The 144,179-nt window shown below is 40.2% G+C and overlaps 2 protein-coding genes and 2 pseudogenes across 16 annotated transcripts; 1 reads left to right on the top strand and 3 right to left on the bottom strand.

The window, feature by feature from the left end:
- Positions 1–22,114: 22,114 nt before the first annotated feature.
- On the bottom strand, positions 22,115–34,845 carry MFAP5 (microfibril associated protein 5). Of its 3 annotated transcripts, XM_012777605.2 has the most exons (10): positions 34,658–34,839; positions 34,069–34,128; positions 33,058–33,093; positions 29,689–29,733; positions 29,187–29,219; positions 28,371–28,406; positions 25,903–25,932; positions 25,063–25,150; positions 23,799–23,872; positions 22,115–22,552 (listed from the first exon to the last, which is right to left on the bottom strand). In XM_012777605.2, the coding sequence occupies exons 2-10, from the start codon at positions 34,124–34,126 to the stop codon at positions 22,440–22,442; spliced, it is 513 nt and encodes a 170-aa protein (XP_012633059.2). In that variant the 5' UTR covers positions 34,127–34,128; positions 34,658–34,839; the 3' UTR covers positions 22,115–22,439. The 3 variants fall into 3 exon arrangements, with proteins under 3 accessions (XP_012633059.2, XP_012633060.2, XP_012633061.2); XM_012777606.3 differs by lacking the exon at positions 25,903–25,932 and having other exon boundaries at positions 34,658–34,845; XM_012777607.3 differs by lacking the exon at positions 33,058–33,093 and having other exon boundaries at positions 34,658–34,845.
- Positions 34,846–47,082: 12,237 nt separating this feature from the next.
- On the top strand, positions 47,083–116,091 carry RIMKLB (ribosomal modification protein rimK like family member B). Of its 13 annotated transcripts, XM_076007694.1 has the most exons (10): positions 59,367–60,622; positions 62,045–62,877; positions 70,624–70,851; positions 96,579–96,809; positions 99,365–99,451; positions 101,051–101,254; positions 105,283–109,854; positions 112,059–112,136; positions 112,612–112,773; positions 115,915–116,091. In XM_076007694.1, the coding sequence occupies exons 3-7, from the start codon at positions 70,677–70,679 to the stop codon at positions 105,744–105,746; spliced, it is 1,161 nt and encodes a 386-aa protein (XP_075863809.1). In that variant the 5' UTR covers positions 59,367–60,622; positions 62,045–62,877; positions 70,624–70,676; the 3' UTR covers positions 105,747–109,854; positions 112,059–112,136; positions 112,612–112,773; positions 115,915–116,091. The 13 variants fall into 13 exon arrangements, with proteins under 13 accessions (XP_075863801.1, XP_075863812.1, XP_075863809.1 ...); XM_076007696.1 differs by lacking the exon at positions 112,059–112,136 and having other exon boundaries at positions 112,615–112,773; XM_076007693.1 differs by lacking the exon at positions 112,059–112,136.
- Positions 86,498–88,765, bottom strand: LOC105878280 (U6 snRNA-associated Sm-like protein LSm3 pseudogene; annotated as a pseudogene).
- A 4,668-nt stretch (positions 116,092–120,759) lies between the features above and the next one.
- Positions 120,760–121,616, bottom strand: LOC105878292 (small ribosomal subunit protein eS4, X isoform-like; annotated as a pseudogene).
- Positions 121,617–144,179: the final 22,563 nt, after the last annotated feature.

Here is a 144,179-nt window from a genome sequence, read left to right as displayed (position 1 = left end):
TCACATATGGTCACAACTTTGGTTTCTCAGATTATAGATTAGCTCACTTTCTCATTTTTCTTGTTTTGTACAATGATTACGACAGAATTAAATGGCGTCAGGGACAAAAACTTCCTGCCTTCTTAAATACTAACCTTCGTTATAGATTAACTTAGCCTTTGTTGTCCTGCTTAGACCAGATGACAGAAGACCCATGACTATTACACCCTCTATAAAACATGTTCAATGTACGCTTCCCCCCCAAAATGCCTATCACCAGTCAAATTGCTGTAACAATGGGTGAACCTTGTATGAAAAATGTTGTAATCCTGCTAAAAATTCCTCTGCCTCTGCCTATGTAAATGAAACCTTAACTTCCTTACTTCTGAATGTTGACTTCATTCCTCTGGAGTTGGTGTTTACTGGTGGGCTGTCCTCAGACTTTGTGCTTGAATAAATTCTGTTTAAATTAGATTCTGACTCTTTTGATGATTTAACATTGACATTGTTTTTTGCTATTGAGTTGTATGTGTTCCTTATATATTTTGAATATTAACCCCTTTTCAGATATAAGGTTTTCAAATATATTCTACCAATCTATAGGTTGCCTTTTCATTTTGATAATCGTTTCCTTTGCTGTGCAGAAGCTTTTCAGTTTGATTTATTTACTTTTTGTTTTGCTTTTGTTACCTATTCTTTTGGTATCATATAAAAAAAATCATTCCCAAGGTCAATGTCAAGGAGTTTCCTTTTCCCTATGTTTTCTTCTAGGAGTTTTATGGTTTCAGATCACTGAAGTCTTTAATCAATTTTGAGTTGATTGTTTTGTATGATATAAGATAAGGATCCAATTTTCCTAACACCATTTATTTATGTATGTATGTACGTATGTATGTATTTATTTATTTATTTATTGAGACACAGTCTCACTCTCTTGCCCGGGCTAGAGTGCCGTGGCGTCAGCCTGGCTCACAGCAACCTCAAACTCCTGGGCTCAAGGGATCTTCCTGCCTCAGCCTCCCAGGTATCTGGGACTATAGGCACGCGCCTCCGTGCCCGGCTACTTTTTTCTATTTTTAGTTGTTTGGCTAATTTCTTTCTATTTATAGTAGAAACAAGGTCTCGCTCTTGTTCAGGCTGGTTTTGAACTCCTGAACTTGAGTGATCCTGAACTTCAGTGATACACCCACCTCGGCCTCCCAGCCTAATACTATTTATTGAAGATGCCATCTTTTATTGAAGAGACTGACCTTTCCCCATGGTATATGCTTTTTTTTTTTTTTTTTTTCTTTGAGACAGAATCTCACTCTGTTGCCCCGGCTAGAGTGAGTGCCGTGGCATCAGCCTAGCTCACAGCAACCTCAGACTCCTGGGCTCAAGCAATCCTCCTGCCTCAGCCTCCCGAGTAGCTGGGACTACGGACATGTGCCACCATGTCCGGCTAATTTATTATATATATTTTTTAGTTGTCCAGAGAATTTCTTTTTCTTTTTGAAACAGAGTCTCACTTTGTTGCCCAGACTAGAGTGAGTGCCGTGGCATTAACCTAGCTCACAGCAACCTCAAACTCCTGGGCTCAAGGGATCCTACTCTCGCCTCCCGAGTAGCTGGGACTACAGGCATGTGCCACCATGCCCGGCTAATTTTTTGTATATATATTTTTAGTTGGCCAATTAATTTGTTTCTATTTTTGGTAGAGACGAGGTGTCACTCAGGCTGGTTTCGAACTCCTGACCTCGAGCAATCCTCCTGCCTCAGCCTCCCAGAGTGCTAGGACTATAGGCGTGAGCCCGGTCTGGATAATTTCTTTCTATATTTAGTAGAGACGGGGTCTCGCTCTTGCTCAGGCTGGTTTCAAGCTCCTGACTTTGAGCGATGCTCCCGCCAGGGCCTCCCAGAGTGCTAGAATTATAGACGTGAGCCACAGCGCCTGGCCTCCATGGTTTATTCTTGATGCTCTTGTCAAAACTTAGTTGACTGGCTGGGCACGGTGGCTCACGCTTGTAATCCTAGCACTCTGGGAGGCCGAGGTGGGCAGATTGCTGCAGGTCAGGAGTTCAAAACCAGCCTGAGCAAGAGCGAGACTCCGTCTCCACTATTACTAGAAAGAAATCAATTGGCCAACTAAAATATATATAGAGAGAGGAAAAATTAGTCAGGCATGGTGGCACATTCCTGTAGTCCCAGCTACTTGGGAGGCTGAAGCAGGAGGATTGCTTGAGCCCAGGAGTCTGAGGTTGCTGTGAGCTAGGCTGACGCCACGGCACTCACTCCAGCCTGGGCAACAAAGCAAGACTCTGTCTCAAAAAAAAAAAAAAAAAAAAACAGGCCGGGCGCGGTGGCTCACGCCTGTAATCCTAGCACTTTGAGAGGCCGAGGCGGGCGGATCGCTCAAGGTCAGGAGTTCGAAACCAGCCTGAGCGAGACCCCGTCTCTACCAAAAATAGAAAGAAATTAATTGACCAACTAAAAATATATATACAAAAAATTAGCCGGGCATGGTGGCGCATGCCTGTAGTCCCAGCTACTCGGGAGGCTGAGGCAGGAGGATCGCTGAGCCCAGGAGTTTGAGGTTGCTGTGAGCTAGGCTGACGCCACGGCACTCACTCTAGCCTGGGCAACAAAGTGAGACTCTGTCTCAAAAAAAAAAAAAAAAAAAAAAAAAAACTTAGTTGACCTTTTATGCTTGAGTTTATTTGGGGGCTTTCTGTTCTGCTTCACGGGTCTATGTGTCTATTTTTATGCTAGGACTATACCATTTTGATTACCATAACTTTGTGATATAATTTAAAATCAGGAAGTATGCCTCTACTTTGTTCTTCTTTCTCAAGATTGATTTATCTATTCAGGTTCTTTTGTGGTTTCATATAAATTTTAGAATTGTTTTTTCCACTTCTATTAAAAATGGAATTTTGATAGGGATTGTTTTTTTTTTTTTTTTTTTTTTGAGACAGAGTCTCGCTTTGTTGCCCAGGCTAGAGTGAGTGCCATGGCGTCAGCCTAGCTCACAGCAACCTCAAACTCCTGGGCTCAAGCAATCCTTCTGCCTCAGCCTGCCAAGTAGCTGGGACTACAGGCATGTGCCACCATGCCCGGCTAATTTTTTCTATACATATATTAGTTGGCCAATTAATTTCTTTGTATTTATAGTAGAGACGGGGTCTCGCTCTTGCTCAGGCTGGTTTTGAACTCCTGACCTTGAGCAATCTGCCCGCCTCAGCCTCCCAAGAGCTAGGATTACAGGCGTGAGCCACCGTGCCCGGCTGATAGAGATTGTTTTGAATCTCTGTGTCTCTTTGAGATTAGTATGAACATTTAACAATATTAATTTTTCCAATCCATGAACATAGAATATCTTTCCATTTATCTGTGTCTTCTTCAATTCTTTTAATCACTGTCTTATAGGTATTAGTGTATAAATCTTTCACCTCCTTGGTTAAATTTATTCCTAAGTATTTTATTCTATTTGATGCTATCATAAATAGAATTGTTTTCTGGCTTTCCTTTTCAGATAGATCTCTGTTGTTGTAAGTAAATGCAACTAATTTTTTTTTTTTTTTTTTTTTTTTGAGACAGAGTCTCACTCTGTTGCCTGGGCTAGAGTGTTGTGGTGTCAGCCTAGCTCACAGTAACCTCAAACTCCTGGGTTGAAGTGATCCTCCTGCCTCAGCCTCCCAAGTAGCTGGGACTACAGGCACGTGCCACCATGCCCAGCTAATTTTTTCTATATATTTTTAGTTGGCCAATTAATTTCTTTCTATTTTCAGTAGAGATGGGGTCTCGCTCTTGCTCAGGCTAGTTTCGAACTCTTAACCTTGAGGGATCCGCCCGCCTCAGCCTCCCAGAGTGCTAGGATTACAGGCATGAGCCACCATGCCCGGCCTTCTCATTTCCTCATAGAAAGCATGAATCCTAGGCTGGGCGCGGTGGCTCACGCCTGTAATCCTAGCTCTTGGGAGGCCGAGGCAGGTGAATTGCTCCAGGTCATGAGTTCAAAACCAGCCTGAGCAAGAGCGAGACCCCGTCTCTACTTTAAATAGAAAGAAATTAATTGGCCAACTAATATATATAGAAAAAATTAGCCGGGCATGGTGGCACATGCCTTTAGTCCCAGCTAGTCGGGAGGCTGAGGTAGGAGGATGGATTGAGCCCAGGAGTTTGAGGTTGCTGTGAGCTAGGCTGATGACACGGCACTCACTCTAGCCTGGGCAACAAAGTGAGACTCTGTGTCTAAAATAAATAAATAAAAAATGAAAGCATGGATCCTGCTAACACTTTCCAAATAGTGGTCTCCTACCTCTTGTACAAACCCAGTACAGTTGGCCCACTTAATCCATGGGTTTCACAACCTAAGATCAAAAATATTTGAAAAAATAAAAATAAAAATACAATGATAAAACATAATATAAATAAAAAAGCAACACAGTAAAAAACTGTTTTTCTTTCTCTCTCCTTTTCTTTTCTTTTTTCTTTTTTTTTTTTTTGTCCTCCCCACCCCTCTCTCCTTTTCTTTAAAGACATAGTCTCACAGGCTAGAGCGCAGCGGCATCATCACAGCTCACAGCAACCTCAAACTCCTGGGCTCAGGCAATTCTCCTGCCTCAGACTCCCAAGTAGCTGGAAGTACAGATGTACTCCACCATGCCTGGCTAATTTTTCAATTTTATTTTACAGAGAAGGTCTTGCTGTGTTGTCCAAGCTGGTCTTGAACTCCTGGCCTCAAGTGATCCTCCTGCCTTGGCCTTTCAAAGTGCTAGGATTATAGATGTGAGCCATAGTGCCTAGCCTATAACAACTATTTACATAGCTTTTACATTGTATTAGGTATTATAAGTAATCTAGAGATGATTGAAAACATATGGGAGGATGTGTGTGGATTATATGCAAATACTACACCATTTTATATAAAGGACTTTGGTATCTGAGGGGGAGTCCTTCAGTCTCCCATGAATTCCAAGGGACAACTGAACCAGGACATGCTTCATCCACTCAGTATCTTGAATTCACAGGAAGAAGAGAATCATGGTAGACAGGTGTCATAATAATCACAATAATCTAGATAACCTAACCCTTCATCATAGACCCATAGTGCTCAATTGAGGCCTTGATGAATGGATAAGTTTATTTTATTTTATTTTATTTATTTATTTTGAGACAGAGTCTTATTTTGTTGCCCAGGCTAGAGTGAGTGCCATGGCGGCAGCCTAGCTCACAGCAACCTCAAACTCCTGGGCTCAAGCAATCCTTCTGCCTCAGCCTCCCGAGTAGCTGGGACTACAGGCATGCGCCACCATGCCCGGCTAATTTTTTCTATATATTTTTAGTTGGCCAATTAATTTCTTTCTATTTTTAGTAGAGATGGGGTCTTGCTCTTGCTCAGGCTGGTTTCGAACTCCTGACCTTGAGCGATCCTCCTGCCTCGGCTTCCCAGAGTGCTAGGATTACAGGCGTGAGCCACTGCACCTGGCCTAAGATTTAAATAAATGAAAAGGATAGGGCGGAGAATTCCTAGAAGACAGTAAAGAGTAAAGAAGCCAGCGTGGTGTTTTGAAGACAAAGCGCCGTGGGCCCTAGGTCTGGCGCTTTCGCTCAGGAAATGCGCGACACTGGGATTGGGCTCTTTCCTCACCAAGTCATTCCCACAGTTTTCTTAGCCACTGCATGTGAATGTGAAAATGTGGTGTCTGGAAACTGTGAACTACGCCTGAGGAAATTTCCCATCCTCTCTCCAAGTGAAGAAACCGCAAGAGCAAAGGCAGGACTGTGAGGACTTGCTGCGCACGTTCTAGCAACGAGGAGGAGCTCGGTCTGGTTTGAGTGATAGCTAATAGCAAAGCAATGATGACAGATAAACTGAGATGTCCTTCATATTTTATATACGCCTCTTAAGGAAAACATTCTAACGAAATTCAGAATTCATTAACTTGCATGTAACTATAAAGTTCTTTAAGTTAAGGCCGGGCGAGGTGGCTCACGCCTATAATCCTAGCACTCTGAGAGGCCATAGGCGGCAGATTGCTCAAGGTCAGGAGTTCGAAACCAGCCTGAGCAAGAGTGAGACCCTGTTTCTACTATAAATAGAAATAAATTAATTGGCCAACTAATATATATATATATAAATAAAATTAGCCGGGCATGGTGGCACATGCCTATAGTCCCAGCTACTTGGGAGGCTGAGGCAGGAGGATTCCTTAAGCCCAGGAGTTTGAGGTTGCTGTGAGCCAGGCTGACGCCATGGCACTCACTCTAGCCTGGACAACAAAGCGAGTCTCTGTCTCAAAAAAAACAAACAAACAAAAAAACAAACCTTAAGTTAAAGAGGCATGATTTATCCAGTATCAGAAGATACTTTACTTCTTAGAAAGCTACATTTGTTGTTCACTTTTCTTCTTCTAAAGGAAGGAACATTATATCTTCTATAATTACCAAAGTATTTTTCATTCCTGGGAATTTGGAGTTAGTGAGATTAAAAAACAATTTTGTGGGGTTTTGCTCAGGTATTAGTATTATTAATATTTTCCCTGCTAACTACCCTCTCCCCTCACCAACTTCTATTGAAAAACCACAGCACGACCTGGTTACTTCAGTTTTAACAAAAATAACATGACTTGGAAATTGTGCTGCCGGTGGCTGAGGTAAGTTTTGTACATCTGGACTTCATCACCTTCACCATGAGAAGCACAAGGTGAGGTTTCACTATGGCCGGTATGTGGGGCCAAGTGGGGATTTCCCCTGGGAAGTCTCCAGGCCACTCGCTCCTGTGTCTGAGAGCCCAAATGCTCAGGCAGTGACTCTCCAGGCCACTATTTTTGGACACTAGCTAGATTGTTCAACACGATACTCTGTTGTTTTTAAAAGAGCCCAAAAAGAGGTCTGTGTGGGTGAAAGTGTCATTTTTGGAGTGCTTCAACTTCTGCATTCCCCGATTTTTGTTTTTCTCAGTTGGCTGCCAGCCATGTTACTGAATTTCTCTAGGGTATGAAGAAGTGGAGGGACAGGCCTTTAAACACATACAGGAATTACTCACTCAACTTCTGCTGTGCAGCTGCCCAGGACTCTTCAAGGATGAGAAAACAGTAAACAAGAATTTATCAAAAGCCTAGGACTGGACACAGGGCTAAAGAAAAATAATGATTTTTGATGGGAAAATGAACTAAGGAAGCTTCATTGATCATACGCATACAAGAAATAGTACGGAGTAGTGGAAAGTGTTAGGTTTTGCAACCAAGCACCAAGCCCAGCTTCTGTAGTTTGAGCAGGGTTTATGGGACACTATTATCTTGCAAGAGGATTGGCCTGCGTCTGTTGACCAATCTCAGCTGCTTAATCACAAGCATCCTCATCACTTCATCCAATTAGTTGCAGCAGACATCCACTGTAATGGATTAACCAAGTTTCATGAAGCTGTAGTGGATGATAAATAATAGCGCTGGACTTCCAAACAGACACCATTAACTCTCTTTGATGAATATTTGGTTTGGACTGTGCTTCAGCACTTCATCTTCATCCAATCATTGTGTCGAATGCTTGCAATTGTCAGTGAAGCGCACGTGCAGCCCCGGACATCTAAGGGCATCACGGACCTGTTATTGCTCAATCTCGGGTGGCTGAACGCCACTTGTCCCACTAAGAAGTTAGGCACACGAATGCTTGCAATTGTCACGAAGAATCCATTTTTTATCACGTGTAACAACACGGTGTATAAATGGTTCACTGTTATGTTGTGACAGCAAAGGCAAGCTCTAAGATTACTTCTCTTCTGATGTTCATTTAAATCATGCAGAACCCATCTGTCCAGCTTCTTTACCTTGCCAATTTCTTTCAAATGGTCCAATATTGTTGGAATAGTAACGTCCAACCTTGCTGCTAATTCAGACGCAGGTTGAGATGGACTCGCTTCCACTACAGCTTTCAGCTCATCATCATCCACCTTGGTCTCAGGTCGCCCACGTGGCTCACTTTCAAGATTAAAACCACCAGAACAGAACTTCTCAAACCATCGACATACTGTGCGCTCATTAGCCACATCCTTCCCAAACACTTTGTTGATATTTTGAGCTAGCTGTCTGTGCTGCATTTGTTCCACATTGGAACTCATACTCAAAAATACCATGAATTTTTGACTTATCCATGATTTCATGAAAATTGCTGTAAAAGATTTTTTTTGGAAAGATAATCACAAGCCAAAATGTGTGTTTGAAATAATGAGGGTGTACCTTCATGATAAAAAAAAAAAAAGAAGTGTCAAAATGAAATGTCAGAGATATCAACTAGCAAACTGAGTACTTAAGGAAATTGGACGTTTCATACTTAATAGCCTAATAGTAATAACGGCCGACCTTTATTGTGCGCTTGCTTTATGCCAGGCTCCGTGCTAAATACATGACGTGTACGATCTCATTTAAATCCAGGAGGTAGGAACTATTATTATTCCAGATTTCAGGCATGAACACTGAGCCTCAGAGAGGTGAGACAACTATCTTGGAGGCTTGTTAAAGATAATGTAAACAGGCCGGGCGCGGTGGCTCATGCCTGTTACCCTAGCACTCTGGGAGGCCAAGGCGGGCGGATTGCTCGAGGTCAGGAGTTCGAAACCAGCAAGAGACCCCGTCTCTACTATAAATAGAAGAAATTAATTGGCCAATTTATATATATAGAAAAAACTTAGCTGGGCATGGTGGTGCATGCCTGTAGTCCCAGCTACTCAGGAGGCTGAGGCAGGAGGATCGCTTGAGCCCAGGAGTTTGAGGTTGCTGTGAGCTAGGCTGACGCCACAGCACTCACTCTAGCCTGGGCAACAAAGCGAGACACTGTCTCAAAAAAAAAAAAAAAAAAGAACAACTTTTTATAAAATATTATCTGTAATAACTGATATTTATCAGTTAGAAGAAAAGATATTTCAAAAATATAAATTGTGAGTATCAACAAGTTATCTGTGCCCATGGTTCAAAGTTTTCTGATTAGTAATAAAATATGAATGAGTAGATTTAAGGTTCTCACATTTTAGTTTGAATCACTGTATAAAATTGCAGGTTCTAATGTTTAATCCGTACAGATTTTTTTTTTTTTTTTTTTTTTTTTGAGACAGAGTCTCGCTTTGTTGCCCAGGCTAGAGTGAGTGCCGTGGCATCAGCCTAGCTCACAGCAACCTCAAACTCCTGGGCTCGAGTGATCCTTCTGCCTCACCCTCCCGAGTAGCTGGGACTACAGGCATGCGCCACCATGCCCGGCTAATTTTATATATATATATATATATATCAGTTGGCCAATTAATTTCTTTCTATTTATAGTAGAGACGGGGTCTCGCTCTTGCTCAGGCTGGTTTTGAACTCCTGACCTTGAGCAATCCGCCCGCCTCGGCCTCCCAAGAGCTAGGATTACAGGGGTGAGCCACAGCGCCCGGCCTCCGTACAGATTTTTATTCTGTAAGTCTGGAGTACAGCCCAGGATTCTGCCTTTTTGACAAATACTCCAATAATTCCAAAGCAGGTGGTCAGTTTGGAACAAAACTTTGATAAATATTGGCCTAGAAGATCTCCACAGTCTCTCTTAGCCCCAAAATGCTATGATTATATGACTTTCCCCATTTTAAAAAAATTGTTGTTTGTGTGGGTGGTGTGTGTTGGGGGGTACCTCTGAACAAATTGAAATGCCAGGGAAGATAAGAGGTTCCCCAAATAATGTAGGACTCCTCACAGGCCTTTACTCTCTTCGTGGGTAGGTCCATTGCAAAGATCCAACTCCATTTTATTTGTTTACTCAGTGATGTAATATAAGGAATGATATGATTCCAGTGACTGGTAGAGTTACTCTTGACCAAAATAGCTCTACAGTAGATGAGGGACAGTTCTTTTTTTACTTTATTTATTTATTTTTTTGCCAATACAACTCTACAGTGTATGAGGGACAGTTCTTAAAGAAAATGTAGCCTATTGAAAACAATACGTTATCTGTAGAATTATGATTCTCCACTCTGGGATATTTCTGTCCAGACCGTGCCTAACAGTCACTGGAATCAGCTCACCCTCTGCTCTAGGAGGCCCTGGAACCATACTGGCAAAGTCTTCCTCCCCGGTTCTCTTTCCTTTAGGATCTGCATTGATCATTGCCTTTCTTTTATAAGAATCCATTCAGTCGCTACCAATTACATTATAACTCCTCTTGACTGAATTAAAATCAGTGTCGTTGATGAGGTTTGAAAAACAGCTAATTGATATCAGCTGCTCCAAATTCTTTAGTACACACTTGAGCCTGGCTTCCTCCCCATGGGCCTCACACCGCCTGTCACCTCCCCTCCCCCATCCACACATTGGCAAGGGAGTTTTCACTTGGTTACCGGAGGAGAAAAGGAAGAATCAATCATCTCAGCACACTTTTGAAAACAACACTACTAACCCACTCACTGCACCCTAGCTACTTTGGTTAATTTATTTAACCAAAGTGGTGGGCCTGCTTCCCACCAAAGTGTGGGCCTGCTTCCCACACGTACTGGTTACTCCAGACAACCATCCACAGGTTCCTTCAAGGAGGTATGGCTACAGCATAAAATTAAATTAAATCAAATCAAAATTCCCCCTATTGAGATAATTATCTTGGATATGCTTTGTAATTAGTTATTTATGCCTCGTACTAATAATCTAAAAATCTTGGCCAGGCGTGGTGGCTCACGCATGTAATCCTAGCACTCCGGGAGGCCGAGGCAGGCGGATTGCTCAAGGTCAGGAGTTCGAAACCAGCCTGAACAAGAGCAAGACACTGTCTCTACTATAAATAGAAAGAAATTAATTGGCCAACTGATATATATATATATATATATATATAATTAGCCGGGCATGGTGGCACATGCCTGTAGTCCCAGCTACTCGGGAGGCTGAGGCAGGAGGATTGCTTGAGCCCTGGAGTCTGAGGTTGCTGTGAGCTAGGCTGATGCCACGGCACTCACTCTAGCCTGGGCAACAAAGCGAGACTCTGTCTCAAAAAAAAAAAGTTTTGACATGGTGGTTGCATAACAATGTGTATGTACTAAATGCCACTGAATTATACACTTTAAAATGGTTAATTTTTTTTTTTTTTTTTTTGAGACAGAGTCTCACTTTGTTGCCCAGGCTAGAGTGAGTGCCATGGCGTCAGCCTAGCTCACAGCAACCTCAAACTCCTGGGCTCAGGCGATCCTCCTGTCTCAGCCTCCCAAGTAGCTGGGACTACAGGCATGTGCCACCATGCCCGGCTAATTTTTTTGTATATATATTTTTAATTGTCCAATTAATTTCTTTCTATTTTTAGTAGAGACGGGGTCTTGCTCAGGCTGGTTTTGAACTCCTGACCTTGAGCAATCCACCCGCCTCGGCCTCCCAGAGTGCTAGGATTATAGGCGTGAGCCACCGCGCCCGGCCTAAAATGGTTAATTTTTTGTTATGTAAATTTCAACTCCATTAAAACAAAGATCCTGATTAAACTCAGAGACTTGTGGGGCCTGAATAGGCAGCAGAAGAATACAAGTGATGCCTGGGGGATTCTCCCTTTGCACGTGTATTGGAGTGGGTAAGCAGGGGAGGCCATGCATTAATAAGGAGGGCAAGGCGACAATGACCTGGGACAGAGAGGAAAGAATAGAAATGGGAATAGGAGGAAAGAACCCACAATATCAGTGGGAGGTTCACTTTGCCAAAACCTAGGGAGCAGGTGTGTATAGGGGAGTTGAAGGCTATGGGCAGGTTTGGACAAAACTAAGGGCCATTCTGTCCCTGAATAAGAGGACACATGATGAGTTTGCAGTATAACTCAAAGTATTACTTTGTTTTTCGTCGAAAATGATAAAAACCTGTAAAGAAGACTAGAAAATGTATGTCATTGTAGGAAGCGAAAAATGTTATTCAAAGCAGAAAGAAACAAGCCAAGTAATGAAAAAGTGACTCTAATCTCCTTGCATGTAGAGACCATGTCTTATTTTTTTATTTTTGCCCAGGCTAGAGTGAGTGCTGTGGCATCAGCCTAGCTCACAGCAACCTCAAACTCCTGGGCTCAAGCGATCCTCCTGCCTCAGCCTCCCGAGTAGCTGGGACTACAGGCATGCGCCACCATGTCCGGCTAATTTTTTCTATATATATTAGTTGGCCAATTAATTTCTTTCTATTTATAGTAGAGACGGGGGTCTTGCTCTTGCTCAGGCTGGTTTTGAACTCTTGACCTTGAGCGATCTGCCCACCTCTGCCTCCCAGAGTGCTAGGATTACAGGCGTGAGCCACCGTGCCCAGCCGAGACCATATCTTATTTCACTTTGTATCCCCAGCACTGCGTCAGGCACTTCGTATTCAAAAGTTGTTTGTTGGCAGAAGGGTAATGACTCACACTTACATGGTGCCCCTGTGCCAGGTGTTATTCTAATCACTTAGGTCATTTACTCTTGCCATAGGGTTTGGTATCGTTGGTCTCTTCTACAGATGAGAAAACTGAGGCAGAAAACGGTTCCGATCGCAACAGCACAGTCAGGATTTGCACCCATGCAATCCATCCAGTTGCAGAGTGTGCTATGACACAGACCCTCTACTTCCTGAAGGCATCTATCAAAGAAACCATCATAAAGAAAAAGACTGGCTAGCCAGGAAACAGACTGATTCTCCACCCTTCTGAGAAGAGAAAAAACTATGAATCCCTTTGGTGTTTCCCATGTTCTTGCTTCTGATCAGATTCGTAGCTGACAACCACTGTCTGAGTCTTCACAAAATTCCTGGGTAGTATATGTGCTGTGTGAAAACAAAAGAGACTTCCTTTTTATTTATTTTTTTAATTTTTTTTCAGACAAAGTCTCACTTTGCTGCCCAGGCTAGAGTGAGTGCCGGGGCATCAGCCTAGCTCACAGCAACCTCAAACTCCTGGGCTCGAGCGATCCTCCTGCTTCAGCCTCCTGAGTAGCTGGGACTACAGGCATGCGCCACCATGCCCGACTAATTTTTTCTATATATATTAGTTGGCCAATTAATTTTTTTTCTATTTATGGTAGAGACGGGGTCTCACTGTTGCTCAGGCTGGTTTTGAACTCCTGACCTGGAGCAATCCGCCCGCCTCGGCCTCCCAGAATGCTAGGATTACAGGCGGGAGCCACGGCACCCAGCCTTCATTTTTTGTATATATATTTTTTGGTTGGACAATTAATTTCTTTCTATTTTAGTAGAGATAGGGTCAAAAGAGACTTCTGTCTGCTGCCTCAACTTTGAATAAGAAACCGTATCATATCCCTCAGTCAGTGGGCAGAAGAGCAGGGTCGTAGCACCTAGTCCTTGTCTCCAAAATAAATAAAACCTCCAGTCTTTGCTGGAGGTTACTGACTCTCTAATAAAAACAACTGTGTCCCTGACTTTGACAATGGGGAACTTTGAAGGTGGGTAACAACCTTTGAGGATATGAGAAACATGTGAAAAGAATTGCTATGCTCCCACCACGAGCAGACTAACAGTAAACTTGACAACTTTGGAAATCTAATTTTTTTCCTTTAATTCGTTGTATTTTTTATTCCAGTTTTTCTAAGGTCTCACTCTCTTACAAACTTTTGGTTAGCAAGGAAACTACACCTCTGTCTCAGAATCTTCCTTTTGCAATTGAAAGTAAGTTTTAGAACCTTTAGAGGTTTTAGAGTTTTACAGTTCAGACATGGTTCTGCTGCACCCAACGTTGTGAACTTGGCCCCATCTTTTTTTTTTTTTTTTTTTTTGAGACAGAGTCTCACTCTGTTGCCCAGGCTAGAGTGACATGGCATCAGCTTAGCTCACAGCAACCTCAAACTCATGCGCTCAATCGATCCTCCTGCCTCAGCCTCCCGAGTAGCTGGGACTACAGGCATGTGCCACTATACCTGGCTAATTTTTTCTATATATTTTTTAGCTGGCCAATTAATTTCTTTTTATTTATAGTAGAGACAGGGTCCCGCTCTTGCTCAGGCTGGTTTTGAACTCCTGACCTTGAGCGATCCATCCGCCTTGGCCTCCCATAGTGCTAGGATTCCAGGTCTAATCCACCATGCCCTGCTTCTTCTTTAAACCGTGTTCTCCAAAAATATTAATGCCTCTGCTTCCCACCTCACAGGGTCACTCTCAGAATGAAATATCATGTATATAAAAAAAATTTATATGGTTTTCTTTAAATTAAAAACCTTAAGGCTGGACATGGTGGCTCATGCCTGTAATCCCAGCATTTCTGGAGGTTGAGGCAGGAGGCTCCCTTGAGGATAAAAGTTTGAGACCCGGTCTCTACAAAAAATTAAAAAAAAAAAATTTTAGCCAGGCGCAATGGCACATGCCTGTAGTCCCAGCTACTCAAGAGGCTGAGGCAGGAGGATCGCTTAGGCCTGGGAGTTCAAGGCTGCAGTGAGCTGGGATTGAGCCAGTGCACTCCAGCCTGGGCAGCAGAGTGAGACCCTGTCTCTAAAATAAACAATTAAGTTAATTAATTAATTAAAATCTTAAACTGTAGAGAAACTAGTATTCGTGGTAGTGTACACTTTTTGCAGGTTTTCAGACCTTCCTATTCACTGGCTAACCAGCAAGGGTCATCTCATTTTGTTACAAGGGAAAGAATAGAAGAGCCAACTCACTCAAGAACACTTTGGGAGAAACCAGGCAGCTTGAGCAGAAAAAAAGTTATATAGTCTTATGATATACTTAATAGTTTTACAGGTGCTAAACTTTTTGAATACATAATGTTTTTTTTTATTTCAGGATATGATGGGGGTACAAACATTTTGGTTATGAGTACATGTGGCCTATTCTTCCATTCTTGTTGATACTTCACGTCAGAGGATGGGCTCAAGCTCTAACCAGGAAAATATAAGAGTTGCTAGATCACTGTCATTTTTTATAATTGAGTACTCTTCCATTGTATACATATACCATATTTTATTAATCTACTCATGGGTTGACAGGCACTTGGGTTGTTTGCACATCCTTGCTATAGTGAATTGTGCTGCCATAAACATTCAAGTGCGGATGTCTTTATTATAGAATGACTTTTGTTCCTTTGGGTCAATGCCTAATAGTGCAATTGCTGGATCAAATGGTAATTCTACTTTGAGGTATCTCCAAATTCTTTTCCACAGAGGCTGCACTAATTTGCAGTCCCACCAGCAGTGTAAGAGGGTTCTTATTTCTCCACGTCCTCGCCAGCATTTGTTGCTTTGGAATTGTTTGATAAAGGCCAGTCTTACTGGAGTTAGGTGATATCTCATTGTGGCTTTGATTTGCATTTCCCTAATGATTAGAAATGTTGAGCATTTTTTTTACCTTCTTTTTTTTTTTTTGAGACAGAGTCTCACTTTGTTGCCCAGGCTAGAGTAAGTGCCATGGTATCAGCCTAGCTCACAGCAACCTCAATCTCCTGGGCTCAAGCGATCCTAGCTGCCTCAGCCTCCCAAGTAGCTGGGACTACAGGCATGTACCACCATGCCTGGCTAATTTTTTTTTTGTATATATGTTTTTAATTGGTCAATTAATATCTTTCTATTTTTAGTAGAGACGGGGTCTCGCTCAGGCTGGTTTCGAACTCCTGACCTCGAGCAATCTGCCTGCCTCGGCCTCCCAGAGTGCTAGGATTACAGGCATGAGCCACCACACCCGGCCTGACTATTTTTTAAATATGTTTGCTGGCCACTATTCTGTCTTCTTTTCAAAAGTTTCTGTTCATGTCCTTTGCCCATTTATTGATGGGTTGTTTGATTTTTTCTTGTTGATCATAACTTTTTTAATTCTCAGAACCACCTGTAAGGCAAGCATATTGCCACCAGTTCATAGCTGAGAAGTTATTTGTTGAAGATAGAACAACTAACTAGTGCCAAGTCTGGGCAAGCACTAACACAAATGCCAATTATTTTATTATATATTAAAATGAACAGGATGATATAAATGTAGGTTTTATTATACCTAGAGTCATGTTGATTTGAGGTCAAGATGTCCCATACCTCAATGATGTAATATTTTTTTGGTTCCTACATGGCAAGTAAGAAATTATAACTGCCCTATCTCATTAGAATTATTGTCATTCTTATGAGTATTTGTACCTTAATTATGAATTATTACATTATGACAGATCTTTCTGTCTCAGTTTCTGTCAGACGGTGGCTACATAAATGAACACAGCTGTTTGACTTTGTTGAGCTACAGATTACCTTCCAGCAAACTAGTTTCTCTGAATGACATTTAAGGAGCTGTCACTTAGGATTTTATATGAACATTTTGAAGTAATATTTGTTTTTGGTACCTATTGGTTTTGATGTTAATGTTACTCATTTTCATATGCTTATTTGTATTGCTACTACTTCATTCCCCTTCCCCCTAAAATCTCATTCATTTTGAAGAATAAATGAATATATAGATGAAATTTTATACAAATGCAAGAAATGTTCTTCTGGACAGTTCTCATTAGCCTTTGTTATTAATATAATTCCTTGGGTTTGACCATTTGGGACAGAACCACATATTAGGAAATGGTATATAATGATGCAGTTGATGCCTTCACACTTCTCACTCCTTTGAGTATAGTTCAGGTAATTTTTCCATAGAAAGAATTTCCTTTTACTTGTTCAAAGTTCATCTACTTCTTTTTTTTTTTTAGTGGGGGAGGAAGAAGTGAATCTCACATAAATTTATGAGATCATCTTGAATTTGGTCCCTATGTATTGTTGCATAAATTTAAGTGTTCTCCATAAAGTTATATAGTACACAGGCATGGCCAGGTATATACACGGAGGAAAGAAAAAGGGAAAGGAAAGAGAAAAATACCGGAGATAGAGAAAAGAACTGCAGGGCCCAGGGGTTAGGAATAAACTAGAACCTTACAGTGATTGGACAAATTGAAAAAAACACAAAACCATTATCAGCTATTAAAAAAAAAAGTGAGGTTTTGAGGTAAAGTGAAACTCAATTTGTCAACAGGAAGCTATGGGCTCTGCACCTCTATTTATATAAACATTTGCTTTTTCCATCTTGGGTTCTGCCCAGAAGTGGTGGTCTGACTGCTTCTGGCTTTGCTCGACTGGTTTTTAGAAAAAAAAAAAAAAAGCAAGAAAGAAAGAGAAAAATTGTGACCACCTGTTTTTCTCTTTACCACCAAAGAAGCTTAACAAGTCACTTTCCCTGATGTTTGGTTAGTGAAAATGCTGAAAGATGCAAGGACTTCAATTTTTATTACAGTGTTGCATTTTTAACCAAGGCTTCCCTGAGTTGACAAAACTGCTATAACAGTCCTGCCTCTCCCCCACTGTGCTCCTGATGTCTTTCCATTTTACCCTAAGTTTCTTGATCTCTCAGGACCCCTTCAACACACTTGCAAAATTCCCTTTGAATCTGGAATTTGAGAATTGCCATCTTTTTTTTTTTTTTTTTTTTATACTCCGAACTACTATTTAGCCATGAATTTTTTTTTTTTTTTAATGAGAATTGCCATCTTTTAGCCTCCTGGTTCTCCTCACCTGGTGTCAACCTGTCATCACCCTCCTATCTCATTATCCCCCTTGTCTGGTGTTTTTCCATCTTCCTTTCTGTTTATTCTCAGATTTCTTTCTTTCTTCCCCGGGTTATAGCTGCTTTAGTACATAAGGAAGAGCGTCCTTAGAGGTTGCAAGTTGCTTGTGCCTTCTGACCAGGTATAAAATAGTGGTTAAACACCCAATTTTGGCCACAAACACCCTGAAGCAGAGTGGGGAGGAGCTTGTGGCTAGCAACACATACTGCTTGATGTCATCAAAAGCAAGACCCAGGAAGAGGGAGACCAGCTGGTGTTTGCACCATCTGCCTCTGACTCAAAAGAATACTGAGGGAAAGTGTGCATAGAAGTCCACCTAGTGAGTAGAGACACACTTGAATTTCTAGAATTTGTTCATCTGAGGAGAAAGGAGAATTTTTTGAATCATAAGCATGGAATATGGAAAAAGTTAGGCTCATGGTAGAATTAACTCAATTTAAGAAGAGAAAGTAACAGTGAACCTCATGGGTAGGCAGATGAGGCTGCTATCTATTCAGCATCCCAGGAAGGCATTCAATCCTTACGATATTTTTATCAAATCCTTTAATTTCAACATTAAAGATCCATTTTTTTTTTTTTTTTTTTTTTAAGGAGTCTCACTTCTGTTGCCCTGGCTAGAGTGCTGTGGCGTCAGCTTAGCTCACAGCAACCTCAAACTCCTGGGCTCAAGCAATCCTCCTGCCTCAGCCTTCCAAGTAGCCAGCATCCTGGGTAGCTGGGACTACAGGCATGCACCACCATGGCCAGCTAATTTCTTTTTTTAATATATATATTTTTTTTTTAGTTAGCCAATTAATTTCTTTCTATTTATAGTAGAGACAGGGTCTTGCTCTTGCTCAGGCTGGTCTCCAACTCCTGACCTTGAGGGATCTGCTTGTCTTGGCCTCCCAGAGTGCTAGGATTACAAGCATGAGCCACCGTGCCGGGCCAAAGATCCATTATTTTAATTTGAGTAATTGCTTTTCATTAAAATATAAATTCCTTGGCCGGGTGCGGTGGCTCATGCCTGTAATTCTAGCACTCTGGGAGCCTGAGGGGGGGGGATTGCTAGAGGTCAGGAGTTCGAAACCAGCCTGAGCAAGAGCGAGACCCCCGTCTCTACTCTAAATAGAAAGAAATTAATTGGCTAACTAATACATATAGAAAAAATTAGCCAGGCATGGTGGCGCATGCCTGTAGTCCCGGCTACTTGGGAGGCTGAGGCAGCAGGATTGCTTGAGCCCAAGAGTTTGAGGTCGCTGTGAGCTAGGCTGACGCCACGGCACTCACTCTAGCCTGGGCAACAAAGCGAGACTTTGTCTCAAAAAAAAGAAAAAATATATATATATAAATTCCTTGCTTAATGAAGGTGTCATTTGTGTTAATCAGGAAAAGGATAAAATTAGTATCTTAAAGAGTAAAAGGTTTTCAGGCCAGGTGGGCTCAGTGGCTCAAGGGTGTGGTGGTTTACGCCTGTAGTCCTAGCACTCTGGGAGGCCGAGGCAGGCAGATCGTTTGAGCTCAGGAGTTCAAGACCAGCCTGAGCAAGAGTGAGACCCCGTCTCTACCAAAAATAGAAAAAATTAGCCGGGCATGGCTACAGGCGCATGCCTGTAGTCCCAGCTACTCAGGAGGCTGAGGCAGAAGGATTGCTTGAGCCCAGAAGTTGGAGGTTGCTGTGAGCTAGGCTGATGCCACGGCACTCTAGCCCAGGCAACACAGTGAGACTCTGTCTCAAAAAAAAAAAAAAAAAAAAAAAAGGAAGAGTTAAAGGTTTTCAAATTCTTTTCAGTGAGAGAACAAGGAAAGAAAACTAGAACATTAGGGACCTGAGGTGGTGCAGGGGTAACCAACAGCAACAACAATAGCAGCAACAAGACACAGAGGTGATGGAATTCTGGCAACAGGGAGAGAGTACAGAGGGAAATGGCTGGGGCCAAAAACAATCACCTGAAACTTTGACCTGGAACCTTTCTTAGGGGAAAGTTATAGGGCAAAATCAGACTTTATAAAGATGAGGAAAGAAAGCAAGTTAGAAATATTGGTTAACACATCAAGAAGAGTTGAAAAGTGTAGAGAACATAGGAATAAAGAGAAATGCCAGAACAGAGGGATTTTTTTTTTCTCAAAGGAAGATTAGTCAAAGAACACAGGGATTTGATGATGCAAAAGAGAAGTATGAAACGTCACCTAGCAAGACTGTTGGACCTGCAGGGGGCAGAAAAGTAAAAGAGGGCCACATCTGAAGGGAAGCAAATACATCTGGGGAGTTGGAGAACCAATGGCAATGATGTGGAATGAAGGATAGAACAGAGGTTGGCAGAAGAGAGAAGTTTGAGCAATATTGGTACTGAGTTTTCAAAGTGGAATAAAAGAGCATAAATTCAGGTTTTTTTGTAAACATAAAAGAAAAGAAAAAAGAATTAACCAGACCAAAGCCCACTTTATTCTGAGAAAGAAATTGGGAAAAAGGTATTTTATTTTTATTTTTTTTTTATTTTTTATTACTGACAAGTCTTGCTTCTAATGGTATTTTATTTTATTTTTTTATGAGACCGAGTCTCGCTTTGTTGCCCAGGCTAGAGTGAGTGCTGTGGCATCAGCCTAGCTCACAGCAACCTCAAACTCCTGGGCTCAAGCAATCCTGCTGCCTCAGCCTCCCGAGTAGCTGGGACTACAGGCATGCGCCACCATGCCCGGCTAATTTTTTCTACATATATATTAGTTGGCCAATTAATTTATTTCTTATTTTATAGTAGATTGGGGTCTCGCTCTTGCTCAGGCTGGTTTCGAACTCCTGACCTCGAGCAATCCACCCGCCTCAGCCTCCCAGAGTGCCAGGATTACACGCGTGAGCCACAGCACCCGGCCGGAAAAAGGTATTTTAAAATGTTTAACTCTCAATATACATCATACTGGGATTGAGGTGCTGTCTGGTTGGAATGTCAACATGTGCAGTGGGAGGGTCAAGTACATGAAGAGATTCTTAAAATGATTCTCTGTGCTTACAAGGTTTCCCTATTGTGGCTACAATATGCATTTAATATGTCTGTTTATAAATGAGTACATTTAATTCTAGAGACTGGATAAAGTAGAGATTACATGCTTTGGAGCTTTTATAGCTAGCATTTTTCTAGCATTTATCTTTAATCAGTTGTACCAATCCCATCAAACTAAATTGTTTCTTAAAAGCAAGAATGTGATCCTCATTTAGCTTGTTTTCTCAGCATTCTGAAAGGAATCCAATTCCTACTATCTCATGTTACTTGTTGTTCCCTAGTTCCTATTTGAATTTCATTGGTTTTTATAGAAAGTTATTGAGTTATTCAGACAGAAGTATCCATAATATATAATTTGTCACTTATTATTATGGGATTTTTTTTTTTTTTGAGACAGGGTCTCTCTCTGTCACCCAGCCTAAAGTGCAGTGGCATCATTGTGGCTCACAGCAACCTCAAACTCCTGGGCTCAAGCAATCCTCCTGCCTCAGCCTCCCGAGTAGCTGGGACTACAGGTGAATGCCATGATGCCTGGCTAATTTTTCTATTTTTAGTAGAGACAGGGTCTTGCTCTTATTCAGAGTAAAGTCTTGAACTCCTGAGCTCAAGCATTCCTTCCATCTCTGCCTCCCAGATTGCTAGGATTACAGGCTGAGCCACTGGGCCCAGCCCTATAATGGGATTTTGTTCTGTTACATTGTAGGCTGCTGTCCCCATCTAGGGTAAAACAGACATGACTGTGGTGAATTAGATTACATGTAGGCTTCAAAAATATGAATAATGCATTTAAATCCAGAGAATCATAGAATTAAAAGAAACCTTAGGACTAAAATATATTTAACCTTCTCATTTTGAAGATGAGGAAATCAAACCAGGACCTAATCAAGGAAAATGACTTATCTAAGGCTACATGGTTACAACCAGAGCCAGGATAAGAATGTGGGTTGTCTGAATATGGTATTTCTTTTACACTTTCATATTAACCATTAGGTAAACTTTCCACCTGCCTATTAAAATTCATGTCTGAATGCCCTTATTAGGCCCCAAACCAGGACATTCTAGAAGCCATTTGCACGATAATCTCTACTGTGCACTTGGTAAGTGGTAAGGGTGAAAGAAGTAGCAGCAACTTTAACCAATGGTGTGGTTTCACACTAAGTTGTCTAATTTGCTTTGTGGAGGTAGGCTAACCCCAGTACTACCATAATAGAGTAAGTAAATGAGTCTTACTTTCCAGCCCTACTTCCTGATGGACAACTGCATGAAAAATTAGATGGGGAATTATGAGTCTAAATTCTATACCTGGCATAGTCCTCATTCTATAGCACCAGCGTCTGAGCCTAGCAGACGATAACATTTTGGCTCTTTGTATATTGCTAGTAGTATTTTATAATTCTTGGTTCTGTTGGAGAATCTTCTATTACTACAAAAATTACCATGATCCTTCTCATAAAGAAGACCTACCAGGCAAATTTAGGACAATCCAGCAAAACAGTTAAAATAAGAGTAATGAGGAACATGTGAGTATGAATAATGGTGAGTTCACCTGGATAACTGTTGAAAGACAAATAAATGAAGTTCTATGGTTAGCCAGGATAGACAAGGATAGCTTCTTCCACCCTAGGATCTATATCAGACGGATTCAATGGTAAAGATTATTGACATAAAGTTTATTCTCCCCTGAAATTTTATGTAGAATGTTTGTATGTAAGCCTTATGGTCATCATTTATTCCACTGTGTCTGTGGTATTGAGAAGCAGCAGAACCATGCAATACTATACATAGACTTTGTATTTGTATGAGATAAATGTTATCAGTCTGGGTAAAAAATTAGAAAGTAGGAGTAAAAGCTGGACATTACTAAGAGATTGGTTAAGAAATACTGTCTATGGGTTAGCTGACCATGGCTGGAGAAGAAGGAAACTCTCCTTCCTTGCACCTACACATTCCTTCTTGTTTCCTGTTCCTGGATGATCACAGAGCCCTCGGTCTCTGCAAATCCACATTTTCACAGGGAGGAAGTCGGAAGTAGTTGGAGCGACGGAGTCTCCGTGGGGGCAGACCGGCCATCTGACGGCAAAGTTCATCTAGGAGAGAAGCAGAGCACGTGGGAGGAGAATGCAGGGAGACAGCAAGGGCTCTTGTTTTAAGGGAAGGAGAAGACTTTGCAGGTGGTGTAGAGACAAGGTTGAAGAGAAAAACATCTGGGTTACAACCTCAGCGCTATCACTTATTTAACTGCTTACTAGAAAGTTTCCTAACTTTTATGAACCTCGCGATCCCTTTCTATAAACATTAAAACACCTACCCCAACAGTGTGTTTGTGAGTATTACAATGAAATAACGTATGCAAAGTACCTTGCACAAGCGGCCAGTAAATGTTATGCACCTAGCTCCCAATTATTCTAATGATGGATCTATTAAATAGAAAAATGAGGTCCAATCATTCAGTGCACATTCAGGTATTTATTACGTGCAAATGGCCAACTTTAGTAAGTCCCCTGAGATACCTGAAAGTGCCTCGAGTCCCAAAGACTCATCCTTCACCTCAAGGTGCTTCCCTTGCAGGTGGCCTGCGCAGGGCCGATGGGGGCGAGCCGCAAGTTTCCTTCTGCGAAGTCAACTACAGCTCTTACTCAGGAGCTCCGCGCAGAGCTGGCTGCTGAGTCAGAAGTGGCCGTGTCTGTGGTGTCTTCACCAACCGCAGCCATCATTTGGGGCCGGCCATGGGGAAGGTGAGAAATGTCTTTGTTCCCACCATGTGTGGTCTGTAACCACACACTTGGGACGCTTGTAATTGTTCTTATAACGTCTTTCTACCTTCCTCCACCCCTGAAATGTCACAGTAAGAAATGTAAGTGGTTCTTGGAGTTGGCGAAATGTTTATAATGGAGGCTATTTCTAAATGTCTCATCTATTTTTTATTTATAGGCCCAATTCAGGTGTGTGTGTGTTTCCTTTTCAGAGGGATGGCCATGGCTGCTGACTAGCCAAGTCTGTTCTGTGAGAGCTGACTTACCTTTTCTCCAGAACCCCAGAGTGAGCTGTAAAACAGCCAGAGCTTCCGAAAGCTCTCGTGTGGGAGAGGTTGAGGAGTTACAATCTAGTTGGAAAGGGATTTAGGGAGACTTTTCTTAGGGTTGTGTTTGTATATTAAGCATACAGCTTTACTTAGATTGTTTATTTGGGGTAACTTTCGGCAGGAGCTGATAGAATTTAAGGGAGTAGCCTAAAGTCTTCCTCCAAAGCCAGACTCTAGATATATTAGCATCATGCCCCTATTACCCCTGTCATAACCGCTTCTCACCAATAAACACCCAGACATCCTCTTACCTTTCATAACTTCATGTTCCTTACAGACAAGACGGGAGCAGATCTCATTGTTGATGATATACATACGTCGTAAACTGCCACAGGTTCCAATGATATGGTCAAGAAAGGAGATAAAAAAAATTGAGAGGGAGAAAGGGAGAACTAGCCTAGGTCTAGGATGCCTCTTCTTTTTTTCTATTTCTTTTTTTTTCACAGCAACTTCAAACTCCTAGGCTCAAGGGATCCTCCTGCCTCAGCCTCTCAAGTAGTTGGGACTACAGGCGCACACAACCACACCCAGCTAATTTTTCTATTTTTTTGGAGAGACGAGGTTTCACTATGTTGCTCACGCTGGTCTCGAACTCCTAGCCTCCAGCGATTCTCCTGCCTTGGCCTCCCAAAGTGCTGGGATTACAGGCGCAAGCCACCATGCCTAGCCTAGGATGCCTCTTCAACACTTGTATTCCCCACTCTCTTCTATCCGTTCTTCCCCAACTGGATTTCCTTAAGTATTTCAGACTTCCTTTTTTTCCCCCCAATGGAACGTAGGAAATGGAATGGTATTAATTATTCTTTGTGACATTTTGCACACTCTTCCTAGAGTCAAGTTTTTTTTTTTTTTTGAGACAGAGTCTCGATTTGTTGTCCAGGCTAGAGTGAGTGCCGTGGCATCAGCCTAGCTCATAGCAACCTCAAACTCCTGGGCTCAAGCAATCCTCCTGCCTTAGCCTCCCGAGTAGCTGGGACTACAGGCATGCGCCACCATGCCCGGCTAATTTTTTGTATATATTTTTAGTTGGCCAATTAATTTCTTTCCATTTATAGTAGAGACGGGGGTCTCGCTCTTGCTCAGGCTGGTTTCGAACTCCTGAACTCGAGCAATCCGCCCGCCTCGGCCTCCCAGTGAGCTAGGACTATAGGCGTGAGTCACCGCGCCCGGCCTAGAGTCAAGCTTAATACTGGTCCCCACTGTTTTCTACCTCCAGAGTTGGGTCTTTTGCTCCAGGCTCTTTCCATCAGGTAATAAATTGAACATAGCAGAGTTTCCCTTGTGACCCTCCTTCCTCAAGCCCTCACCTTCACTTGCCTTCTAGTGTCTATTATTTGGTCTATTCTCTGTTTACTTCAACCAGACTTCAGGTTCTAGCTGGTACCTTCAGGAATCCCTAGGAGGGTTGTGCTAAAAACCAAAGATTGCAACTCCTTGGTGGGTGCTCATTAAATAATCACTAACGCCAAAACACGACCATGGTAGATGCTCTCTGAGCATTCTGGAATCCCTTACCTGGTGAAGCATAACTGATGGACACATTGTTTGACTGGCCGATGCACGGAGTAGAGTCTTGTGCAAGCAAATTTCTCATCCCGGCACTCTGAAGAAGCCCAACACAAAAAATAGGGAGGTCCACATAGGAGCAGCATCAACGAAGGATGAAAGTGATGGGGAAGCAGAGAGGGGGTGGGAAAAAATATACACAATAGTCTCCACAGAGAACCAGTATAAACTGAGGCATGTCCTTCCTGCTAACCAAAAGCAGAGCAAGGGGAAATTAACTACATGAAATTTAGGTGCTTCCCTACCAGGAAGCAGAAGTGGATAAAATAATCTCTGCGGGCACTTCCAGGAAAAAAGTCTTTCTAAGATTATCCAATAGGAAATATAAAATAGAAATGCTGATAATTTCATTCTGAAGAATAAGAATTCTAAAGCAGGTCACTGCTTCTCCGTTCCAGCAGTTTTCAACCCTCACTGTACACCAGAATTATCAATGCATTGGGAAAAGCAATTTTAACCGTGACATCTATGGTACAGTGGAGTCCTTGTAGTCAAGTTAATTTTAGTTCCCAATCTATTAGCCACCAAATAAAGCCCAAAGGTAGTGTAGGGAGAGGGCTGTTTAGGGACCACGGAACACTGGTTCCATCCTTTCCCCATGACTTTTAGGACAGGAGCTCATTTAAAAAATAAAAAGGAATGGGGAAGTGAAGGGCACTAATACTCTTTGAGAAAGAATTGGAAGTAAACTAGAAGATGTACCAAGTATCCTCCAAGGAATAAGGAGGTAAGGAATCCACAGGAAGAATAAAAAGACTTAAGAAAAAGGCATTCAAGAAATAATCATACCTGCTGTGGTATTTTTAGCATTGGGCAAGGCTGAAAAGCAGAAATTTTATTCAGTTATTACCACTTCTAGAAGTCACTACCTTTGTAACTGTCACCTTGCCTCACTTGGGGCCAGCTTGGGGTGCCCATAAATAGGAAACAAATGAGTTAATAACTCTTAGCAACTTCTAAAAGAAAACCCATATTGGGCCGATTTTATCCACAAAATTGAAGGGATTTAGGAGGCAGGTTGGTATTTTTTTCTTTCTCCTTTCTCTCCCAGGGAGTTGAGAAATTCATTGTAACGTGAAAATCTTTGTGTTGTTGACAAGAAGCAAATTTAGTTAGGAGCACAAGGCAAAGAGCCATATGTCCAGAAAAGCTTCTTCTAGAGCTAAGAAGAGAAACAACTATTATCCTGTAGATGCTCTTTCTCATAAGGAAAAAATTTTGTATATTAAATACATCTTCATGAGTTCTTTGATAGAAGTTGTTGCGTAAAGAACAGCGAGGGTCGTATCGATAGCTAGACCTAAGCTAAGGGCAAGTTTAATGATGGGCTTGTTCACAGAATGGAGAGCAGGTCAAGAGTTAGATGACTAGATGAGGCAGAGGAGTTATCTGGGGAAACGTCACTGGAAAAGTCACTGTGGATACAATACCAGGAAGTGTGCTAGGTAATTTCATCTACCCCATGGTTTCAAGGCAGGTTTATGTGCTATTAATTCCCAAATCTATGCTTCTGATCTCTCTCCCAAACTTGAGACCTATATAAATTCAACTGTCTTTTTTTTTTTTGTATTTTATTTATTTATTTTTCTAGGATACTATGGGGGTACAAATGTTAAGGTTACGTATATTGCCCTTGCCCTCCTTCCTCCCTTCAACTGCCTTTTTATGGAAGAGCTCTTGGATTTTCCAGCAATCGTTCAAATTCAGTGTCTCTCTAACTTAATTATCTTTCCCTTTACCAACTCAGCCTGTTCCTCAGTGAACGGCATCACCATCCACGCAATAGCCACATCTAGAAACCTGGGCATCATTTCAACAGTCCCCTCTCCTTCATAGCGCACATTTGATTCTCACTGTCTCTACCTTGGTTCAGGCCGTCATCTTTTACTGGGCATACTGCAACAGCATTCTTGCTATTGGTTTTCTAGATTCTAGGCCGATGGTGATCAAATCATCTCTCCACGTTGCCCTGGGGCATGGCAGGGCAGGCGGAGTGCGATCTCCCCAGTGGCTCTAATCAGAAACTTCCCTTGCATAAACTTCTGTCTGACTACTTTTCATTTCCATCCCATGACTTTTTTTTTTTTTTTTTTTTTTTGAGACAGAGTCTCACTTTCTTGCCTAGGCTAGAGTGAGTGCCGTGGCGTCAGCCTAGCTCACAGCAACCTCAAACTCCTGGGCTCAAGCGATCCTCCTGCCTCAGCCTCCCGAGTAGCTGGGACTACAGGCACGAGCCACCATGCCCGGCTGATTTATATTAGTTGGCCAATTAATTTCTTTCTATTTTTATGGTAGAGACGGGGTCTCGCTCTCGCTCAGGCTGGTTTTGAACTCCTGACCTTGAGCAATCCACCCGCCTCAGCCTCCCAGAGTGCTAGGATTACAGGCGTGAGCCACCGCGCCCGGCTTCATCCTATGACTTTTGCCCACATTGTTTTCTTTACCTGAAGGCTCTTCCCCATTCTGTTCACTTCTACCTGTCTTTTGGGAAGCAACTTGGTCAATATCCCCTCTGGAAAAACCTTTCCTAACTCCTAACACTCAATTCTAGTCAAGAACTCTTTCTGTGTCTTTCATAGTTTGTTTCTCTTATCCTGATTGTAGAATTCTGTGAAATTGAATAAAGCTATCTGTTTGTCTATCTTGTCCTTTATACAAAAGGCATCTAGTAGAAGAAAATCAGTTTTATTCACCTTTATATCACTGGTACCTAGTAGGCTCTCAATAACTATTTGTTAAAAATAATCTAGCTTCCCTCTCCTTTTCTCACTTCCTACAACTTGTTCCTTATATCTTTCCCCCCAGCCATTAAAGAAACTCAGTTTCCCACATGTGCCAAGCTATCCTTCACTCTCCCATCTTTGAACATGTTCCCTCTGGCTGGAGTGCCCATCCCTTCCTCCAACTCCCTGTTTGCTGCAATTCTTCTTTTAAGATTCAGTGGAAGCATTACTTCTAGAAAACTTCCTTTTATCTTCCCAAACATTTGTTTAAATCTTTGTCTTACTTTTACCCACCAAGTCTTGGAAACTTTAAGAGAAAGATCTTATAGTGCTATTTTGTGTATCAAACACCTAACACAGTTCCTGCTTGTTAAGGGTTTAAGAATGTCATAGTTAAACGGAAACATTGGAGGAATGTTATGCATAAGGTGTCGTCCTGTCTATTTAGGATCCTTTGGTAGCTGCACTGCCATCTGTAATGGGCTCCGGGGAAAACCCAGAATGGCCCTGGTGGCCCTGCAGACCTGAACTCACCCGAGTCATCTGTGGCCGGCTCGACATCAGCCAGAACTGCAAAGACACAAACAGCAGGCGTGAGGAGGCTTTAAACTGCGAGGGGGAAGGCAGAGTGGGAAGAAGAGGAAGGGAGATACCAGGGCAAGGGCAAGGGCAAGGCTATGGCTGGTTTGTGTTTTATGTACAAGGGTATAGAATTAATCGAAGTAATTGTGAATATGCTTTGAGGAATATTAGTCCTTTTGACATTTGACTAATTTTTGGAAGCCTTTATTATCTATGCCTTATTTTCACTATTAATCCACTTTGTTCCTTTTTTTTTTTTTTTTTTTTTTGAGACAGAGTCTCACTCTGTTGCCCAGACTAGAGTGCCGTGGCATCAGCCTCGCTCATAGCAACCTCAAACTCCTGGGCTAAAGCAATCCTCCTGCCTCAGCCTCCCAGGTAGCTGGGACTACAGGCATGCGCCACCACTCCTGGCTAATTTTTTCTATATATTTTTAGTTGGCCAATTAATTTCTTTCTATTTTTAGTAGAGATGGGGTCTCGGTCTTGCTCAGGCTGGTCTCGAACTCCTGAGCTCAAACTATCTGCCTGCCTCGGCCACCCAGAGTGTTAGGATTACAGGCGTGAGCCACCATGCCCCACCTGTTCCCTTTCTTTAGAGGACTAGAAGGCCTCTCTTTCTTTTTATCCCACTGTCACTGAACAACAACATTCCCACAACCCCTCCAGCCAGCAATAAAAATATAGGATGAATTTAAGAGCTGGAATAAATATTCTGAATATTAACATGAATCATGTCATTTTTTAAAGAACTCCAGTAAAACTTACCTGTTTCATCTGTAGGGGGATCGTTCACCAGATCTGCAAAGACACACAATAGGGAATGAGAAAAGCAGGTGGGAAAGGTACCTCAGAGAAGCAGGACAAAGGGATGACGATCTAAAAGGAGACAAGAAGGGGGGGAAATGGGCATTTATTGAAACCTTAAAATCTGTACCCCCATAATATGCCGAAATAAATAAATAAATAAATAATTTTAAATGCTAAAAAAAAATAAAAATAAAAAAATAAAAGGAGACAAGAAGATTGAAGTGAAGGCATGTGGACTGTTGGGTAAATAAGGGACTGTCACAGAACGAAATGGAAGAGATTATAAGATTGGGCACGTGTACAGAGAGGCTGGCATCTAAGATGGACAACAGAGCTCAGTATGGGCTCGGAGTGTCCACCAGCTCTTTTCTAGTCTTTATTTCTCTTTGTGTAGACATCACCCTCAATCTCTCCATTCCCAATATGAGAGCAAACAAATGAACAAAAAAAGGTAACTTACTAGGATCGTCTGTGAATGTTTCTTGAGTCGCTTGAGTCACATCATCTGAAAAAAAAGAAGTCAGAAAACATTTTCTGAGCATTCTCTGTCTCCCTCCCACCCTTGCATTCCCAGTAAGTGAAATTGTCTAGCATAGTGCCCAACAGAGAATTGACTATTGTTTTTCCTTGCTTGTTTACAATAATCACACCAGATTAATGACGCTTTGCAATATGTATTTAAAATGAAAATTGGCTATACCAAAGACATTGTGACTTTGACATTTATAATTCTGATATAATATTGGATATGAATTTGCTAATATGTTTATATACAAGAGCATTCACAAAAGATGATGTTGATGTTTTTCTGATGCTCATTGAGATGTGAGGTGAAGAGAGACAAGGGAAAATGCCAATTTAAGTAGAGAATGCTTTGTATTTTATCATGGGAAAATAAAGGCAAGAGGAGAAACATAAAAATGGTTCAGGTCTTTTTTATTTTTTGAGACGGAGTCTCACTTTGTTGCCCAGGCTAGAGTGAGTGCCGTGGCATCAACCTAGCTCACAGCAACCTCAAACTCCTGGGCTCAAGCAATCCTCTGCCTCAGACTCCTGAGTAGCTGGGACTACAGGCATGCGCCACCATGCCCGGCTAATTTTTTCTAAATATATTAGTTGGCCAATTAATTTCTTTCTATTTATAGTAGAGATGGGGTCTCGCTCTTGCTCAGGCTGGTTTCAAACTCCCGACCTTGAGCAATCTGCCCGCCTTGGCCTCCCAGAATGCTAGGATTACAGGCAGGAGCTACCGCGCCCGGCCAATGGTTCAGGTCTTAAGGTTAGATTCTGTTGGGACAAATTGAGGAAACTGTATCTGAAACTGTAAATAACAAAACATCCTGAAACAAATTGTCTCTATTTTGAAAAGCAAAATAACAAAGCAGCCTTAGCATTTACTTTTATTTTTTAATTCATATATACATTTTTTTTTGAGATAGGGTCTTGCTGTATTGTCCAGTGTTGAGTGCAATGAAGTCATCGTAGCTCACAGCAACCTCAAACTCCTAGGCTCAAGCAATCTTCCTGCCTCAGCCTCCCAAATATTAAATAGTTGGGACTACAAAGGCCTGCCACCATGCTCAACTGCTTTTTTCTATTTTTTGTAGAAACAGGGTCTTACGATGTTACCCAGGCTGGTCTCGAATTCCTCATCTCAAGTGATCCTCCTGCCTCAGCCTCCCAAAGTGCTAGGATTATAGGCATGAGCCACCATTCCTGGCCTCATATATAAATGTCATCGTATATATTTAAGGTATATATATGATGTTTTGAGATACATACACAAAGTAAAACAATTACTACAGTCAACCAGTCAAGCAAATGAACCTATCTATCTCCTCACATAGTTTCCTTTGTATGTGTGTGTGATAAAAGCACCTGAAATCCACCCTCTTAACAAATAACCCTTGAATATTTAACAAGTATTCCATCTGCAATTGCTCTCCAGTATAAATAGCTCACATTCATAATCTATTTCACCCACTAGGGGGCAGCAAATTCACATAGTTTGCTTTGACTTTTTTAAACTTCAGATTCTAAATGTCAGCTCTGTATCTGATGAGAACAAAGGCAAAACACAAATAAAGCATTTCATAGGAGTTTCCACTGCTTCCTCCATCCTTTTTTCCCAAATTTCAGATAGAAAGTCACCAAGTCTGACACAAGAGCCTTTTTACCTTTAACATTGGTTATGAGCTTTCTTTCCTCAGAATAATTTTTAACAAAAGGAATCTAAGTCCGTTCCAATCCCGCAGGGTATGTGAAAAACCACTGACCAGAATCATTCCAGAAACTGTAAGAGAGGACCGGAGCCTCTCCAGGGTGTAGCCCAATCCTTCCCGGTTTCCCTTCTCCAGAGCCCCAGCCACATTCCTGGCCAGCCACTCACAGAGCAGGAGCGAAGCAATGCAAGGACAGGGGGGTTGAGAGTGTACCCAGCCATGTCTTTGGGATTACAGGGCAGAGCACTGCTTTTCTGTACACGATTCTGTGCAACCATCTTCTCCAAGAGCTACCACCATATAAATGTTTTATCTAGGATTCATGAAGTTCTCTGGAAAGAAATCTTTTTTTTTAAGACACTCTCACTTTGTTGTCCAGGCTAGAGTGAGTGCCGTGGCGTCAGCCTAGCTCACAGCAACCTCAAACTCCTGGGCTTGAGTGATCCTTCTGCCTCAGCCTCCCGAGTAGCTGGGATTACAGGCATGCGCCACCATGCCCAGCTAATTTTTCTATATATTTTTAGTTGGCCAATAAATTTCTTTCTATTTTTAGTAGAGATGGGGGGGGTCTCGCTTTTGCTCAGGCTGGTTTCGAACTCCTGACCTTGAGCCCGCCTTGGCCTCCCAGAGTGCTAGGATTACAGGCGTGAGCCACCACGCCAGCCTGGAAAGAAATCTTAAGACATTTTCATTGTAATTTACCACATTTCTCTTAGAAAAGCATCCTAAGTCATAAAACAAGCCTGGTCCTTAACTAGCCCAGAGAAATGAATTCAGATGTTTAGTTTTGCTTGTGCTGGAATTTGAACTAGGTTCAGAAACTTGGGGATTCAGATATTTTTAACTTGGAGAAAAAATGGTTTTATTTCTATGTTTTTAACTTCTGTACTAGGACTCATTGTGTTGTGCCCCAGTATACACAGCTGTAAATATGAAACAAGTTTCATGAAATAATACTTTACTTTTGCCAAACGAATGCGATGCACTCTGACATATTTATTTTAGTCTATCTTAATTCATTAAAAAAATACCAGTTGTGGCCCACTAAAATTGATGCTATGACCCATTAATGGGTTGCATACGACAGTGCTCTGTCTTCTAAGTCTCCTGGGTTGGGAGAAGTAAAGAGATAAATTATAATTATGTGAATGCCTTGAGGCAGGGTGGAGTTTTCTTCGTCAAACTGAAGGAAGTGATTCTTTAGGAGCCAAAACTTCTAGGTTCTGCCTAGTCACACCACAATTTCCCATATACTGAGATAAGCTCCTACCCTGTCTTTGAATTTTCATTTTTCCACAGTTACAAGCGTTAAAAAAAATGCTTTCTGTAGGGATTAGCGGGCATCTTCTGAGTGAGATAAGAGATGTGACGAGGAGAGTGGAAACAAGAGATGGGAAGTCTCAGGAAAGGTGTTTCCGCAGTGAAAAAAAACAGACAAGGAGGTTTTATAAATGGCATGATGGGATTGTGGAAACTGGTGAAGTAGATCCTGTTTCTCAAAACTTGGCTACGTACCGCCCTGTCATAGGGCAGAGTCTGTACGTCTGTTCATCTACATTATCCTGATAAGAACCCAACAGAGCCCGTATATGCAAGGGCTCACCTACCTCCTCGCTGGCCATTGGCTCCCAGGGGTATCCAGTCTGCAGCGAAGGAAGGAGAAAAAGGATGTGAGTGACTGCAGCTCTGTACCCAAGAATCCTTTTGTGACATGAACCAGAAAATGATGGGCAAATGGTTGTACTTTATCCAAAGATAAAGTTTTATTCCTATATAGTTCAATACAAAATTACTCAGACCGTTAGTGCTATGCACAAAACGGGTAGAAATAGAAACAGTCCAGAAAGACAAGTCCCTGAGAACAAAGCCCTGGTCTGCTAAGCCCTGGCCCAGGAGGCCGCCTTGCCCTCATTCCCAGCCCGCAGTGGGGTCCTGTCCCACATAGGGGCCCACCTGCCCTTCTATGCCCGCAGCCTTCCCCCAGCTGAACAAAGCAGAATTCTTTTTCAGCCATATCTGTCAGAAGGAAGAAAAAAATAGAAGAGGATATCTTTAAAGTCTTAGGTTCACTTTCTGTGGCCAATGTTCTAGCTAGAATCTTGGAAGTCTGTGAAGATCATTTTTCTTTTGTGTGTAGGTATGGGGTATATTTTTTGTGTGCACATGAATATAATTGTGTGTAGGCCGGTGCTAGTATTTGTTAGGTGTTGGTGTATATATTCCCACTGTTTTTGTTCAAGATTTAAATTTGGTCCAGTTTCTTATCAGGCAAGTCCCAGTATATTAGCTCCTTTTCCCTTTGGTATTTGTTTACTTGTATATTTTACACGTGTGACCCGCTTAGGGTGGTGAATATACATTTGTGTGTATCTTAGTTTCTCAATTCTCAGGATGCCTTTTCCCAAATCTGAGGTCTAGTCACATTCCTGACCTTTTTTCTTTGACACGAAATCTATTCTTTTCTTCTCTTTACTAGCAATTCTGGAGCCCAATACCAAGCATCTCTCCTCCCATTCCCCTTCAACCTCGTTCCATCCCCCCTTCTAGCAGGGACCCCCCTACACACATAGCGGCGGCGCTGACACTCGAGGGAGAAAAGGATAGAGGTAAGAACTCACCAGCGGGGATGAGAAGAGCAGTGAGGAGCAGCAGCACCTTGGGTCCCAAGAGCAGCATTCCTGATGGGGCGGTGGGAGAGCGGAGAATGTGATGCTCAGGGCCACATCAGCAGTGTGGGGCCGGGAAAGATGTCTCGGGTCCCCTGTCTCTTGTCTCCCCAGGAGCTTTCTTGATTTCCCCTTATGACTCGAACCCTTCCTCTCTTTTCTTACCTTTTCACCAACATTCATTTCTCCCTCAATTCTGTTCTTTGGTCACTTATCATTATTCTAGATCTTATTACTCTTTCCTACCAAGTCAGAGGAAATTTCATATTCCAAATGGTCCATATTTGTCCCTTCCCTGTGGCCCCTTTCACCGCTCATGTCTAATCTTCCTCTTTTGTATCATCTGCTCATCTTGGTGTCTCTTCTCATTTGAATTTCATGGATAGTTGGGAGTCTGAGCAAGTCTAAGTTTGGTGACATTCCCCACTGTCCCTCTCCAGCCCTTCAACACACCACACACACACACACACACACTCTCTCTCTCTCACACACACACACACCTTCCCGCTATTTAGGGTTTTATATAACCAAGTTAACTCACTGTCTACGGTGCTCTGTTCTTTCCACCGAGTCCTTTGGCTGCTGACTGTGTGTCTCTCCCCTTATGCTGTTCTGACTTTGGCTGGAGAGTAGGATGCACAGAGCCACGCCCTGGGAAGGACTTCAGACTTGGCCTACTCAAACAATGAGATGAGGGAGAGCGAGGAGAAGGAGAGAGAGAGAAGCCAGTCGAATGCTTGTTACAATGAGGCTGGAATGAAGAGGGAGATGGGAATTTGCAGCCGCTCACACCCTCATTCCAAAGCTTATGACCACACTGGCGAGAGATCTTGCTGCTCTCTAGAACCGCTGGCCCAAGCTGATGTAAGCTGTTCTTCCATCAGCCTATTTTCCCTGCTCTCACAGTCCGGCCCCAGCCCTCTTTTTTTCCCTGGGTTTCCTTCTTACCTAAATAGTTCCCCTTCGTCCTTGGAGTGTTTGACTGCACATTACCAGAATCTGTGTCCTTCTCTGGAGATCTTCCTTATTTGAATCATTCCTTCATTACCCTTTTTCACTTTTTTCTTTTCTTTTCTTTTCTTTTCTTTTCTTTTCTTTTCTTTTCTTTTCTTTTCTTTTCTTTTCTTTTCTCTTTTCTTTTCTTTTCTTTTCTTTTCTTTTCTTTTCTTTTCTTTTCTTTTTTTTGAGGCAAAGTGTCACTCTGTTGCCCCAGCTAGAGTGCAGTGGCGTCAGCCTCGCTCACAGCAACCTCAAACTCCTGGGCTCAAGCAATCCTCCTGCCTCAGCCTCCCGAGTAGCTGGGACTACAGGTGTGCCCCACCACTTCCAGTTAATTTTTCTATGTTTTTGTAGAGGCGTGGTCCCACCATGTTGCCCAGGCTGGTCTCAACTCCTGAGTTCAAGTGATCCTCTCACCTCGGCCTCCCAGAGTGCTAGGATTACAGGTGTGAGCTACCACACCTGGCCTCGTTCTTTTTCAATATTCATCTTCTCAACACTAGCAAATTCCTTTGTATCCCTGTGTTTCTTTTTCTTCTCTGCCTCCTTCTTGACCCACACATTCAGATTCTATTTCCCCCCTCCCCCAAGAATATCCTATTTATTTTCACAACCAAGCAAACACAGACACTATATGAGTTGTTGAATCTTGCTTTGTTGCTCAGGCTAGAGTGAGTGCCATGGCGTCAGCCTAGCTCACAGCAACCTCAAACTCCTGGGCTCAAGCGATCCTCCTGCCTCAGCCTCCCGAGTAGCTGGGACTACAGGCATGCACCACCATGCCCGGCTAATTTTTTCTATATATATTAGTTGGCCAATTAATTTCTTTCTATTTATAGTAGAGATGGGGTCTCGTTCTTGCTCAGGCTGGTTTCGAACTCTTGACTTCGAGCAATCCGCCCGCCTCTGCCTCCTAGAGTGCTAGGATTACAGGCGTGAGCCACCATGCCTGGCCACTATATAAGTTTTATTCAAGAGGAAGGCTGGTTGTCTTAGGGTTATAAAAAGTTGAGGAATTCATAACTTTCCAAATTCTTTTCAAATGTACAGGAGCTTCATGTAGGAAGGGGCCAGCCTTATTTTGTCTTTTGTCTTTATTTAACCTTATGTTAAGAATCTTGGTTTCTGGCCTCTCAGTGGCTCACGCCTGTAATCCTAGCACTCTGGGAGGCCAAGGCGAAAGGATTGCTTGAGTTCAGTAGTTCAAGATCAGCCTGAGCAAGAGTGAGACCCCGTCTCTGCTAAAAATAGAAAAATTAGCTGGGTGTTGTCCATGTATCTGTAGTCCCAGATACTCAGGAGGCTGAGGTAGGAGGATCACTTGAGCCCAGGAGTTTGAGGTTGCTGTGAGCTAGGCTGACGCCATGGCACTCTAGCCCCGGCAACAGAGAGAGACTCTGTCTCAAAAAAAAAAAAAAATCCTCCCACTTTGGCCTCCCAAAGTGCTGGGATTATAGGTGTGAGCCACCGTTCCCAGTCTCACTTACTTCATTTTCTATCAGTATTTTTCCTCAGATCGTGGAATATATAGATAACACTTTCTCTGATCCAGGAATTTTTAAAATTTTGTATTTGTTCTTGTTCATAGAAACCCTAGTGGTTAGACCACGAAAACAGCCCCACTTTGGAAAGAATAAACTCGAATTACAGAAACTCAAGTCTGAGGCATGGTGGACTTTGTACGCAATGAAAGTGGTAAGTTTCAGGCTGTTGGCTCCTTTATCTACAGTTGTGTCTTCCTATGAACTAAACTAGAGAAGAGTACAAGTGGACAGAGAGCAGATAGTATTAATAAGTGGCAGACTACAAGAAAGAGTACATGATGGAAGGAAGGAAGGAAGGAAGGAGCCTAGCTGAGAGAAAAGGAAAGCAATGAACATAGAAATAAGCAAAGAGCACTTCATAAGCACTCTGGTACCTCCGAGGGAGCTAGAAGTGCTCCATCTCTGAGATACACGGCTTATGGTCAGTCCCCAGAACAAATCTGAGTACAAAGCCCAGCTCTTCCGGCTGAGCACTTGCTCTTCTCCCATCTGCTCCACAATGAGGGGGCAGAGGCTAGAAAACAGATGTGATTCTAGCCTGGGGAGACTCAGGGAAAGAGAGCGAGGGGATAGAAGAAACAAAAAAGCAGATGCAAAGCAAGACCCAGCTAAGGCAGGACATAGAATAGAACGCCTAGAGCAACAATCATGTTTTCCATGAAGCTTAGACAGATGGAGACACTGAACTCAGGCCAATCATTTGGCAGGGAGAGCAATGACCTCAATGTGCTGGCCTAGCTAGACTATAGTTTAGGAAAGCCTCCCCAGGCAGTAGGAGGGGGCGCTCTCCTGGGGTTGGCGGAGGGATCTGAAGCGAGGGCAGTGAAAATAGGAACAGAATGTTCAGAGCAAGGCCAGAGGGGAGGACAGGCAGAGAGGAGCATCTTAGAAGGAAAAGAGCAGAAGCAAGGCAAAACAGTTGTTGGGCTTTATAGACTTCGAGGATGCAGTTATTACTCCCGCCACTTCACTTAACCAGCCTTAAAAAAGAAAAAAAAAAGTTAACAAAAAACAAAACAAAATGAACAAGGATGCAGTTATTAATAGTTTCAAGGTAGTTGGTTAATTTCTTCATGGTGGCTATGGTGGCTCTTTCTTCTAGCACAGTTCTTCATCTGTTTTCAGAGACCAATCTTGGATCCTCAGATTTCCTGTTCTCAGGGTGATCGGGTCAGCCTCTGTTGCATTACACCATAAATCTATCATTTAATTACATCAAATCAAAATCAGCACTAATGGTCAGAAATGAGCAAATGCCATCCAGATTGTAAGCCCATAATTACATAATTATGTAAGGCCATAATTTCCTGAGGTTCTCCCTCACACTGGGGAAAAACTCCTTGAGCAATAGTTCACATTCCCTCTTCACATAGGCTGGGCCTCTTGTGGGCAGACAATACATTCCCTGAGAAAAGCAAAATCCTCTGCAGAATTGACTGGCAGGTGTAGAAGTGACTTAATGAAGGCAATCTATGTTTGAGTTGCCCAGGAAAATTTTAATTTTCAAAAAAGGTCTGTTGAAAGATGGGCAAGTGCAGAGAAATAGAAAGAGAGACAGAATGCAAGACAGCAGGCTGGCTTCATTCATCTGTTTATTGGCCTGTAAAGAATACACCCATTAGCTGAAGGCCTCTGGGCAAATGTACAGAAACGTTATTACTACAGTCCAATCCAACTAAATTAAACCCAGGAGCTAAACACACACAAAAAATTCCCATAAAAGGAAGGAAGAGAAGGGAAGAGGGTTATATGAGATGGGGAGGGCAGAGAGAGGGAGTGGTGTGTATAGAGGAATGAAGCAATGAAGTAGTAACAGCCAAATGCAAAAGATGGACTTACATGCTAGCAGACATATGTCCTTAGAAAACTTGGGCTGGGGAACACATGTCTGTCCATCAAAATCCAGCTTAGGCTAGATATTGTGGCTCACACCTATAATCCCAGCACTTTGGAGGCCGGGGCAGGAGGATAACTTGAGGCCAGGAGTTCAAGACCAGTTTATACATTGTCTCCTTTCAGAAACCTTTTCTGGGCCCTCTCTGCTTCTGAAGAGCTAATCATTCCCTTTACTGAACTAACTCTTTGTTTATTTTTATAATTATATCATCAGCTTTATCAAACTCTTTTACATATCTTAAATCTCTATTGGGTTGAACATTCCTTGATGGCAGAGGCTAAATCTTACTCATCTGTAGTTGACATAATGGTTAGCACATAAGAACTGAAAATTTGGATTGAGTGAGATGAAGACTTGAAATGGTAAATTCCCATTTTGAGATATAAACATTCAAAAACTGGGTCAAATGCAAAGGAGTAAAAGTTAAAGTTTTAGGGAAGTAAGCAGTTTGAGAGTATACAGGGAGTTCAGCAAGTGGAATAAGTAACCAATATATTGAAGGGATATGAAGAGAATAGGAAATAGGAAACAGGCCACCCCAAAGCAGAGAAATTGGGTGACATCTATTCTTTTTTTTTTTTTTTTTTTTTTTTTAGACAGAGTCTCACTTTGTTGCCCAGGCTAGAGTGAGTGCCTAGCTCACAGCAACCTCAAACTCCTGGGCTCAAGGAATCCTCCTGCCTCAGCCTCCCGAGTAGCTGGGACTACAGGCATGCACCACCATGCCCGGCTAATTTTTTCTATATATATTAGTTGACCAATTAATTTCTTTCTGTTTATAGTAGAGACGGGTGTCTTGCTCTTGCTCAGGCTGGTTTCGAACTCCTGACCTCGAGCAATCCGCCCGCCTCAGCCTCCCAGAGTGCTATCATTACAGGCATGAGCCACTGCGCCCGGCCAACATCTATTCTTGAAACAAGGCTATCAAATCATTCATGTAAAATATATATAATCTATGTCACAATAATTAGTGCTTCTGTCTCATCATTCTGCTTTATGTAAATTTTCTGATGGTGCTGGTAGTCGGTTTTGCACTGTTACATTCATGCTGTCTTGACCATGCAAATGTAAAATGTTTGACCCAGATTCATGATTCTGATAAAGTTCCTGAAATAGAATCCACAACAACAAAAAATTTAAATAACTCTGATAAAACTGGCTATGGACAAATAAAATAGGATAAGTCCTAGAAATTTACTAATGGAAGGGAAATCTCCATTTTCTCATTTCACCACATCCCATCCTCTTACCTTCCCATACACATACACACAAAAAAGAAAGAAAGAAATTCTGGAATTTGCAAATGTGGAGAAAAATCCAAGAAAGTTCAATGTATATACTTATTCTTTTTTAAATTTTTTTCTTTAAATTTTGTTTCTCTCTTTTTTTTTTTGTCCTCCGTAGGGAAACTCTGAATGCCAATATACTTATCAATAAATAATCATAGCTAATATAACTAGTAATTTTGGCACATTTACATAATTAATATATAGTTTTATATGTTACATGTGCTATTCAGCCTATAAGATAGTCCCCAGTGGTCCCTATCTCTTGTTCTTTATCACCTTTGTAATCCTCTCCCCTTGAATGTGAACTGGATTTAGGGACTACTAGCAAATAGAATATAGCAGAGGTGATGGGCTGTAACTCCCAGATTAGGTTGCTAAAAGATTCTGGTTTCTATATTTGGTGCTCTCTTGCTTTCTTTTTCTTTCTTTTTTGAGACAGAGTCTCGCTTTGTTGCCCAGGCTAGAGTGAGTGCCATGGCATCAGCCTAGCTCACAGCAACCTCAAACTCCTGGGCTCAAGGAATCCTCCTGCCTCAGCCTTCCGAGTAGCTGGGACTACAGGCATGCGCCACCATGCCTGGCTAATTTTTTCTATATATATAGTTGGCCAATTAATTTCTTTCTATTTATAGTAGAGACGGGGTCTCGCTGTTGCTCAGGCTGGTTTCGAACTCCTGACCTTGAGCAATCTGCCCGCCTCTGCCTCCCAGAGAGCTGGGATTACAGTCGTGAGCCACCGCGCCCGGCCCTTTCACACACTCTTACTGACTGGTTATCATGAATTTCTGACACCTTTCCACTTGAAGATCCTTCTCCTCAGCTCCCTGAATGGTGCTGCTTATCAAACTACACTAAAACTCAGTGATTAAAATAATGTATTATTTTCCATGATTTTGTATGTTGATCAGGCAAGAATTCTGCTTCACATGGTCTTGGCTGGGCTGCAGGGATGGCTGAAAGACCTAAATTGGCCTCGCTCCCATGGCTAGTTGGTGTTGTCGGCCAGTGGGAATCCCAGATCCGGTTGGTGGGAGAAGTCTCAGTTCTCTTCCATGTAGTTTCTCCACCGACTTGCTTGGGCTTCTGACGCACGACCATGGGCTGAGAGAGGGAGCATTCCAAGAAGCAAATGAAGAAGCAACAGGTCTCTTAAAACTTAGCTTCAGAAGTTCTCACAACGTTCTGTTGGTCAAAATAAGTCACAAGGTCAGGTCCAATTTAAGGGGAGGAGAAAGAGACTCTACCTCTTAATGGGAGAAATCACAAAACATGTGCAGTCATCTTTAGTGCACCAGAGTGCCACTGAAGTGAAGCTGAAGCTTTCCAACAGACGAGGCTCCAGTGCCAAGCAAGAAACATTTGCACCTTCCCCTTTCCTGGAAACCTAATTCACCCTTACAATTCTAAGAAAAGCTGTCACACAAGAACTTCTTTGTTACTCGATCTGACAGACACATTTCAGTCTCATTTTCTCATTTTCTGCATTAGGCACTGCTGAACAGTTCCTACTCTCTGAAATGTCTCCTTCCCTTGGCATCTACGATTTCACAGTCCTTGTTCTCCTCTTAGCACCACCTCTCCAACGTTTCTAGTGTTCTTTTTTTTTTTTTTTTTGAGACAGAGTCTCACTCTGTTGCCCGGGCCAGAGTGCTATGGCATCAGCCTAGCTCACAGCAACCTCAAGCGATCCTTCTGCCTCAGCCTCCCCAGTAGCTGGGACTACAGGCATGCACCACCATGCCAGGCTAATTTTTTCTATATATTTTTAGTTGGCCAATTAATTTATTTCTATTATTGGTAGAGATGGGGTCTCGGCTGGTCTTGAACTCCTAAGCTCAAACTATCTGCCCACCTCGGCCTCCCAGAGTGCTAGGATTACAGGCGTGAGCCACCGCGCTCAGCCTCTAGTGTTCTTTTTATATTTCTTTTTTTTGTTTGTTTTTTCCTTCTGCATACTCTTTTTTTTAAAATTTGAGACAGAATCTCACTTTGTTGCCCAGGCTAGAGTGAGTGCCATGGCATTAGCCTAGCTCACAGCAACCTCAATCTCTTGGGCTCAAGAGATTCTACTGCCTCAGCCTCCCAAGTAGCTGGGACTACAGGCATGCGCCACCATGCCCGGCTAATTTTTTCTATATGTATTAGTTAGCCAATTAATTTCTTTCTATTTAGAGTAGAGACGGGGTCTCGCTCTTGCTCAGGCTGGTTTCGAACTCCTGACCTCCACCAATCTGCCTGCCTCGGCCTCCCAGAGTGCTAGGATTTACAGGCGTGAGCCACCACACCCGGCCCTTCTGGGTACTCTTAAGTATTGGTTTTCAAGGTTCTGGTGTGGGCACCTCTCTTTTTATGGTACCCTCTGCCTCATTAATCCACTCTCAGTTGCTTTGTTTCTTTTTGAGACAGAGTCTTACTCTGTTGCCCGAGCTAGAGTGCCGTGGCGTCAGCCTAGCTCACAGCAACCTCAAACTCCTGGGCTCAAGCGATCCTCCTGCCTCAGCCTCCTTGGTAGCTGGGACTACAGGCACGAGCAGCAACACCCAGCTGGGTTTTTTTTTTTTCCTTTCCTTTTGGTACAGACAGGGTCTTACTCCTGCTCAGGCTAGTCTCGAACTCCTGTGCTCAAGCAATTTTCCCGCTTCAGCCTCCCAGAGTGCCAGGATTACAGGCATGAGCCACCGCCTCTGGCCTAATCCTCTCTCTCGTCTTCATTTACCGTCTATTGGTTTATCCTCTCAGATCCATACCTCAGTCTAACCTACATCTGTCAACATAAAACAATCGAAAAGGTCAGAACTGATTTAAAGAGTTTATTTAAACACAAAGTTTGAGGATGGCCCACTCGTAAGCACCAACTTCAAAGTGTCGATGGAAAAGGATCCAAACTCTGCAAAATAATTTAAAGAGGTTTATTCTGAGCTGAATATGTGCGACCATCAACCACAGAGCCTTGCCCAAGAAGCCTTGGGCACATGGTCCTGCTGTGGTTGGGTTACAGTTTGGTTTTATACATTTCAGGAGGACAGGACTTACACATAAGGGCATAAAATCAATACATAGAAGGCGTACATTGGTTTGGCTTGAAAAGGCAGCATGTCTCCAAGCAGGGCTTGACAGATTATAGGTGGCTTTAAAGATTCTTTCATTTGTAATTGGTTAAAGAAAGGAGGCTTTGTCTGAAGGCTTGATATGTTTTAAGTTAAGATAAGGTAGTCTGCTAATTAGAGACAAGCCACTGGACATATATCAGACAATTGATCTGTTAAGTAAATAGATGACCAGCAGGTATGGCGTAAGCTTTCTCTCACATAATCTTAGGCCTGTTAATGAGTTATAAAAAATATCTCCATGAAAGGAAGGGAGCACGAGGAGGCATGTTCAACCTCTTTTATTTCATGGCCAGCAACTCAGCTTTAGGGTATTTCTGGGGTCCCCTTGGCCAAGAAGGGGTCCATTCAGTCAGCTTCCGGGCTTAAGATTTTATTTTAGTTCACAAAAGGAATGAACTCAACATGCAGAAGTAAGGAAGTTAAGGTTTCACTTACATAGGCAGAGACAGAGGAGTTTTTAGTAGGATCACAACATTTTTCATAAAGTTTCTCACATAGTTACAGCAATTTGGTGATAGGCAATGTTTCTTTTTGGGAAGGGTGCATTTAACATGTTTTCACAGAGGGTGTAACAGTCATGGGTTTTCTGCAGAGGGTGTTCTGCATGGGTTTTCACAGAGGGTGTAACAGTCATGTGGTCTAAGCAAAGCAGGACAACAAAGGGGAGGTTGATCTATAACAAGGGTCACTAATTAAGAAGACCAGAGGTTTTTGTCCCTGACGTCATTTAATTCTCTGTAGTCATTGTACAGAACAAGAAAAATAAGAAAGCGAGCTAATCTATAATCTGAGACACAGAAGTTGTAACCACATGTGACTCAGATCACAGTTACATCTCTCTCAAGGCTTAGGGTTTTTTGGGGGTTCCAATAGCTTTTATTTTATTTAATTATGTATTTTTTATTTTTTTTGAGACAGAGTCTCGCTTTGTTGCCTAGGCTAGCGTGAGTGCCATGGCGTCAGCCTAGCTCACAGCAACCTCAAACTCCTGGGCTCAAACAATCCTCCTGTCTCAGCCTCCAGAGTAGCTGGGACAACAGGCATGCACCACCATGCCCGGCTAATTTTTTGTATGTATATTTTTAGTTGGTCAATTAATTTCTTTCTATTTTTAGTAGAGACGGGGTCTCACTCTTGCTCAGGCTGGTTTTGAACTCCTAACCTCGAGCAATCCGCCCACCTCGGCCTCCCAGAGTGCTAGGATTACAGGTGTGAGCCACCACGCCCAGCCTCCAATAGCTTTTAAATTATATTTATTTTCACATATCTATCTCCTGGACTCTACAGCTGAATATGCAATAGGACATCATTGTTGGGACATCCCATAGCCACCTTGAGTCAGACAGGTTTTAGTTATAGAGAGCGGAATCATTTGGGCAGAAGGAAGGGAACCTAAAGGAACATACTGTATGCTGAGCTTCTAGGAGTGACTAGCAAGGGACTCATTACTTCTCCCACCGTGTGGAGGCCACCTTCCATACTGGGAGGTTACCACTTGGGCTTTGGAATCACCCTGGCTCTGCTACAATCCACAGCAGGAAAATGTATCCTCACTCCTTGCCTCTCTCCTCACTGAGCATGCTGGTGCCTATGGTTGCTAGGGCATAAATCACATTCAGACTCTAGTTGTGGAACAGTTTAGGATATATAGTTTTTAGTGTTCTACCACCTGTAGAGCAGGAAGAGCACAAGAAAGTACAAATAAATGTTGAGCCAACTAAATCACAGTATCTCAGCATGTCTAAAATTGAGTTATCATCGTCTTAACGGTCCACCCCACTATCTACTAAGTTACACGGTTGAATATGTGTGAGCCATCCTCGGGTATTTCCTCAATTGCTCTTGCACAAGCTGACCTCCAGCTCCTGGCCTCAAGTGATCTTCCTGCCTCAGCCCCCCAGAGTGCTAGGATAACAGATGTGAGCCTCCATGCCCAGCCCTAAACATCTTTCAAGTCTATCCTTTCTCTCCATTCTTTCCACACTTTAGTTCAGTCCAGTCATTGCTCTAATTGGCCTCCCAGCTCCTGTGCTTCCCCATCTTATTCATGATACAAAGCACTAATCTGATCAAGTCACTCCTTGGCTTAAAAACCATAAAGACTCCCCATTATCCTTGGGATGTGGACGAAACTCCTTAGCATGGCATACATGGCTATGCATAACATTTTTATGTCATGTCATCCAGTGCTCCAATGCACCCTCCCTCAAACCTTTGCACTTTGCTTTCTAGTCAAACTGAATTACTTACATTTCTTTGCAAGCTTCGAGCTCTTTCTTGTTTCTAAGGTGTTGTAAATGCCACATTCTATTTGGAACATTTCTACCACAAGCCTTAATTTCCCACAATCCTTATTTTTGTTTGGCTAATTTCTACTCATCTTTTATAATTCAGTTTGGGTAATATCTGCTTTGGATTATTTTCCTGAATGTCTCTGCCACAATGTGGACTTACTGTGGACAGATGCTTTGTTCGCCAGGCAATGGCTATAGAAAGAGGCTTGTTCAGCTTAGAGATTCCAGTAATCTTCAAGGGACTGTAGTAGTTGAAAAAACTCAGATGAGTGAGCAATACTTCCCAGCCATACAGAAGTTTCCCCTGCAGGGCCTTGGGATGGTGCAGCTTCCAGTGCCAGCCAGACGGAAGTCATGCTTCACTGTCCAGTTAGTTTAGGAGCAAACCAGGGGCCCTGCTCTCTGAGCCATTCCTCCTTTGAACTGTGCAGCAGGTCCCAGGAGCTGGGAAAGTTAAAACCCCCCATCTGCTTCAGAAGTTTCCAAGCATCCAGCAAGTGAGTAAGGTTTCCTTCCATCCAAGAACTTGAGCAGGTCCTTCAACAAGTGGAAGCACAGCCAAACCATACCTTGTTCACACAGTCCAGGTGACAGCTGGCTTCATATCTACCATGTTTCGCCAAAAATAAGACAGGGTCTTATATTTATTTTTCTTCAAGAAGACACCTTAGGGCTTATTTTCAGGGGATTTTTTTTTTTAAGTATGGTACAACAATCTACATTTATTCAAATATAGTTAAGTCGTCTTCTTCTGGAACATCATCATAAATCTCCAAACCCCGAATTCCAGCCTGAATTTCTTGAGACTCTATTTCCTTTAGAACCATTGGCCCCAGTCTCTCATGTTGAGCAATAGAGCTCTCATGGGGCAGATGAGAAGGGCTGCTCGTCTTCTTTACCGCTCCGTGACCAAATGCCTGGGTTGTGCAGATGCGCTGCGCAGCCATGCCCAGCACTAGGGTCTTATTTTCGGGATAGGGCTTATATTGTTCGAATGCTTAGAAATCCTGCTAGGGCTTATTTTATGGGTAGGTCTTATTTTCGGGGAAAGACAGTACTATGTTTTCTCCTTTAGACCATGAACAACAGGATCGTGTTTTCATATTTAAAACCAAGAAAAAAGGTTTCCTCTCACAGTACCTAGAGAAAGATGAGGTGAGGCCTGAACGGAGCCTGTGCGTGCTTCTGCCGTGCTGCCTGGGCTTGGTGCAGGCATTTAGGTTAGTAGGCCACAGGTGGCACTGCCCGCATCCGGCTAAAACAAAAAGGGCCAGTGGGGATCTTCGTAAGACAGTCAGGGACTCTCATTGTCAGCAAAAACAAAAACAAAAACAAGCCAGGTAGGGCAGATTTTAATATGTGACCTTGACCCACATCTATCGTGGAAAGTTGTTCTGAAAAGTTTCAGGTGATGGATGTGATCATTAAGGAAACAAACCTCCAAGGAAGCAATATGTACCGTAAGCTCCCTGTTCCCCGTGTCCGAGCTGCTGTTCTTCTCGTCTGATCTTCCTATACCCATGCTTCCAGGGCTGCTGCCAATGTAAACAAACAATTATACAAAAGGAAAAAGGGACGTTGAATAAACTGGCATAATAGGAAATATATTTGGTCTTTGTGCCCAGGTCTCAACACAGAGGTCCTAAAATTCTTTTACTTTTTTTTCTACTTTATTTATTTGGTCCTAAAATTCTTGGAATTTCCTGAGTGAAAGGAGTGTCCTTTGTTATTCGCAACAGGCCCCTGAGCTTGCATAACAACGACGGTCACCTGAGTTTATGCTAATGTGGCTTAGGGTGGGGCCCCTCGGTAGCCTGACGATGGGGCTGTTCTCGGTCCGGAACCCGGGGATTAGAGGATGGGAGCTATCAGTCCCACCCACTGACCTCCAGGAAGGAGGGGAGAGGGCTGGAAATAAAGCTCTTAAAAACTCCTGAATAATTAGACTGGAGGAGCTTCGGGTTAGTGAGCGAATCGGGGTGCAGGAGAGTCTCGCATCCCAACGTCCCAACTCCGCGGGCACTGAAGGAAGCTCCTGTGGCCAGGATCCATCCAGACCCCGCCAGCTGTCTCTCTTCAGCTGTCCTTTGTAGTATCTCCTACAATAAACTGGTAAGTAATGTGCCTTCCTGAATCCTGTGAGCCATTCTAGCAAATTATGGAACTCAAGCAGGAGGTCATGGGAACCTCCAATGCCACTTGTAAGGCTGGTGGGTCTGAAGCAGGAGAGGCCTGGACTTTCAGCGGGCACCTGGAGTGACAGCAGTCTTGGGGGAGTGAGCCCCTAACTTGTGGGGTCTGACATGACCTCCAGGGAGATCGAGTCAGGATTGAACCGAATTGTAGGACACCCAGCTGGTGTCAGAGGATTGGTCAGTGTGTGTGGGGAAAATCCCACACATCTGGCGTCAAAAGTGTTCTGTGTGAGAGTGTAGAGAAACAGTGTGTTTCTTAGAATAAATGAATCTAAAACCATCCCCACAAAGTTAAAGGAATCTTAGAATTCTTGAGTATGAAAGGGAGAGCCTGTATTTCCTAGAACTGGTCATGAGAGGGCAACAAATAACCTCTCTAGAGCAGTCCTGCAGTTTAGTTGCTTCTCCCTCCAGACTATTTACTCTTCCTGTTGACTGCTAACGTTAGCGCTAGTAGCAAGAATATCGAACTATGCCTGACAGGGTGGAAGATTCCCAGTCACTGAGACCTGTACCTCATTTATAGCCTGGTGCCCTTTTCAATGCCAGGCACTTCATTAAGGACTGGTACTTTGGTTTTTTAAATTTATTTTTGAGAGAGTGTCTCCTGTCACCCGGTTTAGAGTGCTGTGACGTCAGCCTAGCTCACAGCAACTTAAATCTGCTGGGCTCAAGGATCCTCCTACCTCAGCCTCCCGCGTAGCTGGGACTACAGGAGCCAGTCATCACGCCCGGCTAATTTTTTCTATTTTTAGTAGAGACGGAGTTTTGCTCTTGCTCAGGCTGGTCTCGAATCCCAAGCTAAAGCAATCCTCCCATCTTGGCCTTCCAGAGTGATTACAAGAGTGAGCTGGTACTTTAAAAAGACAAATCAGTCACACTTCGTACATTCAATGAGTCAAGAATTAGAAAAGATTGCAAACATCAAGAATACTGAAAAAAGGAAAAGAAAACAGTAAAAAAAAAAAAAGAATTAAGAAAGAGAAACAAGTCTTACTTTTTTATTTGCTCGACATGTAATGAAGCAAGGGCTCTCAGGGCCAGGAGCGGTGGCTCACGCCTGTAACCTTAGCACTCTGGGAAGCCGAGGAGGAGGAGGATCACTCGAGGTCAGGAGTTCAAAACCAGCCTGAGCAAGAGCGAGACCCCGGCTCTACTATAAATAGAAAGAAATTAATTGGCCAACTAATATATATAGAAAAAATTAGCCGGGCATGGTGGCGCATGCCTGTAGTCCCAGCTACTCAGGAGGTTGAGGTAGAAGGATTGCTTGAGCCCAGGAGTTTGAGGTTGCTGTGAGCTAGGCTGATGCCACAGCACTCTAGTCCGGGCAACAAAGTGAGACTCTATCAAAAAAAAAAAAAAAAAAAGCAAGGGCTTTAACTCATTTTTCTTAGTAATATTGGCTGATTAACGTGGTGGAGAGATAGCTTTAGGGGGCCGATAAGGTTGGGGATCAGAAACGTAGAATCTTATTATTTTTTTTATTTTTTTGAGACAGAGTCTCACTTGTTGCCCAGGCTAGAGTGAGTGCCATGGCATCAGCCTAGCTCACAGCAACCTCAAACTCCTGGGCTCAAGCAATCCTCCTGCCTCAGCCTCCCGAGTAGCTGGGACTACAGGCATGCGCCACCATGCCCGGCTAATTTTTTCTATATATATATTAGTTGGCCAATTAATTTCTCTCTATTTATAGTAGAGATGGGGTCTCACTCTTGCTCAAGCTGGTCTTCAACTCCTGAGCTCAAACTATCTGCCCATCTCAGTTTTCCAGAGTGCTAGGATTACAAGGCGTGAGCCACCGCACCCTGCCAGAAATGTAGAATCTTCAGATGGCTGACCTGTCAGTCTTTCCCCACCAACACCTTCTCAACCCAGTTAATCCTAGGATGGTTAGAGGAGTATACGATATCTTAAACCCATTGGCTTTTTTCCACTGGGTGAGTGATTGATTGATTGAGACAGAGTCTGGCTCTGTCACCCAGGCTAGAGCGCAGTGGCATCAGCCTAGCTCACAGCAGCCTCAATCTCCTGGGCTCAAGCGATCCTGCTGCCTCAGCCTTCCTAATAGCCGGGACTACTGGTGCGTGCCACTGCGCTTGGCTAATTTTTCTATTTTTTAGTAGAGACCAGGTCTTGATCTTGCTGAGGTTAATCTCAAACTTCAGACCTCGATTGGTCTTCCCACCTCAGCCTCCCAAAGTGGTAGGATTATAGGCATGAGCCACCACCCTGCCAGCTTTTTTCCTTTTATTTTTTTTTTTTTATTTTTTTTTTTTTTAGTTCTTTTTTCCTTTTAAATACACATGATTTTAAAAGTTATGTTGGCCTGGCGCGGTGGCTCATGCCTGTAATCCTAGCACTCTGGGAGGCCAAGGCGGGTTGATTGCTCGAGGTCAGGAGTTCGAAACCGGCCTGAGCAAGAGCGAGACCCTGTCTCTACTATAAATAGAAAGAAATTAATTGGCCAACTAATATATATAGAAAAAATTAGCCGGGCATGGTGGTGCATGTCTGTAGTCCCAGCTACTTGGGAGGCTGAGGCAGGAGGATTGCTTGAGCCCAGGAGTGTGAGGTTGCTGTGAGCTAGGCTGACACCACGGCACTCTAGCCTGAGCAACAAAGTGAGACTCTGTCTCAAAAAAAAAAAGTTTTATGTTCATAGTAAAATTGAGAGGCAGGCAGAGTTCCCACATACCCCCTGCCCTCACACATATTTCCTCCCCCACTATCGACATCACTGCACCAGAGTGGTCCATTTAAAACCCATAAGCCTACATTGTCTCCCAAACTCCATAGTTTACATTAGGGCTCATGCTTGGTTTTGAATATTCTAGGGTTTGGACAAATGTATAATGACATGTATCCACTGATCTGATATTGTAGTATCAGAATAGTTTCACTGCCTAAAAACTTAGCTCTGGTTCTTCATCTCTCTCTTTCCCCAAACCGCTGGCAACCACTGATATTTATTTTTACCATCTCCATAGTTTTGTTTTTTTCCAGAATTTCCGATCTTTTGAATCATAACACATTTTGCCTTTTCAGGTTGGCTTCTTTCATTTGGTAATGTACACTTAAGTTTCCTCCATGTCTTTTGGAGGCCTGATAGCTCATTTCTTCTTATCAGGGAATAGTCCATTGTCTGAATATAACACAGTTTATCCATTTACATACTGAAGGACATCTTGGTTGCTTCCAAGTTCTGGTGATTATGAATAAAGCTGCTATAAACATCTGTGTGCAGGTTTTAGTGTGGACATAAATTTTCATCTTTTTGGGGACATACCAAGGAGTATGATTGCTAATTCACATGGTAGGAGTATGTTTAGTTTTGTAAGAAACTACCAATCTGTTTTCCAAGGAAATGTTATAACCAATCTTTCATACTTTTACCTCTTTTCTATGTTCTTTTACTTTCATACCTCTTGCTCCATTTCCTCTTCTTTTTAAGTCTATGTTTTTGTCCAACTTGTCTTGCACAAAATGAAATTTCTACTGGGGCTCTCCCCACCTCCCCCACTCCTTTTTTCCTGTTTTTTCTCTCTTTTTCCTTCTCCCTTGCTTTGTCCCTAAGCCATCCATGTCAAATGAAAATCTGTAGAAACAAGTTAGGGTATTAGGAACCAGCCTACAGTATTGTGTTCCAGAAGGAGATTCTGTTCTGACAGTCCTTTTTGTAGAGCAAGTTCCCAGTCAAGAAAAAAGGGAGCTTCAAGAAACAACAATTGCTTTGCCTGAGGATCTGTTGGGCGAGTGATGGATGGCACTGCAGTTAGGATTTGGAGAACTGCAGGAAAAGGAGGGGAGTCATTGCCAGGCAGCATGAGGGGAGGAGGTGTCTGGGAGAAAGAGCCAGTCAGGAAGAGCTTATGAAAGGGGTGGAGAATGCACTGCCTGTGTGTACTGCCTGCAAGACCTTTCTGCAGACATTGTGTTTTTGTAAGCAAACTGCAGAGGCCATGTGCATGCAAAATGTATGTGAATGTATGTGTAGCTTATTTCAGATCATAGATCTGTGTGAACTGCTGACCGCAAGAAACAGGAATGGATTGTTAAAGATTTTGTAGTTAGACTGCCTGTTTGTGGTTGTGTGGTATGTGTGGCTGACTTTTTGCCAAATGCACTGTTCTGATTCCAGCTCTGAAAGTTTAGTGAAGTCTGGCAGGCTAAGCCAAGACACAACAAAGTCGGAATTTAGAAGGAAATAAGGTGGCAACATGAGATGGAAACAAAGAGAGAAGCTGTTGTAATAAGAGAAAAGAAGAGATATAGTAAGGAAAGGGAGAATGAGAAAAAACAAGATAAATAATAGAAATTCATTCCTTACAAAGGGAAATTTTAGAGGTGGAAGGAAAGAAAAACATGTTCTTTCAGATATAGGTACCTCAGCGACATAGTTCTTAGTCTGCCTCATTTCTTTCTGGACATTGCTTCTCTGGAATAATGTACATTACTGGTATGTTTTCGTTATACCAGGGGGTATTTAAACCTTAACAATTACCCAGAAAGGAGCATTACCAGCCTTTATATCATAAAGTGAGTTTTACTGTTGTTATAGGAGGGCTATGGGGCATAATGGAAGGACATTCAGTTTTGATGCAGGGATTAATTGAACATGATAAGGGAATTTTTTGGTGATTAATGTGTGAAGTGCATGACATATTTCAAAACATGAATTTTCTTTAAAAATAAATTTGCCCTGACAAAGCAGGAATATTGAAGTATGGTCTATCTCCACATTCCAAAGATGATTGTTATTACTTTGATTAACAAAATTTAACAGGGACCACCAATACTTGGAATGAGATTTTTTTTTTTTTTTTTTGTTTTTTTTTTTCCAACAAAGCCTCCAGATATGGAATGAGATTTTTAACTCCTAACACACGTGAACACAGGTGTACAACATAACTTGAACTTGGATGTGGGCTGGGAGAGAAGTCCTTGTTGGGAGTATCCCAGTTTGGCTTTGTTGCCAAAACACTTAAATAGGTATTTTTGATTTCTGATTACATCCATTATGATGTCTTCTTTCTCAGCATTTTGTTCACTTCATTTTGTTTTTTTTGAGACATAGTCTCACTTTGTTGCCCAGGCTAGAGTGAGTGCCATGGCGTCAGCCTAGCTCACAGCAACCTCAAACTCCTGGGCTCAAGCAATCCCGAGTAGCTGGGACTACAGGCATGGGCCACCATGCCCGGCTAATTTTTTCTATATATATTAGTTGGCCAATTAATTTCTTTCTATTTTATAGTAGAGACGGGGGTCTCGCTCTTGCTCAGGCTGGTTTCGAACTCCTGACCTTGAGCAATCCGCCCGCCTCGGCCTCCCAGAGAGCTAGGATTACAGGCGTGAGCCACCACGCCTGGCCTCACTCCATTTTTTAAACTTAAATAATTAGAAATTATTATTTCCAAGACGACGTTTGCTGTTTGCATTAATCTGTCTTTCGTTTCATTCAGTCGTCTTTCCCTCCTTTCCTTTCTACTCTTTTGTCGTCTGCCCCTTTTCTTTGTCGTTATTTCTTCTTCTCCATCATGTTTCCCTGGATTTGATTAAGAGCCTCTTTCCCTTTTTTCCCTCACCCTTCTCTCCATTGAAACCATTCTTTTTCCAGGTTTGTCTTTCTCCCCATTCCTTTCTCTGGTGTCTTTGTCTCCAGCAGAGGGGTCTGCGGAGGACTGCGGCCTGGGAGAAAGCAGGCCCGCCTTCCCGAGCAGAGCAGGGGGGAGGTGGTGCTTCAGCTGTTTCTGCCGCGGGCCTGTAAAAGGCACGCTTAAAACCCACCTAGGTAAATTCCCCCTCTTCTGCCCCCACGGTTCTCCCGCTCAAAGGATCTCTCCACTCCCCCCCCTCACATTCCACCTCCCCACCCCCATTTCTGAGGTGACATCACTCTTTTACCAGCTGTGACTGTCAGGGACACTGACCTACTTTTGGCCTCTCTATCAGGCACTAAACCCTGGGTTCTCCACTAAACTCTGGGTTTTCTGCTAACCCCTTTTTGTCCCAACATGTCAGTGGGTCCTTTTCTAAACATCAATACATTTTAGTCTCCCTCAAGACAGTAGTTCTTTTTATATATATATATATCTGAAGTTTGAGTAAAAGCATAATGATAAAAAGCTTCTATAACTTTAGCAAGTCCATTTATGGCTTAAATGGATTTATACTCTGTTAATCAAAATAGAATATACATATTGGAAGGATCATGGGTGTGTTAGTAATAACATTTTTTGTTGAATCTTTATAGATGTGCTCGGTTAATGAATTCTTATTATTAAACAGAGACCCTATTCTTGTAAATGGATTCTTAGATCCTTTGTGGCAAATTACAATATACATGTACTATTATTTTTCAAATGTTTGCCAATGCTGTTGGAGCATAAGCCAAAACAGCAGGCATTGATACCTAAGTAAAACTCAATTTTATAGTTTTTGGAGGGATTACAAGAAGTGTTAGAACAAAGTGGTTAAGAGCATGTACCTTCCTACTTAGATTCATATCCTGGCTTTGTGACTTGCTAGCTGTGTGACTTTGGATTGGATGAGTTATGTAACCTCACTGCCTCAGTTTGCTCATGTGAAGAGAAGATACTCAAACCCAGTAGGGTTGGAACACTGCATGTTCTAAGTTACTGTAGGTTTATTACAAGACTGGGACAGGGATATAGCTATGTGTTTCAAATATTTCTGTAGTGTTTTCCTCATGTCTAAGTTTACATCTACCAATTACTTAAAAAGCAAGCCAGTATTTAAGTTGTATGTCCCGGTTGTCCAGAAAAGTCCTGGGAAATAATCAGAGATGAGAAACCTGTATATTAAAGATTCCCTTAGTAATCCTACTGGGCCACTTCCTATTAGGATGAAACCCAAATTGAAAGGTACTGAAAGAAGAAAAATCAAGAAAAGAGTTTTGGAATTCAGGAGTTGATAGAAGAGAGGTTAAATAGGAAAAGCAAAGATGGTTTTAAAAAATGAATACAGAAGTTCAATGACCAATGTGGGTTTGAAAACCAAGAAAGAAGTGATTTAAAAAAATGAAGAAATGGTAGGACACATAAGAATCTGGACAGAATAAACTGCCTTTTCTTTGCACCTAGGATAACTACATGACTCCCCAGTCTAATTTTTTATTGTGCAAAAGACAGTAAAGCAGACGAGGACAATTATGATGGTGCCAGGTCATTAGGAGGTTTCCAGAATTATTAATTAATTCATTTAATCTGTAAATGTTTATTAACTGTTCAGGGTACTGCTGGTGACATAGATGTGACAGAGCTTCATAACTCTTATGTGGTTTGAATATTATTTCTGTGATCACATTCCATGGGTGAATTATCTACCAATTAGTCATGTATTTTTATTTTGTTTTGATTTTGGGGGGGGGTAATTCTGGTACCAATCAGTCATGTTTTCTTGCACCAAATGAGGGGGTTTGTTTTCTTTAATACTTGGTGCATTCTTTAGGTGAGAACACATTACTTTTCCACATTTATTTTTTCCACTTCTTCCATTCTTCCTAGATTGATATGCTTTTAAATACTCCCATGGACATGGAATTAGGAGACCAGGAAATTGCTATCAATGATTGAATCTCATTGCCTCAATATTCTCTTCTGTCAGAGGGGACTCACAATATTTGTTCAACCTTACAAGGTTGCTTGAGGCTACAATGAGTTCATAAATGTTGAATGTTTTAAATAAAGACCATTTTACAAATGGTTATTTCAGTCTAACAGACACTGCTCCCAAACTTTTGTGTGTCTATGAATTGATCACCTGATATGCTTATTTAAACTGCAGATATATGGCTGATTTTGGAAGCTTTCAGTGGCTCAAGAAGTGTCGCTACTTGGGTGGATTCAGAAGGTCAGAGGTGGAGCTAAGGAATCTGCATTTAAACAAGCATTCCTGGTGATTCCTATATGGTAGAAAAAAAAGAAATCTTAATGACAACCAGATGTAATTAAAGGAGGAAGAAAACCTACATCAAGCCTTTTAAAAAGACTTTATTTTCTTTCTACCCTTTCTCTCCTGATTCAGCCAGTATATGGTCATTCCTCCTTTTCCCCACCCATCTCCCTTTGTGTCTGAGGCATTGGCATTTTCTTAGCATAGTTAGAAAGGCACTCAGTTTAATGTGCAGAGATGGAGTGGAGGAAAAGGAGGAGGGATGTGGGTGGAGAAAGGCTAGATCAGTGTTTAGCTATTCTAACTGCGAAGACTGTTGTTGTCGGGCTGGTTCTAGCCGGCTGGCTCCGGGAGAGGAAGCAGTGGGGAGAGCTAGATTTACTGCAGCTGCTGCTACCGTTCCTTACTTGCTAGTGAAGGTTCTGATATAAGAAACCCACCACCTTTAGCCACATGAATTTTGCAATAATCACATGAAATATTCCATAAAGAACACTATTTTAGATACTGATAACCATCCATAATCTTTTAAAGATTAAATTCTTGTTTATAATTTTCCTCTTTACTACTTTGAGGCCTTCAGTTTTGATCAAATTCCAGCCTGTTTCCTTGTCTTTAAACCCAGGAGGAAATGATTTGCAACAGATGGTGTGTATGGGCCTCGTAAAAATGTTTGCTTGACCTATAATCTACGAACAACTTATGGTTGCTTCATGTGTAAGTGATGCTTTTCTACCTGATGTAGACATACACCTATGAACTCAAGTAGAATCAGAGACGTGTGGTTGGTTGGACCTGGGTAACTGTGTTAGGGAACATTTTGTTTTCATTAAATTTTTGCTTTTATGTGCCTTCCTGTTATCGTCATCTTATCACCAAGAACTTGAAAAATGCTTTGTGCTGCACATCTAGCTATCATATTCTAACCAGCTAATGTGATTGATTAACTGAAATGGGTAGATAACATGTGCATTTCAAGTAGGTCAAATAGTGCAGTTAATTCTAACATCTCTGTCGTCTAAACTCTGGTCTTTACCTTGGCTGCACATTAGAATCCCCTGACTAGCTAAAAAAGAATATTGGTGCCTGGATCCTAATCCCAGCTGATTTAATCAGTTTCTGGAAGCTCTCCAGTACATGCAGTAACCCAGCTGTATTTATTTACTAGTGGCATATTATTGCTTAACTTCCGTAAATCTCGGTTTTCTCATCAGCAAAGTAAAGATCATATTGGCACTACTTTATTAAATTATAAGGATTAATGAGGTAATTAGAACACAATGCACAACACAGTAAGTGCTCATTAAATATTTGGCATAAATATTCAAGACTGATATAAAAATAAACAGCAAAAATAAATTATACAATGTTTAGATATGTGTGGCAAAATAATACAAATAGTTATATATGCATGTATATTTTTACTACATGTCCCTATGAGTGGAAGACCAATTCTATGGGTAAATAATGTCATTGAGATGATATTAAAGCTCCTCCTTTGCCTAAACCAAAACACTTCTAGATTTTTGCTCTTATTCCCAGACACATTAGCATCAACTGGAGAGCTTCCAAAAACAGATTAAATCAGAATATCTGGGATTGGGACCCAGGCACCAATATTTTTCAAATCAGATTTATCTAACTCCAGAAATTCTACGTTACTTAGGCTTCCCAGGGGATTCAACCGACTCTGCTGTCTCCTGAAGAATATTAATTCGCTGGTTAAAAATAAGTGGTGCATGATTAAACCAAGACAAACTACTTAAAATACTTTTGAGCATAGCTTTCTACCCAAACAAAGGAGGTATGAGTCCATACCTACCTAAACATATCAACCATGAGTGCTCACAGATTATGATTGAATCTGTGTACAGCCTTTCTGGACCTTGGTTTTCCAGTATGGAAATGGTAAGCTCCAATACTTCATACAAAAATTATGAAATATGAACTTGGTCATTATTTATATGAATATTATCAATATAATGATAATGATAATCTGTTTAAAATAAGCCATATCATTGGCTTTGCGTTTTTTTTAATACAGTCTTGAGTTTTATGTTTTTTTCCTATTAAAGTGAAAAGCAATGTTATATACATTAGGAATATCTTAGAATGTATATGGCACATATTAGCAGTACAATGAAAACTATTTAAAACTGGGCAAGTGGGTTATTAGTCTAATACTCACTATTCACAGTTTTCACCAGTACAACCCACTTTTTCTGTGAGTGCATGGTTATAAATTGGGTTTCTTTTATTTTCCTTCCTTCCTTCCTTCCTTCCTTCCTTCCTTCCTTCCTTCCTTCCTTCCTTCCTTCCTTCTTTCCTTCCTTCCTTCTTTCCTTCCTTCCTTCCTCCTTCCCTCCCTCCCTTTCTTTCTTTCCTTTCTCTTTCTTTTCCTTCCTTCCTTCCTTCCTTCCTTCCTTCCTTCCTTCCTTCCTTCCTTCCTTCCTTCCCTCCCTCTCTTCCTTCCTTCCCTCCCTCCCTCCCTCTCTTCCTTCCTTTCTTTCTTTCCTTTCTCTCTTTCTTTTCTTTCCTTCCTTCCTTTCCTCCCTCCCCTCTCTTTCTTTCTTTCTTTCTTTCTCTCCTTCCTTCCTTCCTTCCTTCCTTCCTTCCTTCCTTCCTTCCTTCCTTCCTTCCTTCCTTCCTTCCTTCCTTCCTTCCTTCTTTCTTTCTTTCTTTCTTTCTTTCTTTCTTTCTTTCTTTCTTTCTTTCTTTCTTTCTTTCTGACTTGGTCTTGGATCTTGCTCAGGCTGATCTCCAACTCCTGAGCTCAAGTGATCCTCCACTTCTCTCCTCCACTCCTTGACCTCCCAGAGTGCTAGGATTACAGGCATGAGCTACCAGATCGGGCCTATGAATTGGGTTTCTTTTTATTTATGTCTTTTTGAATTGGGTTTCTTAACAGTGGGATTGAAGGAATAGGCTTAGTATTGTTTATCTATCCTTTGTGCAACTTTTTCCCTATTTATCTTTGGCAGATTTTCATATTTTTAGTATCTCTGTAATCAAGCTTTCCCTTGATAGCAAAATGCTTCTTTGTCTTTGGGTTGAATATACTTTTGTCTCAGGAGGCCAAATATCTGAGTGGAAGTACATAGTAACATTTTAGTTCTGTACACCTGTGGTCCCCAACTACCCGTCCATGGACTTTGAGGGATCCTGCCACAGAGCTTTGCCCACAACACTGACAGTGGAAAAATTGTCTGGGGTGGTGGGGCAATCCAGAGCCCCATCTCTTGAGTCACCTTGCATCCCCTCCTGAGCTCAGCCCCATCCCCCCTCTTGTGGAAAAATCATCTTCCGTGAAACTAGTCCCTGGTGCCAAAAAGGTTGGGGACCGCTGCTGTAGACTTTATCCTCCTTATTCTGAAGACAGTATATCAAATAGCATGTTTGTCCTCTAGATGTGTCCTTTTGTGAGTAGTTGACTATCCTAGATCACTCTCAGTGGTATAACAGCATAAACACTTAGAATAACAGTCTGTATCAGGCATTAGCCTTATTAACTGATTTGCCTATGAGAACTCAGCGAAGTAACTATTTTTATCCTTTTACAGCTGAGCACATTAAGATACAAAGAGGTTAAGTTACTTTAGAAGAGCACATAGGTAGTGGAACTAGAAATCCAATCTAGGCTGTCTGGCTTCACAAGTTGTCACCTCAGGTTATGCTACATTCTCTCGAAGTTCTCTCAATATACCCTAGGGAAATTAGCAACAAACAAAACCCAGGCAAATGGTGAGATTATACTGGCAATAGATTGGGAGAGGAGCATTGAAAAGAAGTTATGAGGTGACTCAGGAAGGATGTGACCTGCAAGAAGACAGATAAGGGCATCCCTGTAACTCACATGGGCTCTGACTAAAAGTTTTTTTGAAATGATCTTACATGTAAACCAGGGAAGTCATCGCTGTCTTTTTTTTGTTTACCATAATCTAGAAACAGTAGTAATGTAGTTGAACATATTCATATTCTTAGCCTTATTTGGATTATAATTTTACTTTATTTTCAAACAGTTTTAGAATTTACGGAATGCTCTTACTTTTCACTCACAGCAACCTCCGAATATACTGCTAATCTTTTCATAACAAAGGCTCAAAGGAAGTTGAGTAACTTGCTCAAGGTTTACACTGGTTTCTAAGTGGCAGAGCTGCTGTATCTCCCCTGCCTGTGTCTTTAAACCTGCTAGGCCCAGAGCATTTTTGATGTAATTTTAAATTTGCTTCTCCATGTGCAGAGACAGGAATGCCTTTATATATTTTCTCCGTTCACAGATAAGGGGGCTTATGGGTGCTAATGATCTTTGTCTCCAAATCTTTGCCTCCCGGAGGGAGACATCGCGGTAGAGGCTTCTAGGCGGAGGCCCTCGGAAGGCTGGGCGGGCGGCGCAGCAGCGCGGATCCGCAGTCGGGGCGCTGCGCCCCCAGCCCGGCGAGCTCGCGTCAGGGTTCACAGTGCGGACGAGCGGGGCCTGAGGAGGGCGTGTGAGGGCCCGGAGGGCGTACAACGGAAGGGACTAATCTCGCGGTGTCGAGTAGGGAGCCAACCTCGCCCCCCCACCCGTTTTCTTTTCTCAGTGAAGACGGTTTGGGGCGGGTGGGGCAGCGCGTCCTCGGAGCGTTCTCGCGCTCCCCCTTCCCTCCCTGCGCGCGCGCTCTCCCACCTCCCTTCCGCCCGAGGCCTCCGCAGGCTGCGAGCGCCGACTGGGAGCTGGGAGGGCGGGTCTCAACGCAGGTGTTAGACCCGTCGGCCTCGTTCGGCTGGCTGGCCCGGCCCCTCGCTCGCCCTGCCGCCGTCCCCCAACCCGCTGCGCCGCGAGGGCGGGGCGGGGCGCGCGCTGGTCCTGTGCACGCGGGCTGGCGGCGCGCGGCGCCTCGGTCTGGGGAGCGCGGGGCGGTCTCCGCCGGCGTCGCGCGCGCTGTGTGTGAGCGGGGTCGCGCGCGCGCGCGACGAGAGAGTGAGGGAACGAGGAGCGGCCGGGTGTGAGTGGAGGAGTGTGTGTGGGGGTGGGTGTGTGGGAGTGTGTGGGAGTGCGGGTGAGGGAGAGGCCGGCTGACCGGGAAGCTGAGAGAAAGTGGGCGAGTGTGCGAGGACGCTCGGCCTGGCCGCCGGAGCCGCGATCGGCGGAGGAGAAAGGCGGCTCCCGGCATCCCGACCCCCTCCCCCTCCTCCGACTCCAGCCGGCCCTGCGGCGCGCGCTGCCTCGGAGGCCCCAGCCAGGCCCCGCCGGCCGAGAGCGAGGGAGGAGCCGCCCGAGCCAGGTGAGCGGTACGGTCGCGTCCCTCCCCGGGCGTAGGGGAGTGAGCGGCGGCGCGCCCTCCCGAGTGGGCGAGTTCGGCGGAATGGACTCCGCGTCGAGCGGGGCCCGCCCGGGAGGGGAGCGGGTCGAGCGCGCCTGGGCCCGGGGTTTGTGAAGGCCGGTGGTCGCTCGGTGCCGGCGTCGGTGGGGCAGAGCCCGGCCCTCGCGTGTGGGGGAGGGGCCCGCCGGTGCCGGGAGAGTGAGGCTGAGGGAGGCGGCGCCCGGCGTGGAAGAAGTGTGGTCGCCCCTGTCGGCGAGGGGGTGTGGTAGCCCTGGGAATGCGTGTTGGAGTAAAACCTGCGGGTTGCCAACCTGCCCTCTGGAGTGTGGTAGTCTCACTGCCCCTGCCTCCTTGCGACAAATTCTGAGGTGTGACCGAGGGAGGAGGATAATGTGCTGCTCATCCTGCAGTTACTGTTTTCAATTCTGTTTCCTTACGCGCAGTTTTAGAGTGTGACAGTCATTGCCCCTTTGCCTTTGACAGCCCTTTAAGAAGGGGAGGACCAAATAATTAGTTGCTTGCCTAGTTTGGATTTTTAAAATTTGCGCAATGTATATATTATCCTCCCCTCCAAAAAAACTCACACGGGATAATAACTTAAGTCTTACCCTATTAATTTATCCTCTTCTCTAGTCGCAGATTGGTAATTCCGGTATTTTATCCTATTTGTGTTTATGGATAGAGATGTGTGTGTGTTTATGTTTTTTTTCTTTTTAGTTTTTAGCACTCTATGTTGGACACTGAGGAGTGTTCATTCTACGAGTGGGGTTATTCTAGTAACAGTGCTGAATGTAACTTCTGTGTAAACCTTTCAATGTGTTACTTTGCTATTAGTAATGTATATTGTTCCCACGTATTTGTGGAGTTGGGTTAAGTTCTAAATCGGTATAGAAAGTTTATGGGCAGTTTAATATGGAACATTTTTCTTTTTGTGGCCTTGTTATATTGGCATTCTTAATTATGAACTATAACTTAAAATTGAAATGTTATTTAATTTTCTTTCACAATATTGGGTAGATTAAAGATAATTTCTTTTTTTTTAAATGGTTTCTTAAAAGCAATCATCACAATACTTTTAAGATATTTATTTGGAAGAAAACACTCTGAAATTCCAGTCATGGAGATTCAACACTTAAATTTTAATATGTAAAACTCTAATTATAAAAATTATCATAGTTAAATTTATTTTCTAATGGCTACTGTGTTATTTGAGGAGGAGATCTATTTTTAAGGTATTCAATCTTATGTTTATTCCTTTCTATCTTACGTGCTGTTAATTTTCTTCTTTCATGTCATTGATTTAGTTATTAGTTTGGCAACATGGCTGTTGATTTTTTTTATCTTTCTCTGTCTCCTTCTCTTGTCTTCTCTTATCCCTACCAGGTGCTGGAGACTCCTTGTCAGGGAGGGGGGCAGTCTGTGATTCTGAGAAAACAGCCAAGAAGGGAAACAGCAAATTCAGTCACATACAATTCTCCACTCAGTCAAGAGCCACTTTTTTCTTCCGCCTTTCTCCCTACAGGGGGGTAAGGAGTTGAGTATGTAACCTTTAACCCATTGGCTACCAGCTAAAATTCCACTTAGTTTTTAGTGTATAGCTTTTTTATTTTTCCCATGTTTCCTTAGAGTCCCTAATGAATATACTCATGCCAGTAGTAGCATGAGTACTAGGAGTGGAGGAGAGAGTGACAATAAATTATATCTTATTTTCCCTTTTCTCTTCTCATTCAGTCCCCTTTCCCTCTCCAGGGGGAAATTACCAGCAAAATCTTCTACCTCTTCTCAGCCATATAGTAAAGAAACACACTGAAGTGGACATTCGTATTTTCTCTGACCAATGAACACAAACCAAATCTCAGGCATTGATTTGTTGGGACACATGGAGAAACATTTTTTTCAACGTATCTCCCAGTTCCCCTTTTCCCCAGTTTGTACCCACCTAGGATTTGTTGCTGGGGTAAGTTACTACTAGGTTCATTACTCAAAGCTCCCCTCTCTGAGCTGAGTGATCAGTCATGAACACTAGTAGGGGCTAGGGCAAGAGATAGAGCAGTGCAAGTTGTTCCATACTTTGGGAAGCAAGAGTAGCTTTTATCATCTTCCTCTGGGGAGCAGGCATAGAGACTTAAACTGAGTGAAAATGGGTGGAGGAAGAACTTCTATACCCACGAGCAACATGTGAAGAGTGAGAGAAAACCAAACATAAAGTAAGGAGGGTGAGTTATATTGTATGTTGCTTGTTGACAACTGTTTTGGGGGCACTTCAGAGATAAGAATTCAAAGACTCTTTTATGGCAGATTAGTTTACTAAGAGTATTCTGCAAGTAGGATTCCGTCAAAAGCATATGAGAAGAACCTTTAGAAATTGTGATGGTTATGCTATTTTAAAATCTTAGGGAGAAAGAGACTTTGATAGTATTTTTTAAATGTTACCTGCCCTGATTTGTGTAATTTGAAGAGAAGTAGAGTAGGGAGATTAGGTGCAAATGTTGGGGAAATTATCTTATTTGGAAAATTTTCCTGCTGATCATATTTAGGATTGTTAATAATATAGCCTCCTAAAATATCTGTACCTAATATTTTAAATTCATGTGCTATATGTAATGGTGCACATCTTAGATATGCAGAAAAGAAGGATTGGCTTTCTGGCTTCATGGTAACTAATGCCATGGTGTTATTTTTAATGTTTCTTTTCCAGTGTTTTTTTGCCTCTAAAAATTGGCTTAGAGGACAAAAGCCATAGAGCTAGCCAGCTCTACTCCCTTAGAGGCTGGTCTGCATAGAACCCATCTGTTTATATCTTTTTTCCTCTTACTGAAATTATATTTTTGTTTGTTCATCTAACTCTCTCGGTTAACAAAACTAATTATTTCAGGATCAGTTGTATGATGATGGAAACCAGCATTATGCTTTTTTAAAAAAAAAGTTGAAAAAATAAATTATGAATTTTTCATAGCTGCAGTTACATCTTGCAGGGATACACATTTGCCTGGTATTTAATATTGAAATAGCTGGGGGGTTTTGTTTTTTGTGGTGCTTCCTTATGATTTGATATAGCAAACTCTTAAAATATCTCCTATCCCTTACCTTCTCCGTCTGCAATACGTCAGGTTCTGTATTGCCCACTGGGGATAACAGCAGAGAATAAAGCGAATATGGGCTCCATATTCATGGAGTTTAATCTTTATACTTTTCATCTGTCAGTCAGTTCTCCCAGCAGTGTCTGGAAGAGTCTAGTAGATTCTCATGAAATGTCTACAAGTTTGTGACTTAATGACTTTGTAAAGGAAAAATCTATTTAATCATTTACATACCAGATTAATTTTAGTATCTTTTATTTCAAAAGTGGCAGTACATAACCAGGTTGTGACAAAAATTCAAATCTACCTCTCCCTTAAATGTTTTTATTCTGTATTTAGCTTGTTAGATTCCATTTCTTTCTTCTGATACTAGCTCTTGGCCTTGTGTTCCTTACAAATTTAGAAATAAGGTCTTCGAAATAGAACATGGAATTGCTATATAACATCAGACCACTTTTCTTACTGCTGTACTCTCTCATTTTGCATAGCAGTTTAAGTTTTGATACTTTATCTGTCGGAAAACTGTATCTTGAAAATCCAGGCAGGTTTGTCCAAGTAGAAACCTTGGAATTCTTCCCTGATGCTTTAGAGTTCTCAGTTGTAGTTTATTCCTTTACCATGTGATTTTTTTTTTTTCTTTTTAAGGGGACACAGTCTTGCTCTTCCCTAGGCTGGAGTGCAGTGGTTTGATCATAGCTGAGTATAACCTCCAATTTGAACTCAAGTGTTTCTCCTGCCTTATCCTCCAGAGTAGCTAGGACTATAGGCATGCACCACTGCACTGGGCTAACTTTTATTTTTTGTACAGAGGGCTCTTGCTATGTTGTCCAGACTGACCTCAAAGTCCTGGCCTCAAGTGATCCTCCTGCCTCAGCCTCCCAAAGCACCAGGGATCAAAAATGTGAGCCACTGTGCTTATGTGGTTTAGCCTTGGGCTTGAGTAAATGAATAGCTTTCTAACTCCTTTTTCAAATGTAATGTCTAGAAGGAAAATTTGGAGGGAAGGCCCAACATTTGTCATGTTAAATATTGAGGAACTTGGCGCTATCCTGTGCATTGAATTCCAGGAACTTTTTCAAATTTTGTGTCATGTTCCAGAGGTACTTTGATGAAACTTTCCTCTATTAAGTGAAATCATTAGTTATATTTGAATTCCAGAGAAACCTTTTTTTAAAAAAAATGTTTAGTAGGTTTTGCATATTACAGACTATTTTGGGAATTTTAGTAACTAAGCTACAGGTAATTTAAGTAAAAGTAACATTTTTCTGACTCTAGGTGGAAATGTGTATTTTTTTGCAGTTAACTTATGACTTTTCCAACACTTTGTTGTAAAATACACATAAAATTTACCATCTTAACAATTTTTAGGTGTACAGTTCAGTGGTATTAAGTACATTCATATTAGTTGTACAGCCATCACTGTCATCCATTTCCAGAACTCTCTTCATCTTGCGAAACTGAAACTCTGTGTAACAAACCTGTGGCCTTCTGGATGCTTGAGTGCTGCCTTTTGACTGAATCCAAATTTTACAAGACAAATCCTTTTTATAAAGGGATTTATTCTGTGTAGGTGGATTTGGTGGAGGGTCTGCACTTGGGGATCTAGAGGGCCACAGGTTCTCCATCCCTATGAATTTGACTGCTCTGGATACCTCATAAGTGGAATCTTCCAATATTTGTCTTATTGTGACTGGCTTATTTCATTTAGAGTAATGTCCTCAAGGTTCATCCATGTTGTAGCATGTATCAGAATTTCATTCCTTTTTAAGGCTGAATAAGATTCCATTGTGTATGGGTGTATGGGTGTGTGTGTGATCTTTCCATGGTGGCTGCAGCATTTTTCATTCCCACCAACAGTGCACAAGGGCTCCTATTTATCTATATCCTTGTCCACACTTGCTATTTTCTGTTTGATTGGTGGTATAGCTATACTAATGGATGTGAAGTGGTTTTGATTTATGGGGTCTTTTGGTAGAGTGCATAGTAGGCACATTTAATTGGATGCTTAGTCTTGTGTACTTATATAATAGTTCTCTTAGGTTCTTAGTTTACCTGAGATTGTGACTAATTTTTGACTTGAAGTTTGCTAATATTTTTATATTTAATAGTTTAATAGTTTCTGTTAGAATATAGAAATACTTCACAGAGTTGTGGTGAAATAACTATAAACATAAAATAACAATATGGTAGTACTTAGTGTGAGAAGGTCCTGCTTATGAACACTCAGTGCCACTACTTCCTGAAGTGCAAAACTTGATGTCAAGGGTGTAATTTCTTACAACTTATGAATGAGGTATGATAAGCATATAGTTGTTCAAATAAGGTTTTGTGGCCTGTAACAAAGAATCCCCAAATATCATTCATGTAAATAAGATAGAAATGTATTTCTTTCTCATGCAAAAGAGGTAGTAGGGAGTCCAAGGCCATGGCTCTTATATAATACAATTGTCAGGGTTCAAATTACTAACACATAGCTGTGCCTTTCCTAGGGTTGACACCTGTCCTTGTAGTCCAGATGGTTGCTAGTGCTGTAGCCGTAGCATCCATATTCTACACAGCAGAATGGAGGAAGGGCTGAGGAAGTATATGCCTCTTAAGTATGGTTTCTGGAAGGTGCAATGCAGTACATTCATGCAGATCTCTCTGGCCAAAATTTAGTTATATGACCATATCTAGCTGCAGGAAAGCCTAGGGAGCACTGTCTTTTAGTTACATGGCATTGTGGTCAGTTAATATAACAGGTATATTACTACTAAGGAAGAAGTAGAAAATGGATATTGGGAGACAACTGGCAACCCCTGTTTTAGAATGTGTGGAATTTGATTTTGAAGTCACTTTGAGCCCCACACTGTCTTATTGTAGAAGACTTTAGACAGTTATCTAACCTCTCTACTAGAACAGCTTCACTGCTAGACAAAGACCATAACACCTCAAAGAGATAGTTTTATGGATTAAATGATACAGATGAACCATGTAACATTGTATTTGGTACATATAATCAAAAATGTGAATTTATTTTCTTTATCCAAATTCTCTTTGTCCTGATTACTTTGAAAAAGAGTACAAAGCAGAAAATTTTAATTCTGGTCCTGGTTCTATAATTGTGGTATGTTGAGCAGGTCTTCTTTTAAAATGGGGATAATATATGCCTGTGTTCCTCATGTAATTATTATATACAGATTAAATGAGAAGATTTATTTAGAAAGTGTTTTGTGAAATGTAAATGAACATGTCTTTTAACCTCTCACGTGTATGCCTTATTTTGCACTGTTTCTTTGTGTAAAGAATTAGAAGGCATAAGTACTTTTCTATATATTTCTAAGTGTTTCCTTTTCTTATGCTAATTGCCTTTTCTGTTTCTGGGTGAACACTCAGGTTTTACTCACTTTTTGCAGTGTTTAACAGAGGAACCATATTGAGTTTGAACAGGAAAATGATTATGTATATGTATAATAATACAATGCAGACTCATGGAGGAAGGATAAGTTTAGGAGGCAGGGAAAACTTAACAGATGTGTTAACATTTGAGCCCAAAGTTTATACTAAGTAGGTAGGTCTGGGGTATATATTCTAAGCAACAGGAAACATGAGAGAATAATGTATGTCCAGAAAATTGGAAACGAGAGAGGTCAGATTAGCTTGGAGATTTTTATAGTATTCCAGGTGTCATATGTTGAATACTGGAGATGAAGAGGAGGAAAATTCAAGTGATATTTAGGAGATAGAATTAGCTTTGTGTGTATGCATTTGTGTAAGCAGTGATGGAAAGATGGAAGTAAAAAATGATTCCCAGTTTTCTGAATTAAGTGCCTTAATTAGGCTAAGTGTATCAGGGTTCTCCAGAGAAAGAACCAATAGGAGATATAGATATATACATAATAGAGGGCTGTTCCAAAAGTGTATACACACACACACACACTTCTTTAAGGAATTGGCTCATTTGATTTTTTTTTTTTTTTTTTTTTTTTTTTTTTTTTTGAGACAGAGTCTCGCTTTGTTGCCCAGGCTAGAGTGAGTGCCATGGCATCAGCCTAGCTCACAGCAACCTCAAACTCCTGGGCTCAAGCAATCCTGCTGCCTCAGCCTCCCGAGTAGCTGGGACTACAGGCATGCGCCACCATGCCCGGCTAATTTTTCCTATATATTAGTTGGCCAATGAATTTCTTTCTATTTATAGTAGAGACGGGGTCTCGCTCTTGCTCAGGCTGGTTTCAAACTCCTGACCTCGAGCAATCCGCCCGCCTGGGCCTCCCAGAGTGCTAGGATTACAGGCGTGAGACACCGTGCCTGGCTGGCTCATTTGATTTTGAGGATCACTTGAGCCCAGGAGTTTGAGGTTGCTGTGAGCTAGGCTGACGCCAGGGCACTTTAATCCGGGGAAAAGAGCAAGACTCTGTCTTAAAAGAAAAAAAAAAATCAGTGATAATAGTTGAAACCTGGATGAGGATGACATTTCTAGAGAGTGTAAAGCAAAGTTTAAGAATGGAGCTCTGGGGGATTATGTATAGAAGGAGAGCTGTAAGGAGAAAAGGAGTTATAGAAAAGGAGACTGTGAGGAAGTGCTTAAAACTTAAGATGCACAAATCTGTTATTTTTCTTCACAAACCTGAAATTTTTTTCCCCCTGGTTCGTTCATTTGTTTTTATCTTACAGATTGTGTTGAATGCAAGTCAATTCCATAACTAAGTTACTATGAATTAAAGCATAAATACACAAACATGATATACAATCTAAAACAGATGTATGGCATTCAGATATGAAGCAAAAGGGAGTGTGCATTCAGACACACAGTAGCTTCAGATCTGGCCTGTTTGGTTATTCCTATACAGGTTTCTAAAGATAGAAAAAAACGAGTTTGGTCACCAAGACTACTGTGGTCATATTAGAAACTGGAACATCTAAGTGTCAGTTTGTGACCATGTAAACAAAAGTCTCCATGCAGTATCTGTTCTTGAAAAAGGTTTCTATGTGTTAAGGCAGTGGTAAGTTGAGATTTACTGCAGAATCAAGCCTGCTTTTAGGCTTAGGAGCAGGTTCTAACTATCAAAAAATATTGACTCATGAGGATAAATGTTTTAACTGTGGCTATTCTGATCCATAGTTTTTTGTTGTTGTTTTTTTAATTATTTACAGAAAGAGTATAGGAATTTTTGTGATTTTAATGAAAGTTAGTAGCTTCCAGTCTTCACTTCCCAAATACTTGATTTACAGTTTTGGATCCTTTGAATTTTTGCTGTTTTAATTTCAAGACTTGTAATTTTGCCTTCAAAACAGTTTATTTCTTAAATTGTAAAATATTCAACATGTGCAGAAATAAAAAGCACTTTGAAACTAGTTGAGGTCAGTGCAGTTCTGCTCTTTGGAATCAGTTTAGGTAAATGAATCTGGTGCTCTTGTTGAATGGAAACCGATGCTACGAAATGCCTACCATTTGCATCTAAGGATATTTAAGAGTTACTCATGCTTGGACTTGGGGGAGAGTCTACTTCTTCATTGCCCTGGCACATGGCAATTACTACAAAAATGGTCAAATACAAAGCCTCAGAAGAAAAGAGTTCAGTTCCCAAGAGAACATTGATAACTTAACAGTGTAAAACTTCATCTAGAGTATATCAGCATTAAATTAGTACTGCTGGAACAATACATTGAGGTTCCTTCTTAGTATGTGTGTAAGTTGGGTTATTAATATATCTAGGTTAGATATTCTGCATTTATCATTTAATAGAAACTTATGCCTTTGAGGCAGTGGATCATGGGATGTAGGTAGGTTAAGAGTGGTAGGTGGGCAAGTGTGGCAGGCATGGCAGGTCAAGGTACAGGGAATGTGTGCTTTTGTTAGCTCTGGTGGTGTCTCTGCCCATCAGTGCTCTGGTCTCACCATATGTGTCTGTGGAGCAGGCCTTCCTGGCTGTTACGTGGACCACTCTCCCGAATCTGCTGAAATTGAGGAAGCTGCTGATCTGTGTGGCCTTTGCTTCCTTCTAATCTTTGCCCTTGCCCTTTGCTTCTGCATTGGGTTTGCCATATCATCTGGAATAATACTTGAACGACTCTTAAAATTTCATTTTTTTAATAAAAATTTTAAAAATCTTTTTGTTCTCAAACATAACTTTTTATTGCTTCTCAGGAAGATAATTTTCATCTGTGGTATTGTTCATGATATAAACTTAGAGAAATGACACTCTGACTAGGGAAAAAGTCTTCTTTTTGGTATTCTAAACTTGATTTGTTTAAAATATTTTATTTAAAGAAAGAATAAAAACATTGAGTAAGCATGTAGTCCTGACTGAAATAATCAAAATTTGTTGAGTAGATCTGAACATTTATTTTGATTAATTTAACATCAGCATTGATGCTTGTGTAAGTAATACATGTGCTAATATCTCTTTTCCTACATATCTAAAACAAGAAGAAAATTGAATATAAAACTAACCACAGATACAAAATATGCTTAATTGAGGTTTCTAGTGATGGGAAAGATGGGGATATTGTTGATGATGGAATTTCATCATGAAGGGAATTGCATTTTGAGGAAGGGGATAAAACAGTGAAAGGTTGGTGATTAGATTAAAGTGTGTTCCTAGACAGTGTAAAACATTAGAGACTAGTACTGAAAGTCTTCTAAGTGACCTGCTTTGGTTGTTAGGCTGCATTGCCAGCTTCCCCAGGGGAAGATGAAGAAATCTTATTTCTGGAGAGGTTGCCAGTTTCCATATTACTAGTGGTATAAAATTTTTAATTTGAATAAAAGGGGAAAATACATAATATCTCTTTGTTTTTCCTATTTGTATAGTTAGCATATTATCGTGACATTAACTTGTGTGAAATCCAAAAATCAAGTACATTTCTTGATTTACCTTATGTATTTTCTCTTCCATCTAGATAGACTTTACATTTAAGAGGAAACCACACGAAAGAAGAACAAACAGATCAAGATGTGTAGCTCTGTGGCTGCCAAGTTGTGGTTTTTGACAGATCGCCGCATCAGGGAAGACTATCCCCAAAAAGAGATCTTACGAGCATTGAAGGCCAAATGTTGTGAGGAGGAACTGGACTTTAGGGCTGTGGTGATGGATGAGGTGGTGCTGACAATAGAGCAAGGAAACCTGGGTAAGTCTCTACAAAGTCATCTTTTAGATTTTTGCCTACAATATAGTGAATCTGCTTTTTTTTTTAAATAGAGACAATGTCTCTGTCACCCAGGCTGGAGTGTAGTGAAGTGATCACAGCTTACTGCATCCTAGAACTCCTAGGCTCGAGCAGTCCTCTTGCCTCGGCCTCCTGACTAGCTACCATGTTTCCCCGAAAGTAAGACCTACCCGTAAAATAGGCCCTAACAGGATTTCTAAGCATTTGTGCAATATAAACTATCCCGAAAATAAGACCCTAGTGATGGACATGGCTACGCAGCATATCTGCACAACCCATGCATTTCATTATGGAGCAGTAAAGAAGATGAGCAGCCCTTCTCATCTGCCCCATGAGAGCTCTGTTGCTTGACATGAGAGATCAGGGCCAGTGGTTTTAAAGGAAATAGAGTCGCAAGAAATTCAGGATGGAATTCAGGGTTTGGAGAGTTATGATGTTCTAGAAGACGACGACTTAACTATATTTGAATAAATGTAGATTGTTGTACCGTACTTAAAAAAAAATAACTCATCCCATGAAAATAAGCCCTAGGCTGTCTTCTTGAGGAAAAATAAATATAAGACCCTGTCTTATTTTCGGGGAAACACGGTGGGACTACAGGTGTGTGCCACGATTCTTGGCTAAATTTTAAAATTTTTGTGTAGATGGGGTCTCAATATGGTGCCCAGGCTAGTCTTGAGCTCCTGCCCTCAAGTGATCCTCCTTCTGCTACTGTGCCCAGCCCACAGTTCTTTATTCTTTAATTTTAAGTCGAGATATAATTCATTTGATAAACTGCATGGATCATCTTGTATTAGAGGGTATTTTGAGTTGTTTCCAGGTCAAAACTTTGAATAAGCCAGCTATGAACAAGTCTTTTTGATGACACTTGTTTTGATTTCTATTAGGAAAATAACTCCCTATTTAAAAATGGCTGTATAGTATTCAATTGTGTAGAATTGTGATTTGGAAATATCTGCAGACATTTTTGTTTAAAAATAGTTGGGTAGGAGGTTGCTACTGGCAGCTAGTGGATAGAGGCTAGAGATGCTACTACGTATCCTTTAATGGATAGTAGAGTTCCCCCAATAATTATTCTGTTCAGAAATTAGTTCTTGAATTTATACTGTACATATTTTTATCTGGAAACTAAACTCATCTTGTTAAAGCAAAAACCAAACACATTTGAAAATCTTTGCTCAAAGGGTTACCACATCTTAACTTCAGGATCTATTATTTTGAAGTTACAAGATGAAGTCTATCATGTAGCATCTATTATTTACTATCATGGCTATGAATAAATATTGAGGGGGAAGTTTCTATTATTAATTAACCTAAATATAAGGAGCAAAATGTCTTAAATGTGGAACTGAGAGGAGGAGTTAACTTGTATCCCACATTATTTTATAAAAATAGATATATTTTTGTTTATTTAAAATAAAAAGCATCTTACTTCCAGATGGAGAAAATAATACCAAGAGGCATACTGAATCCAGCTCCTCTGTTCCAGTTAGCCATTGGTTAACCTTAGAAGCTCTTTGTAGTCCTTTCAGGAGACTTAAAGTTAACTAAGCACAGAATACATTAAGGACCAGAAATTCCCTTCAGGGGAAAACGAGGAGAATAAAGTAGTTTTCTTATATTTGCCATCCTCTGGAATATACTCCTTAAGCTATATCTAATAGGCAATAAGAAAAACTGTCCTAATTGTTTCTTTGGGCACAGGAAATCTGTAGGTCAAATAAAAAATATGTGTTTTCCTTGGCCATAGAGCTGAAGAATATCTGGTAATGATGTGAGCTGTGAAATATTGCTGCTTACTAGATCTGCTATTATCGGGCAGGCTAAAAAAAATGTTTTTTTAAATGCACAATTACCAGAGGACTAAGCTTAAAACAGAGGAAGTATTGCTGAGTTGATGAGCTACATAATTAGCTTTGGGGCAAAAATTTTGAAACTGTTTGCTTATTTTTGTTTAATGAAGTATTTGTGGGAGTGGTTATTGATTCAGACTTTTTGTTGTCTGTATTATTAATGTCTTCAGTGGAGTAGGTTGGCTAATTTTGTTAAAACTGAAATATCTCCTCAAATGGTAGTGTTTTCCTGTTTTGGAGTTGGAAACCATTGCTAGTTCTTTCTATTTTAGTTTTAAAGATGGACCTAATTTTAGAAGGCTGCAAAATTGGTGTGTGCTTGGTAAAATTACTTTCTTTTAATAAGGTGATATTTAGGGATGTTGGGTAATTTCTCTAATCAGAATGAGTCTATTATCCTAGTACTTTTAAAAACTTTCATTTTGAAATAGTTTCAAATTTATAGAAGTGTTGCAAAAATAGTACAAAGAAATCCTGTGTACTGTTTATTCAGTTTCCAGCCATTGTTAACATTTTGCCACATTTGCTTTACTACTCTGTACTTCCTGGACTATTTAAAGTTGAGGTCCCTCAGATTAAGTATTTCCTAAGAACAAGTATATAACCTTACTACTCTTAGATTCAGGAATTTTAATATTATTGTAATACTATTAACTAATATGTAGTAAATACTCAAAAAGTAGAAGTTTCATTATATAGCATTTTTCCTTCTATCCAGGATCTCTTCAGTATCACATTACATTTGTCATGTATTGTTAATTTACTTTATTCTTGAATTGTTTCTTTGACTTTCCTAATCTTTTTAGATATTGACATTTTTGCAGAGTACAGGTCAACTTTTCTGCAGAATGTCCCACAGTTTGGGTTTGTCTGATATATACTAAGTTATAGTCAGATTATGCAGTTTTGGTAGGAATATCACATAGCTAAATGCTGTACTTCATAATACTTTACATCAGGAGGCATATGCCAATTTTCCCCATTCTTTGATTACTCGATTAAGGTTTTCTGGGTTTCTTTACTGAAAGATGCTGTATTTCCCTTGTTAATAATGGTTTTAGCCTCTTGGTGAATCTTGCCTGAATCAGTTCTTACTATGATGTTCTAAAATGGAGGTTGCCCCCCATCTCTATCATTCATTCTATATTTATTTGGCATTCTGCCTTAAAGAAGCATTTTCTTGTCTCTTTGTTTTGTTTCTTCTCTCCCAAAGAAATTTCACTGTGTTGCTCAGGCTGATCTCAAACTCCCGGGCCTCCAGCAGTCCTCCCACCTTAGCCTCCCAAGCACCTAGGATTACAGGTGCATGGCACCACACCCAGCTCCTTCTGTTATCTTTTGGGTTAATGGTTTTTTCATTATTCAAAAAATTATAATCCATTAATGTCATCATTTTGCTTAACTTGGCAGGGTTAGGGCCAGTGACAGCCCTTCAGGCTGGCTCCTATGTCCTTTTCATATGTGCCCTTCATTTTTGTAGCACTCCCTTACTTTTCAGGCCCATTTGTTCTTTCCTTGTTATAGTCCTGTAATCAGTAATTTCTTCAGAATTCTGATTCCTTTAAGTGAGACTTAGAAACCAGAATCTGGGTGAGCAATGTTTTCTTAAAAATTGATTTTTAAGATTATTTCCTATTAGCTTTAAATTTACAAGGATACATACAGATTGCTATGTATATATTAAAAGCCAAACTATAATAATTAAAATTATTTTCAAATTATTAAATCTATAGCCTTTTGGGTAAATTGTTTAATACTGAGGTAATATTTGTGGTATTTTCTTCCCAACAGTATTTCAAAAGATAGGATGTTGGTTAATGGTTTTCGAATATACATTCTATGTTTCTAGTGAAGAACATGAAGTTTAAAATGGTATTTTTCATGAAAAGTGTATGTAGTAATACCTTAGAGCTCATTTTGAAAATACAGTAACCAAGACCTATAGTGGTGATTTGTTCGAGATTCCTTAAAATGTCTTTTCTCCTGGAAAATATTTGGATGGTCATCAGTGATGTTTTCCTCTTGACTATTTATTATTCCAGAAGACTTTAAAATGTTTTTGTCTTGGCTGGGCCGGGTGGCTCATGCCTGTAATCCTAGCACTCTTGGGAGGCAGAGAAGGAAGGATAGTTTGAGCTTGGAAGTTCAGGACAAGCCTGAGTAAGAGCAAGACCCTGTCTCTACTAAAAATAGAATTTAGCTGGCCAAGTAAAAATATATAGAAAAAATTAGCTGTGCATGATAGTGCATGCCTGTAGTCCCAGCTACTTTGGGAGGCTGAGGCAGGATTGCTTGAGCCCAGGAGTTTGAGATTGCTGTGAGCTAGGCTGACACCAGGGTACTCTAGTCCAGACAGCAGAGTGGGACTCTGTTTCAGTCAATCAATCAATAATCTGTCTATCTATTCTATCTAATCTATCTTTTGTCTGACTCCAGGAAAAAAATGTTGCCAAAATATCTCAGTCTACATAAGAAGAGAAAGGAAGAGTAGAGTTGTAATTTTGTTAGAAGCATAGAGTTCATGGTATAAGGCAGTGGTCTCCAACCTTTTTGGCATTGGGACTGTATTAATGGAAGACAATTTTTCCACGGATGGTGGGTGGGGAGGGATGATTTCAGGGTGGTTCAAATGCGTTACATTTATTGTGCTGTCAAACCTATTTGCTAATGATAGTCTTTATTTGCAGCCACTCACCAGGGCTAGCATCACCACTTCACCTCCACCTCAGATCATCAGGCATTAGATTCTCATAAGGAGCCTGCAGCAACCTAGATCCCTCACATGCACAGTTTACAGTAGGGTTCGAGTTCCTGTGAGAAGCTAATACCATTGCTAATCTGACAGGAGGAACTTATGCAGTGATGTATGTGATGGGGAGCAGCTGTAAATACGGCTTCACTCACTGCTGCTCATCTGCTGTGCAGCCCAGTTTCTAGTAGGCCACAGACCAGTACCATTCCATGGTCTGGTGTTGGGGACTGCAGGTATAAGGTACTTCTCCTTATGGGGAAGGGGTGAGGAGGAGTAATACGTCCCCATGGCCGCCCCCTACCCCCACCAAGCTAATTGGTGAGGGAAGTTCTAAGAGATTGATTTATAGAGATACGAAGATGTTTGTAAGAAGTGATTGGCCTGTTGCTTCAAATCTGGATGGTTTCTGAGGCAGGAGTTTTGTTGGAAGTTATCCATTCCATTAGAGCATTTAAAGGATTTTTATAGTGTGTGCTTGGTAAGAGAATAGGACAGTTCTTCCTTTTGAATTTTAGTTCTGCTGCTCAACTTTGTCTTATTTGAGGTCAATGGTGGTGAGCCAGAAAAATGCCTTTTCACTCCACCAGTCTTGCTTCTAGAAAAGCCTTCTAATTGATTGTCTCAGTTTGTCCTGCTATAACAAATTGCTGTGGTTCGATGACTTAAACAACAGAAATTTACTTCTGGAGTTAGAAAGTTCTGGAGGTTAGAAAGTCCAACATCAAGGTACTGGCAGGTTTGGTTCTGGTGAGGGCCCACTTCCTAGTTTTAAGACAGCTGCCTTGCTCTGTCCTTACTTGGCAGAGATTTTAGAGGACAAAAACATTGAAGCCATGACATTATATTTTCTAGTTTCTAGATTTTTTGATGGAGTATACCAACATGGTGGTGCTCTAGCCAGGGCAACAAACAGAGCAAGACTCTGTCTCAAAAAAAAAAAAAAAAGTACTTGTTTTAAATATCTTATAAATAAAGTGACTACCCACTAACATGGGATATAGGTCACCCCTCTCAACGTGGCATTTGATGTTTTTAAAACTGGTTTTTCTTATAGAAATCTTATTGATCACACTAGTTACAAGAATGTCAGATATGATATCCACAATCAAAACAAAATAGGCGGCCGGGCGCTGTGGCTCACGCCTGTAATCCTAGCTCTTGGGAGGCCGAGGCGGGCGGATTGCTCGAGGTCAGGAGTTCGAAACCAGCCTGAGCAAGAGCGAGACCCCGTCTCTACTATAAATAGAAAGAAATTAATTGGCCAACAGATATATATATAAAAAATTAGCCGGGCATGGTGGCGCATGCCTGTAGTCCCAGCTACCCGGGAGGCTGAGGCAGAAGGATCACTCGAGCCCAGGAGTTTGAGGTTGCTGTGAGCTAGGCTGACGCCACGGCACTCACTCTAGCCTGGGCAACAAAGCGAGACTCTGTCTCAAAAAAAAAAAAAACAAAAAAAAAAACAAAAACAAACAAACAAAAAAAAAACAAAATAGGCTGATTAAGAATTTACATAACAAAAAATATACATATTAAAAGTGAGCCACAAGTACAAGATGCATGCATCAAGGAGAGCATGTGGTAGGAAACCCTTTAACTATTAGTTGAAGGCCCAGATGCTTTTCCCCTTGCAGTAAACAGCTTTTACTAACAGATACAGGCATTCCTGTATGTATCCATGTGATCCACTACATGGAAAACTCTAAATTGGTATATAACTGATCTTTCTGTGATACCCGCAAGAAAATAGCAAATAGTGAACTCCATGTAGGTAGTAGGAAGCATTGTTCGTTTATTATAGGTTGGACTTGGAAGATGTTTAACTCTTGACACTAATACTTGTAGACAGCATGTCTCCATTTGCTGTGTTTCTCCACAACTTACACACTTAGAGTGGGAGAATTCTGATGGTGGTTTGACCTAACAGTGATAGCCAAACTATTCTTGAAAATAAGGGAAGCTTTTGATAACATTTTTTAGTTATACACTTAACATAAAAAAAGATAATCTATAGCTTTAAGCCAAAAATGATAGTAGGAGTGCTTCTGATTTTTAATACTTTTATTTTCACTATACTGTGGTTTCTACTGCTGCTCTAAAGAATGGCAGTGGTACAACTGCTTGTTTATTTATCAAAAGCAAGCACTGGTATGAACTTTTAGGAGAAAACCCAAAACAGAAGAAATGCCACTCTTTTTCTCTGGGACCTTTAAGAAATTACATCTAAATTATAAGTTATTCAAGGTTTCTATTGAGCAGTGATGCTTTTTTGTGTGTAACTGTTTGGAGAATGTCAACAGAAAAGAACACAAACTCTGTAAAATAATTTAAAGAGGTTTATTCTGAGCCAAATATATGCGACTATGGCCTGGAGAGCCATGCCCAAGAAGCCTTGAGCAAGTGGTCTCACTGTAGTTGGATTACAGTTTGGTTTTATACATTTTAGGCAGATAAGAACTAATACATGGCAGGTATACATTGGTTTGGCCCAGAAAGGCAGGACATCTTGAAGCAGGGGATTACAGGTTGTAGGTAGATTTAAAGATTCTTTGATTTGTAGTGGGTTAAAGAAATGAAGATTTGGAAGGCTTCGAATGTTAAGGGAGTCTGTTAATCAGAGACAAGCCACCAGATGTATACTCAGACTCAACTGATTTGTTAAATAAATTGATGACCTGCAGGCTTGGTTTAATCATTGTCTTACATGGCCCTCAGTTTGTTAATGATCTTATTGTTACAAAAAATAACTTCAAACTAGGCCTGTCTGACCTGCCTTCTCCTCATGGCTTGCAACTCAGCTTTAAGGATTTTTTTTGTTGGTGGTGGGGGGCAGGGTGCAGATCCTTGGCCAAGAGGGGGTCTTACGGTTTCATTTTAGTTCACAAGAACAAACCCAATAAGAATTTTCTAACACTGTGAGAGCATAGACTTTTGATATACCTCTCTTAGGAATCAGGAAATTTGAGCAGCAATTCAGAGTCAGAGGATTTTTTTTTTCCCTTTTGGGACAGCGACTCACTCTATTGCCCTGGCTAGAGTGCAGTGGTGCTATCATAGCTCACTTCAACCTCAAACTGCCGAGCTCAAATGATCCTTCTGCCTCAGCCTCCTGAGTAACTGGGACTATAGGCACACGTCATCACACCTGGCTAATTTTTTTCTGTTTTTTCGTAGAGACGGGGTGTCACTCTTGCTCAGGCTGGTCTTGAACTCCTGACCTCAAAGAGTACTCATGCCTCTGCCTCCCAGAGTGCTAGGATTGCAGGCGTAAGCCATGGTGCCCAGCCCAGAGTCATTTTTTTTATATACCCCCAATGACATGATGACACTGTGTTTTGCACCACCTCTTATGGCAATCTTTAAACTTGTAAGATTTGAAAACAGGGTAGCCTAGGTTAAATAATGAAGTTTTTTCAAAGTCAATTGTGCTCATTTTGGAGTTCAGTTTTTCTGCTTGAAATACAAAAACAACTTTCTAAAACTCCTGGGTGGGAGCATTACTGTTTGAAAATCTATGATTAGATGAACTGATTGATCTTAGTTGGCAACATCCCTTTTTTTCCTCTTGGTAAGGATTTTAAAAATTCTAGCATAGATGCCTTTTCCTAATCTTACACGATTTCATTCCACCTGTCTCCAGGGAGGCATATACTGTTTACAGAAATCCATCTTCATCTTTCTCACTTTCAAAGGGCTCTGAGACTCTCACCATGCTGTTTCTGTTCAACAACAGGAAAAAAGTTTGATTAGCTTTGAGCTTTAAGTGCCTTCTAATTATCATGTTGATGGGATCAGTTAAGAGGGACTTGGTTTTATTTAGGGTATCAAGCTGCTGCTTACCCTTGTATTCTTTTTATCTGGATTTTGGGAGGATGCTGCTCTCAGATATAACCTCTATCTTCTACTCCGTGGGGCATCTTTTCATATACTTATTTGCCACCTGTGTTTCTTCTTTCATGAGGTATCTGTTCAGGGCTTTTGCCCATATTTTAATCAGGTTGTTTTCTTATTGTTGAGTTTTAAGAGTCCTTTGTGTATTTTGAAAAATAGTTTGTTTGTCAGGTGTGTCTCTTGACCCTGTCTTTTATAGAAGTTTTAAATTTTAGTGAAGTCCAATTTCTCTCTCATTTCTTTTATTATTTTACTATTCTTGCCTTTTTTATTGTATCTAAAAAGTCAGTCTCCATTTCCAGAACTTACCTTGCAAAACTGAAACTTTGTACCCCTGACCAATCAATATCTCCCCATATCTTCTCCCTAACCCCTGATAAGCACTATTCTACTCTGTTTCCTTTTCCCTTTCCTCTCCCTCCACCCCTTCCTCCCCTCCCCTCCCTTCCACAGAGTCTCACTTCGTTGCCTGGGCTAGAGAGCCCTGGTGTCAGCCTAGCTCACAGCAACCTCAAACTCCTGGGCTCAAGCAATCCTCCTGCCTCAGCCTCCCAAGTAGCTGAGACTACAGGCATGCCCAGCTACTTTTTTTTCTACATAATTTTAGCTGTCCAAGTAATTTCTTTCTATTTTTAGTAGATACAGGGTCTTGCTGTTAGCAAATGATCCTCCCGCCTCGCCCTCCCAGAGTGCTAGGATTATGTTTGAGCCACCATGCCTGGCCTCTACTGTTTCTTTAAGTTTGGTATTTGTAGATTCCACATAATTGAGATCATGCATTATTTTTGTTTTTGTGTCTGGCTTGTTTTACTTAGCATAACGTCCTCCAGGCTCATTCATATTGTTGCAAATAACGGCCTTTTCTTCTTTTCTAAGACTGAATAGTATTCCATTGTGTATATATACATTTTCTTTATTCATCTGTCCACTGACAGACATTTATGTTTCCATAAATGTCTAATGTCCTTGTCTAACGTCAGTGGTGCAGCAAACATGGGATGCAGATGTCGCTGAAATACTGATTTCATATCCTTTGGATATATACCCAGAAGTGGAATTACAGGATCAAGGTAGTTCTATTTTTAGTTTTGATGAACCTCCATACTGCTTTCCATAGTGACTCTGCCTGTTTACATTCCCACCAATAGTGTAGAAAGGTATTTTTTGTGTTTTACTTTAGTGATTGCATAAAAAATCTTAAAGGTTATAACAATCTGGGCCAAGATGGGAGGATCACTTAAGGCCAGGAGTTCAAAACCAGCCTGGGCAACATTGTCAAGCCCCTTCTTTAAAAAAAAATGAGCCCAGTATTGTGATGTGTAACCATCGTCCCAGCTACTTTGGAAGCTGAGGCAGAAGGATCTCTTGAGCCCAGGAGTTTGAGGTTACAGTGAGGTGTGATCACACCAGTGCACTCCAGTCTGGGCAACATAGCAAGATCCTGTCTTTTAAAAATTTTTATAAGTTATAACTAAATCTATTTTCTTTTTTTTTTTTTTTTTTTTTTTTTTTTTTGAGACAGTGTCTCACTTTGTTGCCCAGGCTAGAGTGAGTGCCGTGGCGTCAGCCTAGCTCACAGCAACCTCAAACTCCTGGGCTCCAGTGATCCTTCTGCCTCAGCCTCCCGGGTAGCTGGGACTACAGGCATGCGCCACCATGCCCGGATAATTTTTTATATATATATCAGTTGGCCAATTAATTTGTTTCTATTTATAGTAGAGACGGGGTCTCGCTCTTGCTCAGGCTGGTTTTGAACTCCTGACCTTGAGCAATCCGCCCGCCTCGGCCTCCCAAGAGCTAGGATTACAGGCGTGAGCCACAGCGCCCGGCCTAACTAAATCTATTTTCAACTGTACATCTTTACATCCTTCCACTTTCTGTTATGGTTGTCTTATCTTTATATTTCATATCCCTTGACATAGTTTTATAGTTATTTTTTGTGCCTTTATGTTTTAAATTCTATATGAGAATTAAAAGTGATTTATACTTTACAAGTATAGTATTCCAAGCTTCTGTAAATGCTATGTATATATTTACCTTTACCAGATAGCTTTAATATTTTTATGTGTTTTTGTGTTGCTATCTATATGTCCTTTTGTTTCCACTTGACATTGTTAAATGAAATCAGTAAGTTGGGGAAAAGGGTGTATAGTATGGCACTCTTACCTAAAGGAAGGGCAGTGTAATGAATATAAATTTTTCATAGTTTAAAAAAATAATGGAAGGGTAGGATGTGGTGTGTACCTATAGTTCCAGCTGCTTGGGAGGCTGAGACAGGAGGATTGCTTGAGCCCAGGAGTTTGAGGTTGCAGTGAGCCGTGATGAGGCTGTGATGTATTACATAACCAATACATCAATTAATTGCAGAGCACAGATTATAGACAGTAGACCCTCAGAATTGAATACCTGGCATAGATAGGGTTAGATAGCCATTAGGACTACCTTTCTTATTTCAGGATGAGAATGCAATACATAGTATATAGTAATGAAACTGGCAATTAAGTAATTACCTTTATTTACTTGGAATCATGGGCTTGTTGAGGGCAAGGTCCAGGAAAACCTAGTAGCTGTTGCTACCAAATACTTCAAAGAATATAAAGAATTTGGGGGCAGGTGGCTAAAATGGCTTTCTGAAGGCATTGGAGGACCTAAAGCAAGATAAACCAAAGAGGTCAGATCAGATCTAGATGTCCTGGCTATTTATTAAATGAACCTTTTGCAGTTGGGCAGACTGATCTTGATCTGTTTATTTAATGCTAAAGTAAATCTGTTGGTAGCCTATCTTTCTGTCAAGTAGGAATAAAAATTTAAAATGCCAACAGTAGTCCCCCCCCATGCGTGGTTTCATTTTCCTGGGTTTCAGTAACTTGAGGTCAACCGTGGGCTAAAAATATATTAAATGGAAAATTCCAAAAATAAAAAATTTATAAGATTTAAATTGCTGCCGTTGTGAGTAGCCTGGTGAAAATCCTGCTCTTTCTGTGCCTGGACATGAATCATCCCTTTGTCCAGTGTTTGTGTGCTATATACACTACCCATCTGTTAGTCAGTTAGTAACCATCTCAGTTCAGGTCAGCTGGTCAACTGTTACAATATTGCAGTGCTTTTGTTCAAGTGGGTTATTTTACTTAATAATGGCTCCAAAGGGCAAGAGTAGTGATGCTGGCAATTTGGACATACCAAATAGAAGCTGTAAAGTGCTTCTTTCAAGTAAAAAGGTGAAAGTTCTCAACTTTATAAGGAAAGAAAAACCATATGCTAAGGTTGCTAAGATCTACAGTAAGAATGAATCTTCTATCCATGAAATTGTAAAGCACAACAAAGAAATTCACTTATAGTGTATATATAGGGTCCAGTACTATCTGCAGTTCGAGGTATTCACTGGGGGTCTTGGAACCCCATTGTTGATAAATAGGGACTACTGTACTTTATAATATGTTCAGGATATACTTGGTGTATACAATATGCTCTGGTGTGGTATCTGACACATAGTAAATACTATGATTATTAACTGTTGGTAGATAAACATGATATTCTTCAACTGTTCATGCACAGTACTTTTGCTAGTTGTAAAATTGCTCTGATTCTATAAGACTGTTCTGTAAGAGATAACCTCAATTCACCAAAAAGGTCATGGCTTTAGTTAACTAAGTTGAGTTAGAACAAGAATAATAATCTCTCAGGTCTTAGACTTCCAGCTGTAAGATTGTATTTCCTTTACAAACAGTTATATAGCATTATTCAAAACATCAAATATTAACTCATTCTTTTAACAATCCTATGAGGTGGATATTCCTAGATTGCTTAATTATTTGCCTGAAATTATCAAGCCTTTAACCAGCTTGGTACAGCGCTCATTGGCCACAAAACCTTGCCCCCCCTTGCATTCATAGTCCACACGATAGTTTGTGCTGTGCCTTGAGGACGGAATCAGTTTTGCTCTTGCGTGATAAGGGAAGCTTTAAAGCCTGGAACCTTGTTTTACTTTACAGGCAGCTTTACTTGTAATGTAAACCAGAATAGATAACAAACAGATATGCTTTTATTACATTATTTTTAAATGTCCACAATTTTCTTTTGATAAATGAAAAATTAGAAAAGTCATATCATGGCTGTTGGCTAAAGTCAACAGCTGGGCTGTGCGCCTTCATCTGTGGCTGTCAACTATAGTTGACACTCCTACCAAAGTTAAGAGCTAGTGCTAGGATTTAGAAATAAGGCAGTCTGTCTTCAGAGTTTGGAATATGTTTATTTCTTCCCTTTTTTTACATGGAAGGTATATTATAAATACTGTTCTGTCCCTTGTTTTTTGCCCCCTACTAGATTCTATTGGATTTCTGTTGTACATAATCATATCATCTTTCTTATCTTATTGGATTTCATAGGATCTCCAACATAATATTGAGCAAAAGTCATGATAGGAAGCATATTGTTGTGTATTTGTTTGGATATCATCTGTAAAGTGCCTGTTCAAGTTTCTTGATCCTTTTGCTGTTGAGCTGTTTATTTACCTGTATAAATGTCCCATCTGTAGCTTGCCTTTTAACTTTCTTAATGATGTCTTGATAAATAGAATTTAATTTTAATTTAATCCAATTCTTAATGTTTATAGTTGTGTTTAAAAAATCTCTCCCTATTATGAGGTTATGAAGAAATCCTCCTATTTTATCTTTTAGAGGTTTTATTGTTTTGCTGTAAACATTTACAATCCATCTGGAATTTAATGCATGGTGATAGGTATCTTATTTGTACGTGGTAGGTGGCAATGATTTCTGTGCATTTGAATATTTGGTTGTCTCAGCATCTTTGACTAAGGAGTCTAATCGTTGCCCTTTACTCTCCTCCCCAGTTTTACTTTTGTAATAAATCAAGTAGCTATACATGGTGGGATTTCTGGGCTGCTTGTTCTATTCTTTTGTTCTAATTTGGTTCTTTGCACCAATACCACACCTACTTAGTTACTATAGTTTAATAACATCCAGTAGAGCAAGCCTTCTTTCTTCTTCAAGAATGTCTGGCTATTCATGGTTCTTTGCACTTACATGTAAATTTTAGAATCAGCTTTTCAAAATTCCACAAAAATACCACTTGGAATTTTTATTGAAATTATATGAATCTATAGATAACTTTGGGGAAAAAATAATAAAATGTTCATACTGTTGAATCTTCCTATACATGCTTTCTCTGTCACTGTTGTCTTAATGTTTCATAATTTATCTCCTGAGATTTCTCACATCTTTCATTAGATATCTTATTCCTATGAATTTTATGTTTTTACTGTTATTATAAATGACAATTAAAATATTTTTTTGTTGTTGGTTATGTTTTATATATAGACATTACATTTAACCATCTTGCTAAAACTCACTTATTCCAATAACTTATGATCGATTCTTTTGTATATTTTGATGGTCATCATCTGTGAGTAATGAGTGTCTCTTTCCCTTTTCTTGACTCATTGCACAGGATAGGACCTCTAGTACAGTGTTGAATAAAATAGTAATAGTGGGCATCCTAGTATTCCTGATCTCAGAGGAAAGCTTTTCACCATTAAGCATTATGTTGGCTATAGATTTTTTTAAATGCCCTTTATCAGAGGAAAGAAATTTCCTTCTACTGCTAGTATGTGGAAGATTTTTCTTTAATCCTCAATACTTGTTAAATTTTATTAAACAGTTTTTATCCATCTATTGAGTGATCATATTTTTTTCACTTTTGAATGTTTTGTTGAAGATTTTTGTTCATAAGTGAGATTGACTTGTAACTTTCTTTTCTTTTTGTTTTTTGAGACAGTCTTCTTACTCTGTCTTCCCGGCATGGGCTAAAGTGCTGTGGTGTCAGCCTAGCTCACAGCAGTCTCAGACTCCTGGGATCAGGTGATCCTCCTGCCTCAGCCTCCCGAGTAGCTAGAACTATAGGCGTGTGCCACCATGCCCGGCTAATTTTTTCTATTTTTAGTAGAGACAGGGTCTCACTCTTGCTCAGGCTGGTCTGACCTCAGGCAATCCTCCTGCCTCTGCCTCCCAGAGCTGGGATTACAGGCATGAGCCTGTAACTTTCTTTCCTTGAAATGTCATTGTCATTTTCTGCTAGGTTATGTTGGCCTCACAAAACAAGCTGGGGAGTGTTTTGTTGATCCTCTCTTCTGGAAGAATTGTGTAAAGTGTTATTTCTTCCTTGAATATTTCATAGAATTCACATTGGAAAGACTAAGTTTAGAATTCTCTTTGTGGAAAGGTTATTAATTAATAGTTTGATTTTCTTTAGTGGTTATTAGGTTATATAGTTATAGTTCTTCTGGCAGGCCAGGCATGGTGGCTCACGCCTGTAATCCTAGCACTCTTGGGAGGCCGAGGTGGGTGAATAGTTTGAGCTCAGGGGCTCGAGACCAGCCTGAGCAAGAACAAGACCCCATCTCTACTAAAAATAGAAAGAAATTAGCTGAACATGGTGGCACATGCCCGTAGTCCCAGCTACTTGGGAGGCTGTGGCAGGAGGATTGATTGAGCCCAGGAGTTTGAGGCTGCTGTGAGCTAAGCTGGCCCGGGCAACACAGTGAGACTCTGTCTCAACAACAACAAAAAAATACTTGCAGTTTTGATAAATTTTTTTAAGGAATTTTTTTACATTTCATCCAAGTTTCAGATGTATTAGTGTTCATAAACTCCTTCCATCATCTTTATAATGTCTGCAGGATATTTATTGATCCCAGCCCTGTTCTTAACTTTATTTGTACCTTCTTTTCCCCCCCTGGTTGGCCTTTTCTATTGATGTTTATTTTCTGTTTTGTTGATTTCTGCTCTTTTCTATTTTCTTTGTTTTTTGCATTAAAAGCATGAAATTTAAGGGGGAAAAATCAGAAACTGTATATAAGAATAGCAGAGCAAAACCACCTTCTGAAAAGTTCTGCACCTTGGAGATCACATTTCTTGGAAATGGTGGAGAAAAATAAAAATGACACTTAGCTTAAGAAGTTGTGAGTTATCTACAAATCAACTCATTTTGGAAGTGCAAGAGAGGTGATTTCTTAATATCAGCATGTACTCAGGTCTCTCTTTTGAATGTCTTAGAGGCGATGGCACAAACTCTTCTTTGGGGGACAGCCTTGGCTTCAGCTGACCCTCAGCAGAGGGGCAACCAGGACCATGCCATCTCCCCGGACAAACAGCATTGGGACTTTCCCTTTGCTTGATTTAATGTATCTCTTCATATATTTCTTCATCAATTTCTATAGTAGTCACAGTTTCTTCCATGTCTCCCAATATCGTATTTAGATGTTAATCGCAAGCATGTAATCTGCCTCGAAACTCTAGGTTATTCCTCATTTTCACATAAATGCGCTCATCCAGGCCGAGTCTGATAAGAACAAGGGGCTCTTCTAGGGTGTTGGTAGTTTGTTGCAGGTCCACGTGGTCTTCTATGTTTTAAACCCTGCGTGCTCTCCCCCTGCTTTTTTCTATTTTCTTCCTTCTAGTTCCTTCTCATTGCCTTTTTAGATGTGAATATGGTTTTATGTAACTTTAGGATTTTGAGTTGGCTAGTTTTTATGTAAAATTTAGAGGTGCAATCTCATTTTAGGTTGTATCGCTTCAGACTCAAACCTGGGTTTAAACCCTAAATTATTCAGTGTTAATGCAAATTATTCAATAAATAACATTAACCTAAAATAATCAAAAGGGCCAGAATCTAGTTTGAACAGTTTATTCAAGTGCAGAGTTTAAGGAGGGCAGCTCAGGAAGCACATATTCCAAAGAATGGAAGTCAGTGTTCTCAAGTGTAGAAGTTTGGGGTTGTTTATATAGACAAAATGTAGGGAAGCTTAACAGAATTTCATCATCTTTCTATATAAGGATTAATGTATATTTACAATGATCTGGTTTGTTGAGGTGGTCTTCTTTCAAGAAAGGTACATAAAACTTCACACTGAAGATGTAACAGTCATGGAATAGTTTGTACTATCTGGCTTGACTTAGGGACAGGAAAATAAAGGAGGCAGTTAATATGTAACAAAGATCGGTGATTGGAAATGGAGATTTGGTCTCTCCTTGTCATTTGCAGAACAAGAATAATGAGGAAGAGAGTTAATCTAAAAAGCAGAATTTATAAACATGCTACTGTGACCTCTTTCCTTGGCATAATAAATTTAGAGGATCCTGAAATTTTTCTTTTACAGTAATAATTGAACATTAGTATTCTAAGTGCTGGGAGATAATAGCTGTGAACAGAATAGTCATATTCCTACTGTCATGCAATTTACTTTCTAGTTTAGCTCTGTTTCCCATCTGCAAAAGGGGATGATGAATGATGATGAATTGGGTGTTTATTAGGGTGCTGGGCAGTTGTTCAGCAGTGTTAACAGTGTTAATCTTCTCCACAGTCTCTAAAGGAACTACTTTTACTATTCCCATTTTACAGATTAGGAAGCTAATGCACAGAGATTAAGTAACTTGCCTGAGGTTACACAGCTGTTAATGACAGAGCTTGGATTTGAATCAGAGGTGGTTTCATTGTTATGTGACAGGGATGATCTTGGATGATCTTGAATCTACATACTTTCTGTGTTTGCTTTTGTTATCTCCTCATTATTATTCCTTGCTTGGAGAGTGAAGTATGTGGGGGCAAAGCCTTAATATCTTACTTTCTCTGTCGTTTTTTCAAAACATTTGGTATTCAAAGAGTTTTATATCCCCGCCACACATTTTATTTTTCATTATTCCATGTTTTTTTCTTTATAGCTATATTCATGAAGTACAGATATCATGAAGTTGTGTAACCTGTTCTTGATTGCCAAAAGTTGTGTACAACAGATTGATAAAAACATTTTAATTTGGAGCTGCTGTTACAAGGAAGTTTACCCTTTTCCAAGGTGGGCTGGGGCAGCTAGATTTTCCTTACATTAAAAAGAGACTTTGGCCGGGTGCGTGTCTCATGCCTGTAATCCTAGCACTCTGGGAGGCTGAGGCGGGCAGATTGCTCGAGGTCAGGAGTTTGAAACCAGCCTGAGCAAGAGTGAGACCCCGTCTCTACTATAAATAGAAAGAAATTAATTGGCCAACTAGTATATAGGAAAAATTAGCCGGGCATGGTGGCGCATGCCTGTAGTCCCAGCTACTTGGGAGGCTGAGGCAGGAGGATTGCTTGAACCCAGGAGTTTGAGGTTGTTGTGAGCTAGGCTGATGCCATGGCACTCACTCTAGCCTGGGCAACAAAGTGAGACTCTGTCTCCAAAAAAAAAAAGAGAGACTTTGCTTTATCTCTCCTCTCTTCTATAGTAGTCTTTGGCTGGAATACTAAAATTAATTTTTATGGCTCGCCTCATTAGCAGTGACTTAAACTATACATTTTCCGACTTACCTTCTATATACCTTTTCTTAATCATTTCAGTAGAGATTGCTATTTTATGGAAGAAGAATGTAGTAATTACCATGGATATAGTATTTTAACTTTCTATTTCAAAATTATATCAGGACATTTTACTGACTAGCAAAATAGAAGTATATCTTGTTCTAATACTGAGTGTTTTATGCATCAAATATTCAACCAGATAAGATTGAAGAGGGGTAGAGGAGGGCAAAAGGGGGTTAAGGAAACAAGTTAATCTACCTTTCCCCACCAGTGTGAGCTGAGAGTAATTGATAACCACTAACAATAAGTACTTAACTATGTGTCAATTTATTGAATTGAATACTTTACATGCATTTTCTCCTTTCCACCTCTTTAAAACTTTTTAGGTGGAGGGTAGGACTTTATCTGGAGGCTCAAGGGTATCTTAAAGTATAGGTGCTCAACAAATAGTTTTGAATGAATAAAAGAATGATGAATAAATTGATGAGCCCCTTAAGGGTATATTATCTTTTTGCCTATCAGTTTCATGAAGTATTTTCTCTTGAGCCAATATCCCTCCCTCCCTCCCTTCCTTTTCCCTTCCTTTTCCTTTTCTTTTTCCCTTTCCCCTTCCTTTCCTTTCCCTTCCTTTTCCCTTCCTTTCCTCTTCCTTTCCTTTCCTTTCCCCTTTCTCGTCTCTCCCTCCCTCCCATGCAGAGCTTGAACGTCAGCATTTATAAAACTAGAGATAGATTGAATTGAGTTACTTTAGCTAGTGGCTTCACATTTCTCTATACTTAATATATCATGGCCTGCTTGCCAATTTTTGGGAAACAGTTGGCTATCGACCTCACATTTTGCTGGGGTTTTTTGTTGTTGTTGTTTTAAGTACTTAAGAAAGAAGCTATTCAGTCATTACTGTAACTAAGTTTTTTTTTGTTTTTTTTTTGAGACAGTCTCATTTTGTTGCCCAGGCCAGAGTGAGTGACGTGGCGTCAGCCTAGCTCACAGCAACCTCAAACTCCTGGGCTCAAGCAATCCTGCTGCCTCAGCCTCCTAAGCAGCTGGGACTACAGGCATGCGCCACCATGCCCAGCTAATCTTTTCTATATATATTAGTTGGCCAATTAATTTCTTCCTATTTTATAGTAGAGACGGGGTCTCGCTCTTGCTCAGGCTGGTTTTGAACTCCTGACCTTTAGCAGTCCGCCCACCTTGGCCTCCCAGAGTGCTAGGATTACAGGCATGAGCCACTGTGCCCAGCCTGTAACTGAGTTTTCTTAAAAAAATTTGTAATTTTTATTTTTAGAGACAAGAGTCTCTCTCACCCAGTCTGGAGGGCAGTGGGGGGAGATGATCATAGTTCACTGTGACCTCAAACTCCTGGGCTCAAGCAGTCTTTCTGCTTCAGCCTCCCAACTGGAACTACAGGTGTGTTGCCACTTTGACTCTCCTTTCTGTTTTCCTTTTATCTTTTTTCCTTCCCTCTCTTTTAGACCTGTGATTATCAGCTGCAGTGCAGCATTGCCCAGTGATAATGAGCTGCCAGCGGTCTTTATTTTGTTTCTGTCCCACTGATGAAGGACCTGGCAAAGAAATTTTATTGGTTCCTTATAATTCGCCAAGGAGCATACCTTTGAAAATAAAATTTTATCTTTAATTGGGATTAATAGCTAGATAGGACTTAGAAACATTAAGAAATTGGAGGGGAAGAGGATTGCTGAGGATGATAAAGAGGGGCATTCTAGTAGGAAACAAATATATTTTCTTAGGAAAGCTGTTAAGCAGATATGAAAGTTTTAGTCTTAATTATATGAGCATATATTCTTCTACTCATTTTTGGTAGTTGTTAATTGACCATATGAGTTCTTAACCAGACTTTTGTTTTATATAACTCTTGAATATTATCTGACGGTGGTACCATAAATCCCTGTTACTGTTTGTCCTGTTCTCTTCAAAATTTAGGTAATTACTTTTCTCTCTTCATTTTCAATTAATTTAGAATCCGAGGGTGGGGAGAGGGAAGTAAACCAGTGATTAAAAAGAACAAAATCTGGCAGGGCGTGGTGGCTCACGCCTGTAATCCTAGCACTCTTGGGAGGCTGAGGAGGGCGATGGCTCGAGGTCAGGAGTTCCAAACCAGCCTGAGCAAGAGTGAGATCCCGTTTCTACTATAAATAGAAAGAAATTAATTGGCCAACTAGTATATAGGAAAAATTAGCCGGGCATGGTGGTGCATGCCTGTAGTCCCAGCTACTTGGGAGGCTGAGGCAGCAGGATTGCTTGAGCCCAGGAGTTTGAGGTTGCTGTGAGCTAGGCTGATGCCATGGCACTCACTCTAGCCTGGGCAACAAAGCAAGACTCTGTCTCAAAAAATAAAAAAAAGAACAAAATCTAAGAGGGCATCTCTGATATGTTAGATGTACACAAAGACAGATTTGCATTTATGGTAGGCATCTGTTCTCTCTGATCAAACCCTCTTGCTTAAATCTTTTGTGAGTTAATGTCGTAGAGCAGATTAATTTATAACGACTTGAGATTCTTAAAATGTTCAGAATTATCTAGTCTTTTTAAAATTTGACTTGATTTTACATGCGCTAAATATCATTTTGGGGTGGTAAATTCAATAACTTTGTTAGTTAAACAACAGATCCATTTTTTGGACTATGACCTAAACTACTAAATTTTTGTTATGGGAATAGGCAGTTCAGAAGTGAATCTCTTACACTGTCTCCTACAACTCACAGTTAAGAAAGAATATGTTAGAATTCTGGTTTTATATTGGGTTTTGATTCCCTCTAGCAGGTTATTTTAGCTTTTAGTCTTTCTTTCTCTCTCTCTCTCTCTCTCTCTCTCTCTCTCTCTCTCTCTCTCTCTCTCTCTCCCCAACATGAACTTTACATTAAGTGTCGTCTTAATGACACTTGAAATGTAAATGGCAAGATAACTGGGAGAATAGGGGAACAGTAAATGGTCTTTGGTGTTGGTAAGAGAAAAGATGAGAAACTATTAAAAAGCTGAGCATCAAAACCAGAAGATTTTGAAATATGAATGACCAGCATTGGTTTTCAGTTTTCATTAGAGAATTCTCAGGAGTTGGATGTGATGTTTTGGTTCCTCTCCCCTCCCCAACTTCAGTGTGTGTATCCATATAATCCAATACCATGAGCACACCTAAAAAATGAACTCTGTAATGTCATCTAATACATTCTCTAGAATCAAATTTTCATAATTGATTCTAAAATATCTTTTTTGGTTCATCTTTTCAAATTGTATCTGGTATGGGTCATACATTACATTTGGATGTACTGTCTACTTAGTCTTTTAAATCTGAAACATTCTCTTCGTCTTTATTTCTGCAGTGACATACGTGGTTTTGAACAATTGTCATAATGTCTCACATTCTGGATTTGTTTAATCATTTCCTTTTGATATCTGCCTCTTGAAGTTTCCTGTAAGTGTTTGCTTGATTATATTCAGGTTATACATTTTAGCAAAAAATTACTTCATAGGTGATTTATATACTTCATAGTGCAGGCAGCTAGAAGGCACAAAATAAGAGTCAAAGATTCATTACTTGGCTTTCTTTTTCTTTCTTTTTTTTTTTTTTTTTTTGAGACAGTCTCGCTTTGATGCCCAGGCTAGAGTGAGTGCCATGGCATCAGCCTAGCTCACAGCAACCTCAAACTCCTGGGCTCAAGCAATCCTGCTGCCTCAGCCTCCCAAGTAGCTGGGACTACAGGCATGCACCACCATGCCCAGCTAATTTTTTCTATATATATGATAGTTGGCTAATGAATTTCTTTCTATTTATAGTAGAGATGGGGTCTCGCTCTTGCTCAGGCAGGTTTCAAACTCCTGACCTCGAGCAATCCGCCCGCCTAGGATTACAGGCGTGAGCCACCCCGCCCGGCCAAATTGGCTTTCTTTAAAGGAGATTTCTCCACTGGTGATGAACTGTAGTTACTCCAGAAAAGGTTGGGTAAGTGTAATCTTCCCACTTTATTTACCAGTTTTTAAAATAGAGATTTGTGTACAGATGGTCCTTGACTTACATTCATTCAATTTATGATTTCTCAACTTTACAATGGTGTAAAGGCGATACACATTCAGTATGTTCCTCACTTTGGAGGAGCATGTGTAATATTGATAGTCTCTTCCGGTGGTAGCAAATGAGGCTTTCTTTCTTTTTTCTTTCTCTCCTCCTCTTTTTTTTAAAAATCCTTTTTCTATAATTATTATGGATTCATTTTTGTATCTACTGTGTTATCAGTTAATTTTCTTGATGGCCAGATCATCTCAAATTTGGCTGGTGGGAGCCCCTCCACGCTCTCTTTAGTCTTTGAGTGAGTGCTTCCTTGATTTTTGGCAGAAAGATTTTATGGGTTTTTCAGTTGCTTTGTTTGATTTTGTTGAGACAGAGTCTCACTGTGTTGCCCTGAGTAGAGTGTAGTTGGTGCCATTGTAGCTCACTGCAACCTGCCACTCCTGGGCTCAAGCAATCCTTTTGTGTCTGCCTCCTAGGTAGCAGGTAGCTGGGACTACTGGCCTTCAGCACAAGGCCTGGCAGGGTTTTTTGTTTGTTTTTTCTTCTCTTTTTGGTAGAGATGAGGTCTCATTCTTGCTCAAGCTGGTCTCAAACTCATGAGCTCAAGCAGTCTTCCCCCGTCTGCCTCCCAGAGTGCTAGGATTACAGGCATGAGCCACTGTGTGCTGGGCCTGGGTTTTTAATTGTGTACAGATGACATCTTCACTTAAAAATTCTTGAAATTCTTAGCTGGGCATGGTGGCACGTGCCTATAGTCCCAGGTACTCAGGAAACTGAGGCAGGAGAATGGCTGGAGCCCAGGAGTTTGAGATTGCAGTGAGCTATGATGAGGCCACTGCACTCTATCTAGCCTGGGTGACAGAGCGAGACCCTGCCTCAAAAAAAAAAATTCTTTAAGACGTTTTGAAAAATCTTTCTAGAGCACTGGAGGGTGGTTGAAAAGTAAATACCAGTCAGCAAGGAGCCTGCCAGTTCTCTGTTCTTTGTTTCCTGAGAAGAGGGAAACATTAGCACTTAACTACAGTGCAAACTCCACTCTCAAAAACCAGTATATACTTTAGGCTACATGAGGAGTTCCCCACTTAATTATCGGCAAGAAGATTGTTAACATCTTTCAATTTGGAGAATAATCAGCCCATATAGCACCTTCTCACTCTGCCTTGATAACAGCAGCAACTTTTTAATATACAGTATATTTTTTATTCTAATAAAAAGGAACAAAGATTGCTTCCCTACCTTATTGCTATTCTAAGATTAACTCATCGTTGGCTATTAATGTTTGATTATATACTTAATCTAAAATTTATATCCATAATATTTTTATTGGAATCTTAATTTCAGTATCAAGTCAACAAACTAGATGAAAATTTTCCTAAGTCAAGGTTTAAGATGTCTATAAAAATACATGTTTGAATAAGTAGGGTTGAAAACAAAGCTGAGTAATAGCACATTCAATTGGAGTACATGTTGTTTTTCTTTTTTTTGAGACAGAGTCTCGCTTTGTTGCCCAGGCTAGAGTGAGTGCCATGGCGTCAGCCTAGCTCACAGTAACCTCAAACTCCAAGGCTCAAGCAATCCTCCTGCCTCAGCCTCCCGAGTAGCTGGGACTACAGGCATGCGCCACCATGCCCAGCAAATTTTTTTCTATATATATTAGTTGGCCAATGAATTTCTTTCTATTTATAGTAGAGATGGGGTCTCGCTCTTGCTCAGGCTGGTTTCGAACTCCTGACCTCGAGCAATCTGCCTGCCTCGGCCTCCCAGAGTGCTAGGATTACAGGCGTGAGCCCACCGCACCCGGCTGGGTTTGCATATTTGACATGATACCTGACCAATGAAATCTTTACTGTACATCAGTACAAGTATGGTTGAAATAGACATATTGTTCTTCTTTTTTAAATTAAATTATTAACATTTTTACTGTATCTTTTTCTTTTTTTTGTTTTACACACATGTACAGTCACATGCCAAGACATTGTTCTTATTGTAGTTTTTGCCCTATGACTTCTGCTACTACACTTACATCTAAAATGTTCTTTCTCTCTTTTTTAAAACACAGTCACACACCTCATGGTTTTGTCTTAACTTCGCTGTTAATGCTCTTTCACTGATCACTCTTTCATCAGAACTACCATGTTTAAAAGCTAATACCATAAAGCTGCATATATAGAGAGTAATACATAGAGAATCTTTCCTAGTACAGTGAAAGAAAGATTCTTGGACAAGGTTGTTATCTGTCTTATTTATCATTCTATTTCAAGCATTTAGAAAAGAATCTGACACAGTACTTTCTTGATAATTATTGAATGTCGTTACTAAGGGATTGATCATGTGGTATATCTATAAAATGTGACTCCATTCTGCCCACCTAAAAAATGATATAAAGGTATGTATGCACTGACATAGAAAGGTGTCTGGTATAATTTTAAGTGATGAGAGAAAATTATATAAAACCATAGAAATATAAAATATAATTTTCCTAAATTACGTAAGTATAATTTTCTGTATACATAAATGACAATAGGGAAAATACTAATAACACTAATTACCTATGGTGTTGGATGGGAGGTGAATATGTTATGTATTTTTGTATTTGAATGTTTTAAACAAGTATAGTAGTCCCCCCTTTACCTGTAGTTTCACTTTCTGTTGTTTCGCTTATTCACAGTACAGTACAATAAGATAGTTTGAGAGAGCATGAGATCACGCTCACATAATTTTTTATTATAGTGTATTATACTTTTTCTATTTTACTATTAGTTGTTGCTATTGATTTCTATGCCTAATGTATATGTTAAACGTTATTTAGGTATGTATATATAGGGAAAAACACAGTATATATTGGGTTCGGTACTATCAGTGGTTTCCGGCATCTGCTGAGGGTCTTAACGTATCCCCTGCAAATAAGAGGGGTGGGGGGACAACTGTGTGTGTGTGTGTATAATTTTTAAGAAACAACTCATAAATACTTTAGAATGGTATTGGATAAAAGTTTAAGAAACTTAAAAATTTTTCGTATTTCGCTATAGAGGCATATGATCATCCTCACTTTAGGAAAAAAAGCATACAAAATATACTGTACATAGAGACTGCGTGGAGCACAGTGTTAAAGTTCTCTCTCTTGCCTTCCTCTTCCTGCCTTGCCACCCACTTACACCCAGAGGAAGCCAGTTATATTGTTTATTCTTTCATGTATTTTATATGCATATATAAAGACAAATACAACTTATTCTCAGAGTTGGCATTTTAAAAAACAACAACAACATGTGTATCTGGGCACTTATTATTATTTTTAAAGACAGGGTTCCACTCTGTTGCCTAGGCTAGAGTGCAGTGGCATAAACATAGCTCACTGCAACCTTCAACTCTTGGGCTGAAGCAGTCCTCTGTCTCAGTCTCCCAAATAGCTAGGACTACAGGTGCATAATACCACACCCATCTAACTTTTTATTCTTTGTAGAGACTGGGCCTTGCTAGATTGCCCAGGCTGGTCCCAGAATTCCTGGCCCCAAGGGATCCTCCTGCTTTGGCCTACCAAAGTGCTGGGATTGCAGATGTGACTCACTGTGTCTGGCCTGTGACATTCTTTTTAATGGCTGTATAGTAATTCATTGTAGTTGCATATGCCATAATTTATTTAACCAGTGCAGTGATTTTTCCAATTAAATTTTCTTTTTTCTTACGGAGAAGTATCTCTCCCAATCCAGTCTTAACAAAATAATGCATTTAGTTTTGTGATCCAAGCTTTGGTATTTAGTGTTCCTTTATTTTATTCTGTATTCCCTTCTGTTGGTTTTGATTTTATTTCTATATCCTTTAGGTCTACGGATCAACGGAGAATTAATTACTGCCTACCCCCAAGTGGTGGTAGTGAGAGTACCAACCCCTTGGGTGCAAAGTGATAGTGACATCACTGTTTTGCGCCATCTAGAGAAGATGGGATGCCGGTTGATGAATCGACCTCAAGCCATCCTGAACTGTGTTAATAAATTCTGGACGTTTCAAGAGTTGGCTGGCCATGGCGTTCCTCTGCCAGATACTTTCTCGTATGGTGAGATCACTAATGAGAATGTATAGCCTAAATGTTAGAGCACTGGTAATTTTGAAAGCCATACTAAACCAATAGGCTAAATTTGTAAACATGAAAGAACTTCTTATAGAAGTGACTTTCGGGCCGGGCGTGGTGGCTCACGCCTGTAATCCTAGCACTCTGGGAGGCCGAGGCAGGCGGATTGCTCGAGGTCAGGAGTTCGAAACCAGCCTGAGCAAGAGCGAGACCCCGTCTCTACTATAAATAGAAATTAATTGGCCAACTAATACATATATAGAAAAAATTAGCCGGGCATGGTGGCACATGCCTGTAGTCCCAGCTACTTGGGAGGCTGAGGCAGGAGGATTGCTTGAGCCTAGGAGTTTGAGGTTGCTGTGAGCTAGGCTGATGCCACGGCACTCACTCTAGCCTGGGCAACAAAGTGAGACTCTGTCTCAAAAAAAAAAAAAAAAAAAAAAAGAAGTGACTTTCGGTTTTAACAAACTGGGCAGGAAAATTATGAATCACGTCTTAAGATTAGTTCTACAAAATGGGGTAGAATGGGGTTAGCAGACTTTCATTGTAAAGGACCAGATCGTAAATATTTTAGGCTTTATGGGCCTTAAGTTCTCCATGGTGATCTTAGTAATGCTGTTGTAGTGTGAAAGCTGCTATAGACAATGCTTAAACAAATGAATGTGGTTTTGTTCCAGTAAAACTTTATTCATTAAAAACAGGCTCTAGGCCAAATTTGGTGCACAGGCAGGCCTTAGTTTGTCAACTTTTGAGGTAAAAGGTAATAAAATTTGACATCTCTGTTTAATTTCTCATTGTCTTCAGTATTTTCTTGATAACACCTCAAGTAAATTCATTATTTTAAGAAAATGTTACTTTTCTGTGTATAAAGCAATGCTTCTAAAACTAACTGTGGTGAAGGATCATTTTTTTAAAAAGGTCAATCTGCTGTGGATTAATACTCATGTCAGTACAATGGAAATATAGCAATGCCAGATGGCTATAAAAGCTTCTGATGCTTACTCTTACTTTTATACTTATTTAACCATGTATCAATAGCAAACAAGTCACAAACAGGCATAGGTTACAGGACCACACTTTGTGTAGCACTGCTCTAAACAATGTTATGCTAGTGTATATTCTGCTCTTCCGGTTCTTCTGGTTTGGAAAAGATCAGACTTACTATAAATCAGAACGGAGTTTTCCGGAAGGTATTTCTCCAAGTAAATATTCAATAGAATGCTTGGAGATTTAATGAGGTTTTAAAAAGAAACCCTTGTTCTCATTGTAAATATTTTAAAGAAGGGAACCTCCAAGCCTTTGTAGCATGTGTGAATGTACTTGCTACTTTTAGCAATTGCACAGGAAGAGACAGAATTAATGCATTAAACTGGAGAAATCTATCTTTCTAATGCTTTTGGGATATTATTGCTTAGATCATGGTTCTACAATTTTGATTTTATGGGAATAGAAAGGAAAAAGGTTAACCAGATTAGCAAATATTACCTTTGTTCTAATGACAGATTAAGATTTGGTGACTAAATCATCATAATTTTCCAAGCTACAAATTACTCGTACTGCAGTTATTTAATGAACTTTCTCCTGACTTAATTTTTCTCTATCATGCTGATTTTGATAGCTACGATCTATTTTTGCCCTAATCTGGCTATTATTTGTTCCCGGGCAATAAAAATAGTAATAAGCAAGGTTTAACCCATGGATGCTAAGTTACCTAAATGTAGAACTCTGATTAACAATTGAGATAAGAAGTATTGATATTTGTTTGATAATAAGGAGGGTTTATATGTGTGTGCAGCATCTCTTAATTCTTGGACAAGTCTTCTTAACCAACTCATTCTTCAATTTCTTAATCCAACTAGGGAAGTGGATATATTAAAGTAAATCTCTGGGCCGGGTGCAGTGGCTCACGCCTGTAATCCTAACACTCTGGGAGGCCGAGGCGGGAGGATTGCTCAAGGTCAGGAGTTCAAAGCCAGCCTGAGTGAGACCCCATCTCTACTAAAAATATACAGAAAAAATTAGCTAGGCATGGTGGCACATTCCTGTAGTCCCAGCTACTTGGGAGGCTGAGGCAGAAGGATCAATCACTTGAGCCCAGGAGTTTTGAGGTTGCTGTGAGCTAGGCTAACGCCATGGCACTCTAGCCTAGGCAACACAGTGAGAGTCTGTCTCAAAATAAATAAATAAATAAATAAAGTAAATCTTGGGGCTTTTATTATTTGTGTGGTAGAGGAATAAGGGGAAAAAATATGAAATGGTATAGAATTAGGAAACTCTGTAGCTGAAAGATTTTATTTCTTTAAGTTGGATATCAGAATATGTATAGTTTGATAGCCATTCATTTAAAAAGGTGTGGTTGTTTTAAATGATAATTCAGTTATACTTTCATAAATTATATTTATCTTTCCAAGAAAAACAGAAGGTAGCCATCAAGCTCTTACCTTCTGCCTGCCTTGTGCTCTTGTCTTCAGTGTCAATAAAATTGATCACAAAACACTTGTCCTGCTGTTCTAAATTTCTTTTTTTTTTGCTCAAACCAGGTGGCCATGAAAATTTTGCTAAAATGATAGATGAAGCAGAAGTACTGGAGTTCCCAATGGTAGTGAAGAATACACGGGGGCATAGAGGTGTGTATGAGTTCCCGCTGTGGCATATAATTTTGAAATTACTCTTGTGAATTAATATGGGTGATTTTGAAAGAAAATCTGAAAGAAATCTGAAGAAAAATTAGAGGGAAAGTGTTAGGCACACGAAACCTCAAAATTATAGAAAGCTGGCCGGGTGTGGTAGCTCACGCCTGTAATCCTAGCACTTTGGGAGGCCTAGGCGGGGCGGATTGCTTGAGGTCAGGAGTTCAAAACCAGCTCTGAGTAAGAGCGAGACCCCGTCTCTACTATAACGAGAAAGAAATTAATTGGCCAACTAATATATATATAAATAAATTAGCCAAGCATGGTCGCACAGGCCTATAGTCCCAGCTACTCGGGAGGCTGACGCAGAAGGATTGCTCGAGCCCAGGAGTTTGAGGTAGCTGTGAGCTAGGCTGATGCCACGGCACTCACTCTAGTCTGGGCAACAAAGTGAGACTGTCTCAAAAAAAAAAATTATAGAAAGCTACTATGAGTTGTTCAGTTTGGCTAGAAGCTATTTATGTTTACTGGTTATCCTAGAAATTTTAACATGTATGCCTAACTTAGACTCAAGTTAATGTCTCTATCTTCCTCATCAATAATATGAGGACTTTTGGTCAGTAACTCCAATCATCCCCTCTTGATTTATGTAGTTTGAAGACTTAAATGTATAAGGCAAGACTATAAAACTTTATAAGATAGTATATAAAAGTATCTTAATGACTTTGGATTAAGAAAAAATTTTTAAGTCATAAAATGATACATAAATCCAAGTACAACACATGTTTAGTACCTTGAGGGTATGTCTGGATCAGAGTTCAGCTGGGACTGTTGACTGGATTTGTTATATTTGCTTTTCCGTTATTGCAGACAGGAGTCTCAGGCCTCCTATAGTGAATGCTATAGTGAGCAAAGAAGCTACGTGACCTTTTATGATTTGCCCTCCAAAGTCATATAGAATTACTTTTGCTATGTTCTGTTAGCCAGAGCAACCTAAAGCCCTTCTAGATTCAACCGGAAGCAACAGATTCCATCCCTTTCCTTCTCCTTTTTCCTACAGAAGGAATTTATGACCACATAATAAAAACAACCACTTGCATTGGCACAAAAATAAACAAACAGAGCCTTAGAACAGGCTAGAGAATTCAGAAATAAATCAAAGTATATAATAACATGCTGCTATATTATTATAGACTAATACAGTATACTCATTTACTATATATGTAATAATATGTAACATTTAAGTTTTAATTAAGCTTTAATTAAGGGTAAAAGTTTTGCTAACAAATGAGGATGGCGTTCTTGGCTAACCTGGAGGAGTATGAATCTAGACCTCTACTTCACAACATATACCAAAATAAATTCTAGTTTACTGTTTGGCGATTTGAGGGAGTGGTGTAAAGAAATTATTAATCTTGTCTTTATACCTTTTTGCATTGTCTCACTAATTACCATGACTAAATTACTTTGGTTGAAACAAGGAAAACTTAAAAGAAATAAAATATAAATCGTTCTAAAAGAACACACTGAGACACAAGAAGGTTCGGGTAGTAGATACTAGCTTACCCACAATTTTATTTTTTTTTTCAATCACAGGCAAAGCTGTTTTCTTAGCCCGAGATAAGCACCATTTGGCTGATCTAAGCCACCTTATTCGCCACGAAGCTCCTTACCTGTTCCAGAAGTATGTTAAAGAGTCTCATGGACGGGACGTACGTGTCATTGTTGTGGGAGGCCGTGTGGTTGGCACCATGTTACGTTGTTCAACAGATGGGAGGATGCAAAGCAACTGCTCACTAGGTAAAAACAATGCAGATGTCTTTCAGCATATAAAGTAGTAAATTACTTGTCCAGTGAGCATTCATATATGTAAGTTGAAAAACGTATTATCTTTTTCTTATGTAAATATGATTTATAGATATACCGTCAATATAATAAATATAGTTCTCAGTTTTCCTTATAATGGAATTGGAGTTCACGGAATCAAATAAATTTGCTTCACCCAGGCTCAATTTGTAACTAGATTCACATGTACAAGATTTCTGACTAGACTTAGAGAGTCCTTCTTTGTTGATATACTTATTTTGTATATAATTGGAATTTGTTAAGCTACGTCTTCACCCATTTTAGCCATTGGTCCAAACAAGATTGCCAATTTTGGTTTACTTAAACATGTATTTTATGAAGTACATCAGAACTTAGTCTTTGGGTTTTTTCTCTTCTCTGTTTATATCAGTGTTTTAGTAATCTTGTCAGCAATACCACTTATACACTTATTATTTTCAAATTTCTAGCTCCAGTTTAGGCTTCCTCCATGAACTCCAGGCTCTTACAAGTAACTGTCTACCTGAAATTGATTTTGTTGTTTAGTGTGATGATAGAGATCCTGTTTTCTTTTGTTGAAATGAATAACTGGTTGTACCGGCACTACTCATTGAATAGTCTGTTTATCATTGGTTTGTAATGTATTGAATTTCCATTTATGCATTAGTCTGTGTTGGGGTCGTCTAGTCTTTTGTACCCATCTTTTCCTATCTGAATATCAGTCTTCATTCTTCTAGCATTATGCCTACATATCTGATAGAGCAAGAGCTGCTCTATCTTATTCCTTAAAATTGAATGCCCTCATTATCCTGTTCTTAGGGAGCCTTTTTTTAACTGATGTGTATTCTCCTATATTTGTTATTAACAAAAATAGCAATTAACATCTCTTTCATGCTTGTACTGTATTAAATGCTTTCTGTGTATTCTTTCATCCACACAGTCTTTCTGTAGAGCAGATACTGTTATTACCCTTAATTTAACATATGAGGAAACCAAGACACAGAACAGTCAACTAACTTGCTTAAGGTAGTAGATACTATATGGTATAACCAGAATGCAAATCTAGACTATTTAGCTCCAGTATTGACCTGTTATCTACCCCATGTTGCTACTTCTTGCATACTCCAAAATTGGAAAGATTTACATGGAAATCTTTACATCGGAATGCCAAAGTTGCCTCCAAAATTAGAAAGATTTAGATGGAAGCTGTGCAGGCACCATCTAGTTTTTCAAATGAATGTCATGAATTTAACCTTTTTAAACTGTTAGACTCTGTGTCTCATTCTCTTCTGTTTATTAACAGTAATATGATTTTAGATATGTGAAATTATATAAACAGACGCCTGACAGACATTCAACTACATGTTAGACAACTGTGGTTATCCCCACCTTTTAAGCAATTTTTTTTTTTTTTTTTTTGCAAATACAGTCAGCCCTCCATATCCATGGGTTCTACATTTGTGGATTCAACCAACCATAGATCAGAAATACTTAGGGAAGAAAATGGGTAGTTACATTGGTACTGAACATGTACAGTCTTTTTTCTTTGCTATTATTCCCTAAACAATACAGTATAGCAACTATTCTTGTAGCATTCATATTGTATTAAATATTATAAGTAATTTAAAGATGGTTTCAAGTATATGGCTGGGTCTTTTTAGGGTATATACAAACACTATACATAAAAAAATACCATTTTATGTAAAGGACTTGAGCATCCATGGATTTTGGTATCTGTGGAGGATAATGGAACAAATATCTGTGGATACCAAAGGATGACTGTACTGCTTTATTTCTGTGATTTTTTTGTTGTTGTTGTTAACTTTAAAAAAGTAGCTTTATGCCACACAGTCCTAAAGTGTTATTTAAATGCAATTCTTTCATACTTTCCTCTTTTTTTTTTTTTTTTTTTTTTTGAGACAGAGTCTCGCTTTGTTGCCCAGGCTAGAGTGAGTGCCGTGGCGTCAGCCTAGCTCACAGCAACCTCAAACTCCTGGGCTCAAGTGATCCTCCTGCCTCAGCCTCCCAAGTAGCTGGGACTACAGGCATGCACCACCATGCCCGGCTAATTTTTTGTATATATATTAGTTGGCCAATTAATTTCTTTCTATTTATAGTAGAGACGGGGTCTCGCTCTTGCTCAGGCTAGTTTCGAACTCCTGACCTCGAGCAATCCGCCCGCCTCGGCCTCCCAGAGAGCTAGGATTACAGGCGTGAGCCACCGCGCCCGGCCTACTTTCCTCTTTTTTTCTTAACCGCTCCTTACATCCATGCCCTTATTGATTTATAATTTATTTTCAGCTTTTACTATTATGAGCAATAATCCTATAAATATTCTTGTGAATATACTTTTTTGCATACTGGTGCTTTTGTCCTGATGAGTCTCAGTGTAGGTATTACTGGATCAAAATATATGTATTTTTAGTTTTAATAGATGTAACCAGAATATTTTCCAAAAAGGACCATTGTGCATTTCAACTTGCAATGTCTCTCTGTGTTGCCAGGGCTTGAATACAGTGGTGTTATCATAGTTCACTGCCACCTCAAACATCTGGGCTCAAAACAGTCCTTCCACTTCAGCCTCCCAAGTAGCTGGGACTATAGGCACGCCACCACATCCTAATTTTTAAAAATTTTTGTAGAGATGAGGTGTCACTATGGACCAGGCTGGCCTAGAACTCCTGACCTCAAGCAGTCCTCCCACCTTGGCCTACCAAAATGCTGGGATTACAGGCTTGAACCATAGCTCTTAGCTAGCCCATAATATTTTTTAAAAACTCCTTTATAGGCCGGGCGCAGTGGCTCACCCTGTAATCCTAGCACTCTGGGAGGCCGAGGCGGGCGGATTGCTCAAGGTCAGGAGTTCAAAACCAGCCTGAGCGAGACCCCGTCTCTACCATAAAAATAGAAAGAAATTAATTGGCCAACTAATATATATATATAAAAATCAGCCGGGCATGGTGGCTCATGCCTGTAGTCCCAGCTACTCGGGAGGCTGAGGCAGGAGGATCGCTTGAGCCCAGGAGTTTGAGGTTGCTGTGCGCTAGGCTGATGCCACGGCACTCACTCTAGCCTAGGCAAGAAAGCGAGACTCTGTCTCAAAAAAAAAAAAAAAACTCCTTTATCACATTTGATATTAAGTTTATGCTGGTTTTATTTAATGTATTGGCAAACTTATAGTCTTTTCCTAGAAGTCACATTGGAATAAAGGATAGCTAAATAAAACTCAGCTGTGAACCCATCTGGTACTGGTTCCTTTTGTAGTAGCTCTTTTATCACTTTCCCAATCCCTTCTGTGATAATTGGCCTGTTAAAGTTTGCCACATCTTCTTGGGTCAGTTTTGGAAATTTATCATTTGCTTGGAAATCATCCATTTGTTATAAGTATCACATTTTTTTTGCCAAAAAGGAGTCATGAGGTATTTTCATATGCTGCTTTTTATCTCCTTTCCAAGTCTGTCTTTATTATCATTCTTAGTATTAACAGATTAGCTTTGGGTTTTTTTTAATTTTCTAATTATTCATTTCACTTTTTGTTTTTATTAAATCTCATTCTAGCTTCTTTTGCAAAGAACATCTAATTTCTCTTTTTTTTTTCTTTTTGTAATTTAATTAATTTTTTGGAGGGCGGGGGGGAAACAGAGTCTCACTCTGTTGCCCAGGCTAGAGTGCCAAGGCGTCAGCCTAACTCAAAGCAACCTGGAACTCCTGGGCTCAAGCAATCCTTCTGCCTCAGCCTCTCAAGTAGCTGGGACTACAGGCATGCGCCACCATGCCCGGCTTATAGCACTATTTTGTATATAGCGGTGAACAAAATAGGCAAATCCCTACTTATGGGCTTCACATTTCAGTTTTGCTGAAATCATTTAATAGTTTTACACTAGATTAACACCTTTGTTTTCACTGCTAATTTAGAAGAGAAGGTTAGCCTTAGAGGCCAACTTTAAATAAGCTCCAAAAGTTTATCAGTTTGGTAACTTTCTCTCTTGTTTCTCTTTTGCCAGGTGGTGTGGGGATGATGTGCTCCTTGAGTGAACAAGGAAAGCAGCTAGCTATCCAGGTGTCTAATATCCTGGGGATGGATGTGTGTGGCATTGACCTATTGATGAAAGATGACGGCTCCTTCTGTGTCTGCGAGGCCAATGCAAATGTAGGTTTCATCGCCTTTGATAAGGCTTGTAATCTAGATGTAGCTGGTATCATAGCGGACTATGCCGCCTCCCTTCTGCCCTCTGGCCGGCTCACCCGGCGTATGTCCCTGCTCTCCGTGGTGTCCACAGCCAGTGAGACTAGTGAGCCAGAGCTGGGTCCCCCAGCCAGCACTGCTGTCGACAACATGAGCGCAAGTTCCAGCTCTGTCGACAGTGACCCTGAAAGCACCGAGCGAGAGCTGCTCACCAAGCTCCCAGGGGGCCTGTTCAACATGAACCAGCTGCTAGCCAATGAGATCAAACTCCTGGTGGAATGATTCCACCGGTAATTAACCAACAAACTCTGTAAAACTTTCTTACTTTAGTTTTCTTTTCTTTCTTCTTTTTTTTTTTTTTTTTTTTAACCAACTTGCAATGCTGTTCATGGAGGATGCTCAGGAAGATGAATTAGTAGGATTAGTTGGAGAGAAGGAGAAGATAGATGAGATCTTTGCTAGTAAGATGTTGCTTTCATTTATAAAGCCTACAGATAGAGAGGCAGAAGAGGGTGGGATATAGAAAATGTCAGGCTCTCATAGTTCCCTTTTAAAGTACTAAAAAGTTTCTATGCTCTCAGGCCATGAGCAACATAAAAATGTTTCGTGGTCTCTCACTTTTGTTTTTGTACAAAAAAAAATTGTTATGATACAAATAGTCCAAGTAGCATAACTTCATATTGTATTGCAAGATTTGTAAGGGGTGAGGAAATCGTCTGCTTAAATCATACAAATACATATACAAATCTAAAAATTCTGACATTTCCCTATTAACTAGCAGCTTTAGTTTGTGGTTTATGAAATCTCAAGAGGCTCTTTTATTGGGAATCTGAATTTTGTGTTTTGTCATCCCTTTTCCTTTAATTTGGGTGGGGGTACAAAGAATATAATCCAATAAAAGCCTTTTAATGACAAAATTAGCATGCTTGCATGATGAAAGGCAAATGAACAGTATTGCAATGTCTGGTATACAAAATAACATTTACTCAATGTAGATAAAATTACACGAGTTTAAAATATGTGCATTGACTTGTATTTGTTAGTATTTAGTCTTTTTTGAAAGATATGCTCTGTTAATGTTGCTTTTTTTTTTTTTTTAAATACATGCTAGTCTAACATTCCCTGCTCTATGCCTGCATCTTTAACAATGGCCAAAGTGAAGAAAATGCTACCCTTTTTTGTTAACACGACACTGACTTGAAACATGTACATTTAAAGCCTTTTATTTTTTCCTTTTTTCTTTTGGTAGTTGGGCATTTAAAGAATAAGAACAAGGAAAAATATTTTTGGGGGTCAGATCAAGGGCCTAAAAGTTCTTCAGTATAAAGCTGGAGTGATTTCTAATGCCAGCATTATATATTTGCATTTTTCACATTTTACGAGGGAGTATATATATGTGTGCACGTGTGCATGTGTATGTGTTTTGCTTTTTGTTTACATCAACTAATCAAAAAGGATAGATTCTAGAAAATGGAACATGATGGGAAACAGTTTTTGACTTTAAAAAGCAGATGTTGTTGTGTCATAACTAGACTCCACTGGGGTAGAGATACTCACCTAAAGACATAAGGTGAATAGATTCTTCTTAGGCCTTTTAGTGCATATGTATGTTGTTTGGTTTTTTCCTTTGTTTCTAGACTGTTCAGTGTATGGTTTATTCAAGGCTACATGCTTTTCTTTAATGCTTTGGCTATGCATTTTCTTTTTTTACACATAGGATTTGGGATGGGGTGGGCTGGATATTTTTGTCTGGGGACTTATTTAGCAGTATTGAGTCTCTGGTAGCCCTACTCTAAGCCTTCAATACTGTCCACTCTTTATATTCCTTTACTTCCTGAATTTATAATAGCCCCCAAACTGCATATAATATGAGCCTTTACAACATGGGTAAAACTATCCCAGTGATGGGTTTGGATTGTATGTTAAGAAATGGAGATGCTGCAGAGCTCAACATAATTTTTTAAACAGCAAGTTCCATCTCCCTACAAATCCTCTGAAGCTTTTACCCCAGCTCTTTCTTGCCTCTCCAGTGCTATTTTCCTTCACATGGACCTTAAAGATAATTACTTGGACACTACTAGAGAGACTTCGAGGCAATAATAAAAAATCAGTATTAACCAGCTCTAACAGAGGTTTGATCATGCTTACTTGTACAGTTTTTCCCCGTTTTAAAAAGGAATGTAATAAAATTTGTTTTTTTTCCATAGAATTAAATAATATTAAAATTGAGTGAAAGGTTGATTGTTGACCAATAGAATAGTACCTCTCATCTGTGCAGTGTCTTATTTTACCTCAGAGGAAAAGATACGTAAGAGGAGTTTCTAATTTATCTTAGGATATTCTAATTGCATATAAAAGGATTTGACTTGCACAGGGGAACTGGGGGACTCACATTACATATATTAGTACCTCTGACTCATTAACAGAAAGAAATACTTGGTACTTCTTTCACTGAATGACTATACTTTGGAGGATGCATACTATTTGGATTAGAGAAATAAATGAGCAAGAAAGAACTGCTTAATTAAACCATCATTCATATGTTCATATAGAAACCATATGGTTGCCACATATATTATGATACATATACTTCGAATAGCTATATGTCACGTGTGTAAATTAATGCATTTAAAAACACAAATAGAACAACCTCTTTATTTGATGAAAAGCCCAAGCTGGTGTTGGTGGAGTAAGGGACCAGAAAAAATGTAGCTAGCTTTTCTTTTTTTAAACTTATATCAAACTAACCAACTATATTATAAGAAATTAGTTCACCTGTAGTTTTACTCATTATCTATCTTTTGTGCATTCACACTATATTAAAACATAGCTTTAGCAACCTATTTCTGGATTGTAGAATTACATGTTAGAATGAAAAGGGCAGGAATGGTCATCCTAGATTTAAAAACATGGGTATCTCCTTGACTTCCCAAAAAATCAAGATAAAGAATAAGAATAAATCATTCTGGAAGAACCCAAAGGAAATATCAGATATTTAAATGAAAGTTAGATTTATTTTCATAATTGTTTAATAACATTTGTATAATCTTCATTGCTATTACGAGAGGTAAAAATGTATTTATCAAATATGTATAATCATTATCGTGGCAAAATCTGAACTGTAAAATTTTTGTATATTGTTAAAATTGTAATTCTAAATTGTACTTTAAAAATAATTATTTCTGATATTGTTTTCTTGTCACCCATGATGAAAACGGGACTTTATATATCTCTCTAAACATATATAAGTATGAACTATTTAAATTTTTAATAGTTTTTTTTTTCCTTTTTTGGTGCCTATAATTGATTGGTCATTTCTGCTGACTTTTCTCCAATGAACTTTGAAATCTTTCTGTATATGCTATCAATAAGAAAACTACCCTGGAACGTTAGAAAAACCCAACAAGAGACTTGCTCTCATCAAGCACGTTATCAGACTTTGAGAAGATATCGAAGGCATTGACTTTCAAAATCATCTCTTTTTATCAAGAAGAAAGCAGTGGAAAAACAAATTCTCTTCATTCAGTGAATCTCCAATTTGGGGGATAGGGGGGGCTTAGAGACATTGTGAAGTCGAATTTTGTGTTATATTTTTCTCCTGGCTCACTTTTTTTGAGAAGGTTTATGGGCTATTTGGCTGGTGAGACACGATCCCCTCCTAAGAAAATGTAGGTGCTCAGACAGGTAACCTCTGCTGCTACTGTTTTTATTTGTTTGTTTGTTTAATTTCATTTAAGATTTGTTTTTGTTGTACTAGGATTTTTAAAAATGTAATATATTGCAGGATTTATAACCAGGTTCACTGCTTTCTTTCTTTCTTTCCCTCCCCCTTAAAACAAAACAAAACAAAGTTTCATTTAAAATAGATTTAGGCGCCTTTGAAGCTTGGATTTTGGAATGTTTCAGTAGTGGACAGAAATCTGCTGTTGGAATCTTCTAGTCTTCCAGGTTTAATTTGAAATGTTTTTAGTTTTGTTTTGGATTTTTGTGTGGTATTTTATTTACTTTATACCAATGCCCTTTTGCCATGCTGTTTTGGGGTGGCTGCCTAACTCTAGCAAAAATTCTTTCTATATTAACGAAAGTTTGGCCTTTTAAATTCCTTAATGTTTTGCATTTTTACTTTGTTTTTGAAGAAATATTCTAACTGCTTGCACTGTTACTGTTCTTTACCAGCCTTTTCAGGAGCCAAAAAAACAAATACAAACAAACAAAAAAATACCCAGAGAAAAAACTTTCCTTCTTCCCCCTTCCTGATGATGAGTGAGAAGTATTGAGAACTTTCCGGGGTCAGTGCCCTTCTAAACTCCCCTTCCCCCAATAATGCAGCTGTATAATGAACGGTAAATGCAGCGGTTTGGATTCAGGCACAGCCCCAGCCTGCTCGCAGGTAATTTGACTCTTTCTCCTTTCTTTCCATCACTAGGCTAACTTTCTTTTTTAAAAATTTCCTTTCCTTATGTACTGCAAACATAACAATGGGTTTGTCATAACTTTCATTTAAAAAAATAATGCATAAATATATCTAGCATGTAATTTGATTAAAGAAGAGCTTTTGGGGGTAAAGTTTGAATTAGTTGGGATGAACTCAGGATTTTCTTGGGGTTTTGTTTAGCCATTTAGATAACTCCATTTCTTGCATATATGTCTATAATTAAGTATTCAGAGTGTGACTTTTGGCTTTGTTTTTGTTTTGGGTTTGTTTGTTTCTTCCATTGTGCTACTCTGGCTTAAGCTTTTTCAGGGGTTGGTGTTCCGAATACACAGTGAGCTCACAGTATAAAGACATCAATTAGGAGTTGACAGGTATGGAAAACTAGAGTGTTGAAAAGGTAAAATTAGGTCCTAGGTTATACATATGGTAAAAACTCATCCTTAGCATTCAGTTGACATTAGTGTTTCTCTTTCTGTGACATCATTGTAAGAGTGAAAGGGAATAATAAGACATAGATAACAAAGAATTTTAGTTATTTTAGGAGCAATGTGATTTCAGAACTAATCATTTTAGCATTTCTGAGTTACTAATTCTAACATGAGCAGTTTGAGATTATCATAAAATTATGGTTTGAACAAGGAAAAAGTACAGATTTGAACAGATAGGAGGGCATTTCTGAAGCATAAGATAGCTAACCAGATTAACCAAGGTTATAAAACAAAGTTAATGGGAGGAATAGGAATACAACTTGTCCCATTTTAATAGCCTTCCTGTAGTTAATAAACTGTCTCTTCCTCTGTCTACCCCAGTCCACCTACTCTTTCCTCCTTTCTCCTATCCTTAAAGTTTTAGCTCGTATATGAGTTTTTATTATTTTGGGAGCTGGTCCTCTTTCAAATGGGTAGAATTTTAGTGCAAGTAGCCAGGATCTTTTCTAAGATACAGTTCTTACTAATTTTCTCCTGTGGCTTTAGATACTCTATCCGAAGAAGCTGTTAGTCCGGTAAATCACTAGTTAGTGAATAGGAAGTCCTGGCTTGTAATGCTATTTCTGCAGCCGAAGGAGGACATGTAACAACTCTTTAACCTATTCTCTGTTTCAGTTGATTTATATAAGGTAGGGACAGTCACTCCCATAAGCATCTTAAGAGAAAAATATTTGTCTGTTGAATTGGAATTCACTAACAAAGGAATCCCAACAGCACTTCTGCAAGAATTTATGGTGTAAACTACAAAAGCCTTTCTGGAGAGCCTTGTTTTCTTGCTGATAAGAATGGCCAACATTAGAATGTATGGACTATGAAGGCATGGAGAGTTTAACAACCTCCAACCTGTTGTCCCCATTAAATACCTCTGACTTGTTAAGAATGATTTTGGTAATTTTAGATTTTACCATATTCAAACTTACTAGGTGAGCCTTATATAGCATATATACCTGGCTGCTATTGTGGGATTGGGAACGTGAGGGGTGGGGTGAAATGTTGTTGTTTTAGGTTTCAGTCAGACAGACATCCCTGTGCCCCAGTTCCCAGAAGCACAGCAGGCCTCTAGAAGCATCCGTGGGAACGGCGCAGTCCTGACATCACCAACTCTCCTGCTCAGGCTCATCCCATATACAGAGGTCAAAGGGTGGGGTTTGAGATTGGGGGAAGGAATGAGAAAGTAGAAACAATGTCACTGCAGTGCCACTGTTGACTAGCCTTTGGTGCTTATGCCAGTGTTTGTTTTATTTCCTGATTTTTTTAAAGTTGGCAAAACTGTACATGTTTTTTTATCTTGGGGTGAAGGTAGTGGGAGGGTGGAACAAAAATAAGCCATTATTGTTATTCCTAGTTCATTAGTGGATACTGTCCCTTAATAGCTAATATAGAATAAATTTGAAACATAGACCCCAGTGACAGAATGGGAATAGAAATGGATTTCAGTATTTTAACAAATAAAACATTTATGCTGTGTTAATTCCCATTTCTACAAGTGCTATTACATTTGTCACCCTATCTCCCTTTTTCCCCCTAATTCTTCTATGTATGTATACCGTTTGAGGAAATGTGCGTTCATGGACAGTCCTTTTTAAAGGGCTTAATGGATTTATTACTCTTTTGCAAAAATATACCCAGTGCTTATATGGGCATACAAATGCTACCCTATTTTAAATGTAGGTGGCGTATGTGTTCGTGTTTTAATGTATACAGAGACATTGGGCAATAAGCAGTCCAGAACATTGAAAACTCAAGCAGGTAAAGCACCTAACACCCTTAGTTTCTAGAATTACTTTAAAAAAAACCTCTTTTATATCGCCACATCTTCCACAGTTCCTTGGGTAGTCTCTGAACTTAAAATTTGTAGGAGTTGTAGACTACCTAGTTAAAAATTTTAAGTTATGTTATTTATTCGTAGATTGTAGGGGTAGGTGAAGCAGGAAACTCTAACAAAAGAAAATGGCTCCTTGCTCCTTGAGATGGCAACTGCTGAGTGTCTAAATCTTTCCACTTTCTTTCTTTTTTCTTTTTCTTTTATAATTTTCCCAGCTTAGCATGAATCATACATTGTTTGATTTTCTGTGATTGGGATTTTTGTTTCTGATTTTTGGAGGGAAGGTCTGGGGGAAACATGAGAAAGTTGCACATGTGAAAATATGAAATATTAAAGGAATCATTCCTCTTTAATCTGAATACTAAGCAAGAACTTTTTCTATATGCCCTTCTGCTGCAGCAGAGAATTAAACTGGTAGGTGGCAGTAGAGGAAGGAATTCTTCAGATTGATGGCTACTGACTTAAAATCTGCATAGGAGAAGAGAGCATGACATACCAAATGAAACAAGGGGAGCAAAAAATGGAAGCACTACTAACATTCCTGGATTTTAACTCTGAATGGTAAGTTATTTTCAACTGAGAGTGTTGTTTTTAATTTGATACCAATGCTACATAAGTTATGCAATTATGGATTGTGATATGTAATCATAAAAGCCTATAGGTCCTCACTTTAGGTTAAATTTGACCTAACTTGTATATATATGGTCATTCTTTACTTAAAAAATAGCTAACAGTATGTAAAATTAGGGTTTTCTTTCCAGTACATTGGTATATATGACCTTTAACAATGGCAGAAATTAAACTGACAATAAATCTGATTTTTTAAAAATCTGCAAGAGAAATATTAACCATTGTTAACCATTTTATAAAAATAAAAGGTTGTCTCCTTTTTAATGGAAGCCCTAGAAGGATAACAACAAAAGAATGTAATTTAAACAAAATAATGGGGGGGGGGAAGATCTTTGTTCCAACTGGCTCTCTCTTTTTGATCTAGTCCTATTTCCTAGTCACTGTGCATGCCCATCAGTACCACTCTGCCCATTCACCTTTCTCTTGCTTATGTTTCTGCTTTTTTCCCTTCTCCTTTCTTTCCCTGTCTTTATACCTCTCTTTTACCTCAGTCTTTCATATGCTTCTTTCTTTTTTTTTTTTTTTGAGACAGTGTCTCGCTTTGTTGCCCAGACTAGAGTGAGTGCGTCAGCCTCACTCACAGCAACCTCAAACTCCTGGGCTCAAGCAATCCTCCTGCCTCAGCCTACCAAGTAGCTGGGACTACAGGCATGTGCCACCACACCCGGCTAATTTTTTCTATATATATTAGTTGGCCAATTAATTTCTTTCTATTTATAGTAGAGATGGGGTCTCACTCTTGCTCAGGTTGGTTTCGAACTCCTGAGCTCAAAGGATCCGCCCGCCTCAGCTTCCCAGAGAGCTAGGATTACAGGCGTGAGCCACCGCGCCCGGCCATATGCTTCTTTCTTTCACTCAGTCCTTCTGAATTTTACTTACCCAATGTTGCTAATTTTCATCACCACCTGCCTGTTTTTCTTAAGAGTATGGGTGTGTCTACCTGTCTTTCTCTTCCTTTCACTGCCCACCCCCCAACCCCCACTCCCACCTTTCATTTGCATTTTCTATGTCTGCATTCTGCCTGGGATCTACATTGCCTTTATTATGTATTTATTTTTGAGACAAAGTCTCACTCTGTTGCCTGGTCTAGAGTGCCATGGCCTCAGCCTAGCTTACAGCAACCTGACACTCCTGGGCTCAAGTGATCCTTCTGCCTCAGCCTCCCGAGTAGCTGGGACTACAGGCATGCGCCACCATGCCCACCTAATTTTTTCTATATATTTTTAGTTGGCCAATTAATTTCTTTCTATTTATAGTAGAGATGGGGTCTCGCTCTTGCTCAGGCTGATTTTGAACTCCTGACCTTTAGCAATCCTCCTGTCTTGGCCTCTCAAAGTGCTAGGATTACAGGCACGAGCCACTGAGCCCGGCCTACATTGCCTTTAGATGTGTGTGAATCAGGCTACCAACATTGTGATTCTTTATGTATTAGAATTTGACTAGGCTGTATAGAAGAAATTAAATGATATTGCAAAGTCCCTTATAAATAAAGAATGTAAATTTCAAATTCTTAAATTTATAATAAGATACAGACCTGTTTAGTCAGTCAACTACTTATTTATTTTAACTATAGCATCTTTGTTTCTCTTCCAAGCTGTTTATGATCACTTGGACAGAAATGAAAGGAATATGGTTCTCAATCTTATTTAGGCTCTGCTTTTTAAGTCTCTAATGAAATCAGAAAATGAACAAAGCAGTCAGTATTTTAGAGACAGACATACATATAGAGAATATCAAGTTTTAGTCTTTTAGATGGTTAAAACTCTGATATTTTTTGGGGGGAGTATATATGCCACAATTTTCAAAGCATTTTTATTCTCTTAAAGTAACACGCAAATAATTGTTTTCAAGCTTTATAGGTGATAGAAACAGGATATCCAGAGAAGATACTACTAAAGAAAGAGTCCTGGCTCCTGTTAATATCTGTAATAGCTTGAGCTACCAGCCTCCAAGTACTGTAGAGTCTAGTCATCCAGTATAATCTTGAATTTGTAGATAAGGAAGCTATAATGAAGAGAAGCTGATAACTTGCCCAAGAGTACAGAGCTACGACAGTGTCCAAGTCTTCTGATTGTCAGTTCAGTGTTCTGTGCATTGTATTCCATGCATCCTTCAAAATCATATTACTAAACACATGCTGTGCAGTGAGAGCTGTGGTATCACAAAGAAAGTTGTTGGTATTTGTGCTTGTGGTTATCTAATATAGAATGGGCATTTATTCAAATAAAGGTTATTAAAGCAAGCTGTAGGTGGTCATTTTTAGATGATTTGTATGCAAAATTATTTACATATTTTTCATGCACATTTATTTATTGTGTCTGAAATTGGGTTGATTTTTGCAATTTAAATTAATCCCTGGGAAAATATACTTAACTAGATATCTGTCTAAAATAAGTCATAGACTGGGTATAGTGCCATGTGCCTATGGTCCCAGCTACTTGGGAGGCTGAGGTAGGAGAATCATTTGAGCCCGTGAGTTGGAGGTTGCAGTGAGCTAGGATCATACCATTGTAGTCCAACCTGGGTAAAACAAAAAGACCCTTGTCTCTTTAAAAAAAGAAAGGAAAGGAAAAAGTCACAAAACTTAGGAATAAAAAAAGATAATCAGGAATATTGTGGACAAAAAAAGAAAAAAAATTAGAGGCTATAGTGGTATCAGCATCCTAATGTGGTAGACAATACATGGACCTATAAATGAAACTGATATGACTCTTCTCTCATTAGAGAGAACAAATTCCAAGGGGTTAGAATAGTTTCTCTTGAAAAAGCGTCAGATAAATTTGGGAAGATTGCGCTTGTAAAACAGTAATAGGTTTAGCTTTAAATTTTTAGTGGTGAGAACATTAAGTATCATCCAAGTCAGATTAGAGTATATCTTTGTTAGGTAAGATCACCATGACAAAGAATGATAATAACCAAAAACTGGTGTGGTTTTTGGTAGTCTACCCAATTGTAATATTTTATTGTCCTATTAGTTGATTTTCTGTCTTTATTTTCTTTTATTTTTCTCCTCCTGGTTGTAGAGAGCTATTAAATCTGTGATTTGAGTGAGTTCTGTGTTTCTTCCCACAGGTTCTTTTGAAGTAACCAGTGATCTTCTTTGCTTACCTCATTAACCGAATGGATGAAGACAGAATTGACACTGCTTTTTTGAGTGGAGAATAAAAATGCACAAAACAAAGAAGCAGTAGCTCTGACCTGTTTGATTCAATGTGTTTTCTAAAATAAAAACACCACAAACTGGAAATAGCATGGAGTGTGACTTGTTCTTTTAGCTGTTTCTACACACTTCATTCTATATGCATTTACTTTGATCTAGATATCTATAGACTTGATGTCTAGCTCCAATATGTGTCATTCTCATTTCTACTCTTAGATGAAACTCTTAAGAGTCCTTTGGTTCCTATCAGACTAATTTCTATAATATATTCTGAAATATTAATTACTTCTTTTGGCATGTAGGCAGGTACTAAAATATATATTAGATGGATTTTTCTCTCTTTCATCATACTTTGTCCATGTTGAATAATTGTTGCTGTATTTTTTTTTTTTTTTTTTTTTTGAGACAGAGTCTCACTTTGTTGCCTAGGCTAGAGTGAGTGCCGTGGCGTCAGCCTAGCTCACAGCAACCTCAGACTCCTGGGCTCAAGCGATCCTTCTGTCTCAGCCTCCCAAGTAGCTGGGACTACAGGCATGCGCCACCATGCCCGGCTAATTTTTTCTATATATATTAGTTGGCCAATTAGTTTCTTTCTATTTTTATAGTAGAGACGGGGTCTCGCTCTTGCTCAGGCTGGTTTTGAACTCCTGACCTCGAGCAATCCGCCCGCCTCGGCCTCCCAGAGAGCTAGGATTACAGGCATGAGCCACCGCGCCCGGCCTGTTGCTGTATTTTTTAATCTCTGAAGAAATACAAACTTTTAAAAAATTTCACCTTGACAGGGTTCTGGCACAGACTTGTCATAGCCTTGTCCACTATGTTTTAATCTACTTGTGACTGGAGACGATGTCTGATCTAGTATATTTAAGTCATAGGGGGTCTGAAACATAATGCATTCATGTGTTGCTTAATGACAGGGATATGTTCTGAGAAAGTGTCCTTTGGCAGTTTCATCATGGGAATATCATAGAATGTACTTACACAAACCTAGATGGTATAACCTACTACACACCTAGGCTATATGGGATAGCCTATTGCTGCTAGGTTACAAACCTGTACAGCATGTTACTGTACTAAATACTGTAGGCAGTGGTAACACAACAGTAAGTATTTGTATATCTAAGCATAGGAAAGGTACAGTAAAAACAATATAAAAAATTAAAACAGTGGTACACTAGTATAGGGAACTTACCATGAATGGAGCTTGCAGAACTGGAATTTGCTCTGGGTGGGTCAGTGGTGAGTGAATGTGAAGGCCTAGGGCATTACTGTACACTTAGGGTACACTAAATTTGCAAAAACAATTTTCTTCAATATTTAACCCTAGCTTACCTTTTTGCTTTATAAATGTTTTCATTTCTTAAATTTTTTGAGTCTCTGTAATAACTTTTAGCTTAACACACATTGTATAGCTGTGCAAAAGTATTTTCTTTATATACTTATTCTGTAAGCTTTTCTACTTTTAAAATTTTTCTAGATCACCAACATCACTGTCTCCCATCGCCACATTTTGTCTCACTGGAAGGTGTTCTGGGACAATAATGGGCATGGAGCTGTCATTTATTAGGATAACAATGCTTTCTGGACTACCTCCTGAAGGACCTGCCTGAGGCTATTTTACAGTGAACCTTTTTATAATTAGAGTACATTCTAAACAACATATGGTATAGTATAATTGATACATAAGCCAGTAAATAGTTTATCAAGTGTTATGTACTATACAGAATTGCATGTGCTGTACTTTTATATGACTAGCAAACTTGGTTTCTTTACACCAGCGTCACCACAGACACAGGAAATGTGTTGCACTGCAACATTATGGCTATGATGCTGCTAAGTGACAGGAATTTTTCATCTTCATTATAATCTTATGGGACAACTATCAATTATATGTAAGTCTACTGTTGACCAAAATGTCTCTCTATACAACTGACTGTATAGTCAGCCCTAGTACTTTTTTTTTTTTTTTTTTTTTGAGACAGAGTCTCAATTTGTTGTCCAGGCTAGAGTGCCGTGGTGTCAGCCTAGCTCACAGCAACCTCAAACTCCTGGGCTCAAGCGATTCTTCTGCCTCAGCCTCCTGAGTAGCTGGGACTACAGGCATGTGCCACCATGCCCGGCTAATTTTTTCTATATATATTAGTTGGCCAATTCATTTTTTTCTATTTATAGTAGAGACGGGGTCTCACTCTTGCTCAGGCTGGTTTTGAACTCCTGACCTTGAGCAATCTCAGCCTCCCAGAGAGCTAGGATTACAGGCATGAGCCACCATGCCCAGCCAACCCTAGTACTTTTGACAAAAAAAAAAAATGGGCTTTGTAGTCAGATATTAATACAGATACTAATTCCATTACTTAATGGTTACGTGGCCTTTGGACAAGTCACCCTCTTCAAGCCATAGAGGAGTATTTCTAAAAAAGTATGCCTACTTTACAAAGCAGGCTCTGGAGGAATAGTTGGATTGAATGTATCCTAGGCAATGACCTGTGATTTAATACTTCTCTAAATAGAGGCTTTGGTAACAGCAGAGTTCATTTGCTGTGGTAGGAAAATGGTTATGTTGAAATTCTGTCCAGTGAACCAAGAATGATGCTTTGGTGGTCAAGAAGGGTAGAAGCTAGAGTTGTTATTCTCAAGTTTGCTTAACTAGAATTCTGAACAGAATGTCACCTTTCACATTGAGGTAGGACTTGTACGACCAAAAAGTACTAAGGCACTGAATCCTTCAAAGTTCTTAAAACTTAAAAGCTCACTGAATGATGACTCCATTACTACAAACAGCCTTTGCTAAATTTCTTGTAGTTCCCCTATAGTCAGCTACCAATAGCACAGGAAGAATCCCTGAAGGTGCAAGGCTTTATGAAACAGCTTTCTGTGAGCCACAACAGTACTCAGCTATTGATGTTTCATGACGTTTAAAACTTAACGTGGTACAGATTAAGGCAATGAAATCTGTATTCTTGAAAGCTGAGTAGAGTTGAGATAGGTGGATGGTTTTGAAAATCTTTACCATTTGATCATTGTCATTTTTACAAGTTTATGTTAAAGCATGTGTGGATTCCAAAAGGCAAACACGGGACAGTCACATGTGCTAGAGATGTGTTGAGGGAAATGCCTGCGAGGGGAGGGATACAAGGAAGAGGGAGCAGTAGGCAGGGAAGGCCTTCAGAGAGCAGTGTACGTCAGACACCTGTGACAATAGTCTCAGACCTCAGCCACTCAGACTCTGTGCCAGCCTAATGAGGACTCTCAGAGCAGATACCCATTAGAGTAGTCCTGGATTAGGCAGAAATGCTCTGACTAGTACACAAGTAGCAACCTGGGAAGAAAGGGCACTTGCCATGTGAAAGAGGCGACAGCTCAGGAGTGGCAGCCTGAGATTGTCAGCCAGATGTTACTTGCAACTAGTTTTCTTAAAGAGACCTGACTAGCACACCTCCATGACAACCTCAATCCATGCTTTAACACTGTACAAATCCACTAAACACACATGGGGGAACTCCACGGTTCCATGAGCCTCTGACACAGACTCTTATGTAGCATCTTTACTGCCACTGACACCTTCGATACTATGATGTTTGGTAGATTGTATGACCCAATTTGCAGAGCTGCTTGGCATCACAAACCAGAAAGAAAGTGGCCTCAGTGTGAAAACTGAGTTAGATCTAAAAGTGGCTGCTGGAGGCCAGCCAGGCAACTACATTTCTCACAGTGGCTTTCTTTTTTTCTTTTTTCGACATGATTTTTAAAAATAATTATATGTATTAACTTTTTTATTGTGGCAAGAACACTAAACAGATTTTTTTTAAGTGTATTATATAGCATTATATAGCCACAATACTGTATCCGTAGAACTTACTCATCTTGCATACCTAAATTTTATATCTGTTGATTAGCAACTCCCCATTTCCCACTACCCCAAGCCTGTGGCAACCACCATTTTACTCTCTGCTTCTATGTGTTTGGCTGTTTTAAATACTTATGTAAGTGGAATCATGCAGTATTTCCCCTGTGATTGGCATATTTCACTTAGCATAATGTCCTCAAGGTTCATCATGTTGTTGCATATTGCAGGATTTTCTTTGTAAAGCTGAATAATATCCATTATATGTATGTACCACTTTTTAAAATCCATTCATCTGTCAATAGGGTTTAGTTTGTTTCTACATCTTGACTAAGAATAGTACTGTAGTGAACATGGAAGTGCATATTTCTTTGAAATCCTAATTTCAGTTCTTTTGGGTAAATACCGGGATTTCTGGATCATATGGTAGTTCTGTTTTAAATTTTTCAAGAAGCATCCATACTGTTTTCCATAGCAGCTGCACCATTTTACAGGGTGTTTTCTTAGGGGAGGTCTGAGTGGCACACTTCTATGGCTGTCACAGTGCTCACGGTAGACAAATAGTTTTCAAGAAGAGAATAAACTGGAAAGTAAAATCCACTGACACCCCTCCCCTCCTGCTGACATTACTCCCTAGGATGAATCATCATTAAATGTCCTTCAAACATTTGTGTATTCATTTATAACCATTTGTTAACTCAGTGGGATCATGATATAAGCAATATTTCATAACTTCACAATATATCTTGAGTATCTTACCATATAAGCAGGTATACTGCTACCTCAACTTTGTAAATAGCAACATAAAATTCCATTATTTATACCATAATTTATTTCCTTGGCTTAGTGACATAAAATATCCCAGTATTATTCTAATACATTTTTCCTCTTTTTTTTTTCACACTGTAATATCTTTAAGTACAAATAACTTTTTAACATGTTATTATGTTACATGGAGACCATTTCACCCACTGCTCTGTTTGGCTGCCAGTCTCTTATCCCTCTCCAGCAATGGTGAGGCGGATACCTTTTCCTCAAGGAAGAGAAATCCATGGTTTGTTGCCTTTGCCAATAACGAAAATGTTGGAGAGGCGAGTGGCAAAGCTGTTGCCATTGGCATCTTTCATGTGAACCACATCAAAAGACCCGGGATGTCTTTCTCTGTTGTGATCACACCAATTCTTCCCAAGTTAGCGCCTCCAGTCACCATACACAGGTTACCAGTGTCAAACTTGATGAAATCAGTAATCTTGCCAGTCTCCAAATAAATCTGAATGGTGTCATTCACTTCGATGAGTGGATCAGGATAGCGGATGGTACGAGCGTCATGAGTCACCAGATGAGGGATTCCTTTTGTGCCCACAAAGATTTTTCTCACTTTGCACAACTTGTACTTGGCCTCCTCAGGTGTGATACGATGAACAGCAAAGCGACCCTTGGTGTCATAAATCAGACGGAAATTCTCTCCAGTCTTGTCAATGCTGATGACATCCATAAATCCAGCAGGGTAGGTTATATCAGTTCGGACCTTGCCATCGATTTTAATGAAGCGCTGCATGCAGATCTTCTTCACTTCATCTCCTGTCAGGGCATACTTAAGCCTGTTTCTTAGGAAAATGATGAGTGGGAGACACTCTCTCAGCTTGTGGGGACCGGTGGATGGACGAGGAGCAAACACACCGGTCAGCTTATCCAGCATCCAATGCTTTGGAGCTGCTACACGCTTCAGATGCTTCTTGGGACCTCGGGCCATGGCTGCGCTAAGCACGGAAAGAGCCATTTTTCCTCTTTGCTTTAATTTTTTTGTTGTTGTTGTTACATGCAGCTGGGGAATTCTAATACAGAGACTGGGAGCCAGGTGTGGTGGTGCATGTTTGTAGTCCCAGCCACTTGAGAGGCTGGGGTGGGAGGATCACTTGAGTCCAGGAGTTTAAGGCCAAGCCTGGGCAACATAGAGGAGCACAAGAAACACAAGAAAAAACCAAACTGAGAATAAGAAGATAAACTTTATTTGACCAGTTAAAAATTATTTGAACACATTGAACATTGCTGGAGATGTAATCCTGTGTGTGTGTGTGTGTGTGTGTGTGTGTGTGTGTGGAGGGGAAATCTGTATAACAACTGTAAAAAATAAATAGTGCCTGGAAAGCTATGGAGAGGTTCAGGAACAATACCCTGGGTATATACAAAGTGAACCCCAAAATTTGGTCATGTGGTTAATTGTAAAAAAATGAGGGAAAAGCACGAGTTGATAAAAAATAATGCCTTGTTCCCAAAAACCAGAAGAAATAATGGATTGACCTGAGTGGCACTAGATCTAATGGAGGACAGTTAGACCATCATAGAGATGTGGTAGAATTAAAGAATTGTCAAGTCTAATTAACATCCTGGGACTATATATAAAGAGTCAACAAGAATAATAAAGTCATTTGTACCAGTTCAATAAAATTAATTGAACATTTGAACACACACTTGAGGAATGTAATCAAAATCAATTTTTTTTGTATAATTAGGATGTGAGACCATAATGAAAGCCTAAAGAAAAGAAAGTCTGCCGACCAATTCTGTATTTCCCAAACAATTTTTATAGTCTCAATTTCACTATATTCCCCACTGCATCCCTAAATCTACAGGTAAAGCCATTTGAGGGAAAACACATGTCAAAATTGGCCCAGTCAGGCCGGGCGCGGTGTCTCACGCCTGCAATCCTAGCACTCTGGGAGGCTGAGGAGGGCGGATTGCTCAAGGTCAGGAGTTCGAAACCAGCCTGAGCAAGAGCGAGACACTGTCTCTACTATAAATACAAAGAAATTAATTGGCCAACTAACATATATAGAAAAAATTAGCTGGGCATGGTGGCACATGCCTGTAGTCCCAGCTACTAGGGAGGCTGAGGCAGGAGAATCGCTTGAGCCCAGGAGTTTGAGGTTGCTGTGAGCTAGGCTGACCCCATGGCACTCTAGTCTGGACAACAGAGTGAGACTCTGTCTCAAAAAAAAAAATTGGCCCAGTCAAAAACAGTATGTATTTGTTGGGCACAGGTCATAAACATTTTATAAATTCAGTTTATGTGTAAGCAGTGGAATTAACCTGTTTCTAGACCACTTTATATGTAAGCCATCTCTGCCAAAGAGGCTGAAGTATAAACTGCTCCTGGTCTGGGTTGAACAGACTTAATTCTTGATGAATAGGTTATCGCTAGAGATCTATGCAGACTTTCCAGTTCAGGGAGTTTGCAGTGAAGTCAACCAATAAGTAAGACCAATCACGTCTTTTATTTGCACAGTCGTCTTTAATAACCCTATCTAGCCTAATCGTTTGACATTTGATATCAAGAAAAGTCTGGTTAGAATTTCTAGTCTAAATTTCAGCTTTGCTATATGCTAGTCCTGCATTTGTAGGCAAGTTAACCTCTCTATACACCAATTTTTATATCTGCAAAAGGTAAACAATGATAGGTTTTTTTTTTGTTTTTTTTTTGAGACAGAGTCTCACTCTGTTGCCCAGACTAGAGTGCCATGGCATCAGCCTAGCTCACAGCAACCTCAAACTCCTGGGCTCAAGCAATCCTTCTGTCTCAGTCTCCCAAGTAGCTGGGACTACAGGCATGCGCCACCATGCCCGACTAATTTTTTCTATATATATTAGTTGGCCAATTAATTTCTTTGTATTTATAGTAGAGACGGGGTCTCGCTCTTGCTCACGCTGGTTTCGAACTCCTGACCTCGAGCAATCCGCCCGCCTCAGCCTCCCAGAGTGCTAGGATTACAGGTGTGAGCCACCGCGCCCAGCCTAGGTTTTTCTTTAAGAGAGTTAAATACTCCTAGTAGAATTTGGAACATAATTGATGTTAAATAAATGGCTCTCCTAGAATTTCTGTCTCTCCTTTGTACTGAAGGACCATAAAAGAACTTTAAGTGACAGTCTCTGTCATCCATTATCCTATAATTCTGTTGAGATATGGAGGGAAGGAAAAATACTTTTAAAAATACCTGTGAACAATTAAAAAACAAAAACAAATTTGCAAGATAGCATAAAATTAGGTGCAAATCTGAGTGGTAAAGAAAGTATTAGAGGAATTCAGGGGAAAAAGTTGGTATATCTTTAGGAGAATATAGCAAAGCCCTAAAAAGGCATAGGACTTGGATTAGGCCTACAAAAATAATATATTACTATGTCAGTATCATGTTTCACTGTTTTAAATTCTTTCACATATATTTTTAGGCTCTTCACAAGAACCCTACATTATATGAAATTGGTATTTTCAGGAGAGCACAAGTTACGTGTCTTGCTAAAAGTGCAGAGCTGCATAGCACAGCGTATATCCACGTATCCTGATTTCTAAAGAAGAAAAAACATTTTGCTGAAAAAGCCACTTGATCAAAGAAACATACGCTTTTAGGAACGTGGTAAAGTCTTCCATTTATGTAGAACAAGAGAAGAGCAGAAAATAAGGCTGAATCAGCCTCCTACAAGTCAGGAACTACTTATTCTCATGGGACAATAGATAATTTACAAAGTAAATAATTTCCCCACCCTTTTCTTAGCTTGAAAAGATTTTTGTTCCTTGTAACTAAATGTACATATTAAAACAGAGAGAAAAGGCAAGAGTAATGACATAGGTAGGTATATGGAGGGTAAAAAAAGAAGAGTAAAAGTTTTTCAGGTTTCTAACTATGGAAACTACCAAAGATGGTGTGATATACAGGTATATTGGTTTCCTAGGGCTGCTATAGTCACATACCATAAACTGGGTGGCTTAGAAGAACAGAAATTTATTCTCTCAAAGTTCTGGAGGCCAGAAATCCACAAAGGAGTTGGCAGGGCCATGTTCCCTCAAGCCCCCAGGAAACAATCTTGGCCTTGGTTGCTGGCAATCCTTAGCATTCATTGGTGTGAAGCTGCATCACTCCAACCTCTGCCTCTGCCATTAGTTGGTGGTCATCTCTGTGTGCCTGTGCCTTCACCTGGCCTTCTTATAAGGACACCAGTCATTAGATTTAGGCCCCACCCTGATCCAGTATGACCTCATCTTCACCGATTATACCTGTAGGGACCCTATTTTCAAATATGGCTGCATTCTGAGGTTCTGGGTGGACATGACTTTGAGGGGAACACTGTTCAACCCAGCATGGCAGTAAAGTCTGTTAATATAAATTTTAGTATAAAACCAGGTGAAAGAGAAGGTATAGAGAGACTTTAGAAGTTTTTTAAAATTAAAAATAGGGGTTTTTTTCCTTATCACAAAAAGCAATGCAGATTAATTATGGAAAAAATAAAAGCATGATTAAGCAAAATTAAGGTAAAAAAAATTAGAGGTTGAGATTTGCCTGTTGTAAGTTCCAAAGTAATTGTTACCATATATGCTTCTTGTTCACAGAAGGAAAGAACAGAGAAGGAAGAACTTGGTGTATTCCGTAGTTAAAGGAATGTGGAGCTGAAGAAAAGAAAGAAGTGAAGCGCAGTTTGCAGACACAATGGCAAGAGAATTGGACTCTCATTGACATTTTGGGTCATGCCAGTAATTAGTTCATTGCCAAGCTGTCTTTCCATCTTTTAAATAAACTGCTACTCACGTTCCTCACTGCATCATCTGTACTTATTAACTCTTTTGACTATCAATACATATTCTCCATGATTGGATTCACATGCCAGGATCTACCTGCAGTTGTATTTTGTTTTTCATAAATAATTTTTTGTCAGTAGAAATGGGAAGCTAGATTAGAAATTTACAGTTATGGCTGGGCGCAGTGGCTCACACCTCTAATCCTAGTACTCCGGGAGGCCAAGGTGGGAAGGTTGCTTGAGCTCAGGAGTTCCTGACCAGCCTAAGCAAGAGCGAGACCCCCTCTCAATAGAAAAAATAGCCAGGTGTAGTGGTGCACAGTCCTAGTCCCAGCTACTTGGGAGGCTGAGGCAGTAGGATCGCTTGAGCCCAGGAATTTGAGGTTGCTGTGAGCTATGATGACACCACTGCACTCTAGCCCGGGCAACAGAGTGAGACTCTGTCTCAAAAGAAAAGAAGACGAAGAAGAAGAAAGGGCGGGGGGGGGGGGGGGTGGAGAGAAGGAAAGGAGGATTTATTTAACTGGTTCTATGACCTAGATTTCCAGGCTTGCAATGACTACAGGCATAGCTGGATCCAGAGACTCAATTAACGTTGCTAGGAATCTATTTCTCTTTCCATGCCTTGGATCTGCTTGTGTCAGCTTGACTTCATTTCTGGCTGGGATCCAGAGGCTTTTATATCCTTTTCCCTTTCTTAGCTCTGCTTGTTATTGCTTGGTTGTATTCTTCAGATAGGCTTTTTCTATAAGGCAGGCAAAATCATCACTGACCTCTGTTGACCTATATCATTTACGCTTGGTAGCTTCAGCTATCTTCCTCCAAGTGCTCTGACAGAAAATTTAGGACAAGGCTAGGAAGCAGCTTCTGGTTCTCCTGGGTTGGGTCTCACACCCACTCCTGAACTCACCCTCTGTGGCCAGGAGGGTGGCATTTGCTAACTGTATAGACTTAGGTCAGCCCCTCCTGGTACACCTAGAATTAGTTTCCCACAGAAATGGGGGAGGGTTCCTAAAAAGGCATAGAAGAGATAATAAATGGGATGGAAAGGGTTGGAATATTAATATAGAAACTTAAAACTCTGGTTTCACTGGTGACAATATTTGAAAGATTAAGACATAGATTTAGAGACATTAAATGACCTTCCAATTGTCACATAGTAGCAAAGCTAAAAATATTTTTAAGATATGCCTTTTATTTGTTTTTAGTCACTGCTCTAAAAGTGAGGATTTCAAGCATTTTGGTCAGGTAAAGGGAAATCAATCAGAATAGCTCTGGATTCTCAGGAAGAGAGAAGAATGAAATATCCTCCATTAAATATTCTAGTAGGCAGAATTCTAAAATAGCTGCTAAGATTCTCACCCCTTGGTGTACGTGCTCTCTATAGTCACCACTCCTTGAATGGGACCTTTGAATATAATGGAATATCATTCCATGATTAGGTTAAGTTATGATGCCACTACACTCTACCCAGGGTGACAGAGCAAGACTGTCTCAAAAAAAAAAAAAAAACACAAGGCTGGGTGCGGTGGCTCATGCCTGTAGTGCTAGCACTCTGGGAGGCTGAGGCAGGCGGATTGCTCGAGGTCAGGAGTACAAACCCAGCCTGAGCAAGAGCGAGACCCCGTCTCTACTATAAATAGAAAGAAATTAATTGGCCAACTAATATATATAGAAAAAATTAGCCGGGCATGGTGGCACATGCCTATAGTCCCAGCTACTTGGGAGGCTGAGGCAGGAGGATTGCTTGAAGCCAGGAGTTTGAGGTTGCTGTGAGCTAGGCTGATGCCACGGCACTCACTCTAGCCTGGGCAACAAAGAGAGACTCTGTCTCAAAAAACAAAAAAAATCACACTGTTGGATTAACTCACTTTTGGCAACAAAAAAGAAAAGAAAGGAAGAAAATTAAATATCTATTTAAAAATAAATAAATAAATCCACAAAATTTGTATTGTTTTAAGATTCTATGTTTGTAGTTGTTACATAGCAATAGAAAACTATTATAATACCATGTTTCTCCCAAAATAAGACCTACCCATAAAATAAACCCTCACAGGATTTCTAAGCATTTGCACAATATAAGTCCTACCCCGAAAATAAGACCTAGTGATGATCGTGGCTACGCAGCGCATCTGCACAACCCATGCATTTCGTCCCAGAGCGGTAAAGACGAGCAGCCCTTCTCATCTGCCCCATCATGACAGCTACTATCCCAGAGGTGACTGCAAAGGTGCGGGCAGCCCCACCAACAAGGTTGGCTCCCCCTGTCAGGTCCCGGCCATCCTGTGCATGCTGCAAGCTGAGGCTTTGAGGGGAAAATAACACATCCCCTGAAAATAAGCCCTAGAGTGTCTTCCTGAGGAAAAATAAATATAAGACCCTGTCTTATTTTCAAGGAAACACGGTACAAGTTTCTTTACAGTTAAAATATTTATATGCAATATAGATATTTTCATATAAATATTTACATATATTTTATATAAAATATATAGTTCATATCATATATACTATATATGTTATAATATATAAGTATATGTCATACTGTAAAAATGTCTATAGTATATAGACCTTAACTTGGCAGAATGGTGCTGCCTAGTCTGGTGGTGGGGTAGCATGTCTTTGACACAGCTGATAGGCTCACAGACATAGGGGTCTAGTATATTTTAGTGATTTAGGACAGTGGCATTGTATAGAAAGAGCACTGGATTGGGAGACAGCAAATAGTATTCTGGCTCAGCCACCAATTATAATAATTGACTAATCTTAGATAAATCATTTAATCTTTTTGGGTTTCAGCTTCCTCACCTGGAAAAGAAAGGCATTAGACTGTTAGTTCTGGTGTCCCTTCTAGCTCTTACCTTCTATATTATGTGTGTCAGTATATGTAGCATGTACTTAAACCTGGGGGGAGGATAAGCTTTCCAAAGTGGTGACACACAAATATTCAGAAACTAAAATGTATGCGTACGGTTACAGGCCAGGTCAGAAAAGAGGAGCAGCAGAGGCAAATGCATTTATGAGAAAGAGTGGTGGTGGGGCGTACAGAGACAGAGACAGAGATATGGAGAACGACAAAGAATCTATAGGAACAGCATCCGGAAATCAAGGAAGAAGAGAGTTTCTCTCTTCTAAATGCAGCTGGAATGGGAACTGTGAGAAATTAAACTTGCCAGTTAATGGTCACTTAAAGAATCACAGGCCATAAGTATCCTGTGTCTTTTATAACTTTCTTACCTAAATGAGAACACCAGGATCACTACTACCCAGAAAGCAAGAACATATTTAGAATTTCTGCAGGTACTATGTGCTGCTCTCTTCTGCGGACAAACCTCAGCCCACAAGTAACTGCCAGGTTGAAGATGAGACGTCCCAATGCATAGAAAGAACTTCCTCCTGGTCAATGCCAGGGGAGTTAGTATTGGCAGCTGTCACAGAATAAAAGGATGGAGGAACTGCCAGTCTTCCTAGTAAGACATATAGTTTAAAATAAAGATGAGATCTGACATTCCTAGATAAGATTGGGTCAAAGACATGTTTTTCTTCCAAACAAAGAAGCTATAAACCTTTTCTACTTCAAAGATGGAACAAGATATGTGGTTAAATATATACATAAGTAATTATAAGGGGCTCTGGAATTCATTCATGTCTTCTGCTTTTACTTATACCGTATAACTAATTTCTTTAGGATATTGGAGGAAGAAGTTTCTTAATCAATTTACTTTGTAGGTGGTAGACACAAAACTTTTACAAAAATGATTGCTGCATCTTTTTTGTTTTCCGTTTAAGAATGATGACATTAAAAAAGTTCTGGAGATGAATGGTGGTGGTGGTTGCACAACAGTGTGAATGTACTTAACGGCACTGAACTGTGTCCTTCAAAATGTTTAATTTTATGTTATGTATATTTTACTATCATTTTAAAAATTTAATTAAAAAATAGATTGCGGCCGGGCGCTGTGGCTCACGCCTGTAATCCTAGCTCTTGGGAGGCCGAGGCGGGCGGATTGCTCAAGGTCAGGAGTTCAAAACCAGCCTGAGCAAGAGCGAGACCCCGTCTCTACTATAAATAGAAAGAAATTAATTGGCCAACTGATATATATATAAAAAAATTAGCCGGGCATGGTGGCTTGTGCCTGTAGTCCCAGCTACCCGGGAGGCTGAGGCAGAAGGATCACTCGAGCCCAGGAGTTTGAGGTTGCTGTGAGCTAGGCTGACGCCACGGCACTCACTCTAGCCTGGGCAACAAAAGCGAGACTCTGTCTCAAAAAAAAAAAAAAAAAAAAAAAATAGATTGCTACACAGTTCTACCATTAGTTTATAAGGTGCATATTTCATCACACCCTCATCAACATTAAAAATGTTGACGAATTGGGGGCATGGGCAATATATGTAACCTTAACACATGTACCCCCATAATATGCTAAAATAAAAAAAGAAAAAGAAAAGCAAGCAAGTCACAGAAAAAAAAATATAAATAAATAAATAATTCTAAAAAAAAATCTTGACAAATTGATGTTAAAATAAAGAATGATAGTATTATATAGCAATGGATTCTAGTGGGAAAAATATATTCCAAGCACACATCTAAATGTCTCCTGAAATTCTGCTATTAAACATACTTGCCCTTTAAAATCATGTTTTTGAAGTGTTTCAGGCTAAACTTAATTTCGGGTCCTGCTTCTCATAGTTTTAGTAGCTTAATCCCTATCTCAGCCCAATCTTTAGGTTAATGTCTGGTCTTTGGTAAAACACATTAAATATATCTTATCTAACACTTTTCACCAAATGACTCTTGTTACTGGCAAGATTCTGATATTATACTCCATTTTTGATAGCTGGATTTTTGTTTTGTCTCTAATGGCTGAGTGCCCATTTTTGTAACCTTCCTAATATTCTAAATGCTGTATAATTGGGCTCAGCCTTTTACTCAACAAATATTTAGAGTGTCTACTATGTGCCAGGCATTATGTTAGGCGCTTGGGTTAAGTCAGGGGTAAAACAAAAAACCACCTTTGCCATCATTTACTTTATGGTCCAGCAGGGGAAACAGACAGTAAACAATAAGCGTGATAAAAGACCTTAAGCTGGATGTGTGCCTGGCAGGCTTACGGAAGAACAACGAGGCCAGTACGGACGGAGCAGAGAGAACAACAGTAATCAGAGAGGTAGTGAAGGGCCAGATTATCCACGGCCTTAAGATCATTGTAGAGATATTATTATATTTTGAGAGAAAGCAAGAGGCATTGGACAGCTCTGAGCAGAGAAATAGTATGATCTATCTTACATTTTTAAAGTATCATTTAAGGTATAATATTTTTTTTTTGAGACAGAGTCTCTAGTCCCAGGCTAGAGTGAGTGCCATGGTGTCAGCCTAGCTCACAGCAACCTCAAACTCCTGGGCTCAAGCGATCCTCCTGCCTCAGCCTCCCGAGTAGCTGGGACTACAGGCATGCGCCACCATGCCTGGCTCATTTTTTCTATATATATTAGTTGGCCAATTAATTTCTTTGTATTTATAGTAGAGACGGGGTCTCACTCTTGCTCAGGCTGGTTTTGAACTCTTGACCTCGAGCAATCTGCACGCCTCAGCCTCCCAGAGTGCTAGGATTACAGGCGTGAGCCACCGCACCCGGCCTTAGGTATCATATTGATGACAGACTCTGGAAAGTCACAGGTAGAAGCAAGGAGACTACTGCAATAACATAGACAAAAGCACTTCTGCTTCCGGCCAAGATGGACTAACGGAGCCTGGATTTCCCCACCATCCAAAACACAGGACATGACATATCAAACAATGGTTTTCAAATACTGGACACATAATAAGTTAGCGCGGTAGTGATTCTTTACAGGGAAGACAAGAAAGGTGAGCACAGTAATTGCCGCCGCTTACTACCTGGAGAGAGCTGCCAGGTCACAGTGCAGGGTAGAGCAGTCTAACTGGAGCCTGTGGTCTCACTGGATTGAAGAAAGGAAGTTGAGAGTTAGAGGGCCAGGGCGGCTGGATTCTCAGAGCAGAGTATCAGAGAGAAAAGAGATGCACAGAGGGAATTCTGAGATCTGCATAGGATCCTCCCAAGGCTTCGGTGAATACTGATCACCACATGCATGTGGCATAAGCGTGTAGTCCCAGCTACTTGGGAGGCTGAGGCAGGAGGATCACTTGAGGCCAGGCTGTAGAGCTCTATGATCATGCCTATGGACCCATTGCACTCCAGTTTGGGCAACATGGAGAGACCCAATCTCTTTAAAAACAACAACACACCCTTTTCCACAAAGTTTCTATTACTTCCGTATCGTGTCATAGCCAAAAGATAACAATCTGTTTAAGGGGATGCTTTTCAATGTCTGCACCCATGTGACTGTTAGCCTATTTTTTTGCTCATGCCTTTTGAAATATTTGTTCTGTCCTATTTTGATGCCTTTTTCCCTTGGATTGGTCCCTGTACTCTAACTCCATCTGCTGGAAGTAGCCTGAAATAACAATGGGTTTCACTATCAGTCTTCTGGGAACATAAAATTTATTATTGACAAAGAGAGGCATCTCCTTTAGGAGCTCCTTTGGTGACATTCCTTGGATTTGAAACATGATCTAATCTTACCTTTTCAAACTTTTATTCAGTCTGTTTAAAGATCCTAACAAAGCTAGGCAGAATAACAAGGCACTTTTAGAGGGATGTTTTGGAATTCAGATAGAATCATATGGTGCCTAAGGTAAATCTCTTGCTAACTTTTCAGCCACTGGAGAAATGGAATAAGTTTGAGATAAATTCATGCAACATATAATTGATATTTGATAATAGCTCAGTGCTTAATTTATAATTAGTGCTTTTTCTTAGTGGTTGCCCTGAGAACTACCAATAATATCTTAATTTATAACAATCTAGTTTGGATTAATACCAACTTAATTTCAATAGTCTAAAAAACTTTGCTTCTATGTAGCTTTATCTCTTTGCCCCTAGGCTGCTATTGTTAAAAATTACGTTTTTATACATGTGTGCCTAACAACTTAGATTTATAATTATTGCATCACACAGTTGTCTTTTTTTTTTTTTTTTTTTTTTTAGACAGAGTTGTGCTTTGTTGCCCTTGCTAGAGTGAGTGCAGTGGTGTCATCATAGTTCACTGCAACCTCCAACTCCTGGGCTCAAGCTACTCTCCTGCCTCAGCCTCCCTAGTAGCTATGACTATAGGCACACCCCATCACACTTGGCTAATTTTTCTATTTTTAATAGAGATGGGGTCTTGCACTTGCTCAGACTGGTCTCAAACTCCTGAGCTCAAGGGATCCTCCTGCCTCAGACTCTCAGGGTGTTAGTATTACAGGCGTGAGCCACCTCACCCAGCCAGTTGTCTTTTAAATAAGACAGCAAAAATGGCATTACAAACAAAGTGTATATTTCTACTGTCTTTTATATTTATCTATGTAGTTATCTTTACTGGTGTTCTTTATTTTTTCATGTGGCTCAAATTACTGTCTAGAGCCTTTTTATTTCAGTTTGAAAGACTCCCTATAGTATTTCTTGTAAGGCAGGTCTGCTAGCAATGAAATCTCCCAGTTTTTGTCTATCTGGGAATGTCTTAATTTGTCCATTTTGGAAGGATACTTTTTCCAGATATAGAATTCTTAGATGACAGGGTTTTTTTGCTTTTTTGTTTTTTAGCAATTTAACCACTTCGGTAGGGCGCTCACCAGCCACAAAACCTTGCCCACAGCTGGCACTCAGTCCGCACGAGGAGAGTTTGTGCTGTGCATCCATTTTGCTCTTGTGTGACGAGGAAAGCCTTAAAGCACTGAAAGCTTGTTTTACTTTACAGGCAGCTTTCCTTGTAATGTAAATCAGAATAGGTAACATATACACATATGTTTTCACTACGTTATTTTTAAATGTTCACATTTTTATTTGGATAAATGAAAAATTAGGAAAGCTAAGTTTTATTATTAACGCCAAAGTCGATGCTCGGCTGTGCACCTTCATATCACGGCTGTTGGCTAAAGTCGCTGTGCGGGTTCATCTGTGGCTATCGACTATAGTCGACGCTGGTACCGAAGTAGTTAAATATATCATCCCACTGCATTTTGATCTCCATGGTTTCTGGTGAAAAATCACCTGTTAACATATTGGAGATCCTTTGTACATGATAAATTGTTCTCTCACTGTTTTCAAGATTCCCTCTTTGTCTTCATCTTTCAACAATTTGATTATAATATATGTAGGTGTGGATCTCTTTGAGTTTATTCAACCTGGAGTTCATAGAATTGTATGGATGTGTAGATTAATGTTTTTCATCAAATTTGGGAAATTTTTGGCCATTATTTTTTCAAATATTTTTTCTGCCCTTTCTATCTCTCTTCTTCTCTTCTTCTCCAACTCCCATTATAGGTATGATGATATGCTTAATGATGTCTCACAGGTCTCTGAAGCTCTGTTTGTTTTCCTTCATTCTTTTTTCTTTTTTTTTTTTTTGAGACAGAGTCTCGCTCTGTTGCCCGGGCTGGAGTGCCGTGGCTTCAGCCTCGCTCACAGCAACCTCAAACTCCTGGGCTCAAGCAATCCCTCTGCCTCAGCCTCCCAAGTAGCTGGGACTACAGGCATGCACCACCATGCCCGGCTAATTTTTTCTAAATAATTTTAGTTGGCCAATTAATTTCTTTCTATTTATAGTAGAGATGGGGTCTCACTCTTGCTCAGGCTGGTTTTGAACTCCTGACCTTGAGTGATCTGCCCCCCTCAGCCTCCCAGAGTGCTAGGATTACAGGCGTGAGCCACTGCATCTGGCCCCTTCATTCTTTTTTCTTTCTGCTCCTCAGACTGGATAATTTCAACTGACCTATTTTAAGTTTGCCAATTCTTCTGCCAGCTCAAATTTGCTGTTGAGCCCCTCTAGTGAATTTTTCATTTTAGTTATTTTAGTTTTCAACTTCATAATTTCTATTTAGTTCCTTTTTAAAATTTCTATCTCTTTATCAATACTCTCTATTTGATAAGACATTGTTCTCATATTTTCTTTGGCTCTTGAAACATGGTTTCCTTTAGTTCTTTGAACATATTTAAAATATTTATAAAGTCTTTGTCTAGTAAGTCTAATATCTTATTACTGTGATTGGTGACATAATATAAGTTTATGTAAATATATAGCTTTGAAAAGTTTATTTCTTACCTATTTTTTAAGCCAATCAACAAAAATGTATTGCATGCTTACTATGTGCTAGACATTGCTGATTTTTAAAGAAATCTTTTGTTCCTCCCTCCCATCAATCCCTTATATAGTCTTCTTTTCCTGAAAACATTCATACTTTACAGGAAACACTCCCATCTGCTCCTCTTCCCCTCCCAAAATAGTACTATCAAATTCCAAAAGGGTGGCTTAGTATGGGCAAGCCAGTGTCCCATAGAGTAAATGATATGGTTAAGACTGAGGGACTAATGGTCTTGTCCTTCAAGAAGGAAGAGAGATTTTTGTTTGCTTGAAAGGATTAAAGTGAGAAGAATAAGAAGGATAAAAGCATGATGAAAACCTGGATGAAAGAGGATCCCTGAAGCTTCTAAGTACATACTGACTTACATGCTATTAAGCTTTTCCTGACAACTCTAACCCAGCCCACAGTTCTTAAATGAGTAATATTTATGATTAGTAACACACTTTAGGTACTAAGTCATATGCTGTTCTGTGGCATTTCTTTAGTATTTTTCCTTTTCATTATTGGACTTTTCATATGTGAATATCTGATGTTCTGAAATATTTCCCTTGAAGTCAAAGTGAACATTTTCAAATATATCCCCTATAGTATCTACAAGACTGAAGATATTTGTATTAGTCAGGGTCCTCCAGATAAACAGAAGATACATATTCTCTCTCTCAGAGATTTATAATTGGCTCACGCAAGTGTGGAGGCTGGCAAGTCCAAAATCTGCAGGGCAAACTGGAAGCTCTGGAAGCTTGGACCCTATTTCTAAATACAGTCCCACTCTGAGATACAGGGGTTAGGGCTTTAACATATGAATTAGGGGGCAGGAGGGTGACAGATCGAAGACACAATTGAGCTCATAACAGTGTTCAATAAGTATTTGTTGAAAAAAGTCTTTATCCCTAAGTGTAATCTGAAATCTGAGCATACATATCTACATTTTTCCTTTCTTTTAACATGAACTTCCAGTTCTCTGTCATTTTGTACTTTAGGAAACCAAGTGTTGGCTCACACACTGCCTAAGCTTGGGTGAGGTTGGGTGGCAACCGCATTTGCCCTGATGCATTCATCTTTGAACTTTGGCACGTTGCATAGTTCACTTGAATGGATTTGAAAAAGAAATAGAGTAGCCTATAATTAGTAAGAAGAAGAGAGGAGGCACGAAGGCAAGCAAGGAGTGGCTTCAGCTTCAGCTGTTTTCTTCTCTTCCTTTCCTCAGTTTTATGACTTGATTAGGCCCCTGCTCTCTGGAGGTAGAACCTCAAATCAGCAGTCCTGAAGGGAGACAGAAACAGGCCCCTCTCCTCTGGCTGCCTCTGGAGTGAGGAGAGACAAGAACTGGCTTGCTGAGCATGTCACCCCTTTGCAGATAGTACTACTCTATCTCCTGGGAGGTTACCAGGTGGAGTGGGCTGATAGCTTTTTGGAAAGTACATCATGGAAAAGAAAAATATTCAAAGAAAATGTTAGCAGATATAAGACCAAAGACTATAAGTAAAACAAATAGAAATAATCTGGAAATGAGAAGATAATATCCTTGAGCAGAATGGTATGGGACAGAATATAAAATACATAGGGTCCAAGCTTCCAGAGCTTCCAGTTTGCCCTGCAGATTTTGGACTTGCCAGCCTCCACACTTGCGTGAGCCAATTATAAATCTCTGAGAGAGAGAATATGTATCTTCTGTTTATCTGAAGGACCCTGACTAATACAAATATCTTCAGTCTTGTAGATACTATAGGGGATATATTTGAAAATGTTCACTTTGACTTCAAGGGAAATATTTCAGAACATCAGATATTCACATATGAAAATAAATGGGGTCACGAACGCTGCAATAGTATAAAGAAAAAAGGATTCCAAACACACCAGAACAAAGACATTTTCCTTAGCTATACTGATTGGTGGTTACTACTACTCATTTTTTGGTGAGGATGAATTGGAAATTTATATCAGTATTCTTGAACAACAACTGTAGATTTAAATTTATATAATATAGTTACGGCTAAGATAATATATAAGATGATAAGCTATTAAGATAATGGGATCATACATAATTGATATAATTCTTACTCTAGAAATACTTTTGGTGTTTACAATAAAGGTGCAAGTGCAAGAACTCTTCCAGATAGTACATTACAATGTCTATATAGGCTAAAACTCTCAAGTCAGGATTTGGATACCCAGAACAAAACCAAGTGAGGTAGCTCCTTTAGCATGGCTCAGTTTGATCAATGTGTGCCATATGGTATGCCAGCAATATGGTTTTATGCAGCCTAACTTTTTGAGATTATTAAACTGTGGACATTTTTCCCCACCAAATTCCAGACACATAACCAGGCTGATAACTGTATTTAAATAGATTCTAAAATGGACCTGAAGAGATAGAAACAGTTGGTAGGCCAATTTGACTGACAGAGATAGAAAAAGGGAGTAAGAAAAAGAGTGGGTGGTAATGGACCTGGATGTGATTCCCCTTAGACAGAAAGCAGGGGCAGTGTGATCAGAAGAAGGAAAATCAGACTTGCCAGAATCAAGCCTCTATCACACGTTTCTATCACATGCTCGTGTTAGGGGCAAACCACATTCGTGAGGAACTCAGGAAGTATTCACGCTCTAGAGTTTATTTCAGCTGCAGTTTGATTCAAACTGAGAGCAGACATGGAGAAATTTTCTAATTCTAATTTAAAATAGCTATTAGATCAGTAAATGTCATTGATTAGAAAGTATGTGGGCTTAACTAGTGCAGTGTAATACTTCACTGGTGAAGCATGTTTGAAGCTTCTAGGAGGTGAGACTGGCCTTGTCAACAGTTCAAAGCTTGCTGAACACCAGCCCTTCATGGAACCTCAGGAAAGGTTACCTAGAAAAGGGAAGGGTCAGTATAGAATGGGACCATGTATTTAGAGAAAAGAAAGAAGCGGTGGAATATAGTCTAGGATATCTCAAAATTCTGGGTCTCATGTTTCTTTAAATTGTATTCATTTTCATATAAACTTTCTGTAGACTATGAATCATTTGTAATAAAATTGATTATTTACTTAAGAGTTTATTTAGAGTAGACCCAAACCTCGAATGGATATACTGGTTTTCCCTGTGTCCAAATGAATCAGAACTTCCAGAGATGATCACAGGTATTCCATACCTAACTAAGAGGTTTGGTGTGTTCATGTATGCATGTGCCTGTTGTGTGTATTCACCAGGAAATGAAGGGAGACATGGGGAAATTATTTCAGACTATAGAAACAAGTTCCCTAGGATATTCCTAACAAGGCTCTGAAGGCATATTTATGTCAGATCCAATCAAACACACACACACACACACACACACACACGTATACATCAATATTGACTGAAAGCTTGCTAGGTGCCGGATACTATAAAATACTTGGGAAATATAATTAATTATAAGTCCTCACAGCTTATATAGTCTCACTGGGCTCCAAACACTGTGCACACAGGAGAGTTTTCCAAGAGTGTAGATATGAATCTTATATTCTGGGCCTTCAAATACAAATTAAATACTTGAGGGTGTAAATTAAATTTAACCTTCATTGTTTTACTTAAGCATCACTGCTTACGTAGATGTACCTTAAAGAAAATTATAAACAGGAAAACACTGAGGCGGTCCCTCATATTTTCTGAGCAACTTTCCTCTCCTATCAAGGGAGAATATGATTGAATCCATTCCACAGAGAGCTCATTAGCATTGGCAGCTTGTTTCTTCTATCCCACGTGGTTGCTATAATACTTTCATATTACTCCAGGGAGCAGAGCACCAAACTAGAGAAGTCCTGGGAGGAACAGACTGTAAGAGACAGAGAATGAAGAGAGAAACAACCATGATTTCATGGCCTGTTTCTGCTGGACATTGGTGAGGAGATGCAGAGGAGCGGTTGACATTCTCACGTTTACCATCAGAACCTTCCTCTAGACTCCAGGGAGCCGTTCTGACTGAGTACTCTTACTTGCAGCATTACAGAAGTGGTTCTCAAAGTGTGGTCCAGCAGCATCAGTGTCACCTGAGAATTTGTTCAAAATGCAAACCCTCAAGCCCCACCACAGACTAATAAATCAGAAACTCTAGACAAGCATTCTGCCATGTCTTCCTTATTAATAAATCAACTCCAACAAAAGATAGATCCTTCTTACCATAGTATATAAAGTGTGTGACGTTACCTGTAAGAAGGAGTAATTAATTAAAGATGCCACTACTCATGAAGTTTCTTACCAAAACAGAACCCCAGACACAGAAAGAATGTGAAAGGGTTTGAGAGAACAGGAGCGAAAGGTACTAATAGAAGTGGTCAAGAAATGGGATAATCTTTGCCGTTTTCTCCTCGTTTGTCTGGTCGTCCCGAGTACTCAGGCTAGGGGGATAAAGATGGGTAAGCTTTGATTCTCGCTCTCACAGGTTTCACAGAACAGGTAGAGAAAGAGTCATGAAAGTAAAGAGGGACAAGACAGGATGGCTAGTGCCATACTCCTGGTCACAAGGTACTAAAGTTTGGGGGCACAGAAGAGAGAGAAACTAGTTCTGTCTGGAGCAGTAGAAGATGATGAGGTGGGTTAGAAATGCCTTCATGGAGGAGTTAGCTGAATCTGGAAGGACAATGAGAAATTCTCCAGGTAGAGGAGAAAAGGCAATCCAGGCAAGGGGGGTGGCACGGACAAAAGCGTATGTATGAAGCTGTCTTTCAAGTTTTTTCCCGACTTCCAAATAGCTGGGGCTATAGGCATGCACCACCGTGCCCAGCTCCTCTTAATCATTTAGGTGTACAGTTCAGCAGTGTTAACGGTATTCACATTGTTGTGTAGTAAGTTCACAAATCTTGCCTTATTTAACTCTACAAAATACTGATTGCCTGAAAGTTGTTAACCCTGAGAAAGGTTGCTCCATCATAATCTTTAAAAATATTAAAGCTAACTTTCATAGGAAGTTTCCTATGTATCAGGCTCACAGTAACCTTGAATTCCTGGGCTCAAACAACCCTCCCATTTCAGCCTCCCGAGGTAGCTAGGACTACAGGTGCATGTCACCACACCTAGCTAATTAAAAAAAAATTTTTTTTGTAGAGATGGGGGTCTCACTATGGTGCTCAGGGTGGTCTCAAACTCCTGGGATCAAGAGATCCTCCTGCCTCGGCCTCCCAAGAGGGATTACAAAATGCTGGGATTACAAGTGTGAGCTACTGCATCTGTCCATTTTTCATTATTTTTAGAAAATTCTCACCCTTTATCTCTTTAAACACTTCTTCTGCTTGTTTCTCTCTCTTCTCCTTCCAAGATTCCAATAACACGTTTGCTAAACCATTTGATATTGTCCTATAGCTCTTGGATACCCTGTTTAATTTTTTTAAATTTCCAAACATTTAGGGGGTACAAGAGTTTTTTGTTACATGGATGAATTGTATTATGCTGAAGTCAGGGCTTTCAGTGTATCCGTCACCAGAATAGTGTGCACTGTACTCGATAGGTATATTTTTATCCCTCACTCCCTTCTCACCCTCCCCCTTCTTAGTTTCCAATAGCCATTATACCACTTTATGACCATATATATCCTTATTTTAGCTTCCACTTATAAGTGAGAACATGTGGTGCTTGTTTTTCCAATCCTGAGATACTTAGGATAATGGTCTCCAGTTCCATCCAAGTTGCTGCAAAAAGACATTATTTTATTCCTTTTCATGGCTGAGTAGTACTCCACAATTTTTTTATCCAGTCATCAGTTCACGTGTACTTAGGTTGATCCCATATCTTTGCAACTGTGAATTGTGCTGCAATAAACATTCAGATGCAGATGTCTTTTTCATAAAATGACTTTCTTTGGGTAGATGTCCAGTAGTGAGATGCTGGACTCTTTTTTCTTTTTTTTTTTTCAGTTTGGGTGATTTTTAATGGACCTAACTTCAAGGCAATTATTTCCTCAGCTGTGTCAAGGTTGTTGATGAGCCTATAGAAGTAGTTTCTGATAATGTATTCTATTTTTTTGCATTTCTATTTGACTTTATCACTTCCATCTTTTTTTTAGAAATTTCCTGTCTGTTCATGCATGTTGTCTGCCTTTTTAATTAGATTCTTTAACATATTACTCCAAGCCATTTTAAAGTCTGACAGTTCTAACAGCTAGGTCGTCTCTGAGTCTGCTTTGATTGATTACTTTGTAGCTTGACAGAGGGTTGTTGTCAGTTTCTTCTTTTGGTACATCTTGTAACTTCTGAATGAGTACCAAACATCTTGAATGGAATAAGAGAGATTTAGGTAAATAGTATTTGTGCCTGGAAATGGACACATCTCTTCACAGGCAGTTAACATGATAGATTGGGACAATCTAGTTAAAAGGTGAGCTGGATTTAGGTTTTGCTATTGCTAAGATTACTTTCAGTGCACCATAGGCTTCAAATTCCTCTAATGATACCTTATGCTTAGGGTGGTGTCTGGAATGCTGGAGGGTTTTCTCGATGTTTGTGCTCCACCCTCAGCGCTCAGTTTTCCCTGTATATCACACAGGTATCACCGAGGTAGTCTCTGTCCATGTTCTTGCCCCTCTGCCAGTGGCAGCTGCTACTACTTGTTACCTGGTGCTTTTGCTAGGTAACGGTGACAGGACAGGGTGGTTCTCTGTTGTCCTCTATACTATCAGTCTTAGGTAGGATTATATGCCTGGGCCCTGGAAAATGAGGCTTTCTCAGCATTCCTGCCCTACTCCTGATGAGAGGCCACCAAACTCCACTTTGTATCTGTGGTAAGTCTTGTGTGGGAAAAATTTTCTACCTCTCCTTCAGTTTTAGGAGACCTCTAAAAGTAACCCTCGGCTGAGGATTGCTTCTTGTCCCTCCCTCAGGAGTGGGGGACCCCCACCCTCTTTGTCTCCTGGTAACAATGGGTCTTTACCTGCACCCTGAGAACAACAGTATTTGCTGTTCCTCCCCGGAGCCTTAAGCCTTTTGAGGGAGGAGTATGGGCAGTTCAGGCTGTTCCTGCAGTGGTAGCAAATACTGTCCTCTATGCCCATAGTACTGAGGGGGGCTCTTGGCAGTCTCCCCCCTTGCCCCCAATATTTCTTGTGAACACCTGGCGGACGTCATGGAGAAGAGCCTGTAGGTAAGAGCAAGCACCCCTTGCTTCTGTGGCATCCAGAGGCTCTTTATAGCCACTCTAGCCCACACCAGTAATCCATAAAAACTTTAGCAGCTTTCTTCTTACTTGTTTGTATGATGGCTCAAATACCTCCCACACTCTGGTACAGATGAAACCGCCTACACATTGGTCCCTGCTCATGAGGAATTGTGCCTCCTTGGATTTCAGGCTACTTAGTTGACCTGCAAACCTCAGCTCTGCTCGAGGTTCAACTTTTTGGTTCAAAAAAAGTGATTTTGGGCCGGGCGCGGTGGCTCACGCCTGTAATCCTAGCACTCTGGGAGGCCGAGGCGGGCGGATTGCTCAAGGTCAGGAGTTCAAAACCAGCCTGAGCGAGACCCCGTCTCTACCATAAAAATGGAAAGAAATTAATTGGCCAACTAATATATATAATATAAAAATCAGCCGGGCATGGTGGCTCGTGCCTGTAGTCCCAGCTACTCGGGAGGCTGAGGCAGGAGGATCGCTCGAGCCCAGGAGTTTGAGGTTGCTGTGAGCGAGGCTGACGCCACGGCACTCACTCTAGCCTGGACAAGAAAGCGAGACTCTGTCTCAAAAAAAAAAAAAAAAAAAAAAGTGATTTTGCAATGTGTCTGGCTTTTTCTCATTGTCAAGGAGGGAGCAGTGCCCTTTCCAGCGTCTTATATCATATCCAAGTGAAAGCAGAACTTCCCACATGTTGTTTTGCATCATATTCCCCCACTCCCATTCAATTAGTTTTTTTTTTTTTTTTTGAGACAGAGTCTCGCTTTGTTGCTCAGGCTACAGTGAGTGCCCTGGCATCAGCCTAGCTCACAGCAACCTCAAACTCCTGGGCGCAAGCGATCCTTCTGCCTCAGCCTCCCGAGTAGCTGGGACTACAGGCATGTGCCACCATGCCCGGCTAATTTTTTCTATATATATTAGTTGGCCAATTAATTTTTTATTTATAGTAGAGACGGGGGTCTCGCTCTTTTGCTCAGGCTGGTTTCGAACTCGTGACCTCGAGCTATCCGCCCGCCTCAGCCTCCCAGAGTGCTAGGATTACAGGCGTGAGTCACCACGCCTGGCCTCAATTAGTATTATAAACCATCTCTTTTATCATGAAAACATTATTATTATTTTTTTTTTTTTTTGAGACAGAGTCTCGCTTTGTTGCCTAGGCTAGAGTGAGTGTCATGGTGTCAGCCTAGCTCACAGCAACCTCAGACTCCTGGGCTCAAGCGATCCTTCTGTCTCAGCCTCCCAAGTAGCTGGGACTATAGGCAAGCGCCACCATGCCCGGCTAATTTTTTTATATATATTAGTTGGCCTATTAATTTCTTTCTATTTATAGTAGAGACGGGGTCTCGCTCTTGCTCAGGCTGGTTTTGAACTCCTGACCTCGAGCAATCCACCCGCCTCAGCCTCCCAGAGAGCTAGGATTACAGGCGTGAGCCACCGCGCCCGGCCTGAAAACATTATTTTTAATGGCTGCAAAGCATTGCTTTGTATTAACATGACAGTTTATTCGCCAAACTCATATTTTTGAGCACCGTAATAGACTTAATGTTTTATTTTTCCAGCATTTTACCCCAACACACTTCCTACTGTAGTGAACTCCTCTTTCTTTGGAGAATTTCTCTTCCCCAACTCCACGTGGTTCTAATGGGGTTGCCAGTTGCACTACCTCATCACCCTGGGTTCTGGGGAAAGGGCCCAGCCCCTGCCCATCATGGTGTCCTGGCCACAGCGGTGGATTCAGAGGTGAGCATGTGAGAGAAGCAGGAACAAAGTCCTTCTTCAGAAAATTCTATAACACAGGTGAAAAATTTGTCAATTGGAATCATAGAGCTGGAAGAAGATGGATTGAGGACTCACAGCTGCCATCTTTCCTACTACTTGAAGGAAAACCTGTGTGTAGTAGAAAAAAATGAGGCCAAACAGAGTCAAATAAGTAAGAGAAAAAGACTGGGAGAAGTGAGTCCCGGCAGTACCAAGTCTGGTCGTTGGTCCTGGAAAGCATCCTTGCTACTTTATATTGTAGGTGGCTTCTAAGCATTGCCATTATAAAGAATACTGTAAAGAAACTCAGTGTAGATACAATTTTGCATACAGCATTCTCTTTTCCCCTTATTAAGATAGATCTCCAGAGTAGGAATTGCTGAGTCAAAGAATATGCAAATCTCCAAGGCTCTCGATGTGCCCTGAGAAAGGCTGTCCAAATTATTTTTTCTCTGGGACCATGCATACAGTCTTCTATATAGTCACATCGATATTGAGTAGTATTAACTTTTTAAATTTGCAATTACAAATTACTGCTTTTCTGTTGATACTGCCCTCATGCTTGTGTTCCCAAGTATATCTTAATAGAATAATAAAAGACAAAAAGGAGATTAAATGAGAATGAGAATTTGGAATGAAACCAGAAAAAAAGGGAGGAGTTCAAAATGTGTTCTGAGAGCTTTAGCACTACGAATATT

Source organism: Microcebus murinus, chromosome 10 (genome assembly GCF_040939455.1).
Source record: "Microcebus murinus isolate Inina chromosome 10, M.murinus_Inina_mat1.0, whole genome shotgun sequence".
NCBI classification, from domain to species: Eukaryota; Metazoa; Chordata; class Mammalia; order Primates; family Cheirogaleidae; genus Microcebus; species Microcebus murinus.
This window is presented reverse-complemented; position numbering and strand designations above follow the sequence as displayed.

What these genes read in the sequence shown, in the direction of transcription:
- RIMKLB (XM_076007686.1), top strand. Translation starts at nt 70,677, where the DNA reads ATGTGTAGCTCTGTGGCTGCCAAGTTGTGGTTTTTGACAGATCGCCGC. An exon ending in GCCAGATACTTTCTCGTATG is followed by an intron (nt 96,810 to 99,364) that starts GTGAGATCACTA and finishes TGCTCAAACCAG; the next exon opens with GTGGCCATGAAAATTTTGCT. An exon ending in GCAAAGCAACTGCTCACTAG is followed by an intron (nt 101,255 to 105,282) that starts GTAAAAACAATG and finishes CTCTTTTGCCAG; the next exon opens with GTGGTGTGGGGATGATGTGC.
- MFAP5 (XM_012777605.2), bottom strand. Translation starts at nt 34,126, where the DNA reads ATGCTGCTCTTGGGACCCAAGGTGCTGCTGCTCCTCACTGCTCTTCTC. An exon ending in AACATTCACAGACGATCCTA is followed by an intron (nt 29,220 to 29,688) that starts GTAAGTTACCTT and finishes GTGTCTTTGCAG; the next exon opens with ATCTGGTGAACGATCCCCCT. An exon ending in TCCCCCTACAGATGAAACAG is followed by an intron (nt 28,407 to 29,186) that starts GTAAGTTTTACT and finishes GTGTCTTTGCAG; the next exon opens with TTCTGGCTGATGTCGAGCCG.